This window comes from Cyprinus carpio, chromosome A11, assembly GCF_018340385.1.
Source record: "Cyprinus carpio isolate SPL01 chromosome A11, ASM1834038v1, whole genome shotgun sequence".
Taxonomy (NCBI): Eukaryota; Metazoa; Chordata; class Actinopteri; order Cypriniformes; family Cyprinidae; genus Cyprinus; species Cyprinus carpio.
In genome coordinates, this window is record NC_056582.1 from 13856789 (window position 1) to 13976702 (window position 119914).

At 36.0% G+C, this 119914-nt stretch overlaps 8 protein-coding genes across 12 annotated transcripts in view; 5 read left to right on the forward strand and 3 right to left on the reverse strand.

The window, feature by feature from the left end:
- LOC109110761 (transcription factor SOX-4-like) overlaps positions 1-151 on the reverse strand; it is a 3429-nt gene extending 3278 nt beyond the window's left edge. The window contains exon 1 of the mRNA XM_019123736.2: positions 1-151. This exon is cut by the window's left edge and continues 96 nt beyond it. The gene's annotated coding sequence lies outside the window, so the exon portion shown is untranslated.
- Positions 152-34323: 34172 nt separating this feature from the next.
- LOC109051479 (purine nucleoside phosphorylase-like) lies at positions 34324-38095 on the forward strand. The gene is made up of 6 exons (XM_042767048.1): positions 34324-34391; positions 34764-34927; positions 35070-35173; positions 35878-36053; positions 36153-36343; positions 37262-38095. The coding sequence occupies exons 1-6, from the start codon at positions 34369-34371 to the stop codon at positions 37477-37479; spliced, it is 876 nt and encodes a 291-aa protein (XP_042622982.1). The 5' UTR covers positions 34324-34368; the 3' UTR covers positions 37480-38095.
- A 297-nt stretch (positions 38096-38392) lies between these two features.
- On the forward strand, positions 38393-43239 carry LOC109110859 (uncharacterized protein C20orf96-like). Its single transcript, XM_019123838.2, has 10 exons — positions 38393-38544; positions 38708-38828; positions 38927-39054; positions 39140-39298; positions 39408-39507; positions 39987-40144; positions 40344-40445; positions 40552-40638; positions 40708-40829; positions 43083-43239. Exons 1-10 carry the CDS (start codon positions 38476-38478, stop codon positions 43141-43143), a joined length of 1107 nt encoding a protein of 368 aa, XP_018979383.1. The 5' UTR covers positions 38393-38475; the 3' UTR covers positions 43144-43239.
- Positions 43240-45182: 1943 nt separating this feature from the next.
- Positions 45183-52681, forward strand: LOC122134062 (GTP-binding protein REM 1-like). The gene is made up of 5 exons (XM_019112508.2): positions 45183-45629; positions 46739-47085; positions 49235-49317; positions 50795-51002; positions 51482-52681. Exons 2-5 carry the CDS (start codon positions 46758-46760, stop codon positions 51757-51759), a joined length of 897 nt encoding a protein of 298 aa, XP_018968053.2. The 5' UTR covers positions 45183-45629; positions 46739-46757; the 3' UTR covers positions 51760-52681.
- Positions 52682-56034: 3353 nt separating this feature from the next.
- On the forward strand, positions 56035-65646 carry LOC109098944 (RNA-binding protein 39-like). Of its 3 annotated transcripts, XM_042766355.1 has the most exons (17): positions 56037-56304; positions 56889-56951; positions 57120-57180; positions 58263-58313; positions 58407-58594; positions 58977-59042; positions 59145-59198; positions 59295-59412; positions 59522-59674; positions 59769-59906; positions 60019-60084; positions 60209-60413; positions 60524-60604; positions 60693-60813; positions 60898-61003; positions 64074-64152; positions 64975-65646. In XM_042766355.1, exons 3-17 carry the CDS (start codon positions 57175-57177, stop codon positions 65073-65075), a joined length of 1533 nt encoding a protein of 510 aa, XP_042622289.1. In that variant the 5' UTR covers positions 56037-56304; positions 56889-56951; positions 57120-57174; the 3' UTR covers positions 65076-65646. The 3 variants fall into 3 exon arrangements, with proteins under 3 accessions (XP_042622290.1, XP_042622289.1, XP_042622288.1); XM_042766354.1 differs by lacking the exon at positions 57120-57180; XM_042766356.1 differs by lacking the exons at positions 57120-57180; positions 58977-59042 and having other exon boundaries at positions 56035-56304.
- Positions 65647-68206: 2560 nt separating this feature from the next.
- Positions 68207-73960, forward strand: LOC122146605 (cysteine desulfurase, mitochondrial-like). Its single transcript, XM_042766357.1, has 13 exons — positions 68207-68528; positions 68727-68803; positions 68908-69024; positions 69184-69267; positions 69456-69608; positions 69835-69928; positions 70013-70147; positions 70224-70381; positions 70467-70572; positions 70659-70740; positions 71611-71694; positions 71909-71998; positions 73136-73960. The coding sequence occupies exons 1-13, from the start codon at positions 68420-68422 to the stop codon at positions 73197-73199; spliced, it is 1353 nt and encodes a 450-aa protein (XP_042622291.1). The 5' UTR covers positions 68207-68419; the 3' UTR covers positions 73200-73960.
- A 5457-nt stretch (positions 73961-79417) lies between these two features.
- Positions 79418-103096, reverse strand: LOC109094306 (segment polarity protein dishevelled homolog DVL-1-like). Of its 2 annotated transcripts, XM_042766359.1 has the most exons (15): positions 102649-103094; positions 98538-98607; positions 98039-98160; positions 91569-91681; positions 88485-88623; positions 88227-88320; positions 87573-87642; positions 87352-87491; positions 86581-86657; positions 86442-86509; positions 86255-86332; positions 86043-86177; positions 83717-83884; positions 82898-83116; positions 79418-80223 (listed from the first exon to the last, which is right to left on the reverse strand). In XM_042766359.1, exons 1-15 carry the CDS (start codon positions 102816-102818, stop codon positions 79724-79726), a joined length of 2163 nt encoding a protein of 720 aa, XP_042622293.1. In that variant the 5' UTR covers positions 102819-103094; the 3' UTR covers positions 79418-79723. The 2 variants fall into 2 exon arrangements, with proteins under 2 accessions (XP_042622293.1, XP_042622292.1); XM_042766358.1 differs by having other exon boundaries at positions 87352-87642; positions 102649-103096.
- A 1152-nt stretch (positions 103097-104248) lies between these two features.
- LOC109098937 (matrix remodeling-associated protein 8-like) lies at positions 104249-119482 on the reverse strand. 2 transcript variants are annotated; one of them, XM_019112488.2, is made up of 10 exons: positions 119227-119482; positions 114877-114903; positions 113872-114174; positions 113439-113540; positions 111349-111816; positions 106360-106521; positions 106051-106102; positions 105878-105960; positions 105722-105796; positions 104249-105600 (listed from the first exon to the last, which is right to left on the reverse strand). In XM_019112488.2, exons 1-10 carry the CDS (start codon positions 119288-119290, stop codon positions 105575-105577), a joined length of 1362 nt encoding a protein of 453 aa, XP_018968033.1. In that variant the 5' UTR covers positions 119291-119482; the 3' UTR covers positions 104249-105574. The 2 variants fall into 2 exon arrangements, with proteins under 2 accessions (XP_018968033.1, XP_018968032.1); XM_019112487.2 differs by having other exon boundaries at positions 106051-106108; positions 119227-119481.
- Positions 119483-119914: the final 432 nt, after the last annotated feature.

Genomic DNA, 119914 nt, shown 5'->3' on the forward strand with positions numbered 1-119914 from the left:
CTGTTTAATCACTGTCCTGCATGCGAACCCTCTCTCTCAGATGCTCTCTATCCTCTCAGTCACTCTTCCTATCCTCGTCTGCCGTTTCTCCTCCCGGCTCCCTCTTTGTAGGGATGCCCCCCCTCGTCTGCTGTTTTATAAACCCACACTGTAAACAGCTCAACCTTACAGACACAGACTCCTCCCCTTCCACCCACCGCTCTCAGTCGTGGTGTGTGTGTTTGTGTGCGTGTGGGTGTGTTAGTGTCAAGGATAGGGGGGTGAAAGTTTCCATGCAGTGAGGCAGGCTACAGTACATCGGATGGAAAGAGAGAGAAAGATGCTAACTGAGGAGGTGTTAAATGCTACAAGCAAAATCCTAAATTAGGACAAGACCTTCAAGGCAGTCTGGCAAATGTAACATGTATTCAAGAATTTATGTAATGTAATTCGTGTTAATTTTCAAAACTGGAACTAGCACACTAGGCATGTGTTCAATGTTGGAATCTCTGTATGTGTATTTTTAATTGAAAATAATTAATAAAAAAATCAATATGAAGATTTTAGGTTAAATGTTTTTTAACTTGTGTAAGTAAATGTGTGTATTTTAAATTCTGTAACTGAATCTTTTGCTCCACTTTTTATTTTTGGGCTATTTTTACATTATTATTACTACTTTTATTATTATTAGCAAAATATATAGTTTAGAAATTTAAGACATCTTTTTTGTGATATTGAATATACTGTGTAGCAGCCAGTATATTGTATATTTAATTATTCATGCTTATTTCCCTGTTTTAATTTTATGTATTTTATATATATATGATATATTGTTTATTAGATATTTTATTTATATAATATATATGTGGAGATTTCCTTTGTCTTTAGTCAATCAAAATAGAAATTAAAATGAATATCCATTCAAAATTTGCCATTTATTTGTTATTAAATTATTAGTGGCTTAAGAATTGTAATATCATTTCATGCCTACACTGTATTTCATTTCATAGCATGTTACACTGTAGGACATGTCAAGTAAATCACCCTTTTTTATTTCATGAAAATAAACACGTACCATCACTAAAATGTCCTGGATTAGATACTTGTGATGGACTGATGGCTGAATTGGCATGGACAAAGGGATAAATTAGCTGCAATCTATATTTTTCTTAATCTTGTACATTGATGCAGTGAGCACTATCTTTTTCTAGTGGCTTCACACATCAATTTCTTCTGTAAAGTAAAATGTTAACGAAGGAGCATGGGGAATACAGAACATCTAATAAGCTTGCCTTCAGAATCTGAACATTAAATGAGAAGATCTGAAAGCATCTGCAACTGTCCTGGCATGACATCATTACATCTTGACGAAACTGACGATTAGAATGAGCGATCATCATCTGAATAGATACAGACACTAATGCTTCAGTGAAATATGTCAGCCGATCAATATGGTCAGCATCAATAACACCATTGCATCGATACACACTGAAGTACCCCAAAACAGTTCATTAAAGCAGACTGTCACTAAAGTGCCAATAATGGTAAAATACATTTAGTAATCAATGAAGGGCAGTCATCAGAACACGAGGGCTGAAGTGCAAGCTTGCATTTGTCTGGGTATTAACATATAATGGGCAACTGTCCAAAATCTTGTCTGGCCAATTATAGTATCCTATATAGCCATGCATCATTTGACTCGTGTAATTCTGATATAGGTATGCAGGCCAGATTTTCTTGTTCTCTGAATCAGCAAAAAATCTAATCCAATTACAGATATGTTTGCTTTTGTTTCAAGTTCATAGTGAACATCACTCCATTGAGGCCTCTTAACAGCATCAATATGTCCTCCAGCGCTTAACGTAATAATCTGGGCCACGTCATGCTTATCAGACATATTTGTTTGACAAATAAATCTTACATTAGCCCGACCCTAGAGAGCAGGGGCTGGGGTGTTAAACGAAAAAGACAACAACACTATCACCCATCGACCTAGTTCAGGCCCTGGCCAAATCCCTGGCCAGACCTAGACACATCATCTAATTACGAAACGGGCAGAAAAGGGAGGATTGGACCCCCTGAGCAGGATGGGTGTCTGTCTGGCTGATAAGAACAGGGCCTCCCCCTCTTCTGCACCCGTTCCGAGCGAGCAGGGAGCATTAGAGCGGGACACAGATAGATCATCTTTCAGGGATTAGTGGGCAGAGGGAGGAGGGCACTGCCTGATCTCACTGCTGCTCTAGTTTGAGCAGTGATGCCACCGCAGTGCTGAATGAACATGGACGACGCTTGCTGGACCACCTAATAACCCTCTTTTACATTCTTTGTTTTTGGGAAGGAAATTTTGCCTAATCTATCAGCCACTCTAACAGGTGATGTGTGAAATGTTTGAGTAGAAACAATAACATGCTTGTCTCTCACATGTGTATTTCTTGAAGAACTTTACAATTTTGTATTGCACCTCAGAACCATGATGTCATTAGTTAAAGATATTCTATATTTCTTCTAATATTGCCAAATTAAATTTAATGTAAAGTACCGCTTGAACTTAATTCCATACAAGTTCAAAATTTTGGGGTCTGTAAAATGTTTTAAAGAAGGCTCACCAAGGCTGCATTAATTTGGAAACATAAGGTAAAAACAGTATCATAATTTCAAATAACAGTTTTCTATTAAAATATATTTCTAAATATTATTTAATCCTGTGGTGACAAAGCTGAAGTTTCCCTTTATATATATATATATATATATATATATATATATATATATATATATATATATATATATATATATATATATAAATATATATATATATATATATATATATATATATATACAGTATGACCCTGGACCACAAAACCAGTCTTACAACGCTGGGGTATATTTATAGCAATAGCCAAATAAACATTGTATGGGTCAAAATTATTGATTTTTCTTTTATGCCAAAAATCATTAGGATATTAAGTAAAGATCATGTTCCATGAAGATATTTTATAAATTTCTTACCGTAAATGTATCAAAACTTAATTTTTGTTTAGTAATATGCATTGCTAAGAATTCATTTGAACAATTTTTGTCCAATCCTAATAAACCATACATCAATGGAAATCTTATTTATTTACCTTTCAGATGATGTATAAATCTCTATTTTGATAAATTGACACTTTAGACTGGTTTTGTGGTCCGTGGTCACATACAGTATATAACTGGAGTAGAAACATGATTATGTCTTGAAAAAAGATTGTAATTCATATGTTTATATACAAAGTTGTTGTGTGTTATTAATTAATATGTTGTGTGTTATTAAATAAACTTTATTTTTATTGAAAACATTAATTGTGGTTTTGGTGTTTCAGGAAAAACATGTTGGTGTAATATTTCTTTGATTTGGTCAGGTGATTATTAAATATGATTGTTTTTTAATTACATTAATGGCACTTCTACAGCTCTTCTTTTTTTTTTTTTTGTTGTTGTAGCTTGCAGGTTATAGTTAAGACTCCTTAGATTGTATATGCCTTCCTGGTTTAAATGTGCGCTTTTGTATAGCTGTGCTTCTTTATGGTGGATTTCTGCAATGGACTTGCTGTGGTGAGCATATGACATGCAGATATTTTTTTTCATATATATATATATATATATATATATATATATATATATATATATATTGTTTGTCTTTTCATCTATTTATATGTGCCATTGGTTGTTTCTGTTTTAACCCAGACTGTAATCGGGCTTCTTTTTAGAGTATTTTGTGTCTTTAATGTCCAGTCTCTATAGTTGATCACTACTGACACAAGCGTCCTTCTCCATGGTCCTGCAGAGGCGTGTGTGTTTGTTTTTGTCTGTGTTTGTTTTGGGACTTGAGAGATTACGTATTGCATCATTTCTTGCACTGGAAGGCACACATCTGAGATTTTAGCTTGTCTAACCCTTTTCCTTTTCCTGTGCTGGTAACCTTTGGCCTTTGTCAAACAGAAGCAAGAGAAATGAATGTGAACTCCTACTCTCACAGACTACAACCCCTGACCTCTTTAAGACTGTTTCCCTGCCCCCCGGGCCATTCATTTCTGAGAATAGAAACTCAGTCTGAACTCAAACAGAGATGACAGATTAGTGAGGAGTGCATAAATCTAATCTCCCCAGAGGAGAAAAGATGAATATTCCTGATTGCCCCAAAACCAAAATCAAATCACACTGTTATATCATACAACCAAACACATACACCAGTTCCTCATCTAGTTACTCATCTGGTTGGTTTACTATATAGAGAGTGATTAAACAGTCGTAATCTGTGATGCGTTCAGACAGTTCTTAAGTCTTGTTCCTTTCTAAGCTGCTTTGATAACTCTCTTTATGAAATAGCTGTTGTTGATGCAGTTCCATTATGGTGCAACAATGTTGTGTTTACGTCACCAGATGGTGAATAAAAACATTAATCAACCGCTTGTAGCTTTGGAAACTCAGTAAGACTTGTTCAGTCTACAGACATATGTTGTTGTGAAGATATCGGTGATGGAGATGATCACTCCTACACTCTCAGAAATAAAGGTACAAAAGCTGTCACCTTTTCAAAAGGAACATGTTTGTACCTAAAGGGTCATTTTGGTACCTTAAAGGTACATATTAGTACTTAAAGTGTACATATTAGAACCTAATAGGAGCAAAAGTGTACCTTTTGAAAAGTTCCTGCCCCAGTGACAGCTTTTGTACCTTTATTTCTGAGAGTGTATGCTGCTTTAAATTTACAAGAATTAGTCACCCACTCAACGTAAAAGATCAACAGGAAGAGCCTCGCTCTGCTACTGTTCCCCTTGTTCTGTCCAATCACAGGCCAGGATTCTGAGGGTCAAGCATCTCCTCAGGGGTCAGTGACTAAGTGGGGCGATAGATAGATAAATAAAGGGGACCCGGACCATGTGTATTGGCAGTGACAGGCCAAGGCCTTAAAAGGTTGCATCTGAGCACTTTAGAGAATCAAGTCTCCCCCATGAACTTTCAAACATCGCAGCCTACCCTTACCGTTTCCTTATTCATGAGAGAGGGGGTTTCTTAGTAGTCTACTAGTGTTATTCTAAAGGTCTATTATGAGAAACACATGCAAACATCCACTTTTTAGTTGTCTAACATGCATAAATAGCAAAACTATGTTACTCCACAGATAGCTGAATTAAAAGTATTTACCTTTGAATGTATTAATGTAATAAAATTTGATCTTTTTAGAGCTATAGTTACTTTTTAATTATTTAAAAGTTTTTTTATTGTTTTTATTATTATTATTATTATTATTATTATTTAATTGTGCTCCAAGCTCATAATACTTAGACATGGGTAGAGCTTAGTTTAAAGCTGACGTTTAGTCAGCAATATAGTCAGTTAGAGAGATTTTAGCGGATGCTTACATTAAATATGCATTGCAAATATGCAAACTTTACTTTTATTAGCAATAATTTCCATACAGTACATATTGTATAAATTTTGCTTCAAAACACTGTATACTCTATAAAATTCTTGAATTTAATCCATAAAAAGGACGTATACAATATATTGTTGATAGAAGGTGTAGCATTTATTGATAATTATAGTGCTTAGCATTTCCCAAATCACTCTGTTAAGTGTTTTTACCTCTGAAACTAATTAGCATAATGTTTTTGTTTAGTTTTGCTTTGTTTCTTAATTTTTAAAGGCATGCTTTTCGATATTGTGCTTTGAAATATAGCAGAGAAGTTTTCCTAGAATACTTTGATAGTCTCCACCATAGATGATTGCATATTTTTGGGGAGCAGTATTTATTCGGGTGATAACTTAATCCCCAAATCCTCCTACTGCTACACACATATCTCCATCTATGAACCATGGTCTTTTTTTTAACAAAGAAGAAAATGGAGGTCAATAGCAGGTGAAAGGAATATGAATTTGTAGAGTTTACATAGTGTCCCTTAACAAATCAAAAGCCTGGCTTTGACATTGTCAGACGAGGGCAAACAATAGAAACAGGATTTTGGAGTGAAGGGCAGGACAGGGTACATGCTGTTCTGCTATGATGCAAACTCCCTAACTCTAACATTATGAGCATAACACTCCGAACATTTGTTATCCTCCTCTGTCTGGGCCTCAGGCACTGAACCTCCACATTTTCTGGCACCTCTTGGCTTCAGAGACATGCACATCCTATGCACATCTTTTGTGCATACATTTTTAGTCCCATTTTCTTCTTTTGATAGATTTTCAAGACAAATATAATTTTCTCGGGGAGTAAACATAATGGAAACAAGTCCATTAAAGCAGCAGACAGGATTTGAAGATTATTATCGACTGATGTAACAAGTTCACTTGACTAGCACAGAGAAAAATGTTTATTATGGCCAATAAGATTTTCTTTTGAGCTCAGCTCCATGACATCCATCTGTTCATAGCCAATAAAAATAATCTGTGTAATTTCAGCAGGAAATTTTTTTTTTTTTTTTTTATTAGGAACAATCTGTTCCAGATGAGCAACATACTGCGGGATACAAGCTGTACTTTTATTGAATTAGACTTTGTGAAAGATCTTTCATTCTGTGGCAGCATCCTAAAGCATCTCTCCTTTCTTAATGGGCTCTTCATCATTATTTCAATCACTACTGTAGTAAACTGCAATTCCCAAGGTTATAAGCAGAGAGCAAATGAGGTTGCATCTTTTTCCAAGCCTTATTAATAAATCTGCCTGGTCCCTGCCAGACAAGCTTTGACGAGGGATAAGAGAGTCTCTTATGCCTCAAAAGACACATGTTCTAGTAGATGTAGAAAAAAAAGTTTTCTTGTTCTACTATCACATGCGGTAATAAGTCTAAAGAAGATTACAAATGAAATTTGTGAATTCTTTTTGCTTTAGTTTTTCATTGTGTTGTTGTTATGTAAAGAGCTTATCCGCTACATGACTTGCACAGTTTTACAAGCACGTTACTAGTTCAAGTTATGCTTCATTTTGTGCAAATAGAGGCTGCAATATTAGGTTTGTGTTGTGTGTGTATATAAACAACATGAGCATTCAGCTCAAACAGGTAATGCCTGGAATGATTAAAAAAATCATATTGTTTCTAAAGTTTAATACATAATATGCATTGTTAATATCTTGCAGATTCTTTTTCTCTTCATATTTTCATCAGCAGTATGTTTTAATTATTTTTTACATTTTATTTCATTGTTCCACTGAAATAAGGAAAGGCATTTCTAGAATGTAAAGAAAAAAACGCAGAAAGAAAGATGGAACAATATACTTTGATTACATTTCTTGAAACAATTTTTCTTGTCATTTTCATCAAAAGTTTTGTTTAATTTTATTGTCATGCACATTTTCATTGTGTTTTTGTTATATATAAATCCTAGTGACTTGGGTGCAAAACCAACATAGACAGCATGGCAATAAACTGCTCTGTCAGTGGACATTTCTTTCTGAGTTATATTTTTGTTTGTTGTCTGCTCTGTTTAGCTAGGTTTGTATTGATGTCATCTAGCCTTCCCATCTGCTACGACAAATGCTAACTTTTTTTTCTGATGCAGTGAACACTGAGGTGACAATCGCCTGTACCAATTACTTCCTGCCTGCAAGGCAGGATGAACCAATAGCATTATGATATTTTGATCATGGAGGTGGGGTGAAGGAACGTTAGAGGTCCCTCTCTGCCCTGTGGGACCCTCTGCACCTGTACTGCCTCACGCTCTTGATCTCTCTCCAAAAAGCCAACCGAGCCGCCCCACAGTTCCCAGCCTGCACCCTTACTGCTGATGTGTGACATCTGCTTCTATATGGGAATGTTTCATTTGACTCTTCCACGCCACAGCCTCTGGCGCATCGTGTAAATGCTGAGTGTTGAATTATGGGATAGCATTTGGAAAGCTGCGAGCAGAAAGCTCCTTTTTCTCTTGTCCTTCAGTTTGTATTCTGCTGAACTGTTTCTATTTTAATGCTGCAGGCAGTGCTATAGCATATAACTTTTTCAATGCCAGTAAAAGATGAATGAATTTGATGTCATTGTTTCATCATTACAATTTTTGTGTGAGTGCAACACATAAGGAGAGTTGCATACTTATTTTTACAGAGAATTCTGCACCTATTTTTGTTGCCTTCGCAAACAACATCATCATCAATGACTCAATGAATTTTAAGAGTTTCTTCATGAATCCAGTGAACAATACAAAATATTTGAGTCTTTATTTTCTATATTTTGTCTTTCAAAAAATATTGATACATTTAATTAAAAAAAAAATATTTTTTAATATATTATATGTCATATATATTATATATATGACAGGCAGTCTAATAAATTTAACCAAATACAGTGCTTAACAAATTTATTAGACTGTATTTATTGTTGCAATTTAAATACAACTTACAATCTACTGACAGCATCTGAGGCATGTCATTGTTGAATACCACACACACACAAAAGTGGTCATCCTACAGTAGGTTAAAATATATATATTTACACACACACATACCCAATAAATTTTATCAAGGTAAATCTAAGATGTGGCAAAAATAACTTAAAAATTCAATTCAAGTTTATTTGTATAGTGCTTTTCACGATAAAATAGTTGCAAAGCAGCTGTACAATATATGTTTCTACAATATACTGAGTAGTATAGCTTATCAGTGGTGACTATGTCAGTAAATGTATATATGGCAGAAATGTACGGAAAAATCAATTAAAGACGTAATCAAACAGACTAAGAACACTATTAACAGTACTATTATTATATGTTGCAATCAAACTTATAGCAAAATTTGGTAGTTCTGTATGTTGTTTCAGGGTTGGCATCATCTGAGTCCCTCTGAGGGGATGGCATCACCTCTTCTCAGGTGTTCTGGATCCAGACTGAAGCTTGTGTAAATCCTAGTTATCACGGGATGTCAATCCCGTGGCAAAAACAGAGAAACTCATCTCATTCTGTGGAGATGATCGTGGACTTCAAGAGGAACCCCCCTGCTCTCCCCCCACTCACCATCATGGACAGCACTGTGGCTGCAGTGGAGTCATTCAGGTTCATGGGCTCACCCATCTTTCAGGACCTGAAGTGCGACATTCACATTGACTCCATTTTGAAAAAGGCCCAGCAGAGGTTGAAAAAGTTCAACCTGCCACAGGAACAGGTGAAACAGTTTTACTCAGCTATTATTGAGTCGGTTCTGTGCTCTTCTAAAACTGTCTGGTTTGGGTCAGCCAGCAAATCAGATTTAAGAAGACTGCAATGGACTGTTAGGACAGCAGAAAGGATCATGGATGTGAATCTGTCCAGTCTTCAGGACTTGTACAACTCCAGAGTGAAGAAACGGGCAAGTAACATCATCAAAGACCCCTCTCACACAACCTGTTTGCACTTCTCCCCTCAGGCAGACGCTACAGATCTCTGCACACTAGAATATCTAGGCATAAAAACTGTTTTTCCCCCATGCCATCTCCAGCTTAAACAGCTAACACATGAATCATTACCTGCGTTCTGTAATTCATTTCCGTAATTCATTCTACATCTTTAATTATTGCCTTTTTCTCTAGTATTATGTAAATACATATGCATATCTCTTTATCTATACAGTTCTATATAGAGTTAAAATGCACAAATCTGTACATAAATCTACTGTTCCAGATTCATTCACATTATTTATTAAGTCTTACTATTTAAATGTTTTTTCTGTTCTCATGTCAGATGTGTGCGTATGTATGTATGTATGCATGTATGTATGTACCAGGAGTACCTTTAAAAAAAACACACACAACAAATTCCTTGTGTGTTTGCGCACACCTGGCGAATAAAGGTAATTCTGATTATGATTCTGATATAACTGCAGTCCAAGATTATTAGATGGATTATTTGAATGCTTGTGCAAAGAGATGTGTCTTTAATTTAGATTTAAACAGAGAGAGTGTGTCTGAACCCCGAATGTTGTCATGAAGGCTATTCCAGAGTTTGGGAGACCAAATGCAAAAAAGCTCTACCTCCTTTAGTGGACCTTGCTATCCTAGGTACTACCAAAAAACAGAATAATTTGCTGTATAATACCCAGATTTTTGACTGTAGAGGAAGTAACAGTACATCCGTCTAGTTGCAAATTGTAATCCAAGAGATTCTGTGTACTGTTATTTGGTCCAATAAGTAATATCTCTCTCTTATCCAAATTGAATAGAAGAAAATTATTGGTCATCTCAAGTAACAACTCTTTCAGTAATTTAGTGGGTACAGGATCTAATAAACATGTTGTTGGTTTAGATGCAGTGATGCGTTTATTTAGCTCTTCCTGTCCTATAGTTGTAAGGCACAGCAGTTTATCTTTGGGTGCGAAGAATGAAGCTGAAGTATTAGATACTGTAGTATCTACATTTGTTATTGTATTTCTGATGTTATCTATTTTATCAGTGAAGAAATTCATAAAGTCATTACTATTAAACTGTGAGGGAATATTTAGATCAGGTGGCGTCTGGTTATTCGTTAATCTAGCCACTGTGCTAAATAAAAACCTTGGATAGTTTTGGTTATTTTTTATGAGTTTGTGGATATGCTCAGCCCTGGCAGTTTTTAGAGCCTGTCTATAGCTGGACATACTGTTTTTCCATGCAATTCTAAAAACTTCCAAGTTAGTTTTTCTCCATTTGTGCTCAAGATTAAGAATTTATTTATTGAGAGGATGGGTATTACTGTTGTACCATGGTGCAGTACCTTTTTCTTTAACCTTTTTCAATTTGATGGGGGCAACAGCTTCTAATGTATTAGAGAAGATAGTGCCCATGTTGCTAGTCATTTCATCTAGTTCATGTGTACTTATGGGAACACAGAGCAGCTGAGATAAATCAGGCTTTCTGAAATAAATCAGACTTTGAGGTATGATATCTAGTATGATCAGTAAGATCAATACCATGCAATATAATTAAATCTAGGGTACGATTTAAATGATGAGTGGGCCCGGTGACGTTTTGCTTGACTCCAAAAGAGTTTATTAGGTCAAAAAACGCAAGTCCTAATGCATCATTTGTATTATCAACGTGAATGTTAAAGTCAAGCAGAGTACAGTACATCAAAATTATTATCTGTGATCATTTCATTTACAATAACTGCTTTGGGTGCGAGTGATCTAATGTTTTTTGTTTTTTTATTTAACAATTGTTATTAATTTATCTTACATTTTTCTGGTTTAATCACGATCAGATTTTTTCTAGAACCTGTATTCAATTTATATCTTGACCTCACTATTCAAGGAACAAAAAACTTAGCTGTAGACTTCCATAGTAAATACATTACTGTACTCGTTTTTACCTGCTCTGGTATGACCCCTTTTGTGTATGTGTGTGTGTGTGTGTGTGTGTGTGTGTGTGTGTGTGTGTGTGTGTGTGTGTGTGTGTGTGTGTAAGGATGAGATTAGTTTATTTAGTGTATGTGTGTTAAAAATATTCAACAACATGCCTCAGATGCTGTCAGATTGAGCGTAAGTTGTATTTAACATGCAACATTTTTTCAACATTTTTTCAAAATGAAAAGGATGAGATTAGTTTATTTATGAGGTTATACAGTACATTAAATCAATAAAAAGAAAATGTGCTTTATATTTAAACGCTAATCTAAATGAAACATGCATAGTCCCTAGTTCCTTCCTCTCATTTATTCTGGATAGGTGCCTTTCATTTTCCAGTTCCTCTGGGTTCATCTGTATCTCAGCACATTAAAATCCAGCATCAGCCTCCAGCCTTGACAGCCCTGACAGCAAAATCACAGTCTTCCCCATCAGACACCATTACATGGTAAATGGCAGTCGCGGGGGAAAAGAGAGGCAATTTACAGCAGTTTAAATGCAAGACACAGTCCTGGCTCTGGGCCTTTTCTTACACTGACTTCTCTGGAAGGAGCCATAGATCTGGAGCAGACAGACAGCATGCACAGACTGGGCTATAAGTAAGTAGAAAGGGGTAAAGGTGATGACCTCTGACTGAGAGTGATGAGCATAGAGAAACACGAGTGATCACCTTATTTGAACCTGTGGGGACATGGAGAGAACCACAGCTCAGAACAGCTGATGAAAGATAGGAAGAAACACCTTTATATCCTCCAGCCTTCTCTCGCTTAACCTACTCAATTTAATGACAGGTGTACAGGAATTATTAGATGGGTTGTGTATTGAACAGTGATTTATTAGGCCTTCAGACATGGAAAACCCAATTAATGTAAATACAATATAAGTGCCAGACAGAGTGGTATGAAATCCTTTCAAATCGTCCGCGATCATGAAATTAATTTGACTTGCCTTGACATGTGTATCTCTAAATACCTGCAGTATACACCCTAATCTCAATGGCTATCTCCAGGGAATTGCATTTTAATTTCATGGGTATAATGCTAATTTGCAGGGGAGTGAAGGGGGGCAGGCGACTAGGAGAGGAGGCAAGGATAGATACAAAATGGCCATGTCTAATCCTTCATCCCTTTTTCTGATGGCCAGGTTATTTATGCGCTGTTCCTCTGCATGCATATTTTACAACCATTAGAGAAAGACAAAAAATAGTGTATTATCATTGCTACCAAGCTGTGCAGGCTTAGGATTTACACATTGTAGATTCATGCTTGGCAATTTGTTATGATCATCAATTTCTGTGAATACGATGAGCTATGTTGGGCCAAGAGACAAAATGATGAAAGCGTGGACCACTGTCTAGAGCACATATTTACTCACAGTTATCTTCAAACACACGCATACAAAAAGAATGGCAAGGGATTATTCAGCAGCATTCTTCCCATTAGGAAACAGAAGCCTTGTTGCATCTCCTGGAATCAGCTCGTTTGAGTTCATTAATGAGTTCAGAACCATCAAGCAACAAACTAAAGTGGACAGTTCTGACAACTGGCAGCCGTGGCATCTTCAGAGCTGGCTGGCGTGTGCTGGGATGGCTCTTTGATGCCACCATTGTAAACATCTGTTTGGTCTCATGGGAGACTAATGTTCAGTTTGGGGACCCCTCCAGAGGAATTAGCCGTTCCCCCTATTGTTTTCTTGGAAACAGAGCATTAATTATTTATCAGTGCTTGATGTGCCACCCAATTTTAATAATGGAAAAGTAAAAAATGTAGCTTGGTGTGAATTAAAACTTCAAGCAATAGTTAAGCCAAAAATTTTTATTCTATCATCATTTACTCACACTCATGTTGTTCCAAACTTATACAGCTGAAAGAAAATGTGGATAGAATATATTTGGAACTATGTTTTAAACCAAACAACATTCGATCCCATTGACTTCCACTCTAAAGACAAAGACAACTGAGATATTTCTCTAAGTATCTTATTTTATTTTCCACAGAGTAAAGTAAGGTTGTACTCAAACTAGGCAATCTGAACCGTACCCGAGCACGTTTGACCCACAAAGTCTGGTTCGTTTGACCAGTGTGATTGCTGTGTATATGTGTGTGTGTATATATACATACATATATACATCTATATCTGTGTATAGTCATATAGGTTTGGAATGGCATGATTACAAAATGTTCAATCCTGGGTGAAGCAGAGAAAGCATTTCTATTTCTATGACTCCTGTTTTGCTAAAGTAGCTAAAAATTAAGATACTTAGAGAAATATCTCAGTATATCTCAATATCGGATAAGTCGTGGCCTAATGGTTAGAGAGTCGGACTCCCAATCGAAGGTTTGTGAGTTCGAGTCTCGGGCCGGCAGGAATTGTGGGTGGGGGGAGTGAATGTACAGTTCTCTCTCCACCTTCAATACCATGACTGAGGTGCCCTTGAGCAAGACACCAAACCCCCAACTGCTCCCCGGGCGCCGCAGCATAAAAATGGCTGCCCACTGCTCCGGGTGGTGTGTTCACACTCACAGTGTGTGTGTGTGTGTTCACTGCTCTGTTTGTGTGCACTTCGGATGGGTTAAATCTCCATTTTCTGCCTAGTTATATCCAAATTCAAACTAGAAACAATCAAAAAAAAAATTCAAACCACCATTAAAGTATCTCCATTTTCTGCCTAGTTATATGTTAAGTGAAAGTTGAAACCATCATTAAAGCAATGCATTGTCCTTGGTAAAGCTCCAAAAGGTTTCCGTGCCAAGACACAGCATGCATCGTGGGAGAACATGCAGAGGAAGCTGATCACTAGTAAACTAGATGCTTTCCTTGACTGTCGAGTTAGGCCATTAAATCTGCCCTGTTCGGATACTTTGCAGTTTGGGCTTTCATTTTAGCTTTTCTGAGATGATCCAAGAGCCGTAGCATTCTCTTTCTTTCAGATTTGTTTCTTCCTTTCTTTTAATATTCTTCTGTTCTCTCTCTACCCCTTTTCTTCTCCTGAACTCCAGCTGTTTAGTGATACAGTGTCAAAATCAGTACAGAAAACACAGGCTTGCTGCAGGCTCTGCAAAAACACCAAGCAGCTTAGTCCACACACACACATTCATACAGTATAAAAAAGAGTGCACTGCAATGACTTTATGTTGTTCCAAACCAATTTGACTTCTCTTTTGTGGAACACAATATATTTTGAATATAATGCCCTTATATTGAAAGTATAATTTTGTTTTGGACCCATTTACTTTTATTGTATGGGCAAAAACTTTCTTCAGAATATCTTTTGTGTTGAATGAAACTCATAGTCAAGGGTCATAGTCAAGTAAATGATGACACAATGTTAATTTTTGAGGTGAACTATCCCTTTAAATCTCATCCTTGGGATATTATGAGAACGTAATGAAAGACAGTAAGAAACAAAACAAGAACAGCTTTTTCATGTTTAACACCAGAACAACAGGAAATAATCTTTTTGCATGACTGCACATAATCATTCAAAAAGGCATGTTTGTTCAAAGCATCCTAAAGTGTTCAATTTAAAATATTCAAATTATGCATAGAACTCCCTGGCGACATTTACAGTCAGTTTAAAATCAGTTTTGCCTGGTTCGCTCTGACCTTTAACCTCAACCTTCCATCAGCTGGCAGTTTAAACTATTAATTGATTGCTTGATTGATTCTTTTTTATGTTCCTCGTGCATTGTGAAATGAATTAATTGATTTAATCAGGTCAAAACTAACACGAGGACGTTTCACCCTGTGTGAGCTCTTCCTGTGTAGTTCTTCTTATGTGTTGGGTAAGTGATCCCGCAGCTGGAGGCGTGTGGCGTTGCGTCAGACTCTTTATAAGTGGTAGGGTCCCGCTGTGTGTATGTGGTGACCTGTGAAATGCCAGCGTCAGGGCACACAGATGAAGCACAACTGGAGCTCATGCTGAGTGAGGAGAAAGCTCCTAGATATCACACATTAAGTAAATGTATACACACACCAACAGACATAAGGTGGGCCCAAATATTGTTTGAACACTTAAGTCACAGTCTGTCTGAATGTCATTGCAATAGATAAAAAATATCATACCAATGACACTTCCAGCCAAATAATGCTTTTCTTAGAACTAACTTACTTTTGATCAACTAGTTATAAAGTGATTTTCAATGGATGTTTGAATACAGGTCTCCTCAAGTGTCTTAGCAGAGTAACCACAGATGTTGTTCATCTTGTTGTTGTTCATTTTAGATGCAAACTAACCAAAATGAAAAAAAGATTGTCGAAGTACAAAATTTAATAAAACTAAATAAAACTGAATAAAAGATAATTAGAAATATAAAAAATATTAATAATGATAAAGGCCCAACAAAATTAAAATAAAATGTTAATATTAGATGAAAAATGTAACTTAAATGAAAATTAGAAATGTCAACATTGGAAATTACTACAAACATTAAACTACTAAACTAATGAGTAGTAAAATTACAAAAAATAATAAATGAGAGAAAATATAAATATAAAAAACTAATAAAAATTACAAAAGCACAACAAAATTACTAAAACTTGAACACTTAAAATTTAAATAGAAAAAATACTAATAAAACACTATATAATGCTACAATAACACTGTCAGAAAATGTCTATTTATTTTTAATTTTCATTTTGAACACTTTAATTATTGTTTTGAAATGTGAAATGTGCTTGAAAGGAAGGATTTTGCCGTCATTTGTTTTAATATTTTGTTGTCTGATGCAATGACATTCATTCATTTTTACATGTGGTTTAAGTGCCCAAATATTTTTTGAGGCCACTGTATATTTACAAGTGCAACAAAGAGTATTGCATCATTGGTAATTGCCGCATTCCCATTGTAAGGACTATAAACCTTACAAGTGACAGAACCACTGCAGTGCAATTCCCATGCACACTCATGCTGACAGAGCACACCTGCAGTCAGCTTACTACACACTTGCTCTTTCAAGAGGGACCTTTATTCTTTGCAGTGTCATGGCCCTTTTTATCGAGTGCAAAATAAATCAACAGCATCATGTGCCTTATCCAGACTCACTGAGGAAGACCAGTTATAAAAATTAAATATTGATCATATTGATCAACCAATTAGAATACTGAGCCATACACAATGATTGCAGTCCTGCCCTTTTTCCCTGAAAATATGTGTACAGGTTGACAATATAAATATTGTCTTAACATTAAAAGAACTGGTTTATTTGGATTCAAGAGGGGATTAGCCACAGTGGAGGATTGCCTCTAGAATTAATGAGCTGGAAAATAGGACCTCACCCAGAAAACCTTCCTTGATCTAGTGGAAAATATGTCCTTGCTGCCTTTGACGTTTCCGGTAAGGTAAGGCCAGAACTGCAGGAGGTAGAATGAGATGCAAGAGCACAAAAACTCTGCACAAAAACCATACGCCCCAGAGGATAAAAAAACACACAAAAAAACACATGAAAAAAGCCAGATATTTATGTCTCTGGATGCACTTATGTTTGAATATGTAGAACACGACTATATATACCATGTTTGTGTGTCAGTCCAAACTACGGTTAGATTTAAATCATTTGGGTCTGCAGTTTATCAAAGCCTCGCAGTCAGAAGCTATAAAGCAATCAGTTTCATTGATCTAGTGCAATTTCTTTTTTTGTCTCTTGGCTGGTTCTTGAAAAAAACTTTCTATAAAAGGTAGTTTATAAGCAGGTAAGCCAAGTAGGTCAGTTTTACGGAATCAAACATAATTGTTGTTTCTGACTCTCATCATCTGCTGAAATCGTTGAACAGCAGGGTGCATCTAAGGGAAGGCATTAAATCCCCGTGCATCTAAGGGAAGGCATTAAATCCTCTGATTGTGTACTGTTTCATATGATCTGGATTTTATTTTGAGTCCTTTTCATGTAGTTAAGCACTAAAATTCAGCATACAAACAACAGATAGCCATTTTATGCAGATTTGACTTTATTTATCTAACATATGGAAATTTGTGCTTTTTGTCTTTCATTTCAGAACTTTTTTTTGTTTTTTTGTTTTTTTCAAAATAAAAACTAAACACTTGTTTAGTGTAGAAAACTACTTAATTTGGACAAGAAACATGGCAAACGTTCATGAATTTCTTGTACAATAAGGTCTTTTGTGAAACAGGATATTCAGTAGGAATAACTGGGAATAAATATAGGGTTCTTTCTGGTCTGATTTATTTTTTATAAGTGACAGAACTCGGACACTTGTGTATCTTGTATATGTGTGAGTGCGTGGTTCGAGTCATTGTGTTACATGTTGGGAGCATGATGTTTGGATCCCGGCACCCCATCAGTTCGGTTTTGGTTCAGTGTCGGGGTTCAGACATACATGCGTTGTCTTTGTTTTGAGCGCATGTGTTGAGGGCACTCTTGTCTCATCTCTTTCTTAAGCATGACCATACATTCTCTTTTTCCTGGAAATGTCCTCGCCAGGATTTTGATTCGAAAGCATAAGGAGCCATCTGCTCTCTATAGCTTTCATGGATGGAACTTTGATGTGTTACACCAATCAGTCTGCAGAGCAGTAAGAAATCCTGCCCAGAACGATTTTTTTTTTTTTTTTTTTTTACAGGCTCCTCCATTAGGCTCCCCCATGATATTTTGTAAATTGTTTTGCGCTGAAAGAGCTATAGCCCCCCTAAAAATAACCTAGCGAAGCCCATGAGCACAGGGCTTTTTGTTGTTTCTATGTGCCATGTGCTCTTGTGTCTATTGTGTAACCCCGTCCAACTTGTTAACTCGTTATTGCTTCAATTGTTCAACCTGTCTTCCCTCGTTACCCTCCTTGTTTGCTTCCCTATTTATTCTCTAGTGTTTTCTGCATTGTGCCAGTTCTTCGTCTTATGTTCCCTCTTGTCTGCCCTTATTGCTAAGTTTTCCCCTATTTTTATACAGTCTATGGTTTTCCCCCATGAGTTTTTTTTGTTGTTGTTTGATTTGTTTTGTTTTATTTTATTATTTAATAAAACCTGTTTCATTCTGCATTTGAGTCCTCGCCTCATCCTTACCTCCAAACCTGTGTTAATTTAGTATTATTTATTTAACATTATAATACTGATTAATATTTTTTATTTTTTATTAATTAATATTTATTAATTTTATTTTATATTTTCAGCTTTCATTTAAATTTTACTTTAGGTTTTAATTATTCTGTTACAATATGCACATTTGTCATATTTTTATATTTCCTTTTTGTTTTCGATGTCAGTTAGTTGCCAAGGCAACATTTATAGTTTTCATATTTTTATCTAATATTTATTTAGTTTTATAGTTTAATATTTATTTATTTATCATTTTTTAATTCAGCTCTACTTCAATTAATGAATTTATATATATATATATATAATATATAGATATATATATATATATATATATATATATATAGTTTTGTTAACAAAAACAGCACTGGTAAAAAGTGAGCATTGCATGCCAAATGGAGACAGACTGAAATGTAAATTTGCTAATATAATGAATAAATAGCTATTGGCTTTTGATAAAATTGTCCAATGATGTCAGCTTTAAAAGCAGCAGAAAAGGTTGTCTCACATCTCAGCAAGAGCAAATTAAAAATGAGTTTTAATTTATTTTGATTAAATAATACAACGGGTTTTTTTCTGTGGTATAACAATCACAATGCATCATTTGCCATTAGACCTGGAACATGCATTAGGAAAGTGCATTAGGTCAGTTTTGATTTCATGTTGACTTATAAAGTTACAATCCCCTGTTTGGCAAATTCAGTTTGTTATAATCCTTGATTTCTCAATGGCTTTAGCAGACGATTATGACATCGCCACAGAAACAATATGCTAATCCATAAAACGAAAAATTCAATTGTACATAAAAGAAAAACTGTGCCTCTGTCTGGCCTTCATTGTTTTTCTTTCATTTTTTGAGTGGTTTGTCCATAGAATCCCTTCAAACCCAAATGGACTACATTTGTAGGAGCATTAAAAGGCTAAACCTCATCCATCTTAAGGATTAGGGCAATATGTAGTTAGGCTCAGATCGAATAATCAGTCATGTTAAGGCAAAATCCAGGCACAGTGCCCCTAGCTGGACCTGACAGATTGCCCCAATGATTTGGATTGATGGAGTTGGCCAGTGATCTCCAGACCAAATGGTCAGGACTGGGGGGTTTGCTTAATGGGATTTTCACTAGGGTTCACCTGGGGCCTGTAGCAAGGACAAAGCAGTTTTGGGGGACCAAAACATAGTGCTTTTGGCAACATTGAACTGTCAACTCACTTTCAGCAGAAATGCAAAATAATCTGCAGAGTTCAGTGGGATTTAGCAGTTTGAATACGAATAGAAACTAATTTTTAACAAACAGGTTAGTTAGCGCTTCCCTCCTCTGAGATATAAGCATATATTTGACATCTGTTTGTTAGGGTTAAATGTGAACTGTCACTACACATCCCATAATCTCTTGTGGTGCACACTACGGTGCCTGCTGGCTATATTCGTAAGATTAATGTGTTAATTAGCAAAAAGAAACACAAGGTGCTTGTTAACCCCACCACAAACACTTTTAGTTTTTCGAGAGACTGCACACTTCTTATTGCCAGTCCCAGGTGTCTTACTGCCAGACATGCTAGCATGTACGCTAGCGTGATAATTGACATTAAACACAGTAAATCTGTCATTGTAGAGCAGCTTCTGTGGGCTGGGAGTCTAATAAGCTTTGATTGTTTATCCAAATGGCAGAAATAACCAGCTTCAGCCAATTAAAGATTGCAAATGCAAAAGTTAAATCATGTAAACAGTGTTGTTGTGGCCTCTGTGCTTGTAAGATCAGTTGATCGCTTTAACATCAGTATGTCTGTTCAATATATTGATTTGCTGTTTGTCAAGTTGACTGGTTTGTGTTTTGCATTTTTACTTAGTATTTCTTCTCTTGGGGGATTTTACACATAATTAAAAGCAGAGGAACTCTTCAAAGTTAATAAAATATCTTTTATATGCAATCATTTTAGCATATTCAACCTTTAATTTTCATTGTATTATTTGGGACTGCATTTTTGATGTTCAAAACAATCACAATTACGATTTTAAAGTGCTTTGTCCTATTTAACAAATTAATTAAATAAACCATTTGACCAAATTAAAAAGATTTGAGAGTGATCTGACTTTAATATGAGAAAAGAGTTGAGTTTGCACTTTGCCCATTACTGTTTCTCACTTGTTTAGCAGCTGCTCCCTCACTCCATCACTATTCATTATAGCAGTAGATCCAGTGCTAGCACCTTCTCTTCTTTTTCCAAACAGATTCTTTCCTTTCTTCCCTCCTACCCTTTATGACACCCCCTCTTTTCTTCCACTTCATCTCGTCTTGCCATAGCCCCTCTGAATAGCAGCCCGCTTCAAATCCCATGCCATTCACTTATCCCTGAATATATATTGCTGCCATGCAGCATAGTAATTACAACGCATTTCCATGTAAAAAGCCTAGTGTACCAGAACTGGGAAATCCTTGATAAACCATCTAATCAAAAAAACACAAACTAATCAAAAAAACATAAATGTCAGATTGATTGCAGCATACTGAGGCAGAGCCCATGATCCCGGGCTGGTTTATCCATACATTGAGAGAGAGATATGGAGGAACAGAGGACAGTTCTTCACACCTGAGGGCACAGAGCAAACAGCCTGTTGGATCAAATTTGTTTGTTAGCATTTAGAGCTATTATTACAGAACAAATATTTCATTATAATAAATAAACAAATACAATATGATGTTTCTAGGTCAATAATATAGGGTTTTAGATTTTGAAATATTTTAAATATTAAGCATCAGAAATCTCATACACTTTAATATCATATGAAGGACAATGGGGTGCTAAACTTTAATTTTAGCTGGCCTGAATAATTTTTTAATTATTAAATGAAAATAGGTAAATAGTACTAGTGTATGATACAACAAAGGGAATGCAGTAGCTGCCTCTTCCTGTCAGATGAGGATAGAAACAGTGCTAAAGTACCTTTTAATTCACACCGTTTTGGGGAAATGGGGAGACAGCCAAGATGCTGTCAGCCATCTGCAGTCTGTAGTATGTGAATCTGAATGCAAAATAATCAAGGAGAGATGCTGGGGTAAGCACTTTTTCAGGCTCATCTAAATATTCTGTCAACCTCTTTGATTATGAAAGTCTTTGATTATGACTCTGGAGATCAAACTCAAGCAGCTCAGTTTGACTTTCAAGCACTTCCGTATTATTCAGACATCACATGAATAATCAGTCTCCATCTCCATCGCTGTTGTTGAGTGTTTGGTTGGTTTAGCCTTGAATTGGTGAAAGAAAAGCTCTGTTCTGAGAAAAAAAAAAGTTATCTTTAAGAAATTCTTTTTTTAATCTAGTTCAAACTCAAATGAGATTTTATTTTGTTCCATCGCCCCCCTATAAATAAAATAACAAGGCCTGCTCAAATACCTCTCAGAAAAAAAAAATGTGTAGCTTCTGCTTTAGTGAGTGAGAACGAGGCTCATGATTTTTTTCCCCAATAGTCCATTTATCTACTAAAATCAGCCTAAATTTTACACCCCACAGCATTCGTTCTCGGCACATTACAGGCATCTGGTTTGCCTGAATAATTCATGAGATATTAGGGGAGGCAAACCTCATAGCTTGATGGATCACAGTATGACATGAAAAAAAAAAATCCAAGTAAAAAAAAAAATCTCCTCTCTGCATATTGTCATTTTCTGCCAGAATCAAAAATATTTTGCAAGATTTTTTTTTCACCAATGAATGGGTAATAACTTGTTTTTAATATTCATTAATAAATCATTAAAACATTAAAAAATGATAGATAAGAAATTTTGTGTGTACTTCTGGTCTGATTGTTGTTTAAACTTTAAACTTTAAATATTGTATAAATGCAAGCTAGGACGTTTTCTGATTGCTTTTGACTGTAATTTTTTCTGCACCAGGAAACATTCACTCATTATCTCTGTGTCTTCTTGAGTAGGTGAAGACGTGTTTGTTGAGGTTTGCCCTTTTTAATTCCAAAATTCTAAGAGAGTGAGACTGTGTGGGAGGAGATGTGTGTGCACGCAAAGATGGGTTTGCATATGTGTGAAATTCAAGGGTGTACTAGTGTTTAAAACCTCAGTGAGTCATACTTATGAAACAGCTTGTGAATTCTCCCACTCATCACCACTATTCACTCACTCTCTTCCCTCTCCTTCTCTCACTGTTGCCATGGAGTCCTGGTCAACACCCTCTCCCAGTCTGAGAAAAGTCTTGTGAAGCATCAGTTACTCAGACTCATGGACTATAGCGACCAGTCAGCCAGAAACAGAAACAGGAGAGAACAGACAGAATCAAGATGGCAGGACTCCAAGTCTCAGCCTCCTCCTCCTCCTCCTCCTTAAAATGGGCATTGCCCCTTCCCCTTCTCCGTCTGCGTCTGCTCCCAGCTCCTTCCCCCTCCATTTCCCTGCAGCCAAAAGTGGGGAGACAAGGGGGGATTTGGAAAGGAATTGGGGCAGATAGATTGTGAAAACCATGACAGCTGGAGCAGACCCTGGGAGGTTCCATCTTGTTAATCTATGCAGTGTTTCACTCACCTAATTGTTCCCATTTCACTCTGATCAGCAAAATAGCTGTTGAAATATTGAATGCAGTGTGAAGCTTCTGCTGCCTTTACTGAGCAAGTGCTGTCTTTAAAGGTGAGCTGCTAACCGCAAATGTACTCCCCAGAGTTAGTTATGCATGTGTGGTGTGCCATCACAGTGTGTTGAACTCCTCCAGCCCACACGGGACATTTCTTAAAAAAACAATGTGCACCAGGGTCAAAAGTACACTGAAGTATATAAATCGAGTAAAACAGACCCCAAACTAGTTTACTGTGTATGTTAACTAAACCAATATTGTAAACTAATCTCAGGATGCAATGGTATGCATAAATGACGGTTCGGTACATACCTCAGTTTTGAAATCATGGAATGGTTTTGGTACAGCAGGGGGAAAAAACAATTTTATTTTATAAACAGTAGTTTACTGAACAAATTGTTGCTCTTTCTTTAAATAAATTAAACTATAATTACAATTTTAAGGATAACAAATATCTCAAACTGTTGTGTTTAGTTCTGTTATGGGCTCTTAGCATCCCTCAAGAGGTTCATTGTGCTAACTTCACTGTGAAGTTGCCTGAGGTCCAAAAGTCAAAAGATCCACGACCTTAACCAGGTGCTTACACAGTAAACCTCAACCCAGACAAGTATGTGAGTTCAAATATCAAAACTGATGTGGCAAGAGACAACAGACCTGAACAGTATTAGTTTAGTTAACCTACAAATCCATATTAAAGGTCAGTTTTAAAGGTCAGTTCAAAGCATCAGTGTGCTGGGCATCACTTCTTTTTTACTCTTAAATTGAATTGAATGTCTAGGTGAGTGGAACTGGTCTAGTAAAGTGAAACTGGGATTGAAGAAAGGTGAAGGACATGTCCAATCTCTCCAGGCCCTGGTGTTTGTCCATATAAACGCTGCTGTGCAGGAGCAAGGGTCAGGGAATCAGTGACCAGGTTGGGGGTAAGAGAGGAATCGAGGCCAGCGTTTCATTACAGAGACCTAGACCACGGGCACCACTGCAGACATCTCAGTCTACTGCAGATTTCATTAACCTTGCTTTCTCATGTCCTTTTGGCAGATATATGATGGACAATGGATGCAAAATTAACTCTGAAAGTTCAAGTTCACACAGGTATAGTTCTTCATATTAATTTCACTAACTTCCGCTTGTGTGACAACCAGAAATTTTCTAATTTGTCTTGATTTCAAACAAAATATCCATTGTTTTGCCATTTGAAATCTAACAAACTTAAAAAGAGTGTTATGTCTTTTAAATAAACACACTCTTTTAAGGAAATTAATACTTTAATTCAGTAATGATGCATTAAATTGAAAAAAGTGACAGTAAAGACATTTATAATTTTAAAAACTGATTGTTGTTTTGAACTTATCTTAAATTAATTAATTACAGTTACCACAAAAAATATTAAGCTGCACAACTGTTTTCAACATTGATAATAATAAGAAATATTTCTTCAGAAAATTCAGCTTTGCCATTACAGGAATATATATATTTTTTAAAATATATTAAAACAGAAATCATTTTAAAATGGCAATAATATTTCACATTGTTACTGTTTTTACTCTATTTTTGGTCAAATAAATGCAACTTTGGTGAGCATAAGTGACTTTCAAACACATAAAACCCTTGAACAGTAACTATCATTGCTCAAATATACCAAGATGTTTACTATAGGAATAATAGATTTAAAATGGCAATGCATTTCATCATCCCTTTTACTCGTTTCCTTTAAGTTTGCAAAGAGCACTAAATCAACGGATATGGTTTAACATGCTAAAAATATGCTGCTGTCTAAAGACATTGTCATAGAAACCCACCTGCAGAGGGTGTGAGCTATAGAGAAACAACTCACAGTACCACAGGTGCCAGACACTGTCTGCAATTGATTTCCTGTGTAACTGGCACAATTTCAAGAATTTCAGAGGTAAAACAAAGTTACTTTACAGCAGACATCTATAATGTAATGAGCAGTGGATTCTTACTTAGTATTAGGGGCACATTCAGTCATAACTAAGTTTGCTATATCTAACTCTTAAAAGCACTTCCAGTCCACTATTGATTCAGATGTATTTGTTTTCTTTTAATCATCATAGCTGGTGTGATTCTGGCCTTCTTGAGAGTAATGAATTATTTAAAAACAGCATCAAGCACCCATTTGATGATAAATTATTCATGGGTGCATGAAGAATTCGCATTTGATCAATTGTGATTCATATTGTCAGCTGAAAGCATTCGAAAGGACACTTTAGAGAGTAAATATGATGAAACACAGTTTTATGTCTCCAGATACAGTAGACTATGCCACTCTTAAAATAATTTTTGTTAAGGTTTTTAGAAAGCATGTTGTCTATCTGTCTATCTGTCGATCTATTTATATAGATACATACATACATACATACATACATACATACATACATACATACATATTTGCCAGTCTATATAATCACAACCCTGTCATTAAATATTAAGAACACAGAACACAGCAAAGTGTGAAACTGAGTCGGGTAAGTCAGGTGTGAAAAAAACTAATGCAAAGCAACAGACTTTAAATTAGATATTTTTAATAGGCAAAAAGAGGTTTAAAAATCTTTAAAGGAATATTTAATTGCAAAATATACAGTAAATTGTTGATTTTGCTGTTTGATGTAAATTGTTGATTTTTTTAATTAATTTTAGGGTTTGTATGTTTTATTGACTTGACTTTTATTTACTTGTTGGACCCCAGGAAGAATAGCTTCTACCTTGGTAGTGGCTAATGCGGATCCAAATAAATAATAAAACAAAATAAACAAATGTTAATAGCACTAAAAAACTTGCAGTGAATTTGCAGCCAAAGCATGTATGTGTTTTTTTTTTTTTTTTTTTTTTTTAATTAACATTTTCATGCTGACATTGGATAAATCTGCCTTGATTTAAGTCTCAGTTACACATAATATAAACACTGCATGTGTCTACTTCATGTGCAATGTGTTTCTACTAGGAAATATATTTCTTCAATCCGACTGGCTAATCATGAGCTTGTAAACTTAAACATGCGATTTCATGTAGCATAAACAACAGCAGTGATGAAAATATCCTGTTTATGTACCGAACATTTATGAGATCCCTGTAGTGTATAGCAGGCCCTGGCAGCAGGCGCAACCCCTATTCCAGGAGAACTAGTTAAGATTTAGTGACATCTACTGTCTAACACTGGAAATCATTTTCAGGTTTAGTACTATTAATACTCATAAGTTTAACTATATATATATATATATATATATATAGATATATATATATATATATGTATGTATGTATGTATGTATGTATGTATGTATGTATGTATGTATGTATGTATACACACGTATGATTTTTTATGCAACATATGGTGGAAAGCCAGAGCGTAAACTAAAAGAAAGACATATCAGGTGTAACAGAGTGTAGGCTGCAATGAAGCAAACTCTCCCTGATATGAAGGTTCTAGTGATTTGTGGAGTGCCACAAGGAACTACGCCATGCATGAAGAGGCACAGTTGGCGCAGAGGAATCAAACTAAAGTCAGGAGTGATCCAGGGTCCCCCCACAGTCGCTTTACTCCCCAGAGTGCTATGTGTGTGTGTGTGTGTGTGTGTGTGTGTGTGTGTGTGTGTGTGCATTTTTATATTTTTATTTATTATTTTTCACATTTTTGTGTGTCATTGGCATGGCTGCTGAAATACAGTATTGCCAGGAAATGTAAATTAGGATTTTATATGTTAAAAAATATATATATAAAAATGTGGATGTGTGTGGAAAAGACCAGCAAACAACAAAACAAATTTCATTACAGTCACTGATGTTATGATAGTTTATGAATTTTGAAAAAAATGTCTTCTGAATAAGCCAAAAATATGTTTCATTCTCTCTATCTTCTTCCTCCCTCTCCTCCTCTACCTCTCTTTCAAGCAGGATTTAAGCAGGAGCTTCCCACCGAAACGTTTCTTTAATCCCAGATGCAGGTAACATCACACAGACCTCAACTGTGAAGCATTTACACTAATGCTGTTTGAACACTACATTCCTGTTTGCTGATATATGCTGAATGACAGTGTCAGGCGTAACTGCCTGCTTAAAGTGACCCTGTGTTGAATTCAGCGCCTTAAGAAGTGGTAAAATCTTTTTGAATGTTTCTAAGGCAAGAATGTCTGATTGTACTCGAAAAAGTATACTGTGTTTTATATACTGTTTTCTTAAACAAAAACAGTAAAATAGTAATATTGTGAAATATTTTTGCAATTTAAAATATCAGTTTTCTATTTTAATATATATTAAAATAAAATTTACTACTGTGATGACAAAGCTGAATTTTCAGCATCATTACCCTAATCTTCAGTGTCACATGTTCCTTCAGAAATCATTCTAATATGCTAAGATTTGGTTCTCAAGAATCATTTATTATTATTATTATCAGTGTTGAAAACAGTTGTGCTGCTTCATATTTTTAAATAAATATTGATACTTTTTACTTACTAACTAAAAAAAAACAAGAATCATTCACTTAATTAATAAATAAATTCATAATTAAAACTAAAAAAAAAAATGTCTTTTAAAAATAAAAATATGTGAGTTATGGGACTGACAGGCTCCTGGTGAACCCAGCTGCTGTGTGCGTGCTTACCAAGAATTACCATTTCAAATTCATAACACTGCATGCCACCCTTACAGACTTCACAGAGGTCTGGAGATATATCTCCATATCTCTGAGTGACAGTGCCACGTCCCCTTACTGTGAGTGTAGCCGAGCGTAACCCCCACACATGCAGGGCCCCCCTCTGCCAGTGTTGGCCTTCCCCACAGCAGGGGTCCCATTATCAGGCTCAGCCAGCAGAGTGCCAGCAGTCCCCTCTTAATTCACACCGACGGTGCATTCAACAAAAAACCACCTAAACAGATCCAACAGAGACGAAAACACACAAACTAAAACAATAAAACCAATCTGGAGATAAACTCAAATATGAATTAAATATTAAACATTAACTCCTTGTCAGTGTGTAAATGTTTTGGGATGCTTTCCTAAACATGTATGCATGACTGAAGTAGAAAATGCATCATATCAGACACAATAAATATCAAGTCATTGATAGTATTGAAGATTTTTCAGTAACTCTCTCTGCAAGTTACATTTCAGTAGGTGGCGACCATTAAATCATTTATTCATTTAGTTCATTCAAAAACACCGATTTAGTAAAGTTATTTTTTAACCTTTATTAGGGCTCTTCAAATAAAAAGCTGGCATTATCATTCCTAAACAAACACATAAATAAATATATTATATATTTGTTTACATAGGTGGAGCAAAAGAAGAGAATGGTACCCTAACATTAAACCATTTTAGAATTTGATATTTATTTTTTTATTGAACTGTTTTATAAATTCTATATCATCATTTGTACATTGTGGGCAAAGAATAAGAATCTAGAGAATGGTACCCTTTTATGAAACCCTTTTAGATTAGCAGTTTGCAACTCTTAACAGCAGGTTCCCACAGTAGAAGTACTGTCCTGACATGTCTGTTTGTGTTTTTGTGTGTGTGCTAGCTGAGATAGCAGCTATGCCCTGCCCTTCTGTCTGCCACCTCCACACTGACACACAGACTGCACAAGAGATTTTGCCCAGTGTGGGTAATCTAGAATAATCCACAGTTCAGTCAGCGATGCTCTCAGTGCAGCGGAGCATTCTGGCAATGAGAGCAGTTAACTGAATGATAGCAAAACAGAGCATCAGGAAATCCCATCGAGTCAAACGCCAATTCAAATATTTTCTGGCAACCCCATCAGCAGCACTTTTTTTCTCATTGTGAGTGCTTGTTGTATTTATCCCAATGAGGACAGACTGTCAACCTTGAAACCCTCCCAAGTAAAGGGGGTCACATATGGTTTGGGACCACAACCACAGAACAGTGTGTGTGTGTGTGTGTGTGCTTGTGCCATGTGTGGCTCAGATTGTTTGTGTGCATATGACAGTGGATATTTGCCACCATTTCGCCCTATTTCCCAACAGAGGGACTGACATCCGTAACAACAATTAGTGGCAATTACAGCCAAGACAGTTTGATGGGAGCTTAATCATGGCATAGAGTAGATTTAATGTAGCTGTGAGAGGTGACATGTGTCCTATCCTTCATGGACATCTGCAACTGTACTCAAGAGAAGAGGGTCTCCTCTTGTGTACTATATTTCTCTGCAATTGGTCAATTAAGTGGCTCTTAACTTTCCTTTCAATCTCCGCCCACTCTTGAAATGCAATTATGTCCTTTCTTTTCACATGGCTGGTTATCAATGTGGGTCCATTAAATTTGCATAATATAGCATGCTCTGTAGCATCAGGCTATAACAACACATTAATCAAACAGAAGGACGTGTGACTGTAGAACAGAGTCATATTTTAAGACAGTAATAGAGGCCATCGCAGCTCCTTGTATCCTGGGTGGCACTGGGTGGGCTGTCGTTTCCAAGAGTGCACCCTTGATTGTCGCCCTTCATGTTTGCTGGCTGTCCTTGGCTCTTGGCACCCGGCAGTGGAGCCAGATGTACATGGATGACCCTGCTCCATATGTGTTTGGAGTATTAGGGTCAGCTGCTTAAGATTCAGACCCACACTGGCTTCCTGACTCACCTTCATATAGCCAGTGAAAGGGCAAAAGTGGAGAACTATTCCCTTTTTGGTTTGAGTCAAGTCAGGATAAAATGTAAAATATTTTGCTCCTATTCATCACTGTTTTCAACCGAGTTATATAAATTATGGTGTTTAAGTGTAATTGTTTAATGCCCTTATCCAAGTCACTTCCTATATGTGTATATATATTGACTTTATGACATAAATAGGCAAAAATATAAAGAATTATATTAATTATATATTTTGGCAAAAATCAATATTTACTGGCATACATATGCATAGCTTCAATGTAGTCCAACTGTAGGGCTCTTTGAAAAGTTATTTTTTCGCAATTTTCCATTTTAATTTTTTTGGTAAATAAAAACCACAAAATATTTATAATCAATTAAACTTATAAACCTGTTATATAACTTATTGTAACTGATTATTATACTTTCAAATTGTTAACAGTTAGAAACTTGGGAAGCTGCCCTTTTAAAATAATCTCTCTAACTTTGCAGTTTCTATGGAAGCTTTAGCGCAAGTTCTACTAGGAAGACTCAATGCTACGTCACACATTACAATTAGATCTAGCCAATCGTCACTCGACATGGGGAATATATAAGCTCTCTACTCACCCTTCCTTGTGTTTGCAGATACTTATGTTGACGTTCCCCTCCATCCTCCCCACCACCACCAGGTTGGCCCTGTCCAGGAGCTAGGCTCCGCCCCTGACTTCGTCTTCGGCAGTAATAGCTGGAATCTACAACTTACAGATTCAAGCTACTGATGGGGCCTACGCCAAAGAATTCCATTTTTATGTCTCGGCTTTGTCAAATAAATACTTTCGAGTCTCATAATCACCTCCTGAGTCTTTCTGGTAGAAATATTTTTACAGTTTTACATTTTGTGTTCTTCAAGTAAAGAACTGAGGACACCCATATATGAAATGTTAATTAATAAAAACTAACAAGAGCCAACAAATAAAAAGAACAGTTGTGATGTCAGGGTTAGGATGAGGACTCAGATATATGACCCTTCCACAAGTCACAAGTTTCCTAGTGGATTTACTAAAAACAAATTACTACACACCTCCACATGACTGGCCCAACGTCAGAGTATAGAGTGAGTATTGTTTAGCACATGAAATACCTCACACATGAGAAATGCCTGGCACGTTCCAAGCACTGTGCTTTTATTTAAGAAATTACGCAGCCTACAGAGCTCATTTTCATGTTTTAAATTTAGGCCAGAGGTCTTCAGGCTTTTTAAGGCCAAGAATACCTTGATAGATAAAGAGATGGAGAAGAGATCCCCTGTTGCATATTGTATAAAATTATTAGAGTGTCTTTCTTCTGAAGGTCTATTATTGGAAAGTACTCTATCTGAGGAGCTCTAATCATGAATGAATGGCTTTGGATCCCATTCTGTTCTTGTGGTCGAGCTAGTATTGCTCCCCACAAAAGTAAGGGTGATGATAAGGCACCACTCCCACAAATTTCTTCATCAGACTCCTTCAGGCCTAGCAGTATGAGACCCTCACACTCCCTATACTGACATGTGAGTTTGAGAGTGTGAAGGAGACCTGTGTGTAGTTATATCAGGTTGCCAGGCCTTCTTTCTGCCGCCCTGTTAGACTACCCTTTTTGAGTCTGGCAGTGCTCCCCTCATTAGGGAGGGTTGTCTATTTGCCTGCTGCTCCCAGTTTAGATTGGTTTAGACAGGTAGATCTTGTTAGCCTCCCTGGGAGAATTAGGGGTTGACGAATTGAGTCCCCCTAGGTGATAGACCAGGGTCTGGGAATATTGTACCTAGACACCTGTCCATATCCCCTTTAACCTTTTCACTGGTTAGTTTAAAATATTAAAATAGCTGACCCCCAGAGTGAGTTTGTTTTAGGCAACCGTTATTTTAGAATATTTCCCCTCATGTTTCCATGGTGACGCATCATGCTTGTCACGTGACACCACAGCCATGAAAACACTGTGACCGATGGATCGCTTTTACTTAGCTTTTCCTTTTATATTCAAAATATTCCAACACTTGCTTACCATGTCATCAACTATCTGATTCTGATTCACAAATTTGTGTAAGTGAGTGTGTTGTGTCATTTAAAAACTGTCATGATAAATGAGCTTGATCGTGATCTATAATGTGAGATGGGTGCCACCATGTTTGTTCGCGGTGCAGTTCAGAGAGTCCTGTCAGACGGCTTTACAGCATGTGAATCAATTTCTCCTGAAATACATGAAAGTGGCTGGTGAACTCAGAGAAGAACTTTATAATTATTTATACTATGTGTATCTTTATACGTCGGCAAATTATATTTGAATGGATTGTTATTGCTGCATCCATAGACATCCGTGTGTATTTTACAAACTCTAAATGTATTGTTTTACTAGTACTTATGTGTATTTGAATGTCTGAAACCTAAAATAAACATTATGTGGTTAAAAACACTGTGATTATATGACAAGTGCAGAGTGCGTCTCAGCACCAGACAAAGCGTGAAAGCAGTTTCAATTTGGCAGTTATGTGACATCACTGAACTTTCTAAATTCTATATGTGGGACCGTACTCCCAGAGGCACAAAAATAAAAATCACATATGTGGGATACATATATATCATACCGCTCAAACGGTTAAGGAATCTGATTCCAAGCTTCTGAGCTCTGCCCTGGGTCCACACCCCCTCTTCCCACACCATAAAAAATAAGTAAGGTTGTTTTTTTTTTGGGGGGGGGGGGGCATATAGCTCAGGCCTTTGGCTGAAGGGGAAATGGTCACTGACAACCACTGAGGCATCCAAGGGGCAACTTCCATGGCTATGGTAGAGTAAGTTCTTAGTGCTCACCTTGATGCTTGGCATGTCAGCGTGGGTATTACATTCCCCATAGTGACCGCTAGAGGATACGGTTTGAGTTCCCTCAGAAAGGAACGTTTCAGGTTACGCATGTAACCATGGTTCCCTGAGAAGGGAACGAGACACTGTGTCCTCTTTTTTGCTATGCCTCGAATGCAAGCTTCAGACGACGAAGAAGATGATGTGTTTTATTGGATTTTTTTTACATTGTGGTCACACTGACAGTGATGTCATAGGCTGTCGCTGGCCAATGTTATTGTTTAGACGTTTGCTTCAGACACCAGTCATGCCGAAGGCTTTCCCTATAGCGATTATTAGAGGACACAGTGTCTCATTCCCTTCTCAGGGAACCGTAGTTACATGCATAACCTGAGACGGTTATCCAGTGTGTGTCCTACCCCTGTCTGCTGTGTGCCTTGTTTGTCCCAATAGTTACACTCATTAGTTGCCATAGCTACTCATTGGACCACACCCACTCCTTGTTAGTTCCCACAGCAATTCATTGGTTCCTTTTGTTCTCCTCTGTCTAAATAGCCCTTGTGTTTCTCTTGTGCCATGTCAGTTTTTTAATATAATGTGACATTTTGCATGTGGTTTTATTTCCTGTTCTTTGTTGTTCGTTTCCTTGTTTTGCCATTAAAGGCCCTGCACATTACACTGATAAAAACAGAGTAATCCACACCACTCCAGTCCATTAATTAATGACAGCTGCATGTAACAAATCCATTATTAAGACGTTTTTAAATTCAAACTACTGCTTCTGTCTAAATACCGGTCCTCTATCCATAATATTGCTTAATTCTCATATTTTTCTGGCATCCATTCACTGCAGAGGTTCCAATGGTGAGCAAGTGATGTAATGCGTACATTTCTCCTGATCTGTTCCGATGCTATTTCAGTACTTGCATCAAATGTTATAATACAGTATATAGAGGTTTTTCATTCCACTCTTATTTTGTGTTTTTATTTAGAATCCATTAATAATGATTGAATTGGGCAATCAGATTCGAGTGGGTGAAATCACATGTGCCTTATACGCTACAGATTACGTCTGAGCAAATGGAGAGATAGCAAGATGCATGGGGTATGCTTGGCACTCAACATTGTTAATGTAGTTACAGAGAGGTATACACTCTCGCTCTCTGTCTGTTGTTCTCAGACTTTCTCTTAAGCTGTCTGATGTCAAGACAAGAGAAAAGAAGTTGCATTATACCTTTGAAATGTTCTTACAAGCCTCCGGACCTGCATCTAAAAGTGGAAAAATGCTTGCAATCAGACGAATCTTGTGAGGTCCCCAAATTAAATTTTTCTGGTCCTGTGCTTTAGATTTGGGTTGGAGTCTGTACCCCTGGTAATGAGCCTCACATGTTACCGATCCTGTGGCAGAACTCGAGCCTGACCCATTGGCAGATCTCATACTGCATACTGGCTCTATACACACTTTGTGACCTACAATTCTCCATCAAACTTTTACTGAAAAGTAAGAATACTGATCATCAATTTCAGCATACATTAGAAAATACCTACAACTAGGAAACAAAGGCAGTATAGTAGAAAATTAATGCATCTAATTTATCTATAGTCAGATGTTGTTCTTGTTATTGTTATTCATTTCTGCTTTCTTCTCAATTGATAATTTCTGGTCCAATGACTATGATTATGTTAAAAAAAAACTCTTGTGATGCACTTAAACTTTGAATTTGTAATGTATCCAGATTTCTTAAGTGGTTTAAAAGCTTACATCCACCAAATCTGATTAAAAGTGTAACTCGCCTCTGATAATTAAACTCAGACACACCTACAAATTACAAGACATTTCATTCGGCATGACTAAACTTTAATACTAAGTTGTAACCTATCAGAGCGTTTGTGTGTGTTAGTGAGGTCAGGGATTAGGTTTACTTAAATGGAGAGGGCTGCTCTCTCGTTCACACACCAGGATCACTCTGCGTTTTAAAACTTTCTTTAAGACGAACACACAAGACCAACATGCATAGTAAAGATCAAATCTGGTAAGTTTTCTGTTATCTTAGGATTTAGTATGTGATGGAAAATATCATACATAGCTACTTTTTTTCAGAAATGTAAAAGAGTAGCTCTGTTTAATGCTGTTGAATTCTGGGTATTGTATGTCATTTCACAGTATAAAACATGATTCTGGTCAAGCAAAGGGATGTAAATATAATACTTATTAGTCACAATAGACCTAATAAGGACTATTTCAAAAACTGTTATGGTACAGATCACAATTTGCAGCAAATGAATTGCATGTTTTATTTTAGTTGAATTTAAATGTTTTAAATTCCACAATTCCCTATTATGAATATAGAGTCAGTTTAATAAAACTAAAACCAAAAGTTAATTTTTATTTTTCTCATATCCAGCCATGAGGACTATCAGAGAACGGCAGACTGGCTGTTGTCCCAGACACGACACAGACCTAAAGTAGCCATCATCTGCGGTTCTGGACTGGGAATGCTTGCGGATGCGCTCAAATGCCGAGACTCGTTCAAATACTTGGACATCCCTGGCTTTCCTCAGAGCACAAGTAAGACACAGCTCAGAGCATGTAATAATATATTTGCATCAGTGTTTTGTCCATTTGCAGAAATAAAGTACTTGCTAAAAAAATATATATTATGTGATAATGCTTGTATGTGTCTTGACTAAGTGTTTGTATATTCAAACAGTGAAGGGTCATGCTGCAAGGCTGGTTTTTGGAGAGCTCAAAGGGAAGACCTGTGTGTGCATGCAGGGCCGATTCCACATGTATGAGGGACACTCGCTAAGCAAGGTTTGACCTTTTTAAACCAATGGCACTACATGCCATCATAATTATCTAATATAAAATGAACTAATATATTATCCTATATCAATTTGCAAAATGAATTACTTTAATCTTGAGTGTCACATTACCCTTCAGAAATTCGAATGCATCCTTGCTGAATAAAAGTACTATATTAAATTTTCACAAAAAAAATAAATAAAAAAAAATCTTACTGACCCTAAACTTTTCAGTGATATTTTTTCACTTCAGTTCATCTTTGTAAGTATGTATCTTTCTTGAGCTAACACAGTTTAACACAGTCCCATCAGGCTTTATTTGCTTAATGACACAATCTGTCTATATCATGTGTCACAATTAGAATTATATTATATCACAGAATCACATTGCATTCCAAAAGTAACCCCAAAACACTGTTCTATTCATGCTGTGTCATGCTGCAGTCTAAAATGATGATAGAATAAGGAGATTTATTTTCTCTTTTTGGATGCCCGCACAGTTTATTCACTCCACTCCATCCTGGTCATGCTAATAACATGCTGTATATCAGAGCACAATGTACCATTCGGTGAAACTTTTGTGTGGTTCGATTTAAAAGGCTTATTGGTAGCTTGCCTGTACAGTACACTCACAAGCTCTTGAAGTTTTTTACAAAGGCGCTGGATGTTGAAAATGGATTAACAGTTACCAGAATTTGTGCTTGTGTTTCTCAGGTCACTTTTCCAGTAAGAGTGTTCAAGCTTCTGGGTGTTGAAACCTTGATGGTCACTAATGCAGCAGGGTCATTAGCGGACAGTTATAGCTGTGGTGATATTATGATCATATGTGACCACATTAACTTCCCTGGACTTGCTGGATTGAACCCTCTAAATGGCCCTAATGATGATAAGTGAGTATCAATGTACATGTTGATGTGAGTTAAAAAAAAAGTGTTCATTCATTAGAATCACCAGTAAAAGAAATGTAATCATTTATCGGTCACTGTCAAGTTTGGTCCTCGATTTCCACCCATGTCTGGGGTCTATGACAAAAGCCTACGGAAGATGGCGTTTGACATCTGTAAGAACATGGGTGTCTCCCAGTATGTTCAAGAGGGCGTCTACTGCATGGTGGGAGGACCCAATTTTGAGAGCATAGCTGAGGCCCGCTTTCTGCACCGACTGGGAGTGGATGCAGTTGGTAAGCAGATGTCTCGTTTTGTAAAATCAATACGATTCATATCTAATCCAAATCTTTAAATTGCTAAAAAAAAAAAAATTAAATGAATGGGCATTTAAGCTTTTCAAAAAATCCTGCTTTGACTGATGATGTAGCCTAACTAAGCAAGACTTTCACTAAGAGATTATAAAAATTAAATAAATAAATAATTTACTCAAGTTGTTCCAAACCTGTATGAGTTTCTTTCTTCTGTTGAACACAAAAGAAGATATTTTGATGAATGTTAAAAACCAATCAGTTGCTGATAGCCATTGACTTCCATTGCAAAAAAAATAATGTGGAAGTCAATGGCTTCCATATTTTATATAGAGATTGGATGACAATTATATTTAACTGCATTATTAAACTAATAGTGTTTTATTAAATGTAAAAATATAGGAAATTACCTTGCACAATTAAAATCCAATATGGATCAAAACCAATAAATTAATCTAATGTTGATTTTTAACCAACATATCATGCATACCTAGGTTTTTTTTTTTTTTTTTTTTTTTTTTAAATGTTTAAATGTCCCTAAAAGTGCTGAATGTTTGGTTGTTGTTTTTTTTTAACTCCTTTATTGCACGGCTCTCTGGAATACTTGGTTCTGAAAAATATTTGTCTGTCATGACCATTAAGCTGCAACTGATTTCCTGCACAGCTGTGTTAGTTTCACATATCTTGTATCATGCTGTGACATTATAGTCATTCTAGAAAATTTCTTAAACTTAAATCAAAGTGCATTTATATTTGTAGTTGGTAAGCAGCTATAAAAAGCCAGTTGACCATTATGGCTAAATTGCTAGGTTGATACACAACTGTGTATTGTATAGAAATAGTAAGTCATATTGTTATATTGTCATAATTATGCATTTTAATTTGTCTAATTTGCCTTTCAAGGAATGAGTACTGCACCGGAAGTGTTGGTTGCCAGTCATTGTGGCATGAGAGTCTTTGGTCTCTCCCTCATCACTAACAAAGTAGTGAAAAGCTATGAGGACAATGAGTCTGTCAATCATGAAGCTGTGCTGGAAGTGAGCAAAATGCGTTCAGAGACGCTGCAGGCGCTCATCACAGAGCTCATCAGCCGCATGGACATCAACAACAACACAGCATGATGTCATCAACACTGTAACTGCCAATCAAATCCTCACTCAGGAAAATCTGCAGCTATGATCTTGTTTTTCATTTTTGTTTTCATGTGTTCATGGTTTTTTTTTTTTTTTTTTTTTTTTTTTTTAGATATTTAAATGTTAAGATTTTACTCTTTGCAGTGATCACGAAAATTATCTTGTTTGATGGTGCCATAAAAACAAACTTAAAACACTAGGTTATTCATTATGTTATTCATTAAATGTTTATCTTTTTGTGCTGTGAAGGTTGTATATGAATCTGTATATTGATGATTACATAATATTAAGCACACCTTTATGTGGGGAATTATGCAGTAAAATAAATGTATGCAATGCTATTCATTATGCAAAGTAATATAATTGTTAATGTTAATATTTTGATGATAAAGTTGGATATTTAAATCATTGCCATGCTATTTTATAATACATTTTATATATACTGTTGGTATTGTAGATGTGCCACTGAATATGGACCGTTTTGTTTAACCTTCTCTTATAAGCATTCGTCCTATCTATAATCCAGATATGTATTTTGAAAATATATTTTACATTACAACATCATACATTTTTTAATTATACAGTACAACCCAATTAATTAAACTAATTAATTTCCCATTAAATAAGGGGAAAACAGGGGGTTTTTTTTACAGATTTTGTCAGTGTTCTGCAATGCAGCAATAACAAAAGTGTATTTTGACAAGCATTGGGAAATTTCACAATTCTTAATTTACTAATTTTGTTACAATCACATAAAATATATACTGATTTCTATAAGTTAATATAAATAGTGACAATCTTTCCTGCTAGGCTACATAATGAAAACACAGCAGGAATTGATTTAAAGAAAACAGCGCAAATTTGCGCATGCTTAGTATGTCCACTAGATGGCAGCAGAAGCACGTTACACTCACGCGTGTATCTCCGGTTGCTATGACAAACTTGTGAAACGCTGGAATAGTTTAAGAACTCTCGGTAAATTTGATGTCGACCGGTCTGAAGGGAAAAAACAATATTATGTCAGCCCAAGATATGCTTAACTTCCATTCCATGGTATGACTGACTGCTTATAGTTATGTATTTCTAATGTTAATATAATGGCATTTTGTGACAGATAATGAAAATAGTTGCAGTACACACCCCATTTATTCTTCCATGTATGAGTATTGCTTTCTGTAAAGTTAGACAGCTGCAGTTAGACTAACTTTTTTTTAAGGATTACAGCAAATGGAAGCGAAGTACACGGTCTAAACCTCTGCTCTGGGCAACTTCTCATCATAAAGCCGTCATATCATCTAACAAAGGAGAAACCAGACCATCTCCGACTGGAAAATCAGGTATAAACATGGTTACGTTAGGATCAAAATAATGCTACTACAGTAGTGAGACATGTCTGTCTTTACGTATTATTTTGTAATCTCTGCTTTATGAACAGGAACATCTCAATCTCATGTCCACAATGATTTCACAACACTCCCCAAACTCCTTACAAGAAGGACAACTGAAACAGTGGAACAGGACCAGATCACCACAAAGACGAAATACAGTATCAAAGAACTGATTGTGTGTACAATGAAGTAGGAAAGTAGAATTTAATAGTTCACTTGTGATTAGTATACACCATGTTGACAGCTGCAATATGTTGTAGTTACTCATCAAATCCAGGAAAGAAGCAATAAAAGACCTGGAGGAGCTCTGTGAACAGCTTCAAGAGAGGAACCTGCAAATGGCCAGAAGCATTACGGATACAGACAGAAGCTCATTTGCCAGAGCCAACAATCTGCTTATCCAGACAGAGCAAAAGATGGTGAGCTACGTTTTTACACAAAGAGCACTGAACTCAAACTTTTTTTTTTTGAATAGTGCAAGTGTTGAATATGCTTACAGTTAAATTTGATCTCTGATGTTCTTTCTAGAGATCAGCAGTCGCTTTGAAACAGTGGAATGACAATCTTATTAAAAGTGCCAGAGCAGAGCTGAGAGATATAAAGGAGACATTACAGACACATCGGAGTGGTTAGTTTATATTTCATCAGTTATGCTTTAACTTTTTTTCATCATTTAAAATACAAAACCAAAACTACAAAAACAAATAAAAAAAAAGCTTAAAAAAGAAAATTCAAAACATTTTATTGGAAACTATTATTTTTAAATCAAAAAAAATATTTTAAAATAAATAGAACAGCATTTATATTAAGAATGATCTTCGGAAGTGTAAACTTTTTTTGATCATTGGAATGCATCCTTTCTGAATAAAAGTATTTAATTATTGTTCTTTTTTTTATTTTACTGATCCGAATCTTTTGAACAGTAGAGAATACATCCATTACTCGTCTGTTCCAGCCCCTGTGCACACAGAGAGGTCCACGTGTTTGGGTATCCACATACTTTTGGCCATATAGTGTTGCTTCTGCGATGGTTGTTAATGGTAAAGCAAAATCAAACAACCCCAAACTGCATAACAAATTTCAGCTGACTTCATCTGATAAATGTAGGTTTGCAGAAGCAGTTGGATCTACTGAAAGTGAAGGTGGTAGATGCTCAGAAAGAGCTTCGCAGCCTGAAGACATACAAAGATATGGAGTTCCCAGTAAAGGCCTTGCAGATTGCAGATATGGAAAGAAAGCTGGACAGACTGAAAGACATGCAGCAGGTAAAATATAAGCAGGACTCACTGCAGGATGACAAAAAGCTGACATTTTGGCCAACTGATGGGTTAAGAGTAGATATTAATCAAAATTATATAAAGGAAAAGCCTTTATTTATTAAAAAACACATGTGGTTCTAGCTCCCATAAGAACTCTTCAGTGTTTAATTAAGTTGTAACATATTTCTCCTTTTATAATTGTCAGAAAGAACAAGAAGATTTGAACCTGTTGTTTAAGAAAGAAATGGTCAATTTGGAAAGACGCCAACACCAAAGAGAACAGAAAGTGCTGTCTGCTGTAGCTGAGGTAAATAAGCTCTTCTGTGTCAATTTTTAGATTTATTTCATTTTAAATGGAGGTTATTTGTGACTTTATGAGCTTCATAAAAATATGCTTGTGGTTTGGTTTTCAGAAACATGCTTCCCACATCCCTCCCGTTGTCAAACTGACAGCCTCACAGAATGACACAATGAGAGAAGAGATTCATCAGCAGAGAAATGTAATTAAAGTATGTCAATTTGGAAATGTATTTACATTGTATATTTACCGTATTTTTAAAAAAATTTTAGTGGTAATGGAGATGGAGAGGAAGAATGAAGAGCTAAGGAAGAGTATTCAGGAACTGCAACTGTCAAGAACAAAAAACATCAGGAGAGAGTTCTTTCCAGATGTTTTCATAAAATCGGACAAGTAAGTGGATGAGGACATTGAGTTATTGAGGCAAACAGCTTCTTTATCACAAACAGCTCTTATGTCCTCAATTAATACAAGGAAATTGCCAAGCTCTTCAGCTGAAGCATTCCCAAGTTATACAATAATTTCAGTTGCAGAGAAACATTCTCACAAAATTGGCCACTTGAAAGGAAGTTCAACAAACCCCTCGAAATGTCTAACAGTGTTAGTATGACCCGACCCCTCCCATAAACAGAAATAGAACAGCAACACTTAGAGAACTTCACTTTCAAGAACCTTCTCAAACATACTGCCAGCACACAGCCCGTGATAGTTTAACATCCACTATGAGTAAGAAGCTCATATCATGCATTGAGAAACAATTTAAAGTTCACCCCAAAATTAAAAATCTGGCATCATTTAGTCATCTAGACTTTTTTTCCTATGCAGAATGCAAAAGAAGGAATTCTGAAAAATGTTGCAACTGTTTTTGTCCATATAATGAAAGACAATGGTGTCCAAAACCAAATATGAAGAAATTTGAATCATAAGCCAACTATGGTTGCAAGTTTTGTCAATTTGGTGTTTCCCGAAACTATAGTTCAAACTGACATTCGTGAACAACACCACAAACTTGAGTAGTTGGAAATACAGCTTTTGGCCTGTGGTTAGAAGCATTGTTTCTTCTTAGTATGACATGTGGACGTATACATGCACATGAGCAAAATAAGCAATCTAATGTGCAGTGCATTTTATATCTTTAATGCAATTTGAATATATAAGTTTCAACCTCTTGTTTGGCATCTCAACAATCAACAGCATTTTTTAAGAGTGCGCATGTATGGGAACCGCATGAGAAAGAGTATGATGCGAGAGGGAACCCATAATGAAGCAAACATTATAAAAAAAGCAAGATGACATGGTACAAAAAATAGTAGTCATCGGGTGCCTTGTGCGTGAGAGCATCATTTGGTAAATCTGGAATTGATGAATTAGCAGAAGTTATTACTCCACCACCTGCCCGTGACGTCATTAACGACAGTCCTACATTGTTGAACCAACATGATTCAAACAGTGGATGTGCGACGTGTTACTACAGTTTCGGGAAACACTCGTGACTAGATGTTTTTTTCTCCAACGATGCACATTACTATGCTAGTTAATCAGCAAGTTACATCATTGTACAGGAAACACACCCCAGGTTTGTAGTGACATTAGGGTGAGTAAAAGATGACTGAATTAAAGTTTTTGGGTGAACGATAATGCAGACTTGTATGATGAGTAACACGTTCACCCAGTGAGCTTTTTTGGAGATTGGAGTGGGGCGCTGCAAATCAGATAATCTAGAGGAAAAAGTACCCTATCGGCTTTCTTTTTTTAATAAAAAAAAAAAGTATTGGGCTGTTGGAGATGGTGTTAGATTACACAGTTTTGGAAAAGACTCCAAAGGTCATCTTAAAGATAAATGAAGAACAAGAGAATGCTGTGCATTCATGGAATCCCTGGCGCCCATTAAAGGTTAATGAAGGTTTCACATTTCCCAACAGTCTGTTCCAAAACAGCATGTCATTTTCCTCTCCATGACAATCGGTCATATCTCCAGAACAATCTGACACTTTATTCCATGGTCCTGCGAGTGCAAGCACAACCTCTTGCCATCCATGGGAGCTGTTTTATCACAGATAAGATTTGTTCGTATGAACTTTCGGTCCTTAAGTATTTTGGCCTAGGGGACAAAGGACATGGAAAACAAGCATAAACATTCTCTGTGTTCACATACTGTATCCTGTCACACTGAGCACCAAATTAAAAAGGTTTTCATTAAATGGAGATAATGATAAACAGATCTGGGATTTCCTGCTCCGCTTGTGACAGAGACATGGCTTTAGTATCTGCAGATGTACTGAGCCCCAACAAAGAAACTTCTCATGTTTCCTGTCTTAAACAAACTGTCTCAGGCTGTGGTGACCATGCTTAAGGGCAAATATCCCATAAGCAGTTCTCCTGATTTACATGATCTTTGCACTCAAAAATGAAGATTCTGTCATCATTTGTCATTAAAGACTTGTATGAATTTCTTCTGTGGAACACTAAAGAAGTATGTTTTGTCCGTACAATGAAAGTCACTGTGGTGTAATGTAGTTTTGGACCCAACTGACTTTCATTGTATGGGCAAAAACAGATAAAACATTTTTCTGATTATCATCTTTTGCAGCAACATGAGGGTGACAGTAATCCTCTGTTCCCTGTTACTGTTTGTCTATATTTTAGGTGTACTCCAGATATGGATGTCCATCTCAATATACCCCAAGTGGATTTACTCCCCGTGTAGCCTTGTGCTGAAGGCATTACCTTTTTGAGTCTTCCCTTGAGCTGCCATATATTACAGATGAAAATCAATGAAGCCACTTCATTAAATCATTTTACTCAGTCAAACAGTTTTATGGATCGTTTTTTATTTATTTGTCTTTGCATTCAGTTTGTTTTATGGGCTTTATCCTCTTTATTTCTTTTTCTAAAAACACAATTTATTGCACTCTTGTGCAAGTACCATGATTTACTGATGTGCCTTTAGACATGCAACTGAATACTGCTTGTATTTTAGTGTTGCACAAACTAAGATGCAGATGTTAAATGACCATTTTTATTTACAGAATACCTCTTTAAAAGTCAGACTTTTTATATACCTATAATAGTCTAATCTTAGGTATACTAACATTTAGAATTTATTTTATTTTATGCAAGAAGTCTCTTGTACCCACCAAGACCGTTTATTTGATCTAAAATACAGTAATAACATTCTTATTGTGCAATATTACAATTTAAAAGAACTGTTTTCAATTTGAATTTATTTTAAAATGAAATTTATTCCTGAATTTTCAGCATCATTACTCTTTAAGTCTTCAGTGTCACATGATCCTTCAGAAATCATTCCAATATGAAAATTTGGTGCTCAAGAAACATTTCTTATTATTTCCAAGGTTGAAAATAGCTGTGCTGCTTAATGTTTTTGTGGAATCCATGATGTTTTTTATCAGCATTCTTAGATGAATAGAAAGTTCAAAAGAACACCATTAATTTGAAATAGAAATATTTGTAACACTATAAATGATCAATTTAGTGCATCCTTGCTGTGTGTGTGTGTGTGTGTGTGTGCACGCGCGTGTTTTTGTGACATATCAGGACACAACTTTGTATAATGACATGGGTATGACACAGGTATTACAAGGAGAGGGTGACTTATGAGGACATAACCCATGTCCCCTTTTTTCAAAACGCTTATAAACCATACAGAATGAGTTTTTTTGAGAAAGTAAAAATGGTGTAGGGTTGGTGTAGAGCGATAGAATATACGGTTTGTACAGTATAAAAACCATTACGCCTATGGGATGTCCCCACTTTTCACAAAAACAAATGTGTGTGTGTGTGTGTGTGTGTGTGTATATCCCATGGATTATAAAAAAAGTACTATATATATATATATATAGACATATACATACACACACATATACATACACACATGGTATATACAGTCAGGGGCGTCGGACTGGGAGTAAAACCAGTACTGATTACCAGGGCCCCAAAGGAAGAGAGGGCCCTTGAAAAGTCTGGAATATATTTTATTTTACCTGGATATTTTCAAGGGGGGTGGGGGCATGGGGGCCCATCAGGACTGCCTATGCATAGGGCCCTGCATCTCGTGCAACGCCCCTGTATACAGTAGATTATAAAATTATTCACAGTATACTGTTTTCAAAGCAGAAGAGCATAATGTTGAAGTCAGCAAGCAAATGTTATTGCAGTTGATGTCAGTCCTCAATAAGTGTTTCATTTTATGACTGTATATGACTGCACTTATCTGGCAAATGGAGCGTTTCTAATCCAACTACTGTTTTAAACCTTTAAACAGTAGTTTTGTGACATTAATGTAATTGTCCAAAGTGTGGGAACAAGGCTTGCTCTGTAAACATTTATGGATTTCAGCACCCTAGTGGACGGGCGACTGGTTTGATTACTTCTTGTTTAATTTGGAAAAGATTCAGCTGAGCCTCAGAGAATTAAAAATTCCTGGTAAAAAAACAATAACAACTGCGAGATCTAAGCAGGGGATAAACCTTTTTTCCTCTATTTCACAGGATTCAGAGTTCTTTTTTTCCCATGTGTATCCAGTGCTGGAATGCTTTCCAATAAATAAAACCTATTTTAGAAACAAAAATACTAAATAGATGCTATAAAATTGCAACATTCATTATCCGATTGCATAAGCATCAAGAAAAGAAACAGCTGTGGATGTTTGTCTGTAAAGAAAAATAAATGCAATGTGTGTGGTTTCACTTTGCATGACTTAACAGGGATGACATCATTAAATCAAGATGCGTTTTACATCAAAGCAATAGGACTAACGAGAACCTTCTGATAACATATGATATCTCAGCTCAGCTTTAGGCAGGAAATGACAGAACATCGACGTCATGGAGATGGGGTAGGACGGTGCTAAAAAGACATAACATTTCGTGGCCCTGGATGATGTTGAAAGACGCTCAGCGAGGACCCACGAGACTTACAGCTGAGGGCCCATTTGTTGAGTTGTGTTTATGGATCATGTGAGTAATATAAACAGAAGGCACGTTTCTCCGCGCGCTCTGAGCTCGAGCTGAGTTGGCAACAGGACCCCACCTGTGTTTAATCACAAAGACACGATACAAGCAACTTCACACCGATCCAGCTCTGAAGGCTGACGCTCAAAGTCTACAAGTGGAAGCATGAACTGAAAAGTCGAGCTTCGGACTCCTAAAACTTGCTTGCGGGGAGATAAAGGTGAGTGAAAGGTCATAGATGTGAACTCGCCGATGTTTTTCCGAGCGAGATCAGGCTGTGACAGACAGCGCCAGAGATTGAGAGAAATACTTCATTACGTTCTTAAATTTTTAAAAGCGTTGTGGAACTCTCGGGGCTGTTGCCATGACTGCAGCGGTGTAGCGTTTCCCCGCAGCCGGTACATCAAACTCCACTGCGAGCAAACTGATTGATTCGCTACCAGTTGCTTTAAACTTCACTCTGCGTCTCAATGAACCTGTATGCTTTTTTGTGTTTATTAATATACGCACTTGTGAGTACGCTTTACTTTCCAAAGATGTTTTTGTTGGAATATGTCTGATTTGACTGCTGTTGTGTTTATTAATATATGCTAAAATGCATAAATATGCAGAGGACACCGGGTTAGTTGTCACGAGGATCTTAGCAACTATATAATGCTTATAGAGTCAGAAGTCCAAACAGACAAATGCTTGTTTTTAGCTCATTGTTTACCTAATTAGAATAATGAAACTAAACTTAAAACCTTAAATTTTGTTCTTAAAATGGGCAAGTTGTCACATTTTAAATGTCTTACATGCATACAGTTGAGTTAGATTTTTTATTTTTTTATTTTACAAATATTTTTCAATAATATATAAAATGTTATGGCTATTATTAAACTGTAATAACTATTTTACCTAGTTTTTAAAGTAAATTTTAAATTATATTTTAAGTTATGAATATTTGGTGTATTTTTTAAGTCAGTGTATAGGCATACTAAAGTTGACTTTAGAAAATAAATCAAATGTTTACTGGAATTAAAAATGTCACAACTAGCCCCGATCTCTTAAAAGTTTGCTCACACTTGATTTTATTTCAATGTCCAATGCTTAAAATTATTGAAGACACACATGAAGTGTGCATAAGTAGTTTACAAAATTTGTAACGAAATTAACATTTTATTCTATTTTATTTTATTTATTTTAAATGGAAGAGATTGTTTAATAAAGGAGAAAAGGTCAAGTTATTCTTTAAAACGTTTTTTTTTTTTTTTTTTACTGGTGGTGTATGATTTATATGCAGTGAATCTGTTTGTTTTCCTATCATAATAAAGTCACTTTTTTGTTCAGGCATACCTATGTTTATAAGATGACACTCAACACTCAGAAAGAGGGAAAGGAACCACTGAGGAGAAGAGCGAGCACTCCCATCCCCTCCTCTCGTCAAGCGGGCAAGGGAGAAAGAGGTCCCTCTGCTGACCCGTATCACCCTCCACTCGCCCAGTCAGCCTCCTACCACCCTGGAGACAAGAGCATCCACTCACGGGCCAACTGGTCTTCAGACTCCGAGTCGGACAGCTCTGGATCTGAGTGTCTTTATCGCGTGGTTTTGTTGGGGGATCACGGCGTGGGGAAGTCAAGCCTTGCCAACATTTTTGCTGGAATACAAGAGAAGGATGCCCACAAACACATTGGAGGTATAAAATCCAAAGTATATTATGGCTTTTGTGAATATTTGTTCATGTCTACATATCAGTTCAGTTTTGTTGATTCATTCTGTTCGGTTCAATCAGCTCAGTGTTATTGTGTAACAGTAAATATAGCATTGACACACTACTGTAAAAGTGCATGGTATTGCAGGGCCTAAAATAACCTTGACTAATCTACTAGGTCTGCCTGATTGATTGCACTCTCAAATTGTCACGCGTCAAGATTGATCCTGAAACATTAATTGTACGGTGATATTGATTAATACATCAGTCAGAGCAAACAGTACATACAGTATATTGATTTGTGTTCCAGCTGTTATCTAGAGCATTGTTGACTATTTTATTCCTTTAAGCACAAATTTTAAACTTTACGGCGGTTTAAACATTATATTTTTATACCATGAATGTAGAATCATTTCACTTTATTTTGCTGGAATATGTTTATTATTTAGAACCGGATAGCACATGACTGTGGTCTGTCCCATTTGTCCAGTCCTGTCCATCCTTTACTGCCCCAAGGGTGTGAGACAATCCATTTTGACTGACACACAACTGGTCCATCAAAGACCTATGTATAAACCTAACAGTTTAAACTGGCTTTAATATTCAGCACACAAATTTATGTGTCTCCCTAATGCATTGAACTATGCAAAAATGCCTTTATCAAAGCAGTCAATGAGCATCTGTGAGTGGCAATCTGTTGACCTACATGTTGTTTTTGTCTAACGGCATATGACCTTATGTCTCGTGGCTGTGTTGCCTTTGACCTGAGCAGAACATCATCCTGTAAATAATCATGTCATTGACAGGCTGATATGTGTACAGTATATTGATTCTTGTATCAGTGGAGACATATTAGTTGGCTACACTTCTGCATGACCCTAAATAAAAGCAGATTATCAGGTTCATTATCAGGAGTCTTCTTCTTCTCTGTAGGCCATGTCGTGATTATATTTTAGATTTGGTCTTAACATTTAGATATTAGCTGACGTGAAGTTTAAGACATTGACGTTGATTAAGAACACTGTTATTCTTTTATAGTGAATTCACGTTTCATGGCCAAGTTTGTGCTTAAGTGCTATACATCTTGTAGAGGTCTGGAAAAATGACATTGAATAAATTTAAAGTGGAAAAATGAGACAGGGTCAGTATCAACCTAGACTGGAGCAAAGTATGTTTTATCTTCTTGTCAGACTAGCTGTGCGATCAGTTTATCAGACATGGCTCAGTGATTTTTCCACTATTCCACTTCACATGCATTTTTCATGCTTGTGATTATAACAAAGCACTGTTCAAATGTATCACAGATTAAAGGCAGCAAAACCTTGTTTTGTAACAGTTGGAACAATTCATGATAAAGCAGGGAAAATACTTTAAAAACCTAGTTACTTACTTTAATAATATAATTTCCTTATACATTGTGTACACCTTTAATCTATAATTTCCAAGAAGTATTTTCAAATGGATTTCAAGGTTAAAAAAAAGTATGTTTTTACAAAAATCATGACGTTTTTGAAAATCATGAACGTTTCTGGGAAGTCACATCAGGGTTACACTCTGATATTCCCAATTTTATGTTTGTTTATTTATTTTTTTTTTTCTTTCCTGCATGTGGATTTGATCACATCTTTGATTTGTGGACAAAAGTTTTTAAATATATTTATATGCAGTGAAATGCTTTCATAAACTTTTTTTATATATAAAAAACACTTTTAGATAGTAGATTGTGCCAAATTACTTTTTTAAGGATTTAATAAAATGTAAAAAAATAAATAAAATAATTTTTTTAAGGATTTTATTCTTATAATAAGTAGTTTTTTTTATTATAAAATCATGAAATGCCCATTTTTGACTTTATGTCCACCAAAAAAAAAATTTACTTAAAATTCAGAAATTAAAGACATGCTCATCATAGAAGAGATCAAATTCAATTTATGTCATTTTGAGTTTGATGGGGTTTTTTTGTTTGTTTGTTTATGTTTTTTAAAAAAAATAATAGATAGGGGAACAAATGAATTGTTTGTAGTGTATCTTCAGCTGGCAATGCTGTGTTGGATGTCAGATTGATGTTTGATTGATGTTTTGGAAGTTACTTTATGTGTCAATTCAACTGAAAATACTGTTCATGTTTCTATAGAGGATACATATGAGAGAACCCTTATGGTTGATGAGGAGGAGACGACCTTAGTTGTGATGGACACATGGGAAACAGAAAAACAGGTATGCAAACATCATATATTAATATGTCTCCGCATATTGGCCTCATTAATCTACTAGATAAATTACCGAATGTAAATAAAGGAAATCTGAAGTCATGTGTTCTTCAGGGGGTTGCATGTGTCTGCCAGCCGTGAGTCTGTGGTTTGCAGACACAAGTCTCACTTACAGGGCCACAATGCCCTTTGTGCAGTGCTGTGGAAAAAACGTGGCCGCTTGCTGCCAGTCACTAAACTCCATTGAGTGATGCCCTGCAGTGAGCAAGCAACATACAGCTGGCCCCTGCTGCTGACCACACTGCCAAGTACACTGATAGCTCTGGGGCCTAATTACACCGCTATCGATGACTCTCCTCTCTGAGGTCTGTCTGGCACCTAGGCTTTTCTAGTCTCAAGAATTGTTTACAGAGATAAATAATTCTGTACTTCCAGATTACTGGAAAAAAATGTTACAATGCACAGCATTTTCTTGACACACAGTATTCAGTTGTTTGTCGTTCATCTTTCAGTACATGCACAAATGTTTAAAGGGATAGTTTATCCTAAAATGAAAACTCTTTCATTATTTAGTCACCCTCATGTCATTCCAAACCTCTTTGACTGTCTTGAAGAACATCCTGGCCATGTTTCCTAATGAATGAGGACTGGGATTGTGAAACTCCAAAATGACAACATAAAGCAACATAAAAGTATAATAAGAGTGCTCTAGTTAAAATTATAAGCCCATAAAATGAGGACTGTTTGAAAGATTTAGTTTTTATGTTTTTGAAAGAATCTCCTATGCTCATCAAGGCTGCATTTATTTGATTAACAATACAGTAAAAACAGTAATATTGTGAAATATTATTACAATTTAAAATACTAGTTTTATTCAAATAATTGTAATATATTTAAAAATTTAGTTTATTCCTGTGAAAAAAAGCTGGATTTTTAGCATCACAAATCAACCTTTAGTAACCTAAATGTCTTTACTGTCACTTTTGTTATGCTGATTTGGTGCTTAAGAAAGGTATTATTATCATAGGAGGTTCTTATATTATCATTGAAAAAGTTGTGCTGCTTATTTATTCATTTATTTTTTTAAACACATATCACCTTTTTGTAACCTAAATGTCTTTACTGTCACTTTTGTTCAATTAAATGCATCCTTACTGAACAAAAGTATTCATCTATTTCCAAAAAATAAAATAGTACCGACCCCAAACCTTTGAACAGTAGTGTAGCTTCAAAAGACTTAAAATATAGCATATGATTGGTATGGACCGTTTTCATTGTTTTTAAAGTTTGAAAGCCTTTTTTTCATTGTTTTGAAAAATATTTCATAATATAATAAAAACACATTTAATAATAAATTTGTCACTTATTTGTGTTCCATTAAAGAAAGAAAGTTAAGGTTTTTTTGAACCACATGAGGCTGAGTAAACAATGACAGAAATGGTAAAGTACTCCTTTAAGTGTTTAACCATTTTTTGATCCCCTAGGAGGAAGATGAAAAGTGGGTGCAGGATTACTGCATGCAGGTGGGCAATGCTTACATCATTATTTACTCCATCACCGACCGCAGCAGCTTTGAGAGCGCATCAGAGTTACGAATCCAGTTGCGTCGCATCCGGCAGGCTGAAAACATTCCCATCATCCTAGTGGGCAACAAAAGTGACTTAGTGCGCTCTCGAGAAGTGGCAGTGGAAGGTGAGAAGGGTTTTGATTTGTATCATTCACACAGACACATTATAGTGGGATGGTATACACTACCATTAAAAAGTTTGGTTTAGTATAAGGAAGGATATTAATGAAAGAATTAGATTAGCAATTACATAGATCAAAAGTGACAGTAAAGACATTTATAATGTTTTTTATAATTGCATGTGGAAAATGCAGCTTTGCCATCACAGGAATGAATTACATTTTAAAATATTTAAAGAGAAAAGTTCATTTAAATTCTAATAATATTACTGTTTTAATGTATTTTTAATCAAATAAATGCGACCTTGGTGAGCATATGAGACTTCTTTTAAAAATATTTCAAAATCTTACCCCAAACTTTTGAATGGTTGGGTATATCACAGTCTAACTCATGAATGCACAATTGTTTGACATGGTGCAGATGCATAAGCCTTCAAAGCCTTGTGATGGGTTTGGTTTTACACAATCCTGGTCTTCTGTGGCAGAGGGTCGGGCTTGTGCGGTGGTATTCGACTGCAAGTTCATAGAAACCTCCGCCTCCCTCCACCACAATGTTCACGAGCTCTTTGAGGGCATTGTGAGGCAGATCCGACTGCGGCGAGACAGCAAAGAGATCAATGAGCGTCGACGCTCCATCTACAAGCGAAAAGAGAGCATCACCAAGAAAGCCAGACGCTTCCTAGATCGACTTGTGGCCAAGAACAACAAGAAGATGGCCCTGAAAGTGCGCTCCAAGTCCTGTCATGACCTCGCAGTGCTGTGAACCCACAGATCACTCTCAGTCCTTGAACTCTGGGTTCTCTCCTTTGTTTTCTGTTTGGAAGGCAAAAGAGGATTTGTCTTTCTGAAAAGACTTCTTTTGAAAACTGAAAATCAATTCACATTTTTTGTTTGTTTGTGTTGTTTATTTATTCATTTATGTCAGAATCTAGCATTAACAACCTTTTTACTGATTCCCTTGAAGATCTTGAGGTTTTGCTCTTTGTTTCTATGTCCTATAGATCCGATTTTTTTATAGTTATTTGAATTAAACCAAAGGTTTATTACTGTATATCACCAATTAAGTGGACTTTGTTTTTTATGAACATTTTATCAATGTTTGCCTTATCAGACTGAATAGACAATAGTTAGAATTAACAAGCAATATTTATTATTCATTGTTTATATGTTTTCCTTAAATTATAATTTCACCTTATTGTTTTTTCTAATAATGGAAGTATTTTGTATACACTGAAAGACATTTGCTGTATGAGAAAAGAACAGCCCATTGGAAAAGTCAAAGGAGAGATAGCTGAGACCAATGTAATTTTTTTCTTAAGTTTATGCTGTTAAAGCGAGTTTTATAATATAATATTATGGACATGTCAATCATCATTTAAAAAGGGCATGTGAATATCCTTCATAAGCCTGTTACAGTTTATTTGAAAGAGATATTTGGTCAGTAAACATTATAAAGGTGTCAGCTATTTTTGCAGGAATAATAACAAAAATAATGGTTTATAGGCTATTTCTCTCTATGTGTTTTGTCTACTTTTTTGGCACTGGACATAGAAGAGAAAATGTTTTTGTACAACTTAATGTTGTTGGTTTGTAAATATTTATTTCCAAAATTTGTATAATAATAAATGGCTTTGAAATATGTAAATACAATTATGCTAACTTTCCTAACTTTTAGTGTGTTTTTTTTATTAAATCCTAATCTGTGTTTTGAATTTCTGCTTTTTTCAAATACCACCCAGTCTTTCAGGAGAACTTGAGAGTTTGTATATTTCGTTGTCGCAAGTCTACCATTCTTGATTATTTTTAAGGATTTTGATTCTTTAAAAAGTTTTTTGCATATTGTTTTATCTGTATGGTGCACTGCTGTTTATAATGGAAGTAGTTGCTCATGTTCCATTGCCTCACCTTGAACCTGCTGCTATTTTTTGTGAAAGAATTGTTCAGATATCCTGTCCTGAACAACGCCATTATCTTTGTTCTCAGATACAGTTGAGTGGCTCTGAGGGATTTTCTACAACAATATGGAAATAATCAGTGAAATCAAATCACTGAAATGATGTTTAGAAAGCACTACGATGAAATGCCACGGTCAGCTTAGTGCTCCACTCAAAGCTATTAAGCAGATTACTCTCTCAAATGCTTATTTTTAGAGGATGTTCTGTGGATGGATCATACATAAGGTCAAAAATATTCCAAACATAAATTAAGGCAATGCAAATGAAAACAATTACGCCTCATTCATTGCATGCCGTTATTTGTATTTTTTACATCTTAAACTGATTAAAAAAAAAAAAACAGTAGATATAGACAAGTGAATATTTGCAGTCTGTGTTCTGCATTCTCCAAAGTCAGACCTCAAAATGACCAAGAATGCCACTGTAAAGACATAAAGTTTGTGGATAGTGGCTTTCCCAGATGCCGACTAAGCCTCATGGATAATGTTACACTGTCAGTTGAGGGTCACCAAAAAAAAAACAAAAAAAAACTCTTAAGACTACATTTGATTTGTGTCCATCTTCCCAAAGATATTCAAGATATATAACTGTTGTTTAAAAATTACAGTTGTTTTATATTTTGACATAGTTCACCAAAAAATGAAAGTTCTGTCATCATTCAATCATTCATTAATGTTGTTTGAAAACTGTATTACATTTTTGTGGAATGCAATGAGTTTTTATTTTTTTATTTTTTATTTTTTTATTCTTACAATGAAAGTCAATTGGGTCCGGTGTTGTTTTAGACACCACTGACTTTAATTGAATGGCCAAAAATATTTTCAAAAATATCTTCTTTTGTATTCCAAAGAAGAATAAAAGTCAGATTTGGAACAATATGAAGGTAAGAAAGGTCATTTGCTGAAAATGTACTCAACCTAAGGCCATCGAAGATGTAGATGAGTTTGATTCTTCATTGGAACAGATTTAGAGAAATTTATGAATCTTTGATGCTTTTATCAGAAATTTGAACTCTCATGCTGACGGCAGCCATTCACTGCAGAGAACCCATTGGTGAGAAAGTGATGTAATGCTAAAATCTGTTCTGATGAAGAAACAAGATTACCTTAATTTTGAATTGCCTGAAGGTGACATTTTCAGAAAATTTAAATTTTGGGGGGGTGAACTATTCCTTTAATTGGATGACATGTTTTGTTGCAACAGCTTCTCCCACGTCCATGTGCTTGAGTATTTATCCGCATATGGAGGACATGTGTTGGGGCAACCACTGTCCAGCACCAGGATAAGAAGCAGAAGGCCGAAACTGCAATTAGGCCAGCCAGTGTGCTGCGCCTGGGTCAGCTCTTTCCACTGCCCCCCTCGTCACCATTGGAGTGGGGGAGGGGACGTGGCGTTTTGGCTGGGAGCTCAGTGCATTGATTTGTTCAGAGTAATGGAAAGAATGCTCCACTCCACACTCAACCTTTCCCCCAGCTAATACAGCCTACACACATGTACATGCAGATCACACGCAAATAAACATCTTTTGTTGTCTTTATGTGCATGGAATAGGATTTTTTTGCCTGTGTACTCATACACAAAGTTAACATTTAAACAATGTTAAAACTAACCAACATTTGGTGCCGTCTTCAGTTCAGCCATTCTCTAAACTGCTTTGAACTAAGATTCATCTCCCAAGCTATTTTACAAAGTAACAGTTAACTTCTGCACATACCAAGCAGGTATTTTTGTGGTTTAAACACATGCAAAGCTGATTCTTCCTTTCATAACAAGTGGAAGTTTTCTCCAAATACCAAAAATAACTGCATTAAGCTTCTGACATGAGATTAAAGGGGGTTCATTCACCAGAGCCATGCAGTAAAAAATGAACATAACAGGGAAAGAGAGAGGGAGAGCGGAATGGAAAAAGTGAATAAGGCCAAGGAGGTGGCGGTGCATACAGGAAGACGAATGGTCCTGCACTAGTTGCACTGACTGGTTCTTGTAATGTGTCAAGAATCTGGCATCCTCCAGATGTGTGTCATGTTCATACTGTGGAAAGCCTCTGGAGATATTTACATTTGGCTGCACTCTGCCTCACTGTGAGCGCAGGGATAGAGAGCTAATTACGGAAAGTTGGCAGCCAGCAGAACATCAAGCAAGCTGTGGTAAGAGTCAGTGGAAAGAATGAGATTAAACCAAGAAAAATGTGGGGTCATATTTTTTTCATAATTTTTTTGTTTACTCATCAAAAAGATGAGCAATTAATTAGTTAATTTGTATTTTTCATTGAATAAGCCTGTTTCTCAAGGTATATTTGTTTACTGTTCTGGTTCACTGTCTGACTAATTATGTGGTCTCAGAGGTATGGTGTAACCATAGTCAGCTGAGTGACACTGACTTCAAGGCCTGACAGAGGAAAAGAGCAACAGTGTTGTTGTGATATTTTTTTTTTTATGAAAACTAAGTCTCTTCAGTTTTTCCTTTTGTACCCCCACATTTCCTTTGTGAATTAGTGCCTTAAAGATCACATCACATTATTCCAGACCCTTAGTGGTCCATCTATCTATCTGCATGGACGGACGGACGGACGGACACAGACAGACAGACAGACAGACAGATAGATAAATAGACAGACAGACAGATAGACAAACACATAGATAGATAGATAGATAGATAGATAGACAGATATATAGATAGATAGATAGATAGATAGATAGATAGATAGATAGATAGATAGATGTCAGCCACAACTCAGAAAAAAGCACACAGCTATGAAGAGGTGAAACTAAAACATTAAGAGAGCAAAATAGACTCTCTCTCTCTCTCTCTCTCTCTCTCACACACACACACACACACACACACACACTTCTATGAACTGGTGTGACATTATAAAAATACAATGCTATCATTTTATAAAAATACAAACATTATACGATTTTGATCTTCGGTCTGTTTTGACCGCGAACAAAACGCCTGACTCATAAATTAATACCAGACCATTAAAATAAAAAGAAAGTTTTAATTGTTTGTGTCTTTGCAGTTCGCACTTCCGTTGTCTGTGCGTGTAATACGAGCTCCCTCTAGTGGACAGTATCGCGCGTCTCCTCTTATGCAACAGAAACGTGTCGTGCACGCGCAGTTGCTGTTTGCCGCCAGTCAACTTGTCGTTGATAACCGCAACACGCGTCTTGTGACTAGTATTAGTTTAAACGACCAAGTTCAGGCTTAATACAATTGTGCTTTTTAGGTTTGTGTGGATTCGAATTAATCGACTGGGGTTGCAACGGTAGCAGAAGCGAACAGCAGATCCGGGTTTTGCCGCTCGTTTGTGGAGTTAGGATCGTAAAGCTTTGTAGGCCGCAGTGTCTGAGGTAAGACGGAAAGGCTAATGGCTAACGTTACTTACTGTTTGGGTCTGTTTCTAAGGACAATCCGACCAATATCAATTTATTATGTGCCATACGTGGATCACATTGATGTTAAATGTTTTTAATTATTGTATTTCCGTCATTTAACGTGGGTTGTTTCAGCTTGTTTGCGAAGAGGAAGCGACTTAGCCAGTTACGCTAGGTACGTTAACGTTAATGCGCTAACAAAGCAAGCTTCAATGTTCTCTGCTGATAATACGAAAGGTGTGGATGTAACATCCAAACCTAGATATTTTTTCGTTATATGTGCTAATGCTGTGTAAATGTGTCCAAAATGTGATAGGACGTTTCGCGACAGTGTGTGAGGAAAATAGTTAACGTTAGCCAGAAAGCTAACGTGCTTAAAAGTGCGCTTCATGACCCAGTCCAGTCACGCATGTCCGAAATCAGAAATGTAGAGTCCGAGTTTAAAGTGCTATTTTGGGAAACAGTCCGGGCAAATATATGTGTTGTGATTTCAGAAGAAGATTTCTATGCTTAGGTTTAACATAAAACGGCACTTAATGCACTGTTTTCCTCGCCTGCAGATCAACAACAACATGGCCGATGATTTGGACATTGAAGCAATGCTCGAGGCTCCATATAAAAAGGTGGGTGTTTATGCAAGTAAATAAACTCGCCCAGGAATCTGTAAAGCTTTTATTTGAAACTGCTAACCAGTCGTGTTTTCTCTAAGTCTTTATTGTCAGATCAATAACTTGAATGTTTCTGTCATAGTGGTTTCAATGAATAAATTGCCCATCTATCTCTTTTTGTAGACTTGCCTATATCTCACCTCTACTCCCATGAATTCCAGTGTGAACTGTCAAAAAAATGAAGGTAGTAATTGCCCAATATATTGATGTACTGTGGTACCCTTGGTTGAAATACACAGGCAGAATAATACATAGGTACCACCAGAGTAAATGTAGTGGAAGCACATAAGAACTGGTATGAACTCTGTGGAGACAGTATTCATGTTATTGTATGCATGGTATTCTTAGCTACGTATTTTTATCGAAAGGAAGTTTACTTTCTAAATGGTTAGAACTAGATTGCATGTTTTACAGTATTGATATATGGCAGGTGACCACTAAAATGTCATAATCCTCAGTGCAGAAATATTGGAGTTCTGTAAATCCAGTCTCCTTATTCTCTATTCATCACTTTGAAAAACTGAAATGAATATACTGTAAAAGTCATCTGTTTTGGAAAAAAAAAAAAAAGTATATGCATGCTGATGACATTTAAAAGTAGTTATAAATGGTTATTCTGCGCTTTTTCAAACTGGAAATGATGGGGCTCAGCATATAATATCATAATATTCACAATAAGATATGTATCTTGTAAACAATCTAGCCTCTTAACAACAACAACAAAAGAACAACTCAACTTTAGATGGTCTGTGGGAGTCGCTATTACTAAGCCGTGTGAATCCCTGTTTGCTTCAGGGCGAGATGTGTGACTGAGGTGGCATCGAGCTCTTTCAATCCACGAAGGCAAATGGGGTGAAGATCACTGGAATGGCATCCACCACTGGAGCTCGTTTAGTGGCTGGCTGCTAGCGTTGCCACTTTGGGTCTTAGGCTCAGATAGCCTTGGTACTGAACCTGTTGGGCTGCTTAATGAATGAAGTGCCTAAAAATGCAATGCTATTTTACATACCCGGCATAGCAATTGAATTTTTGGCCGTCTTACACAAGTAATACAAGCACTAATAAGGAAGAACGACTTTGGCAGCCATGTGTTTGGTTTCTTTCTAAAGGTCCCCCTTGTATTTGTCATCCTCCCACTCAAACCCAGTAATGAACTTCTATTTAATGATCATATCATGTTCTCTTTTGTTCCCATCCCTTCTTTATCCTTACGACTTGAAATGTTTCGCCGTCCTCCTCATGCTGTCTTCTATCGACCCTGCTTAGGATGACAACAAGTCCTTAAGTTCCAATGGCCACGAGGAGCGGAGCAAGAAGTATGTCTTTTTAGTTTAATATACATTTTACAAAACTCTAAATGTTTTATGTACTAAACTTAATTTATTATTATTTTTTTTTATTGAATTGCAAAAAAAGAAGAGCAAAAGTCGCAGCAGAAGCCACAGCCGGGAAAAGAAAAGAAGTAGGAGTCGTGATCGCAAGAAAAGCCATGACCGCAGGAGGAGCCGCAGCAAAGATCGGAAGCGCAGCCGCAGCAGGGATAGACGGCGCAGCCGTTCCAGGAGCAGGGAGCGCGGTGGACGCTACAGAGCTCCATTGTACGTAGCCATCTTTTGCTCTGGGTTTTAATCTTCATGTTAAATGTCCACAAAGTAAAAAAAAAAAAGTGTTCTTTGAATTTTTTTTTAACATAGCTAGTATGTTAACCTGAAGTAAAAGGTTCACACAGTCCTCCTGTTGAGTGTGAAAATGTCTTCCGGTGAATATGTATGCATATGAGTTTAGCTGCCATCCCAATTTACATGTCTGTTTTGAATCAGCAGAGAAAATGAGTAGATTCCCCCAAAACAAGGAATTTGTTGTAATGTGTACAACATTTACCCTTTTGAAGTTTACCGTATGTGTTTAATACTAGCAGTAGAGTGATTAGTCGTCGCTACTGAGATTAAAAACCTTGAAAACCTTGTTTTTAAATCACAGTTCTGGCCTGAAATTTAACGGTGGCCCCAGGGGGAAGACTGGCCCACCACCCGCCGTCAAACTAAGGTTTCTATGATACTATTTTTGTTATGTGTGGGTAGTTACTTGTTGTGTATGACTCAGACATGGAAAGTCTTTCCAAAAGTACTCACAGAAATTCTCTCTCAGCCGTAGAAGGTCTAGAAGCCGCAGTCCTTTCAAGAAAGACAAAAGCCCTATAAGGTAAGTTTATTTCAGCCTTGATAATTAAGTTTTCCCCTACTAAATTCTTTCATGAATTTCACTAATTAATTGCTTGTTTTTGTCTTTTGCTAACAGAAAGCCCATTGATAATCTCACCCCCGAAGAAAGGGATGCACGCACAGTGTTCTGCATGCAGCTGGCAGCCAGAATCCGACCACGAGACTTGGAAGAATTTTTTTCTGCAGTGGGAAAAGTCAGTGTTTGTGTATCTATAGTTTTATTTAGGACAGTTTCTATCTCTGTAGCCTATTCTACTTTGGATTTGGATAGAAACCTCTAATTCCTATTGTTGTTCTTGAAAGGTGCGAGATGTGAGAATTATCTCTGATAGAAACTCCAGAAGATCTAAAGGAATTGCATACATTGAGTTTGTGGATACCACCTCTGTACCTTTGGCAATTGGCCTATCTGGTCAAAGACTACTTGGAGTACCAATCATTGTGCAGGCTTCACAGGTAACATGGTCACTCTGAATGTGGAAACATTTGCACAATCTTTGGTTGTAGATGTTATCATCTTCTAATTGCAAATTGTGTGTTTGGTGACCAGGCTGAGAAAAACAGAGCAGCTGCATTGGCAAACAACTTACAGAAGGGCAGTTCTGGACCTATGAGACTTTATGTTGGCTCATTGCATTTTAACATCACAGAAGACATGCTCCGAGGCATCTTTGAGCCATTTGGAAGGGTAAATAGTGCCATAATTTTTTTTCCCACTTCACGTTATGTTATGACTTTGCTCTTATTCATATTGACTTTTTTTTTTTTTTTTTTCTGTTTGTTTGTTTGTTTTTATACAGATTGATAGTATTCAGTTGATGATGGACAGTGAAACAGGACGATCAAAAGGATATGGCTTTATCACAGTAAGTTGTGTGGTCAAGTTGTTTTCGTGCAGAATTTCTGACATTACAAGAAAAGTAGTTGGTGTCAAGTTCAAGAAATTATTCATCTTTTCCAGAGCTTATTTCCATTCCTCTTTCCTCATAGTTTGCTGATGCCGAATGTGCGAAGAAGGCTCTGGAACAGCTTAATGGCTTTGAGTTGGCTGGCAGACCAATGAAAGTGGGACATGTGACGGAGCGGACTGATGCCTCCACTGCCAGCTCCTTCCTGGACAATGATGAGCTGGAAAGGACAGGCATTGATCTGGGAACTACTGGCAGACTTCAACTCATGGCCAGACTGGCCGAGGGTAAGGATGTACTCTTTGATCTGCTGTATAGTTTTCATACTGTTATGAAGTGAATGTCTCTATTTTTTTTTTTTTAGAGGGATTACAATGTTTCATTTTTTTTCTGTTAGGTACTGGTCTGCAGATCCCACCTGCTGCACAACAGGCCCTTAATATGAGTGGTTCCATGGTAGCCATGGCTGCAGCTACTGGTCAGTTCCTTTTCTTTTAGGTTAAGTAGATGTGCCATTAATAAGGCCTATTGGGGTTTGCAATTAACATCCATCTCTTTCCTTTTAGCTGCTATGAACCCAGGATTGAGTTTTAACATCAATGTGCCCACAAACCAAGCATTAAATCTACCCTCACAACCAATTGCAACACACTGTTTCCAGCTGTCTAACATGTTCAATCCAAACTCGTAAGTAGAAGGAGAAAATTGCAGGTATATTGAGAAAGTAATGTTAAAGAGCATTTTTGCCTGAATTACATTTCTTTCTTGCAGAGAAAATGATCTTGGTTGGGAAATTGAGATTCAGGATGATGTCATTGAGGAGTGCAACAAACACGGTGGAGTCATACACATATACGTGGACAAGAAATCAGCTGAAGTATGCTGCTTTTTTTTGACTTTTTTAATTTCTATAGTATATATATGTACAGGTGCTGGTCATATAATTAGAATATCGTCAAAAAGTTTATTTATTTCACTAATTCCATTCAAAAAGTGAAACTTGTATATTATATTCATTCATTACACACAGACTGATATATTTCAAATGTTTATTTCTTTTAATTTTGATGATTAAAACTGACAACTAAGGAAAATCCCAAATTCAGTATCTCAGAAAATTAGAATATAACTTAAGACCAATACAAAGAAAGGATTTTTTAGAAATCTTGGCCAACTGAAAAGTATGAACATGTACAGCACTCAATACTTAGTTGGGGCTCCTTTTGCCTGAATTACTGCAGCAATGCAGCATGGCATGGAGTCGATCAGTCTGTGGCACTGCTCAGGTGTTATGAGAGTCCAGGTTGCTCTGATAGTGGCCTTCAGCTCTTCTGCATTCTTGGGTCTGGCATATCGCATCTTCCTCTTCACAATACCCCATACATTTTCTATGGGGTTAAGGTCAGGCGAGTTTGCTGGCCATTAAGAACAGGGATACCATGGTCCTTAAACCAGGTACTGGTAGCTTTGGCACTGTGTGCAGGTGCCAAGTCATGTTGGAAAATGAAATCTGCATCTCCATAAAGTTGGTCAGCAGCAGGAAGCATGAAGTGTTCTAAAACTTCCTGGTATATGGCTGCGTTGACCTTGGATCTCAGAAAACACAGTGGACCAACACCAGGAGATGACATGGCACCCCAAACCATCACTGACTTTGGAAACTTTATACTGGACCTCAAGCAACGTGGATTGTTTGTCTCTCCTCTCTTCCTTCAGACTCTGGGACCCTGATTTCCAAAGGAAATGCAAAATTTACTTTCATCAGAGAACATAACTTTGGACCACTCAGCAGTAGTCCAGTCCTTTTTGTCTTTAGCCCAGGCGAGGCGCTTCTGACGCTGTCTGTTGTTCAAGAGTGGCTTGACACAAGGAATGCAACAGCTGAAACCCATGTCTTGCATACGTCTGTGCGTAGTGGTTCTTGAAGCACTGACTCCAGCTGCAGTCCACTCTTTGTGAATCTCCCCCACATTTTTGAATGGGTTTTGTTTCACAGTTCTCTCCAGGGTGTGGTTATCCCTATTGCTTGTACACTTTTTTTTCTACCACATCTTTTCCTTCCCTTCGCTTCTCTATTAATGTGCTTGGACACAGAGCTCTGTGAACAGCCAGCCTCTTTTGCAATGACCTTCTGTTTCTTGCCCTCCTTGTGCAAGGTGTCAGTGGTCGTCTTTTGGACAACTGTCAAGTCAGCAGTCTTCCCCATGATTGTGTAGCCTACAGAACTATGCTGTGTCCGAAACTGCTCTCTATCCACTATATAGTGCACTATATCGGGTGTCAGCCATTTTGTAGTGCTGTCCGAATTCTGAGTGAACGACTTCATTCCCTACATTCGTTCACTTTACCCGCAATTCATTCTGATTTAAAGTGTACAACCGATGTACACTCGCTGAAGCACTATTTCCCACAATCCAATGCGGAGTAGCGTTGCGCTGGAAGCGAGATCGGGAGCGAGAGAGTTTGAATGAGATGACGTTTACATCTTTATTATTTCTGTTACGTTTATTTCATACAATCATTTATATTAAAATGTTATGTAGGCAATAACTCAGTTTAATATTTTACTAATTTACTGAGGTGGCATCATTGTTAACTTACAAAAATGATGATAATTTGGTGGCTAATTTAAAAATGTTCGTAAATCACCTGTAGGTAGCATATTCATTCTGATGTAAAATTAACGGTCACCTGAGGGCGCTCTATGACCATTATCTTATCTGAGCTCAAAACGCTGCTCGGGAGAGTTTCAGAATACTAAAAAAATATAATTACATAAAATTATGAACGTGTTAATATGTGTTTATTTTTGTTCTCAGTATTTTAATAATATGGTTATGAACATAAAAGCATTACAAAACAAATAAATAATATACCATCAATGAAAACACAAAGCTGACGGGGAGGTATGTATAATTACGATAAAGTAATTTTGAGTGTTATTGGTATTAATAGTATATACAATAAAATTGCATATGTGACGATGTTTTTGCAACCGCTCCAAGTCTCACGTGCAGTGTATACGTCATCGTCATAGACCAGGGTTCCTCAAATCTTGCCCTGGAGGGCCAATGCGCTTCAGAGTTTAGTTCCAGCCCTGCTCAAACTCACCTACCTGTGATTTTCTAATGATCCGGAAGACACTGATCAGCATGCTCAGGTGTGTTTGATTAGGGCTAGAGCTAAACTCTGCAGTAAAGTGGATCTCGTGGGCCAGATTTGAGGATCCCTGTCATAGACTGTATAAAAACAGGTCACCGTCCAAATCCATTCAGTTATTTTGTTCACTCCTTTCTGATTACAGTCCACTCAACTGCTATACACTATATAGGGCTTAGTGAACGAGTGAGCGATTTCAGACACAGCACTAGACTGAGAGACCATTTAAATGCATTTGCAGGTGTTTTGAGTTAATTAGCTGGTTAGAGTGTGACACCAGGTGTCTTCAATATTGAACCTTTTCACAATATTCTGAGATACTGAATTTGGGATTTTCCTTAGTTGTGAGTTATAATAATCAAAATTAAAAGAAATAAACATTTGAAATATATCAGTCTGTGTGTAATGAATGAATATAATATACAAGTTTTACTTTTTGAATGGAATTAGTGAAATAAATCAACTTTTTGATATTCCAATTATATGACCAGCACCTGTGTGTGTGTGTGTATATATATATATATGTATGTATATGTATGTATATATGTATATGTATGTATATGTATGTATATGTATGTATGTATATGTATGTATATGTGTATATATATATATGTATATATGTATATGTATATATGTATATGTATATGTATGTATATGTATTTATGTATATATATGTATATGTATGTATATGTATATATATATATATATATATATATATATATATATATATATATATATATATATATATTATCTATTTATATATATATTTTTTTTATCATTCTTTTCAGGGTAATGTCTATGTGAAGTGTCCCAGCATTCCTGCTGCTATGGCTGCAGTCAGTGCATTACATGGACGTTGGTTTGGAGGTAATTCTAAATTCTGTACATCTTGAATTGTGGATTGTCTAAAGCGATATGTATTATGATCTTACATGTATTATGTTGGGCTGGGAATTGTTCAAAAAATTTCAATATCGTTAGCAATTCCTGAACGATACATAAAAAAAAAAAAAAGCATGAAGGAACAAAATGTAACAACACAATAAATCAGTGGAAATAATTTTAATAAAGTTCTAGTAGTTTTCAGTTTCCACATCTTTTAGTCTGCGTTTACACTTAAGCGTTTTAATTTTAAAACACATCTCAGACATAATCATGATTTCTATTAATTTTCCACTGATTTACTGATGAGCATTAGCAGCTTCCAGTATTGTCTGCCTGCGTAAACTTAGCCTTACATCTGTGGGGGTTGGGGTGCTCACACACTACAGCCTCATGTGAGCCACGTCTCTGGGTGTAAACTAGGAGTGTTCGACTTGACAGGGCATTGCGCAGACTGATCGGTGTATGACATCAGTGTACCATGAGAGCTGTAGGAAACAGAAGCTTTTGTAAGCTCCATTAGCTTTTGAATCGTTATCATGGTACTGTGTGGTCAAACACTGATCGATCTGCACAGCGCTGCATCAAGTCGTACACACCTTGTGTTTTTCCCCTATAAAAACTCTATATTTCTAAAAATTTTACACAAAAAAAAAAAACTTTTCTATACACTAAAACTAGAAAAAACTCTCTCTTCCCAAAAAATATCAAACTCTATACCCAGCCCTAGTATTGTATAATCTGTCTAAAACCCATATGTATTATTGTCTGAATTGTTACATCTTATATTTCAATATTGTATTCCAGGTAAAATGATCACAGCAGCTTATGTTCCTCTTCCTACATACCACAACCTTTTCCCAGAGTCAGTGCAGGCAACACAGCTTCTGATGCCCAGTCGCCGGTGATCAGTCACCTCTGGAAGACTCAACTTTTTCAGCCTTGTTCTTTTTAACTTTTGGACAACAATAACCGTTCTGCAAGCTGTGGCACAGTTGAATTTGTTTCCTTTTAAGTTGGTTACAAAACCAATAAGTTTAAAAAATTCACTTGCATAGTGTCCTTACAGGTCTTGGACATTGAGAGAAGTTCTGTGGTGTAAAAGAAGTTTCCTATGTACAGCCTACTTATTGAATTTTGCTTCTTGACCTTTTATTGTTCTTTTTTTTTTTTTTTTTTTTTTTTTTTCAGATATATTGTCTTTGTGATAGGTCTGATTGGCATGTTTCTCACTTGAGGAAGTGTACAATTTTGACAGATACACAATATAAAGAAGTCTTGGATTTAAACTGCAATTTTGATCAGACATGAACATATTCAACTTTTTGGCTCTATGAGCTGTGGCAACTAAATGGCTGACATATCTTTTGTTCATTTAGAGACCATAAAGTTTAGAAACATCTTGTTTTTCTAATCAAGATTTGATTTTTGTAAAGTCCTTGATGAAAGTTAATTTCAAATAAAGCCAAGATAATTTAATTTGAATTCCTATGTTTAAAAAAAAAAAACAGCAAAAGAGAGATGTCCTTTTTTGTTGTTGAGGTTTGTTGCAATATTTATTGAAGTAATGACACAATTACTGTTTTTGAAATGCTTAAAGTTATTTTTTTTATATTATTGTTTCCTGAGGTGCTCTTATCTTAGTATTTTTTTCCCCCTTTCAAAAACTTGCACAGATCATGATGGTCTTGAAATGCAGTTTAGGATTGTTGTTTTTCAACGTCATTTTAAAAGAATTGCCAAGTTTTTATTACTTTGCAGTATTGCTCTTTGATTACATACGACAATGGTGCATGTTAAGGGTTGTGTTGAGACTCATGACTTCACAAATCTGGCCATTTCAGAAAGAGAGAAAATACTCATTAAGCTGTGGAGTTAGGTTTAAATTTTGCAGTTTATATTAGGTTTTTTTTTTTTTTTTTTTTTTTTTTTTTTTTTGGGTATAGAGTAACCTCTTGTGTGTAAATATTAAAAACATTTTGACTCTTGAATTTCATGACCCCTTTAAATTAACTGCAATAAATGGGAGAAGCCACCATATCAATGAGTATAAATAAAACTTCAAATTATTCTAATAATCGTTATTTTATTTGTAATGTGCACAAAATGCCTTAAATTATTATACTCAAAAAAATAATAATACAAAAGATTTCATACCTGCTTCAAGTAGATTAACCATTAAAGTGAATGATTATAATTGGCATCTCTGAACATCCTTGCCAAATCCTGTGGCAGACTGAGCATTTTGGCTATGCGCTTGGGTTCAATGGAGCAGGCATTGCTGCCCAGGGCATGACAGATCAGATGAGTAGCACTGTTCTCATCCTCCAGAGCAGAAAGAGCTCTACCCTTCCTCTCCTGCAGCAGTCTATGTATCTGTCCAACTGTAAAACCCAGTCCAGAAACTGGTTTCTTCCACTAGATGTTACACAGATGTTCCCCTAAGACCTGTACAACAGTCTGTCTGTGCATCAGTTCCCAGAGACCATTAGTAGCTAGAATCAAGAATTTGTCCTGTGGTTGCAATTTGTGATAAGTCATTCCTGGATCTGCTATGAAGTAAGGTGGTGTGTGGTAGTCCGGTAGCAGCAGTTTTGTTTCCGATCAGCAGCTCTGGACGCTCAAAAAACACTCAAATAAATAAACAGGACCAATAACCTGCCATAAGCCCCTTTCACAGTGCACGTCGGACCCGGCAAATTGCCGGAACATTGCCGGGTCGACTTCTGTGTGAAAGCAAACACGTCCCGGGATTGAACCCGGGTCGAGGACCTAGTAACACTGCCGGGTTCAGTCCCGGAATGAGCGCTGTGTGAACAAAAGCCAGATCTAATGCCGTGTCGTAGTGATGACGCGCGTTATCGCGCGACTCTTTTAGCGGGTGTTTTGAAGGCAGATCAACGTTCGCGACGAAAAGATATGTGCAAAATCAGTTCGTTCCTCACTTTCCGCGCTGAAGCTGAGATCGTTCACCAGCTTCAGTGAAAGTTAACGTGCCTAGAGTTTTCGACTCGTACATTACACGTCACACCCTGATATCACGTGTCTTTACGGGACCTTTACGGGTTGTGTGTGAAAGCATGCACATATTCCGGGTAATCACTGGCAGTGTGAAAGTGCAAAATCTAGTGACCCGGGTACAAATGCCGGGACACACACATTACCCGTGTATTTGCCGGAATCGCAGTGTGAACACTGTCTTCTGCTCAGAAGAAGAATGCTCTGAAATAAAAATTATAAACAACCATCCATCACCAACGTCACCTTCTTCTGCTCAGAAGAAGAATGCTCTGAAAGAACACTTGTCTCGTCTGGGTTGTTGGCATTGTGGTTGTTGGTAATAGTCAGAGCTGACCACCTCCCATCATTCCCTTGGACCCCGAAAACTGCTCTGCTGTAACCCATATTGGCCACATTAAGATATTCTTATGGAAGACGAACCCTAAAAAACACAAATGTCATAATTATGACATAAAAAGTTAAGATTATGACAAAAGGTAATCTTTATGACATAAATTTAAATGATTTTTTTTGTCAAAATTGGGACTTTTCATCCCATATTTTTTACATATGTTCCATAATTTATACAATTATTAATAATTATCATAATTATTACAAAAAATAATTATGATTTTTCCTAACTATGCAGCTTCATGTGATTTTATTAGCGCGTTGATGACGTAATTACGTAATGACACAAGTAACAACCGAGTCGGTTCTTTGAAATTGACTCTTCAAAAGAACCGATTCGCGGAAATGATTTAGATTTCCCATCACGACTTCCGGAAATATATAAATAAACCAAATATGTCTTTCATTAAACGCTGCCGATTTTCTCCAAATGTACTGGATAGAAATGTTTCCAAGGACGGAAAAACTAACTTTTAGAGCAGCATTGTATTGGTTCATATTCACAATTTCCGGTAAAATAAACAGACCAGGTTTAGGGTTTAACCAATAAACCCCGTAAACGTCACAAAAAACCCGCCCACAAGAGACTCAGCTAACCAATGAGAATCATAATAGCAATCGTCCCGCCCCAGCTGTATGTGCGTCTTGTGTAAGCAGTGCCGAGTGTTTTGAGGGCTGATGACACATGTTATATGAAGATAGTGGGCATGTTGTTGTTTCTGAAGTTGTCTGAATAATACATTTATTTATCTGACGCGTTTATAAATTGACGAAGGCTTTATAAGAAGGTATTTTTATTATTTCTGTCATTGTTTATGTTGAGAACACTATTTGCATAAACATGATGAACAGGACTTTATCGAGAAAACTTCTGGGTTCCATGTGTGGGATCTCCAACCCTCGACTGAGCTTCGCTCAAAGCGCCGTCAACACTGTGCAGAGGGAGAAAGGTACAGCATTACTAAATCTAATTCTCTAGTCTAGAGACTAACAGTGACGCAGTTGAATTTAGCTTGTGTAAGTTACTCTAAAAGGCTGTGCTAATACAGATACTAGCAAGCTGACATGTAAATACATGCCTGGGTTTCTAATACGGCTGTATTTGTTCCAGTCACTATAACTTGATAAACATGCTTGTTTCTCCACAGAGTTGATCAAAAGTAGGGAACTGGAAAAGGATGAGCCGAGGCCATTGTATATGGACTTTCAGGCCACCACACCCATGGTACCCAGCTCCCATTATACTCCTGCCATCTAGAAAAATTAACGTTTCTGAATTACATTTCTGGGATGTTTACATGCCATTGTTTTCATTGAACAATGTTCCAGGACCCAAGGGTTTTGGATGCCATGCTCCCCTATCAAGTCAACTACTACGGGAACCCGCATTCCAGGACTCATGCTTATGGATGGGAGAGCGAGAGTGCAATGGAAAAAGCGAGAAAAGTAAGTCTTTGTTCTTCCCTGTATATTTTCATAAGAGAAGCAAGAACATTCCCTGGATTTAGATAGCTGAGAGTTTTATTTCTGAGCATTGAAGCATAACATTTTGGTTAAAACAAAAATGCACTGTTTATGGTAACACAAATGGTATTTCCTCTACAGCAAGTAGCAGATCTTATTGGTGCCGACCCGAGGGAGATTGTGTTCACCAGTGGTGCAACCGAGTCCAACAATATGTCAATCAAAGTAAGAATGTCATTACTGTGAGGTAAGATTAGGATTAGGAGAAAGTGGGACGCTGGGACACAAATGACTTGTCATACTCTAAAATAAACAGGTTAAGTTTATATGTGATGCGCTGTACTAGTTATTAAAAATAACTAAATATGTATTGGTTGTCCTTTTATATCTTGTCTTTTTTTTTTTTTTTAAAGGGTGTGGCTCGGTTTTATAAGGCTAAGAAAAAACACATTGTTACTACCCAGACTGAACACAAGTGTGTGCTGGACTCCTGCCGCATTATGGAGGCAGAGGGTTTTGATGTAACATACTTACCTGTGAAAAATAATGGACTGATTGATTTGAAGGTAAGCTTTCTTAAAGGGGGAACTTCCAATTTCAGCACCAACTAGAACAACAAAAATAATTACATGCTCATATAGATTGCAGTCCTGTTGGTGACTGATATTGGCATAGAAAAAAATAAAAACGTGAAATTCATCTTTTCTTTTGTTTTTTAAACAATTTTCTTACTGTGTTGTGCTTTTGCAAATTTACTGTATTTTAAATATACTTTATATTTTGCTTTCTTAGCAATTAGAGGAAACAATCCGTCCTGATACCAGTTTGGTGTCCATAATGACTGTCAACAATGAGATCGGTGTCAAACAGCCAATTAAAGAAATTGGTAACTCTTACTATCAACATCATTCTCTAAACGTATACCTGTGAATCTTCATATCATCTATATCAATAATGTTTTTGATTTCAGGTCATCTGTGTAGATCCAAAAATGTGTTCTTCCACACTGATGCTGCTCAGGCTGTTGGAAAGATCCCCATTAATGTCAATGACTGGAAAGTGGATCTGATGTCCATCAGCGGCCATAAGCTCTACGGGCCCAAAGGTAGCATATTGTACTTTCAAATGCGCAATGGTCACATTATTCAAAATTATATTAATGAGTGGTTGTGTTTTTTTAGGAATTGGGGCTTTGTATTTGAGGAGGAGACCCAGAATTCGTATTGAGCCTTTGCAGAGTGGAGGGGGTCAGGAAAGGGGTCTACGTTCAGGGACCGTGCCCACACCTCTCGCCGTTGGCCTCGGAGCCGCTTGTGAGATCGCCCAGCAAGAGTTAGAGGTAGAGACTTCAGAGTCAGAGTTAAACTTGCTACTGCTAGTCTAAGTTTGCTTATATGCAGGTTTCATTTTCTGTTTATTTTCAGTACGATCACAAGCATGTGACGGTGCTTGCAAATCGCCTTGTGCAGAAGATCATGGCGGCGATTCCTGATGTTGTGTTGAATGGAGACCCAGATCAGAGGTACCCAGGTAAGACCTGACTTTGTAATTTTCATTTATTAATAAGGTTCCGTGTTGACTTGAGTTTGTAATCTAAAAACACTTTCCTTCTTCAGGATGCATTAATTTATCATTTGCCTATGTTGAGGGGGAGAGTCTGTTGATGGCGTTAAAAGATGTTGCACTTTCATCTGGAAGGTCAGTAGTTTAAAATGTCTGACCGGGGTTTATGAATATTTGTGTGCCAGTAAACTTGGAGAAAGAGTACACGTTTTTAATTTACATAGATATTGTTAAAATGCAAAGCTGGTTAAAAATAGTGGAAGTTATCTTTTTACTGATTAAAAGCATGTTTGTTTGAGTAAAAACAAAAATATATAAAGCTGTATATAATAATGTCATTCATAATAAAATGGATAAAGCTTAAAGAAAAACAAACTTAGTTATTTGCCAAGGCAAGGTGCTGTATGTAAGATTTTGACTCTACATAAGCATAAAAATACCATAATATGTTTATGAAACATGCTAAGTTAACATACTTGTTTATCTGAAAATGAATGCTACAGTCAGTTATTCTCCTTTGAAAATGTGCGTTCAGGAATCTCTGACTTTGTTTTGGTTTGTGAAACCCAATCACTGCCAGTTTACCCAGTTGTATTTCCGCATCCCGGGTTGCCAGGTGGTGGAAAACACAGCGTATTTAATTTCATTCATTGTCAAGTGTGCTCGTTCTTGTTGGTGTCATCAATCTGGCAACCTGCGTGTGCATCAAGTCTGTGGAGGAGGGGCCAGGTGAAAAAAAACCCTCTCCAATATTTTGAATTTGGACTGCAGTTCCTAGTTCAACCACTCGGTGTCAATCCTACATACAGCACCTTTAAATTAATAAAGTAATCCTAAATAGTAACATTAAAAGATATATGTTATAATAATAAAAATGAGTGACAAATTAACAAAATTTAAATTAAAATGAAAACTGCAATATTAAAAAATAAAAGTTTATTTAAAATACCTATATAAACTATAATGGTATATAAATCATACTAAAGTAGCTTGTTCTTGTTGCAGCGCATGCACATCTGCTTCCTTGGAGCCCTCGTATGTCCTCAGAGCAATAGGGACAGATGAGGACTTGGCGCACTCGTCTATTCGGTTGGTAGTTTTGTAAAATATCAGCCTGAATGTTTTTTTTTTTTTTTTTTTTTTTTCTAGGTCATGCTCAGCACGCCTTGTTTCTCTCTATGTGTTTTTGTGTTGTGTAATCTATATTCAGATTTTATCTTAAGTCTCCGTACACAAATTTCCTGCTTTAACCATGAACACACAAACTGTAATGAGCAGATCACATGACCAATGTTTTTCTCAGATTTGGAATTGGCAGATTTACCACAGAGGATGAAGTGGACTATACAGTGGAGAAGTGCGTCCAACAGGTCAAACGGCTGAGGGAGATGAGGTGAGCTGTTCATGCTTGATTTGAATCAAATTGTCTGACCTTAGCTTCCAAATCATGGAAAACATGGGGATTCTAACATTTTAAAGCTTGGAAAATTCATATAAATTAAAATTTATTTGGACATTTCTATAGTGAATGTGTACATTTTTTGGCTCTGCTTGGGTATAAAATAGTTCATTTAGATATTGTTAATTAAAGTGCCCCTATTATGCCAGTTCGAATATTGCCTCTTATGCAGTGTGTTATGTAGCTGTATGTGAATGCAAACGATCTGCAAAGTTTGTTAAGCTGAAAATGCACAATAAATGAAGTTGTCTCTCAAACAAAAGAATCGACTCTGAACAGCCTAAACTAGTCATCAGTAATTCAAATCACATTTGCATAATGCCCACCTATGTTCTATGTTGGCCTTCAAACACTGTAGCTTGTTCGTGTGGTTAACATGTCAAGAAGACGCTGTCCTACGCTGTAAAAGGACATTTGTTTTATTTTAATTTCCGAAAGATAAGGTTGCAAAGAATCCATGGTTAAAATTAATTTTTTAAGACCAGTAGACCAGTCACAATAGATTGGGCCATCTGACCAATCAGAGCAGAGTAGGCTCACAGAAAGGAGGAGTTTAGACAGACTGAACCTTAGAACTGCTTCGAGCAAATCATTTGAGAATCAATGGAAAATGAAGTGATATTAAATGCATATTTTAATTAAATTTAAATTTAAATTTATGCATTTAGCAGACGCTTTTATCCAAAGCGACTTACAGTGCATTCAGACTATCAATTTTTATCTATCATGTGTTTCCGGGGAATCGAACCCCCAACCTTGCGCTTGTTAACGCAATGCTCTACCACTTGAGCTATTTTGAGAAAACAAAAGCGTTTTTTGACCTTGCATGCATATAAACCTATTGTAGGAGACTCGTAAAACGATATTAGGAACCTTAAAATGGCATAATAGAGGTACTTTAATGTTTTAATTGTTTGATGTTTAAAATATTGTGAATTGTTACAAATCCTTATCCAGTAAACAAAAACTTCATGAAAATTCTTTGGTTAAAATCCCTGAGAACAAAATCTTTCTGTGGGAAAAATGAGAATTGCTCTAAGGTTTTTTTTTTTTTCTTTCTTTGTCTCTTAGTCCGTTATGGGAAATGGTCCAGGAGGGCATTGACATTAAGAGCATCAAATGGACCCAGCACTGAATCGTTCTGAACACATGGAGTATGAAGCCCTGCTGTAGTTGTGAATACTCATTCTGTACAGCTTGATTAGGCTGCTGTACCCATACTCCTTAGACCTTATTCTCCCAAAAAACACGCACAATTTTATTTTTCAATTTTGGAGAATGCATTTGTATGAATTGCAGGGGTTGCAGAGATGTGCATTTTGTAATTTTTTTCTCAAACCAGCTTTCACCTCAGTTTTTTATATTTGTGAGAGTGTATTCACATTATTATATAGTATATTCATAGTTGCTCTGTGTTTAAATCACTAAAAATATTACCACAAAAGACATCTTACTATGAACATGCGCTGAGTGTTGTCTTGTGTCAGTTGTGTGTTTGAGCACATCATAGTGCAACATGTTTTAGGAGTCTATCATATTGTCCCAGTCCTGAGACCAGCAGAATTAATTTTGTTGATAAGTTGCATTTCCTTAAAATTAGCATTGTGTTAGGCAAGTCAGGTGCTAATTAATTCATTCTGTTCAAATTACAGTTTATGATTAAAGTTTTTCATAAAATAAAGGACAACACCAGCTTGAAATAAATGTTTTCGCACGAGACAGGATTGATAATAGAAGTCATTAAATTCTCCTGCCCATTAAAAAGGTCTTGTGTCAGAACTTCATGCTTATTGTCTAGTGTGAGCTTACATGTCTTTCATGATTGCAGTCCACAGATTCTGTAGCGTCTGTTGTTGAATGTATAATGTATGTCATACCAATAAACATCCAAACCAATTATTTTGTCCTTTTTACTCGAGTAGACATAGAATACATTGAGTGCACAGTATACAATCAGATGTGTAGGTTTTTTTTTATGTCTCACTTTTTATTAATATATCCTTACTGACCAAATTTGTTCAGTAATGATGTATTAATCAAAAGTAAGAAATTTCATATTACAAAAAAGAAATGCTGTTCTTTTGAACTGTCTATTAATCAGTTTTTATTAATTATAAAAAATCCTTTTGTGTCCTTACTAAAAAGGTTTTAATTTCTTTAAAAAAAAAAAAAAAAAAAACAGTTTCCACAAAAATATTCACAATTTGATAATGTTTCTTGAGCAGCAAATATACGTAGTTCTAGTTCGGTCATTTGCAGTGTCGTACCAACAAAAACAGTGACTATACTTCAAAATGTCAAGTACATTTTAGCACTTAAACTTGGTAATGTTTGTTTGTAATTGAAAGTACAAATGGAACCAAAAATATGTACATTTTCTCACAGACAAATTTAGGGAGTTCACAGAGCGGCTGTTCCGATTGATATTAGATATTAAAGGGTTAGTTCACCCAAATTAGGCTGTGTTTTACTCACCCCTGTGGCAACCTAGGTGTATATGACTTTCTTCTTTCAGACGAATCCAGTCAGTTACGATTAAAAAATGTCTTTAATCTTTCAAGCTGTTTTATGCCACTCAGCGGGTGTTGCATGCATCAGTCCAAAAGAAGTTAAATAAAAAGCCCATCTATAAAAAAAAAAGTGTCTCACACGGCTCCGGGGGGTGAACAAGGTCTACACTGAGGACCCAAGGACCCGGGTCCTGGGATCCGTATGGGTTTGGGGCTATATTTTAAATGGTCAGCCAGGTCTGGGTCGGGTCCCAATCTATTACTTCGGGTCCCTGGTCTGTTTAACATTGTGTGTAATACCCAAGTCGATTGGACTTTGAGAATACCCGGCCATTATCAGAGTCAGTCAGCTCTGTGTGTGTGTTATTTTGTAACTTTCAACTTGTAAAATTAGGATGAGAAAAGTGTGAGTTGGTAATTTGAAATAAAGTGGAATAAACACGATGCAATGACTTTACCTTTGCCTTTTTTATTTAGAAGGTGGGACTTTGCAGTTTCTCCCATTTTTATAATAATATGAATGAACCGTCTTGTTATATCTCAAATTTTTTGCTCCGACTCAGCTCAGAGAGCACAGAGATGATAGCAAATAAGTAAAGCTAACATCAGCAGCCATGGCACTAGACGAGCAATCGTTATTATAATCCAAATGGGCAAACAGTCCAAATTATTGTGCAAGTTGATTCGAGATACAAAAAATGCAAAACTGCAAAGTCGCATTTGTCATCCGTCACCGTGACAGCAAGTGGACTTTTGAAGCTCGAATAATGATTGGATTAAGCATTTCAATTTGCTAGAGAGGAATAACATCGATGGAAATTTCTTGGCAAGGGGGATTGTGTGCATCACAGTCAGGTACAAGGGAGAAGGCTTCTAACATTAGGTAAGACAAAAAGATAAATTTTCTAAACTTGTTTATCGACTTGTTAATAGCAATTTGCTGTGGGATATGTGCTGATATAATAATCACTTTAATCTAGCTTGCGCTCACTGTTGTAAACGGAAGCAGTTCCAGGCAGATGACGTATGAGTTCGGCTTTGCGCATGCGCCGCTCAGAAGTGACACATGCGGAAACGCAGTGGAGAGAACAAAACAACGGTCACTAATTAGAAGTACGAAATGAGGATTTGTAAAGAAGAATGTCGGAGGATTTCTATATAAGCCAAGAGGAGGTTTTCCTTTGCCAAAGTAAGGGAACTTTGCTTCCTTTGATCCTGTTAACAAACATTGGTTTTTACGAAACTCACAGGTGCATACGCAACGCTGACCTCGTATGTCATCAGCCCAGAGCTGCTTCTATGTACAACTGTTGGCACAAGCTACATTAAAGTGATTATTACGTTTTGAATATGGATATTTTTCTTACAAAAAAGCATTGATTCACCACAGGAGGCCTTTGTTCCCTTTTTTATGGATGGGCGCTTTTTATTTCACTTCTTTTGGACTGATGCATGCAACACCCGCTGAGTGCCATTAAACAGCTTGAAAGATCAAAGACAATTTTTAATATAACTCTGACTGGATTCGTCTGAAAGAAAAAAAGTCATATACATCTAGGATGTCTCTGGGGTGAGTAAAACAGCCTAATTTTCATTTTTGGGTGAAATAACCCTTTAAGCAATGATATACAGCAGGTTTTACTGTTACTTTTGCCATTTTATTCACTTGAGGGTTTATGTTGCAGAGGAAGGTGATCAAAATGATTCAGACTCAGAAAGGAACTCAAGGAGTAATCGTTGTTAATGAAGGTGTCTGGCAAATGCGAATGTTTCCAATTATTACATTTTTTTGTTTGGTTGCAAACGATGTCATGTGCTTCAGTGGCAACATTAAATTGATCGGATCTTTGTTATTTCTATGTGCTCTTTTAATAGGCATCCCCATCAACAGCAATCTTGACCACCAAAAAACATTTCACTATACAAGATCCAACAGCTGCTCATGACAACGAGAGTGTTGAAGGACTTGGACCCTCAGAATGAACTCACCATTCTGGATGTTGAAACAAAAGAATAATATCCTAATTTCCACAGGTAAAGAGAAGTACACTTATGCAATGCTAATTTCCATGAGGTTAGGTTGTGTTTCTCAACAACTAGGGGGCCTCAGTAAACCTAAAAAAAAATGAGCCTGAGGAATATTAAATTGGACAGTGGAGGAACCTTCGAGTTAAAGGTTGAGAGCCACTGGATCTCCATGTCTTGGATGACAGTGTTTGACTAATCATGAAATTAATTGGTTATAGTTTTTTGTAGATAAGCAGTATGTTTTTAAATGTTGAATAATTTTTCTTTAAATGTTGAAAAAAATGTTGTCTTACTCCGATAGCAGCCAGTGGACTTCTAGGCTATTTGAATCTCAAATGTAATCTTTACGACTGAGTGTCTGTGTTGAAAGTGAATCTGATCCGTTTGTTCAGAAAATGTGGTCAGTATCTGGTGTGATATCTGTGTCAATATTTTGGTTATTCAGAATTCATTCAAAATACTATTACATCCAAATATACATCTGGTATTTATCTGATATAGACTGACGATTATGATCATAAATTAGTAATGTATTTTATTCTGTTCTTTCCACAGCCAATGACTATTTCATCATTGCCATTAAAAATTCTAGAGAAGGGTCCTGAATTCTTCTTTGTGTTGCCATAGTATTTCTTTTCTAATTATCTGCCAAAAGTGTTACATTCCAAGTTCCAGGAAAGTGGTTTATATACAACATTTATGGTGAAATAAAAAGCCATTATTATTATTAATATTTGTACTGCTCTTGCTTATTCTAACAGTTTGCCTTTTGTAATTTGTTCTCATATTATTTCTTTTGTAAGTACAGCTGTTCATCATCTGTAAGCGTCAGCGTGATACTGTACTTGTTTTTGTATGCTAAAAAGAAAGGTAAGACAACAATGCATTATTTTTTGATTACTTAAATGATTTGATTGATCTGCATATACAGGAAATAGTGATCTAATGCTAAATCTGTAAAATAGTAAAACTAGTTTTTCATGAATATTAATTTACATTTTTTTCCCTCTATCTCCGTGGTATTATAATACATTGTAGCCTCTACTAGATCAATTGGTAGGCAAACTTTGAAAGTTATTAAAATTAAAATTCATAGACATTTTAATAAATGATTTACCTGTTAAGAGTGTGTATGGCAGTGTATAGTTGGATAGCTGAGCTCAAGAAAATAAGTAATGAGGTGGCTTTGACAGATACGGATTAGAAAAACAAAAAGGCAGGAATAAAGAACCCTAAAGACTATAAGACAATCTGAAATTGTAATGGTAATAGCCTACTTCACTGTCTGACAAATGAAAATGAGACCGACATTTAGATGAATCATTTATTTCAGACAGTTTCACTCACAAATGGTCAGACAAATACAACACAAAAAGCAGAATGAGATTTAGAAAGCTGCTTTAAACTCACAAGTCCAATTTACATCATACATAACTACAAAAAGGCATGACCAGAAGCTCTGTACATATACTTTATACAATTATCTATTTTCATATATACAATAAAAATGAACTATGTACAGCATTTCCCACAATCTTCCAAAGGGAGAAAATAGACAACACATCTGAAGATGTAGATTCACAATAAAAGGGCAGATCAGACTTTGTAAAAGTGCCAATTTGTCATCCTTCAAATGGTTAAATACTACACGTACAGTAGTACACAGTCCATATGCTAACCAGTCCCCTTCATTTAGTTACTTTGAGCAAACGTTTTTGTCTTTAAAACACTTTGATGAACAGGTTACCAGCACCAGATATCACATCATACAACTGACACATTATCCCAGGGGCAAACAAACAAACAAACAAACAAACAAACAAAAAAAAAAACTCTGTAGGACAATATTTAAGAACTTCTTATGTAAGAAAATACAACTAATTTCAGACGTTCAGCAAGTGCCAATTTATTTTGTGCATACACACTGTAGGTGCTGGTTTTTGAGTTTACCCTGATATCCAGCAGCTTTTTTATTTCCTGAAAGTACATTATTCTAGCTAGTGCTTCATAGCCAAGAGAGCCAACAGTGACATGCTACCATGTTTCCATACTGGTAATAAATGGAAACGTGTCTAAAAATGATTCATTCCACCCATCTCCTCCAACTGCCCTGACAGCTTGTAGTGCACAAGTATTCATCGAAATGAAACTACAATGTAAAGACTGTTTTACATAGTGTTTTAACAGGAACAAACACAAAATACTTTTTGACTGTTGCTGGATTTGAAAGATGATCGGTAGCCTAGTCTATGGACAGCTTTGGACAGGACTAACAGCTCCTGACCAGCAGAGGGCATTGTCTGATTGTCTTTATCTTTTGCTAATCTAGGATTAAAAATGTGGTTGCTGGTGTGCAATTTTATTGCTAGCTTAAATGGTTAATACTGCTCTAAAAAGCTGCGCTGAATCCAATTTGTTATATAAACCTTGTTTGACCTTTTTTTTTTAATGTGACAGAAATAAACAAAATATATCCCCTTTTGCCATACTTTTGGATGTACACTACTGTTTAAACATTTGGAGTCAGCAAGGATGCATTGAATAGATCATAATTGACAATAATGGTACAAAAAAATTATATATATTGAATTTTACATTAATCAGAATTCTGAAAAAAAGTACCAGTTCCCACAAATATATTAAGCAGCACAACTTTTTTCAACATTCATAAGAAGAAATGTAAATCAGCATATTAAAATGACTTCTGAAGGATCATGTGACACTGAAAACTAGAGCAATGACTGCTGAAAATTCAGCTTTGCCATCATGGAGATAAATTATATTTTAAAATATACTCGAATCGAAAACCGTTATTTTAATTGAAATAATATTTTGCACTATTACTGTTTTTACTGTATTTTTGATTAAATGAATGTAGATGTAATGGTGAGCATAAGAGACTACTTTCTTACCGATGCCAAACTTTTGAACAGTAGTGTATTGTAGGTATTTGCCCTCTGCTCAACACATGGTTATCTTAACACATCTGCTCCTCAACCTTCCACAGGAACTTGTGACTACAGCACAGCAACATTTGCTGATTGATTAAGTTGATAATGTATTTATGGGACTCACCTTGTGAGATTTTTATTGTACTGCTATTTATTATTTGTTCATCAGATTACATTATATCCACAAAAAACTCACAAGGGTTGCCCATGGCATGCTGGAAAGACTGGCGACTGGCGGTGAGTTCCGGTGGTATGGCCCCTATTTCCCTCACTGGAGGGGCCCCTGGGGGCCCGCTGCTGATAGTCCCTTTAGGGGTCAATCTGGCCAGACTGTAGGGAGGAGGCAGGCCTGGGGGTCCGTAAGAGGATGTGTGGCTCCGTTCACTGAGCGCACAAGAGGTGTGGCCATACTTGGAAAAGGGAGCGTGGGTGTAGGAGAAGGACGTGCGGCTGTGTTGGGACGGGACGCGGGAATGAGTGTGGCTGCGAGTTGACAGCGCATGGCTACGGTGGCTCAACTGGCTGGATGAACGCTCAACCCGCCTCCTACCTGCTCGCTTGCCTGAATCCGATTCGCTGCCGCCGCTGCCTGCTGATTTGCGGTCCTTGTCCCTAGGCACAGGCCGCTGGCTCCTCCCAACACTAGGGTTGGAACTACTGCTTCGACTTCCTGAAAAATAAACAGACATTCACATGGTTAAATGGAGAACAAGCAGTTACACACCAAAAGGAATAAATCAACCTTATGTATTTTATTCTTCAGTCTACATGATTTTCACTAAAGTTAACAGTTTTCAAGCTACCTCTGCACAGTGACAAAGAAAATAAAAAAGGTGGTTGTGGATAGCAGGGAAAAACAAATACCTGCATGTAACTACACTACCATTCAAAAGTTTGGAGTTTGGTAAGGTTTTTTTTTTATGTTTTTAACATAAATGTCACATACTGTGATATAATACAATTTAAAATAATGTTTTTTAATATAAAGGGTATTTTAATTTAAAAATGTAATTTATTCCTGTGATTGCAAAGCTGAATTCTCAGCAGTTATTACTAGTCTTCAGTGTCATATGTTATATGTCGAAATCATAATATGCTGATTTGGTGTTCACAAAACATTTCCTTCTGTTATCAGTGTAGAAAATAATTTTGACTATTAAGAATATTATTGTAGAAACCTGAGTTTCTGATGAATAGAAAGTTCAAAACAAACAACAACATTTATTTAAAAGTCTACTGTCACTTTTGATCAAATTCTTTCTGAATAAAATTACAGATATCAAACATTTAAATAATAGTGATTAAATTTATTGTCAGAGGCTGTGTCCAATCAAACTCAGTACTGAGGTTCAGGCTCTGTCACTTAGCAGAAGCTAGCTTTATCCTTGAAAACCACAAACAACACAGTGCAAGATAAGCTAAAATGCAAACTGTTTTGTTGTAAATAAACAAACAAACAAAAAAACATTGGGCATATGCAGTTTATGTTAATATCAATAAATTATACTTTTAGATTTGAACAATTTTGGTACTGTGATGACAAACATAATTTAGGGATCATTAAGCAAAACTAATCAGTGCTGCCTCCTTCAGTAAGTACAGTAACAGCTCATGAGTTTGCAGTTAATGAAGATCTGCCATTCACAGAAACACTCCATCCCTCACTAACATGTTCTGGATTTCTTGTTCTTCATTCTGTCAGAATTATTTAAATATGATGAAAAATGATGGCAATTAAAGAGCTGAAGAAATACATCTATCAGATGTGCAATTAAAGCTGGATGACATGAGACTGGAGTCAAATGACAATGCAAATGAGATCATGAGGTGCTCCATCCTGAATTCAAAACACTGTCAAACTTCAAACAAAAGCCACATCATTTCACTCTTACATAACAGGCATGGTAAAGCTTTACATACACATATGGGATCTAGATTGATACTGTCATGTGCATTCCCAGACTATTGTGTATGCATTTTGTTTTAACCACAACAAAACAGCAACAGAAATGCCCCAGTCATGAAGCAAGACATGACTGTAAGAGAGAGAGAGAGAGAGAGAGAGAGAGAGAGAGAGAGAGAGAGAGAGGGAGGGAGGGAGGCTGCCTTACCGGACACCCCAGGGTTGGGACTACCTCCTCCATCAGTCTGCCATTGCACAGCAGAAACGAACAGGAAACAACACAGTTAAGCCGTCTGTCTATCTTAACACCAGAAGCTCTATCAAGTACAAATCATCATCACAGCCTAAGTGCTACTGGAATCTGCTCAGTAAAAATAAAATCTTATATGTGCTCATATAAGATATTTATTAACATGTTGTGATGATATGTTAGAACTTACATAAAAAAAAAAAATATGTAGCCTTGGTGAGCATAAGATGCTTCTTTCAAAAACATGAAACAGAAAACTTTTCTTAAAAAAAAAATATGTAGCCTTGGTGAGCATAAGATGCTTCTTTCAAAAAAATATGTAGCCTTGGTGAGCATAAGATGCTTCTTTCAAAAACATGAAAAAAAATCTTACAGACCCCCAGACTTTTGAATTGTAGTATATATATAAAATCCATGTACTTGAAATATTTAAAATGTTTTTCCACACAACTAAACATCTGCCCTAGTTTTACTTTCTTTGACTTTTATGGGCCTATCCATCTGCTTCAAACCTCACAACGCACCTGAATCTAACAGATCACTCCAACTGCTCTCTACAGACAACTCACACACACATACACAACAGGCTGCTGAGTTTCCTTCCTGACATCTTCACTGAGCTGGTGCATGGCATGTGTGAAATGAGCAACAGGTTTTTGCATTAATGTGAAGCAGTGGATTGAGATGGATGTGTTTATGCAATGCATCATTGTTGAAGGCAAAAAGCAATAGTGAATGAGATGAATGCAAGCACTGTAGCTGAAATCAGGACAAGAGCTAAAATCAATTCTTAAAATGTGGCCAAAAATGATGAAGACAATAAACTGAGAGATGTCTGAAAAGTCATCTTTTCAGACACAATACTACAGCTGGGATGGGCCGACCATATTTGAAGACAATAATTTCATGAAATAACCCTTGTACAGGGATAACAGTATATACAGTAGATAATACAAGTCATGCATGAAATTCATATTAGGGATGTGCGTAGCCACATATTTGCATAACTCTTGCAACTCAAAAACAGCTAGATAGAGTGCAAGCAAATGCGATATACTGTGACACAAGACTGGCTGTTTCATACATTTTCAACAACCTCATATAATATTTCTATATAACCCGACTGAGATTTATTTCAGAAGCTCTTACTGTGATTCACTTAAAAGTCATGGATAACCTTTCCATACTCACCCTCACTGTGATGACTTCCTGCGCTCCCAGTGTGGAAACTGTGGCAGGGGTCAGAATAACCTGGGGGGAAACCAGAGGGTGCTGTGGAGAAGGGTGGATAGAGGAAGGGCTGGCCACCCATGGGCCACGGGTTTGTGGACGGAGGGGGAAGAGGGGCCAATGTGTCCTGCTCTGAACCAGCACCACTTGATCCCTCATTCAAGTTAAGTGTAGCCATATCTAAGAAGAAAGAAGGAAATATATAGAGGTTAAATGTACAGTTTGAATAGATCAGTATAAAACTTAAAGGAATAGTTCACTCAAAATTTTTTAGCTGAAAATATACTCTCCCTCAGGCCACCCAAGATGTAGACAAGTTTGTTTCTTCATCAGAACAGATTTGGAGAAATTTAGCATTACATCACCTGCTCGCCTGCTTGTTAACGGTGCTTGATCTGTGCATATTTCTCTCCTGATTGAAGAAAGCATTATAGATAAATGCTGGAGGCAATGGTTTCAAGATGTCTTAAAGATTCATTTGTTTATCACAAAAACACAGCTTTTCACTTCACAAAACATTAATTAATTGACTGTCATGTGGACTACTTGTGGATTATTATGATGATTATCCATTTATAAAAAATCTATGTAATCATAAATACGGCACCCATTCACGGCAGAGGATCCATTGGTGAGCAAGTGATGTAATTCTAAATTTCTCCTAAACTTTTCCAATGAAGAAACAAACTTATCTGCATCTTAGATGGCGAATACATTTTCAGCTAATTTTCATTTTTGGGTGAACTATTCCTTTAATGGAAATCTAGAAATGTGTTGTACTTTGGCAGAGATCTCCAAATGTGTAGTAACACTGTTCGGAGAAGGTGATCTTGTTGACAGTGTGTCTGAGATAGCCGTGTTTCAGCAGGCTGCTGGCGTATTTCCTGGCATCCCGCCGGTCTTTAAATCCCTCGACCCGTGAGTACAGCCAGTCTACTACATCACCTCCTATAACATGCGAGATCCAGACAGATTACAAATAAACATCTAGTTATCCAAAACCATAAAAACATTTCTAAAACCATGAAAAACGAATACCATAAAAACATTTCCGTAAACTAAAATATAGTCAAATATATAATATACTATATTTATATATCATACAGTAAAATATATAAAAACTTCAAATTATTAATGATGCGATACATCGATTTAAAAAAGTGTGCATCGCTACAAGTTGGCATTTGTATCATGATGCATTGTTTCTAACACATTTGCATTGGTTAAAAAAAAAAACTATCTATTTATATATAATTACTAGTGGATGCGCTGTCCTTTTTTTATTTAGAAAGTGACCAATATTTTATATGTAGGCTGATTTCTCCTCTCTTAAATGTTTCTCTAGCATGTTCTAGCTCTCATCACCACTGCTGCTGCGTGAATCTGACGTATCACAACACTACGGAGACCTGAGGCCTGTTTCATAAAAGACGCTAGGAAAAGTGGGGATTAAAGTCCAAAACCTTGAAATAATTTAACAAATTGGGGCTAAAGCATTTCCATAAACGATCTGATCATGGATCAGATCGATCCGCCATGACAATTAAACAGCAAATAAATTTGTGCTGTTTAATGCATTTGAGACACTGTGTTTTCTTTTTCATCTGTAAATGTTAGAAAGTCATGGAATGTTAGAAAGTCATGCAAATATATCCATTTTGCTGTCAGGAGTGGGCACGGTTTAAGTGAGTGAACGAGCGCTGCTGCGCGCTAAACAATCGAATAGTAGCTCAATAATTCTGAGTATAATATACATTTTGCTAAATCTAAATTTTTAAAGTAAAAAATTAAATGTGTGCATCGTATCCCATTGTGTTGAATTGAATCGAAATCGGATCGCACTGCATCGGTAGCTGCTTCATATGTATCTTTAATGTTAAATCAAATATAAGTACTAATTACTTTGAAAATAAGCCTGGCTTATTTGGTAAACTTGTTTTATGAAACAGGCCTCGAGGCATTAGAAGTGATCATATTTTTTTTTCCATTGCATCATATCCCATTGTGTTGAATCGAATCGGGCTATACTGCATCGATAGCTGCTTCATGTATCTTTAATGTATCGTATCGTTGGCTATGCATCGAGATGCGTATTGCAATGGCCTCATTATGGAGATATATACACAGTACAGGACAAAAGTTTGGAAACATTATTATTTTTAATGTTTTTGAAAGAAGTCCCTTCTGCTCATCAAGCCTGCATTTATTTGATCAAAAATACAGAAAAAACAGTAATATTGTGAAATATTATTACAACCTAAAATAATAGTTTTCTTATTGAATATACTAAAAAAAAAAAATATTATTCCTGTGATGCAAAGCTGAATTTTCAGCATCATTACTCCAGCCTTCAGTGTCACATGTAACATCCAGTCTATCACATGATCATTTAGAAATCATTCTAATATTCTGATTTATTATAAGTGTTGGAAACAGTTCTGCTGTCTCATATATTTGATGAATAAACGGTTAAAAAGAACTGCATTTATTCAAAATAAAAAAAACATTTCTAATAATATATATTCTAATAATACATTTTCTTTACTATCACTTTTTATCAAACACATCCTTGCTGAATAAAAGTATTTATTTTATTAAAAAAAAAAAAAAAAAAAAAATACTAACCCCAAATTACTGACCAGTAGTGTATATTGTTATTACAAAATATTTATATTTTAAAAACATAGCTTCTTTTTTTTTTTTTTTTACTTTTTTATTCATCAAAGTATCCTAAAAAAGTATCACATGTTCTGAAAAAATATTAAGCAGCAGAACTGTTTCCAACTTTGATAATGAATCATCATATTAGAATGATTTCTAAAGGATCATGTGATAATGATCCTAAAAATTCAGCTTTGCATCACAGAAATAAATGATAATTTAAAGTATAATAAATTTAAAAAACAATTATTTTAAATTGTAATAATATATCACAATATTACATTTTTTTCCTGTATTTTTGATCAAATAAATGCAGGCTTGATGAGCAGAAGAAAAACTTCTTTCAAAAACATAATATATATAGTAACAACATCTCACTAACAGGAAGAAATATATATATATATAGTAACAACATCTCACTAACAGGAAGAAAAAGACAGCTCACCTATTATAGCATTAGCTATAGTAATCTTCAGCCACATTCTGTCCCTTATTTCTAATCCCGAGTCTGGGAGCTGCATCACCTTTACAATAGTGGCCATGTCTGTCTTTCCCACTGTAAGAGGGAGATCGTCAAACTCTGTGAAAGACAACAGGATGATTAGCTTTATGCTTTGCAAAAACATGCTGTGATCTATCAAATAGAAAAGACTGTACCGTTTTGTGGGTAAGATCCTGTAAGCGCAGTAGTGTGGGAAATCCATGCTGCTGGGTCAATGGGTCTAACTGGTTCAGCTTTGGAAAAGAAAAAAGCAGAACAAGTCAGAGAAGATGGATAAGTATACCTGTGCCTGGCTTTTTTGTATCTGACAGAAATGTGGACAAAGAGTTTGTGTATACTGACCTCTGGGTATTGTAAAGTAACTGCGAGGGGAAGGATCCCAGCATTTGGCAACAGTGAGACTGATGGGACTAGAGAAAACAAGTACAAAAGCTGGTTAACATGCAATCACATCTAAGCTGTAACAATTCAGACATCTCACCCGTTCTTTGAGACGATCTCTCTGAGGATCCTGACTGCATCATCATTGCTCATGTTTTCAAAGTTCACGTCATTTACCTGTAAGTCAAAATGTGGCATAAACATATGTTACCATTAATACTGATGTTGGATATTCACAACTATTCACAATAAATTCACAATTATTTTTAATTATTATGGGGCACCAGCAAACTTCCAAGGGGCCTGAATGAATGATGTAAAGACTTAAATAATCAATTTTATTGTTTATATATATTTTTTAAATATATAAATATGGGGCCTTTTAATATTGTTATATACTTTGTGGGCTTTGGAGTCAAAAAGGTTAAGAATAAGACTGAGGTTGAAGTAAGTTTCAAGTTTAAACTATGTTTCAACGAATCGATTAAAAACTGGTTCAGTGATTTGTTTGTCATCACTCTATGTTCTTTGTGTAAAATGTTTTCATTTTTGAGTGCACTATCCATATAATGCACTTTTGTTGTTCAAACTACAGGGCCTACATGACCGCAACATTTTTGTCTACTTATAATATAGTAAAATTATTAAATATAATAATTTGTATTTTTCATGACCATCTCCCACTATCTTTCTGAACCATTTGCTGCAAAATAGTATTCAATGACAAGACAACAGCCTCTTTGCAATATCTTTTTTACATTATCAAATTTTACAAAAAACAACTGGTGCTGAAATTTTTTAAATCAGACTCAAATTATCACAAACAGAGAAACCATTCACTAGAAGTGCCATTCCAGATACTACAACCTACCTGTAGCAGCATGTCGCCTGGCTCTATCCTCCCATCTGCTGCCACCGCTCCTCCCTTCATAATAGAGCCGATGTAGATGCCACCATCTCCTCTATCGTTACTTTGGCCCACTATACTGATGCCGAGAAAGTTATATTTCTCTGTGCAAATGAAAGAGAAGATGGAAGTGATGAATTTGTGATGTACTGTATTTGTGCATGTACAAGGCAAGCTGATCTTACCCATATTAAGGGTAACTGTGATGATGTTGAGGCTCATGGTTGAATCTGTGATACTGCTGAAGGAAGATGACTGTGGAAACAAAACCAGAGGAGATATGTGAGACCCTTAGAAGCCACATACAACAAAAACATCAAACAAATGTTTAGCTATATAGTATAAACCTGCTATTAACTCAGATCCGTCTGCGCTATTTTTCATTTACACACAAGCCAACTGGGGCCCTCTACGTTCTTAAAAAAAAAGCATTCAACTGATCTAATACTCATACCTGAAGGTAATGATCCTAATATCAGTGCACTACACTGTGCCATGCCAATTTAAAGATGCAATCATTACTGTAATCTGCTGCTCAACAGGGATTAGCAGCTGCTCGAGGCATTTAAAGGCTGTATCTGCATTTACAGACAGTCGCTTAGTTTTCTAAATGGGGACATTCCATAGACTTCTATTGTTTTTATATAGCTAGTCATGAATACTGTAATTCACAACATAACCTAACAGAAAATGTTTTGCATTTTCTTCTAAAAAACTTTATTTGCTTCATTTTTATACTGTTTTTACTAATGAGGACATGCTCAAAAGGAGTTTGGGGGGGGGGGGGGGGGCTGGGGGGAGTGCACGCACACACACACACACACACACACACATCTTACCCTGTCGATTTTTGCCACTTTGTGTCGCCGGCGCCTGCGCTTATGTCTTTTCATTAACTGAAAAGAAGAGCTCTGCTCTGTGGAACTGCTCAGCCTGAGAGAGACAGAGGATAGAAAAACAGATTGATTATTGAATATATAATTATGCACCATGAGGCAAGACCAAATAATAATTCCATTACAAGGCTAGCACACAGGAAAAGTTATATAAACACAACATGTCAAAATGTTTATGCTTTTAATTATTCCAAACCAAACCTGCTAGCGTCCTCATCCTCCTCACTGTCAATGAAAGAGCTTGACTCCAGCTCACTGCTCATCACAGAGCCACTGTCACAGGCCATGGCTGTGTTCTTCACCACCCGCTCAGCTTTAGAGTGACCGTTCACACGTGGGACTGAGAACAACAATCATATCCACAGTGAGGCTTGTCAAGGCCTTGTTGAAACAACTAAATACTGAAAAAAGAGGTCCAAATATGTGGATATATTCATGGCTTGATCAAACCTTGAGCGACAAACTTTAAAAGAAGAAAACATACACTCCCGAGGGTGTGGCTCTGCCTCAGGGTGGCATCTGATTGGCTGGAAGGCTCTGGTGAGGCGGCGGCATCCCAGTGAGCCGGGCTTTTTATATTCCTTTTGGTGGAACCCAAAACACTCCAGGAGAGTTTGGTGGCCAGTGTTTCTTTCACCAGACTGATATCGCTCTCTCATACTGTCTATAATATGCTCACTCGCATGCCAGTCTTTTGATTTTTACTTGATTTATTTGAGGTTACTAGTAAATTGGCAGAAGAACAGAAGAGATGTAGGGAAATGTATGACAAGAGAGTAATGGAGAACAAAACATGTTTAAAAAATTAATTTATATTATGTGTTTTTATTTAGGATGGAGAGAAAACTAACTACAAAAGATGGTGATGTAGCATAATGTATCTAGATATAGCAAACTAGGCAATCCTTTACAAAGCCATGTTTAACTTCCAGCCATGAAATGGAAAATAAAACAGTCAATACATCACCACTGTTTGTGTAAGCAGCCTATAAAAACCTAGCCAATTTATCACATGTTTAGAGGGATACCATAACAGTACATCACATGTGATGTATAAAGGTATATTAGGTTACAATCTACTGAAATTAATTTTTTCACATGCTAGTTAAAATTGTAAATCATTCCCACTTAATTTATTTTATTCTTGAAACAATAAAATGGGGTAAAAAATATCTTTAATATTTAATATCTTTCTTTAAAAATATATTTTCAACTTATGTTCTAGGTGTTTAAATATTTTAAATTGTACAAAATACTGATTAAGAAAATTACTTTATTATAAACACATTTTATTTATTTATTCATTTATTTGCAGTTGAACGACTCTATCATTCTGTAGATATTATCATTTAAGTCTATCTTTTCACCTGCTCTACCCAAAATACACGCCAATTACGAATGTCTACCTGATAAACTAATAATATTAAAACACTACAAAACATTGTGAATTGAAAACCTGATATCTGTTCATTTTTTTTTTAAATAGAATATGTGAAGTAAAGTCGCCTTACCTCAGAAAGCGCTAACGACAGAAGAGCTGCTCTCCGCCGACGCACAGAAATAAACTACTACTACACAGACAGAACTCCCGCGGGAGCGCGCGATATGAATTTATTACCCGCCCCTTCTGTGCGCACTCTCGCCCAGGCGCGCACTGCCATTCATCATCAGCAGCACCCGGCCTATGTGCGCGACTATTTCGATTTTTGCGTCCGCTGCTCGAACGTGAGACCACGTGCGATTATAATTTACGAGCAACGTATGACCGCGGCGAGATAATGGAGCGTGTTCACAAACCCCCGCGAGGTGAGAAAGAAACCCGACCAGAAATTTTAGGATAAAAGATGTACTGTCTGAAACGTAACGTTATCTTTGTAAGCAAGTAAGTAAATACATAAATGTTACGCCTGACTGCTCTTCACGTTCTTAAAATACACATCTACATATTTCAGGAAAGGTAATCATTTTTATTTATTTATTTGTATTATTATTTTATTTAATACTAAATAATTCAATATTTAATCAATGCTGTATGCTTCAAATAATTAAATAATTAAAGGTTACGCCTTACTGTTCTCCATGCTCTCTAAATATAGGCTATGTCTACATATACTTTTAATTTTTTGTAACAGTGTGTTGTTGGTTTTTTGGATTTTGGTCTTGTTATACATGTAAAATCTTCTTCCATTGGAAAAAATAAGAACTCAAAAAAATGGAAAATAATAAATAACATCATTTACATCACATCCCTTTGCATTTTGTTGGAAACTCAGAAAAGGGCAAAGCACAAAATACAGTCTAGGGGCCCTGAATCCCTATAGCTTCTGCCTGGCTATTCCCAAGGGAACAGTACATCTTGTATACCTAATATTTGTTTCTCCTTTCTGTCCTATTAATTGTGAACTCAGTGTTGTACTGTCACCACTGACACTGTCTCCAGACTGGCCGCCTAATTAAGTCACACTGATTAATGATCAGCGGGAACTAATGGGTCAACAGAGAGCCCCACGCTACCACCACAAACACACAGATAAATTATTGTGAGAGGCCGGGGTGTGTTTGTGTGTGAGAAAGCATTTGTTTTGCTAGGGTGAGGAGTATGTTGAATAAATGACAGAAAGCATGTGTGATTCTGTTCTGTTAATGCCTATTGTTGTGAATATGTATAAAAAAAAATTGCCATTGTAAAGTGTAAGGATGTGTTCATTTGTGAAGTTATTTACTGTGCAAAAAATAAATAAATAAATGAAGGGAAAATCAAGTACAGAATAAAGAAACACCAGAAACAAATTCTTCAATGAGAGTGTCTGTTAAATGTCATTTAAATGACTAATTGCTTTATTTGTACTGCTCTATAATATTAATGTGAGAACATACTTAAAAAATATGAAGTTGTTTCAGTCTGTCACAGCAAGTAATTAAGGATAAATTAAGACTTTTCTCTGAGATGATAAATGAGCTTAATACAAGCCATTGCATAAACAAAAATACAAAGATGAATTCACCTGTATTCACAGAACAAACAGATGACTTTCTGACCTTGGTTTGAAAAGACAAATGTATTTAGCACACTAATGAGGCAAATATCCTCAAAAAAAAAACAAACAAACAAAAAAGAACAATTGCCATTCTTGTGGTAGGATCAAGCCATGATTATATCAAGTTAAGGAATGCAAAATGTTGGTGGTATAAAATTTGTACAAAATAAAGTGGCATGTGCAAAAGGGATTTGCTCACTTATGCTAAAATGACATTATTTAGGCATATTCTTGAAGCTACACTCACATTCATCTCTCCTCCGTCTGGTCCTTTCTCGTTCCCGTTCTCGACGGTGGCGAAGAACGGACTCGCTTCCAGTTTCTGTGTCCAGCCCGTCTCTGCTGTTCACTGCATTAGCGCTACGGTAAACACACAAACAAAAACATATGCAGCATGATCTCTGAGTGACATTAGACTATTACTGCAACAACTGTATTATCTGACACATACTCCTGATGTGCATGTCACCTATGTGCCTGTAAGATTTACATACGTAAGCGATGGAATGCAGATTATTTTAGCTTTTGTGAGAAGGGCAGAAAGAGCCAGAGAGTGAGAATAATGGTAATGACACAGGGGATGTTTCATCATGAAATATCGGTTTCTGTATTACACCCCTGGGGCAGGCAACTGTACATCTATGTGTTTTCAGCAGAAACCTGAGCGAGGAGAGAAACTGATTCCACCTTCACTAGGAAACACTACAAACCCCTCAACCAACCAGGCCACATTCACATGCAGTAGAAATTCAATGCTGAATTTTTAAAAGACAAATGAATAATTAAGCAAGAAACAGTCACTTTACTTCTTGCTATTTTAATACAAACATGTTAATGTAATAAAAATACACATTCAATAATAATTTAAATTAATTAAAGTAATTAAAAGTCAATTTTAATTTTAATTTTTCTACGAAATATACATCACCATTCAAACGTTTGGGGTCATCATGATTTTATTGTTTATTTTTAGATGAAAATTAATTTTTTTAAATATTACTATAATTGATTTTTTTTTTTTTTGCATTAAATCATTCAAAAGACAGTAAAGACATTAATAATGTTACAAAACACTTCTGTTCTTTTGTACTTTCTAGTCATCAAAAAATCCTGAAAAAATATGACAGCTTTTACAAAAGTATTAAGCAGCACGATTGTTTTCAACATTGAAACACTGAATCAATACTGATACACTGATTGTGACACTAAAAAACAGACTAATAGTTGCAGAAAATTCTGCTTTGCCATTACAGCAACAAATTATATTTTATATAAATTAATATTAATGAACACTGAAACAAAAATTCAAAAGTTGTGTTTACATTTTCACAATATTATAGTTTTTACTGTATTGTTGACCAAATAAATGCAAAAATAAATAAAATAATACACAAAACATAATCAACAAAAGAATCATTTGAATGGTAGGGTATTACATAATATAATACATCAAACCAAAAAACTAACCAAAAAATTTGAGTTACACTGCATGAATGCAATGTGATACAAATGTGTTTGCAGTGAATCAGTCAACCAATGTAAGAAATAAAAAGACATGCCATCACTGTTATATAATTCGATGAGTTTGTGGATTTTAAAAATCAGCCACAAGAGGGCAGAAATATTACAGCATTAGTGATCTACATAAGTATGTACATTCCGATCTGTATGGCTCAAACACCACTTCATCAACACCAAACAAGCAATGTGTCCATTTTTACTATTGGATATCATCTGGCACCATCACTAATCAAGTAAAGAGTAGCAGAAACATACCTTTATATTCTGCCACGAATATAATCTACATAAATAGACAACTTGTTTTGCTTTATTGTCTTATATAAGGAACAGGATGTGTGAATGTGTGCCTCTAATAATAAAAATTATAATAATAAACTACAGTTCAAAACTGTTAACTTTAAGTGACCTTACCATACACAAAAAAAAAAAAAAAAAAAAAAATTGTAGAACACTGAATTATATGTAAATTTATTGTAAAAACTCGTACGTTTTTTGCAAGTATAAACTATAAATTACTGTATAAAAAAAACAATGAAAAACAGCAATTTAACATGATATTTTGAACGGTGCAAGTATCATACGTTATAATAGACCTCTTTATAAATACTACAACAATCCTGCAACTGAACATTTTTACTATTTCTGTATTTTTATTAATTCACACATAATTAATTCTCTATTTACACACATTCATACATCACCATCTCTGTTTAGTGGACCGTTTCTATGTATATCCCTTTTCATCAGTACTGTTCATTTGCCTTCTGTGCCCTTTTTGCAGTTGCAAAGTATATTACTCTTTCCAATTCTGGTTAAATGCTAACTGTACTCTCTGCATAATGACAACTAAGTTTAACTTAATCTTTTTCTATAAAAATGCATAAAAAGTGGTCTCTCCCTGTCCTCCCCTCTACTTGAATATTAAAATCTTGAACATTAATAATGTCATATTTGGTCATACCATTGCATAACAGTGAAACAAATTCACAAAGGTCCCTTCTGGGGTGTTCTGCTATGGGCAGATACACCACTCATTGTTTACCACAACTCCCTTCAACATTTGTGTCTCATGCTTTCTGGATGACTGAGCCCAGTGGGGAAGTAAGAGCCAAAGGGATCTGCTCTCTTTTTGTTGTTGATATTCCTACATCCACAATATAAACATGCGTGTGTGTGTGTGTGAGAGAGAGATTATTATGTAAATCAGGGATTCCTGACCGGGGGTAAAGGTTCCCCAGGGGTTAAATCAGCAGGTTTCAGGAGGTATTTGATTTTGAAATTGCAAATTACAAATTTTAGATCAGTAAATTCATTACATAAATAATTGTGATCACTGTCATTTTTTTTTTTTTTAGTGAGTCAGTGAAAAAATAATACATTTTTGAAATGTTATTTTATTTCACTTTATCTATTTACATCTGTAGATTTACACATATCTTTAAAGGCTGTTTTTTTCTGAAATTGAGTTATTTTTTTCTCATGCACTGAGCTTCAAATCTCCACTTCAGTAGCTCTTCTTGGGGAAGTCATGGCCTAATGGTTAGAGAGTCGGACTCTTAACCCAAAGGTTGTGAGTTTGAGTCTTGTACAGGCACAGTGTGTGTTCACTGCTGTGTGTGTACTTTAGATGGGATAAATGCAGAGCACTAATTCCGGTACTTGGCCACATGTCACTTTTACATCACTTCACTTTATTTCCACCAAACATTTCAGTTATTCCTATCTATATTTTGAGGCTTTTTACAGATGACTTTGTTCATATATTATTTGCTTGCAACATTTTATTTAAAAAGAAAAATATGCATTATTATTTTTAATTAAGTTATAAATTGTATGAAATAAATTATATTAAAAATACATTAGAAATATAATTATATTTAAAAAATATGTTTTCTGATTTATGAATAAGATAAAAATCCTTTCTGTAAAAACCTTTGACTTAAAGTCAACAAAATGAAACCACCTGGCTTTATCCAATTTCAGATTTATGTTCTAGAAAAAGTAAGCAAATTTGTGTATATTTAATTTAATTTAATTTGCATATTTAAACATAAAATCTCATAAAACATGTAATACAGAAATGTTTGCGATTCCTAATGTAATCAGTAAACTAGGTAAAAATTATGACATCTATCAGTTCAATTATTAAACAAGAAAGCAAAAAGACAAAAAACACCAGACATCCTTTAAAAATCAACCCATTTCTGGTGTGATGTTTATGAAGGGCTACTTGAGCCTTACTGATGGGGCTGAAACTTTTGCCTCATGTAAAAGAAACATGGAGGTGTATAAAGTATGTGTGCAGGTGAAGGAAACTATATTCAGGATGTGTGAGAGGAAAGGAGTTTATCGCTAATGTGAGTGTATATGTGCATTCTAATGAGATAATCAGCACATCTGGTGCACACTACAAATGGAAGTTTTCAGTGGCTGAGCATAAAAAACAATGACAGCATAAAATGAGCTGTTAAATAATTACTGTTGCAGAGAACACTAAACAGTTCACTTGACCAGGCTTAAACAATTCAGTTATATAACACAATTATATCATAACAATACCAAGAGGTTATACCATTTCTCACATCAAACTGAACCTGAAATTTTTCAATTTTTATCTCTTAACTATAAAGCAGAACATCTGGGCCCATATTCCTAAAGATATTAAGAATCCTCTCAGAGAGCTCCTAATTTAGCTTAAAAATTTCTAACTAGGAGTCTAACTAGCTTAAAAGTGATTCAGGACCTGAACCTGATCTGAGAGCAACTCTGAGCAAGGAAAAGACAAAAATGTTTATCTTAGTGAGGAGGTGGGGCTGACCCCGTTGCTAGCTATGACACAGTCTTTTGAAGATTGTGATTGGTTGGTTGTCCAAGAAATAAAATACCGCTTTTAAAAGTAGGGTCTATTATAAGAATTCACTTTGAAATTACAGGCGTAATTTTTTCTGTTTTACCGTACTCTCTCTCTCTCTCAGTCTCTCTCACACACACACACACACACACACACACACAAACACACACACACAAACACAAACACACACACACACACACACACACACACAAACACACATTATATATGTATATATATTCTTTATTTTTTATTTACCATGCTGTCATACTTAACATATTTTATAGGAAATGAACAGCGACAAAATAAGTTTCTGAAAGTGCCGTAAATGCTTTTGTGATCACTTTGCTTAAAGAAGGTCGTGACAGACCCAAATCATCACTGCTGCATAGTTGCATTTTTCCAGTTGCCAAGTATGTTAATTTGGTAAATGTAGTGATTACTTCCATTTCTGGCACTATTTCTGCATGGTGTTGGAGATGTTAGCGTGTCTATAATAATTTTGATCACAAACATGATCCATGCTGGATCTAATGTGCAGCCTCTTATTTACTGTGCAAATATGCATTTTTTCTCCTCTTCACGTTTCGTTAATTTTCTCCACTGCTAAAGAAACTCTTAAGCCTCTTAAAAGTCCTTGTTATTACAATATTATTGTGCATGGGTGAAGCAAGAGAGAAGACACTTTGTTCTTGTCATATCATAACTATTTGGTGTTTTAAACCGCGCAGGTGCACAAGAGAGAGCCTATGGAATCACCAATAATTGAAAAAATATACTTTCAAACATACTGATAAACTAACGTTAAACAGAAAAATACTGTAATTAAAACAGCTAGTTCATATATAGTCGGACGCAACTGTCATATCGCGCATCCTGTGACAAATTTGCCGCATCTGCGCAAGGAAGTTATCAGTCTAAACGTTCTGCAAAATCAGTCAACGGTGAAAATCAATAGTAGATTTCATTTAAAGTCCAACAGTTTAACACTAATATTGGACATAATAATTCATAATTAGTATTATTATAATTTAATACACTAATAGGAAAATGAGCCTAATATCGTCTTGTCTATCGACAGAGACATCTGCTATCGTCGATATCTCTGACTATCGTCGATACACAATACTATCGTCTATCGGCACAACCCTACTTAGCACTAATATTTTTCATGAATATAAATTGGTTACCCCTGCAATACAGAATTTATTACAAAATGTTGTTGTATGTTTTTAAGGCTCTGCATGGCCTAGTGCCTGAGTATGTTTGTGATTTAATCAGTCTCTGTCAATCCAGTAGATCTCTGCACTCAAATAATTGATTGCTCCGTATGATTCTGCATTCTCGTTTAAAATGTAAAGGTACTCAGGCATTCTCTGTTGCAGCTCCTAGGCCCTGGAATGACTTTCCTCTGTCTGTAAAATATTCTCCAACATTGGGTGTATTTCAGAGTGTGCATAAAATGTATTTGTTTTCTGTTACATTTGAAAATGCTTTGTAAGCTGTGTATTTTATATGTCTGCATTGATTTTATGTTTTTTTTGTTTTTATTTTATCTTTTATCTTTCTCTGTATAGCATTTTGGTTCCGCTAGTGGTGTTAAAAGTGCTTGAGTTGAGTATTTGCATGTTCACTGAAAAACTCATGCCCTAAAATATATTTAAAATATAATTTTTAATTTGTTAATGTGATGGCAAAGCTAAATTTTCAGCAGTCATTACTCCAGTCTTCAGTGTAACATGATCCTTCAAAAACCATTCTAATATGCTGATTTGGTGCTTAAGAAACATTTCTTATTACTATCAATGTTGTAAACAGTTGTGCTGCTTAATATTTAAGTAGTAATCATAATTTGTTCTCAGGATCCTTTGATGAATAGAAAGTTCAAAAGAACATCTTGGAATATTTTGTAACATTATAAATATCTAATCTCTACCGTCACTTCTGTTTAATTTTATGCATTCTTGTAAAATAAAAGGATTAATTTCTTAAAAATACCGAGAAAAAAAGACCCCAAACTTTGAACGGTATATACTATAGATATTAAAATTATTATAAATTTGTCTGAATTAAAAATAAAAAATACAATTAATCATTTGAAAGACTACTAGTGTATTTAGTCATTCCAACAGAAATAGATATTTATTTCGAGATTTGCTAAAGATTTCATTTAATAGTGATTAAAAACATTAATAATTTAATTTAATTTAAAGGGGGGAAAAAACTGAAAAAATAAATACTTTGCCGGGACTTATTTTGTGCTGAAATACATGCACAGGTGGCGCATCTGTTTAGTGGATTCGTTCAGTAGTGTTTGCTTCACAGGATACATGTGTGTTGATACTTACTGGAACGAGGGGGGTCTGGAGTCTCCAATACCTCCTGTCCTCTCCAGCGGTGGGGGCAGCTCAGTATGACTGTCAGTGCACACAGACATCCCATCCGTATGGGAGCTCTCAGCCAACACAAGCTACAAACAGACACATGAATGCATATAAAAAAATGTGTCTAGTTCAGATGCTTTTTGTTTGCTTGAAGAACAGGATGTTTGATCTGGTCTACTAAACTTACAACAAAATACAACAACAAACAAAGGCCTCAAAGGCACTAAATAAAGATGGCATCCAGCATAGCGTGATTTCCTGAATTATGCATTACACTTTAGAGTCGGTCCACCTTCAAAGTGCCTTTCAGACTTAATTAGTGTAATGATTCAGTGAACTAAAACTGGTGATGTCCAGTATGATGCAGTGTATGATTTAGCGCATGTGCTACATATTTCTTATGACATATGAATGCATGACTCTGATTCAGATGTTATATAATGCAGAGGTTATCGCAGCTCACCCATGACACCACTCTCCCGTTGAAACAAGGCAGTTTGGAGTTATCGTCAGAGACTTCCTCTTTGACAACCTTCAGGGACACAAAGGAAAAAGAGGCATGCATTATTAATTAGTATAGCGTTTGAATAAACCTGCTGTATTGGTTGTGCATATTATATACCACTGCTCAGTCCCACCAGGATTTTGCAGGATCCTTTTTTTTTCTTTCAGATTTTCACTGCCTAAAATGACTGAATTTGCAGTTTTTTTTCAAAAACTTTTTTGTGTGTTGTTTTGCAGTGAAAACCCACCAATAATCATGTACAAAATGTGACTATATACTCTACATTAAATGTTATAAATTATAAATAAATAATTTCAATTTATTTTTTATTTTTTCAATTTATAATAGTAATCACTTTCACTAGAAATATTTAAAAAGTGCAAATCCAGTATAATAATGTATGGGGACTAGCAAATATTCATCCCAATGTACATTATATTCAGCACTACATATAAGTAGTTTAACAGTATCATTAAACCTCTAAAAACTTGCATTACATACCACACTGTTAGCAATTCAATTCAATTCAAGTTTATTTGTATAGCGCTTTTTACGATACAAATCGTTGCAAAGCAACTTTACAGAAAATTAAGTTTCTACAATATTTAGTAGTAGCTTATCAGTGGTGACTCTTAGTTTATGTGCATATGGCAGAAATGTACGAAAAAATCAATTAAAGACGTAATCAAACAGACGATGAACACTATTAACAGCAATTATTATATGATGCAATCAAACTTATAGCAAAATTTGGTAGTTCTGTATGTTGTTTCAGGGTTGGCATCATCTGAGGTCCTCTGAGGGTTTAGCACATAATTAAAAAGACAACTCACATTATTACTTACAATATTATTAAATAACACAAAAAATAAAACAAAAATGAAAACAGTACACAATAATACAAAGTTTGTATTAAATTCTGGAATCACAGATTTGCAAAATCTTGGCGGGACTGACTGCTGTATTCAACTTTTACCAACATGTGCTGACAGATGAGTTCACAGGGACATGTGCTGTGTGATGTGTAACTGTGATCCTGTCTAAATGTGCTGCTCAGACTGACTTTGCTAATTGTAAACTGTCACAATGGATTTGAATAGAGTGGCATATGGTGAGGATTCCACATGGCAGCTTGTCATGAATATGTCAACTCAATTATGCCAACCTTTTTGTGTTTAACCACAACAAACCAGCCTGAAAAAAAAAAAATTTAGTGTGAGATGAGCTACTAAAATTAACATTTTAGTTTTGATATCAATGCTGTCATATTATTGCTTATTTTACATGTTATTGAAACAATCTAGACAGACATTTAAAAGACTTAAATTATGTTTAGTCCACAAAAGCTATCATATGGCTCAAGAAGACTTGAAATACACATGAGCCTTTACCAACTCGAGCATTTGTATCTGACAGAAGGAAGAGTGTCTGTCTGAGAAAAGTATACATGTATTTAAATGAAAAGCTTCAGTGAGGATGCCTGCGTCAAAACATCTAATATCAACTTAATAAACTAAAAAACATCTTGTCTCAAAATAAATCAAATAATCAAAAAACCTACAAACAAAATTAACATTTTAAAGGGGTCATGAACTGAGAAATCAAATTTCCCTTGAACTTTTGACATATAACAGTTCACTGTACTATAAAAACATCCTGTAAGTTTCACAACTCAAAACTTTCTCATTAGCTCAAAAACAGCTTTTATTAAAACCAAGCTGAAAAATGACTCTTTCGGATTTTGTTACATTATGATGTCATAGTGCGATGAAAGCCCGCCTCTGAAGAAGATCAAAGCCTACATCGCTGCCTCTTTAGCCCCGCCCACTGATTTACGCATGTACAGTAGTAGGAGAAGAGGAAATACTAGAGAGACGCAAATACAGGATTACTCCAACAAAACCATAGAGATGTCTCCAATGATTACAAAACACTGTAATGTAAGTTGTGAACAAATACAGTCTTTGCATTGCCTTCCTTGTCATCCTAACACCGTATCTACATCGGACGCGAGCGCTGTTGCCTCGTTTCGTGAACCCATTTCATGTCAGAAGCAGAGTGAGCTGGAGAGATATAGAAGGCACTGAAACTTGAGGCTTTATGGTCTTGACGAACATGAAGGCGAAGACATTAAACAGAAGGTTGTGGACATCTGCTCGGTAGTGCTTCCAGATGAAAAGGGAAAGCTCGCTACCGAAATTGACGTGGTTCATTGCGCAGGATTCATGAAGGGCAGACATGTTAGTAATAATATTCATTTGGTCCTAGATTTAAATGATTATGATGAATATATTGATAGTGACAGTTTTATACATTTAGCAGATTTTTAGGAAGCATTTGACACAGTTAACCATAAATTTATGTTTGAGACCTTAGATTTTTCTTGGCTTTGGTAATTTCTTTAAAAGGGCCATCATTTATAGTTTATATAATGGGTGTAATAGCTCAGTAAAACTTATAAATGGCACTACCCCCAAGTTTTTTTTTTTTTTTAGAAAGAGGCATAAGGCAGGGATGCCGAATATCACCTGTTTTTTTACTTGTAACCCAGACAATTACTCTTTACATTAACAAATATAATTTTCACAGAATCAGAATTTAAGAAAGAGAAATAAAATGCTGTCAACTGGAAGATGATACAACTATATTTGTTAGAAATTCATTAGAAGTTAGAAATGTGACTGATTGTTTAAATACATTTTATTGGTTTCAGGGTTAAAATTAAATTTAAACAAATGTGAGATTATCCCTCTGAAAAAGAGTCAATTTCTTGATATTAATGGAATCCCTGTAAAGAATTTTGTTACCTGTTTAGGAATCAAAATATGCAATGATGAAAAGGAAAGGGGTCAGCTTAATTTTCAACCTTTGCTTCAAAAAAAATTAAAAATATATTTAATTTATGGTTAATGAGGGACTTGTCAATGAAAGGTAGAATTCTTTTATCAAAAACTGTATGTTTATCTTGTCTGGTCTATCCTGTGATTTCACTAGAAGTCCCTTATAACATAAATAAGGAAGTAGATCTCAGCACTTCAAATACAATTTTAAAGAATAGACGGATTTTGCATTATTTTCAGTATAAAAATACAATTTGGTAATTAACTCCTATTCTAATAAAAAAAAAAAAAATTGCTTTTCTTTTCCAATCCAATTCAAAAAAAATTAAAAATTACAAATATTCCAGTTAGACTAGTAATTTTCACCAAAAATGGGTTGATAATGGTATTATTTTTTTTTTTTCAAAAATGGGTTGATAATGGTATTATATTTGTTAAAGTTGTTTAATGAAAATGGGCACCTGTATGCCTATGTAGAATTTCTTCAAAGTTATAATATTCCAATAATCCCTAAAGAATATTGTATAGTGTTCAATGCTGTTCCATCTGGTTTACAATGTCTGATTAAATGAACCTGCATCAACCAGATCCCAAAACTCATCAAAATATACTTTGAAACAACATTCAGATGCACACTGCATTGGAATTAGGAGGACAAAAAAGACAAAAAAAAAAAAAAAATCCAACCAAAGTATCTCATAACAAATTACCAGCATAACATCACAAATGTCCATGCAGACACATATAGAGGTGGAGAAAATCCATCTAAGGTGATTTAAGATGGTCTCCCAGTCTGACCAGCAAGAAAAAACACTAAAACTGACTAGACAAGCCTGACCAAACTTGCAAAGCAAGATTTCATAAACAGACAGAAAATCAGAATCAGGAATCAGTCAAAGATTAATGCCATTTTTTGTGTTATTGCTGGTTGCTTTCTCACTCCTCTTGCTAAAGGTCAAACTTCGGTTACCAAGCAAATCAAAGAAGCAAACAGATGTAGCCTAACGTACAGTATGTTGTGCTTTCATGGCATACTGAACAGCTAAGAGCATGACTGTATTCTGATGCTGATCCCACAAAGGAGGAGATGACACAGTCATCACCAATGACAGGCAGGTGCCAATGATGACAAACCATCGCTGCCACGATGACAGCTTCATTCGCACCATGGACTGAATACAATGAATGAATCAAAAGCCTACAATGACATTTCCCAGCAATCGACTTACCCAAAATCTTGATCCATAGATTTAAAGAAGAATTTGTAGCTGTTGACCGGTCGGTTGCTGAGGACATTTTTGAAATCTGCCAAAGTTACCTTTTCTGGAGCTACTGACAGTTTCACCAAATAAGGAGTTTCCTCCTCGTCTATATGGTAAATGATTTTAGTCTCCGCCATGAGAATACAGTGGGAACAATTGCCGGAGAACAGCGCGTGTTCCTGATGCTGTCTATACAGACGTAAATAAAATGTCTAAAACAACGGATGCTAAATGAATATAATCACGCATTTGGCGCGATTGAGGCTATGAATTAAGCGACTTTGTAAGGCTAAGGCTAAGAACACAGCCATTATGGAGGCCTGATATATGTCTATTGCAGCCCACTATGCGGAGGATACGCTGCCTGTGTTACAGAAACAGGAAGGAAAGGTTCACATCCTTGAGAGTATCAGCCTGGAATATCCGAGCCGTTCTTCTGCGCAGTGCTGCCATCGTGTGCTAGAAAGAAGCCATGGACTCTTTATAGTCTGGATTCGAGTTGGATTTGAATTTTTACTATAAGGTCCAATTAGTTTCAGAAATTAAAAAATCAAATTGAAAAATCAAAATTAATCTAAAAAATTCATTCAAATAATTAAAAAGAAAATTAGAACTTGAAAAATGTAAATGGAACATCCACATTAATTCAAATAACTCATGTAAATGCATTTTATATATTTCAGTACAGATTACAATAATAATTTAAAAAAAAGATCAATGTTGATCTCACCTACAGAAAATGTTATACATTTTTGCTTCTTTGTATTTAACAAATTAGCTTGCATTTTATGGTTCATGGTAAAAAACAAACAAATGTTAATTTAAAACAGTTTTTCTAATTAATCCAAAAAAAAAAAAAAAAAAAAAAAAAAACAATGTGATATAAATTTTGTAGCGCTGTGACAAAGGTAAATTCTGTTCTGATGAGTTCATTGTTTAGACAGCACTGATATGACTTATGGTAAAATTATGAGAAATGTCTGTCAAAAATCAGCTGCAGTCTTATTGCAGTTCATCAGACATTCTTAATTTGTTGAGCAAATGAGTAAAGATTTTATTTTATGTTTTTAAGTTTGGTCATAAATAACAAATGGCTGTACTTATGATTTCCAGTATCAAAACCCTTGAATTTGTTTAAGCATCATAAATCTTTTACATTATAGGCACATACGCCTACAATTGTGAACTGAAAAAATACCACCGATATCATGCAAAAGATAATCTAGAGGTTACAATGTGTTTATTTTATTTCTGTTTTGAATTTGAATGAGAGAACTGAAAATTAAATCATCAATAATTAAACTGCATCGGGATGGGAATGATAAAGTATCCATTATGTGTATCGAAAGCATTGTGCTCTACCCAGCAAATTCCATTTGCAACCTTAATCAGTGGTATTAACACATTCTTATCTGGAGCCTGTGAGGAATTTAAAAGGGTGACTGAGTGTCATACAATCATTATACTGGGCAAAAGCATTGCTTCAGTTTCACCAAAATAATCAGTACACATTACATAACATTGATTTGAGCAAAAGAAATGTATGCATCTATCATATTCATAGCCATGCTATTAAAATTCAATTATTTGTATGTTGTACATGTACCTTGATGCATTTGCATCAGTTTCACACTTAACTGTTTGACCTCAAATTAACTCAAAGCTGCAAATATGGATGAAAGCAAATACATTAAACGCTAGAATATTCAAATAAACGGTGACAACGGCAAGTAGTAAGGTTTGTAACATGAGAAAAGTAAGCATGAAAATATACAAATGATAACATGAAAAAGTTGATAACAGAGATAGCATAACAGGATACAAAAACTGTAATAGAATATGTTATACATTAAATGAAATGTAGCTTTTTAGTTGTAACACAGTTAGTGATGGGAATAAATATCAAAAGGAAAAAAAAAAAACTTATTTAAATGGGTTTATAATATTATGATGACTTACAGTATGAAATATTTTGGCTAAGCTGACTGTGCTCTCATACACCAATAAGAATGTAGACTTTAATTTTCTACTTAACATTTATCATGTTTAAAACTGTTATACAAAACCAGCATATAAAATTCAGAATTGAGTCTGGGCTAAATTATACAGAGACAGATCAACATTTTAAGCAAATTACACTTGACCTAGCAAGGTTATTAAAACAGACCTTTTAATAATCATGCTGTTCATATAACACAGTAAAGGTATTCAGATGCTTGCATTAAAGTATGTTTATGAATTGTAGCTTTCAAAAAGCACAGCTTAAACCTACTGAGAAAAAAAAAAACATGAACAAAGCATTAAAAATGCATTTTGTGATGTAGCAATAACTTCTGCAATATTTGTACCATACAGCTGTGGACTTTTAATTACAAAATCATATAAAACTGCAAAGCTATTTTGATTCCACAATGAATAAGAAGGTTCTTCCTCACATAAAGCTTCTGAGCTAGCATTTCATGTCAAAGCCTCTGCAAGGCCTCATCCTTACATAGCCCAAATCTCACACCAGTATAAAAACATTCTGACACTCAAGACACATTATTCTGGGTGTGTATAATTCTCACTCATAAAGTGTGTGGCAGCATTGGGCAAATTCAGTAAAAAAAATGCAGACTATCTTCTTGCATTTTTAAGATTTTTGCTTGTTGTTTTAGTGCTCTGAAACAGTTGTCAAAAATACTGCTGTTGAGACTCTGGTGCTTCCTGCAAGCTTCACAAGAGCAAAAAATATGAAGCATCTTAAGTCAGGAAAAAACTATACAACTGTGTCTTTCTCTCCTTTTCACTTATATCCTTGCCATATTGTCACTCTCCACATTTCATTCTTCATCCCAAAGTCACCCAAGTTTGACCAAATCTGCCCCTGGACCAGCCAGTGGCAAAGTACCTCTTATTTCCAAGAAGGCTTCTCCATCTCTGCAGACAAAAAAGTTAAAGAGAGAGAATTTGTGAATTTTGATTTAAAAGAAGTCTCCTCACTGAGGCTGCATTTATTTGTTTCTAAATACATTAAAACAATCACAACCAATGATTTTACCTCTGTCCAGGTCAATGGCTTTTGGGGAGCAAAGTTTGGACATTTCCGCTTCCTTCAGAAGATTGTTCTTGTAGTCTGCAGAGAGAAACAGAAATACATTTGTCCAAGTCTTTTCATGGGTGGTGCATTTTGAGAGGAAATATGAGGTAAACTCACCCAGTTTCGTCTCCTCTTGGTTGCTTGACTTCACATCTGTGATGCTTCGCTCACATTCTTTCTTAACACATGATGTGTGGCCCCTAGATATATGACAAATATTGACAGCTGATGCTTTATGCATACAGTAACTAATGTTCACAGATGGCGTTTTAACATCAGTGAGTACTCACACATACGTCACCGTTGGCAGAGGAGGGCTTTCGACTTTTCGTGGATCAAAATCTAGGCCTATGTTTAAAAAACAAAACAAAACAAATGCAATGCAAATTTTAAATCAAGTACAGTGTACATAATATTTGAGCACACACATGTCATATATTGATACATGTTATATATAACTATATGGTTGAAAGACACTTCTGAAGTGCCACAAAGAAACCATTTTAACCACAGTTACATTTAGGCAACTGAAATATAATTATATGACATTTTAGAGGAATAAAATGCAAAACGACAGATACAAAGGACTGATAAAAGACCTTGTCTTTTCCGGTGACACGTCAGGAGAATGATAGCCAACACAACAAGGGCCAGTAGGAGGAGAATTGCCAGGATGTAGCCCAGCTGCTGCAGGAAGTGATTCCTTTGCTCTGGCAAGATGACGTTGATTACATGTGGCGGCACTTCTACCATATTGGTGTCTAAAAGAAAAGACGATAAATTATATATATTGACGAGTTTTGCATTGAACTTGATTGCTTTTTGCCATTTTTAGTAACCACCAGAGGGCCCTGTGCTACTTTTAAAGACTTATGCTACACATAATCTTTTGCAGTGAAAAAGCACTCATGAAGGAGAGATATTACAGATTTAATCATAATCTAATTTCATGTCCTCTAAGAAATGAGACCAATATCGCCTATGCTCCGGAGCTATTTATTTGGCGTCACATCAGCTTACATAGTCTATAAAATAAATGACATAAAAGAAATACTACATAAAAAAAAGTATATTTTCGACAAAACAAAGATTAACCTGTTATAAAACATAATACATTTTCCAGTGAAAAATAATTGAAACACCAAACTCCAGGAAAGAAAAAGAAAGAAAGAAATATACAAAGCCGGTAATTAACAAATATTCACAAGAGCTGGATTCATAAGGATATCTACAGCATGTCTTTCCCTTTTCATTGGTCTTCTCCTTGGATATTTTCATCTTTCTTGCACTGCAACTTGTAAGGACTTGACCCTCAGCTAAAGACAACTGAAGAAGCAGTATAGAGAGATCTGGTATTAGGGCAAAACAGATGTTGAAGGTGAGAGAGTGCATTGCTTGTTTCTGGAGTTCAAAACATTGTACTGGCAACACCAAGGTCATGGGATTGATTCAAAGAAAATACACACACTGATAAATGTGTACCTCGAATGCATTCTAAGTGGCTTTGGACAAAAATATCAAATGTGTGAATGTGCACTTGTTTATTTTAATTGCACTCTGAATTCTGCGAGAAAGACCGGAAACTGCCACGTGTTTTCGGGCTAGAATTCGATTTTTTTTTTCCTGGCAGGAATGAAAAAATGGCTTTAAATAAGAAGAGTGGTGGAAAACAGAAAGATGATTGTGGGAATTGGGGAGGTTCTATGTGGTCCATTTTACTGAATGACATTGCCATTTTGCTTCCCCGGGAAAATTTAATAAATCAAATAAATAAAAACCAAAGTTGCACCACTTCTTCAACGATAGAGACATAATAAAGACACACAGCTTAAAATGATGACAGTAGATGACAAAATACTGTATGATATCATAAGTCTTAGAAGAGTAGTGTTATTAGATGTGGAAAATCGCACAGAGACTATTATGTTTGGACCTGGACCTGAATATCTGAGAGAGATTCTTGCTTCTTAATGTCTTAGTGCCATGAAGTTGTTATATTATTATTTAAAGCTTTCTAGAAACGTCTTACAGAAAACGCCCAAAATTTTGAATAGCAATATATATAAAATTTTATTCATTACCATGAAAAAAATAATAATAGTGGTAATATTTACATCAGACCACTACAAATAACAAATGTTTTTAATGAAATCTTTCTAATGTACCCACCACTTTCTGTGAAAACAAGCAAATTCTGCCTACTACTGTGTTCAAACATACCCATTAAGTAATTGTAAGCTGTGAAAAGCAGCGGCTGCCCTATAATCTTATCATATATGTTTGAACCCAGAGCACTCAGGGGAATGCAGGCTAATATTGCAGGGTAGATTACTGTAATCAGTAACAGCTGAAGGATCCTCTACCCTCATTTTTCAGAAGACCTCATAAAAAGGCCAGATATGACTATTTACTGGCAGACAAGATTTCTGTCACAAATCTTTGCCTTGAATAAAAAGCATTTTTACTAAAATGGCTACTACATAATTTCAAAACACATTCATTTCTGTATCTTTCTCCTCAGTTAAAACACAAACAGGCTTCTCCACAAAAGTAGTTCCATAAGAGTGATTTATGGTTATTATGCAAAGATGTGTTTGCTTAGCTCCAGACTTCCCTTGCATGTTCGTGTTGTAAATAATAATAATAATAATAATAATAATAAAATGCAAAAAAGCAATGAAACATCTCCCAGATCTTGAGAAGCAGTCTTTCCTCTTGTTCATGAACTGATGTCTCCATGAATAGCTGTGTTTATGGAGATGTTGAGTTTGGGCTCATGATGAAAGCTGAACATTTATGGGCCAAACAATCCAGAACAGGGCTTCCACGGGGACTTTGCTTGGACTGTCCTGCTTCTAAGACCATAGGGAAACATCAATATGCTCAAAGCTTGCAACTTTGCAGCTATATTGATATGCCAGATCCTGAGTGATTCATGTGATTAGAACCACCTGGTCTAAAATGGCTGAACTATAAGATGATAAACAGAATTATGAAAAGTCCAAAAAGGAAATGGTTTTATGTAATGGCTGAGCAGAATCCAGACAGTTGTCTTTTTCTTCATGCTTAAACAAGACAGAAGAAAGGACTGACACATTTTGGACGGCTTAAAAAAGGGTTGAGGGAAGGTTGAAGGGGGAATGAGGGAATGTTGAGGGTGGGCTGACCTAAACCCACAACAGTCTCCTCATGTTGAGCTCTAGCTACAGCTGGCCAGATGCTTTACAGATGAAGCAAACTTCCCTTTTCCTGCAGATAAACAAGACGCTGTCCAAAAAAACTCCAGAAAGGATGCAGACGGAGGGTAAAAAAGAGAAAACTATGTAGTAAGAAGTGAGAAAGAAAGCGACACAGGCAAGATCAACATATAGATCAACAGAAAATTAAAGAAACAGAAGAAGGGAAATGGAATGCACAAGGGAGGAGACACAAATCATGAAAGAAACCAAGAAAGAAAGACTGAAAGAAAAAATAGGCAGATTAAGTCAAACCACAAAGCTATTTAGCAACAGTTAAAAGAGAAAAAGTGAAAGCTTAGAAAATGAATAGACTGCCAATTTGTATGACATTTGTAAACAGTCTGCACAAAATACAACACAACAAAATATAGCTAGGGGAGTTGAGGAAATTTGATGCTTTAAAGGAACAATTCACCTAAAAAATAACATTTGGTCATTAGTTGGTCATCAAAGTACCACATGCTTCTTTTACAGCTTCTTCTTCTTCCTGCTGCTTCAGTCTTTTGTCACTGATTATCTTCCCCTTTAACGAGCTGAACCACTGCAACTGGGTCACTGGAACCTAACATCTCATGAATGAATCAGCCAGACCAGTGTGAACCAGACTGACCAATTCATCAAAAAGGATAATTAAAAGAATGTTTCAAAATGATTCAAAAGAATGAATCAAATGACTCAAAAGTATGATTACTTGATCACATCTACTCATCTCACAAATAGGCAATGGTGAGCATTGTTGTTCAGTGAATAACGACTTCAATTTTAGTTTGTTCTGAATACAAATGTGTCATAAGGCTTCATAAAACTTGGAATATAGTGCACACTGCACACATTGTTTAGACTATTTATTTTATTTTATTTGTAATTTTTTGTTGTTGTTGTTGTTTTTATTTTATTTTTATTTTTTTTTACAAAATCTGAATGTGCTTTTACAGCCTTTTTATAGATCTACATCAAAAACAAACCCATCTGTCGCTTTTTTTTTTTGCCAGAATTTTTTTGTTGTTAGAAGAAAGTGTTTAGCGCTTTCCTTTCTAGCCTAAAAGTCTGTGGTTATCCACAAGATTCCACTGAGGTTTGTGTAGTCTAAGGTTAACATTCTCTTATTAGTGTTTTTTCTGCTGAATCCCCACCCGTCTTTCCCCCATTTCTCTTGTCTCTGTAAAAAATCATTAAAACTCATGCATCAGTTCCTCTCTGCCTCTTATATATTTCCTTCTTTTTTTATCCCCCAATTCACATCACCTACCTCCCTGTCTTATGCAGATAAAAAATGCTTTCGTATCCTCCTTTCCTCCTGTCTGCCTGGCAATACCTCAAAAGAAAACATATGGCTATTGAATGATCCGACCAGAACAAAACTCAAACTGAGAAAGCGAGCTGTTACAGTGGGCAAGGGAAAGGCGGTGGAATGCAAGTGAGAAAAAACAAGAGAAAAAGAAGTGTGCTTAAGGCAAAAGAAGAATAAGCTTTAAAAGAGAAATGCTGCATTTAAATGAATGTGAACGTGGCAACCCAGACAGCAGGGTAACCAGATCTGCAGACTTACCTCAGACTGTTTTAGGTCAGGATTTAAGTTCATGCCCTATTTTCTCATTTCTTTTTCTTCAATTTGTTTATCATTTAGTCAATAGAGATTACATTCATAAGACATAAAAGGGAGTCACAGGGTGGGTGGATGTTGTTTTCTTTGGCTCAATAAATGCTGACTAAGTAATACAAAACTCTTCTATAAAACAAGTGTAGACTATAGCAGTAATGAGTATCAACCCTTGCCTCTTTCTCTTGTGAATACAAGCAAATTACAAACCAAGAACAAATAAAGAAAAGCAAATTAAATTAGGAGAACTCCTTAGCCTGGGGCTCTAAGTTGCAAATATAGTAACCAACACATTTCTTCAGGAACATGCTGAAGATGCTCCAAGAAGGAAGTTCTTTTTTCTTTTATTTACTTCTACCTGTTTAAGTGGTCTGCACTGGCATTTATCCACATGCAACTTGAGTTGAGAGCCAATTCCGCTGACAACCATTTTAGACACACTTTATGACCTGCAGACATGCATTCAGAAGAAAACTATTTACTGGAATCTGTGGTGCAAACAAGTCATAATGCCAAAGCAGCAACAAGAACCCCTGACCGCAGCAACTATTCTGTGTGATAAATTGGGAGAATTCTGGAAAATCCCTTGTGTGCTGTGAAAGTGTAGTATATGATTAGTAAAAAGTTGAAATAAAGAAAGCTGAATAAATGAACCTTACTGAATTTATGCTTCTCATATTTGATCTCTTGATTCTCATAATGAATAGATTTTTATTATACATCACTGTTACTCTGGGTGTTTCTCTTACTTGGCTCTTCATTGGGAAGATATTGAGGTTCATCTGTGGGTTCCTGAGGGATCTGAGGGACCGGAGGCATCACGGTAAGCTGGAAGATGCGTCTCTCGTGCAGGCCGCAGTAGTGATGGTGGAGATGACAGGAGTATAGCCCCTGATCCAGGGGCTGGATGTCTGAGATGGTCAGGGAGAAATCTCCCTGCGAGAACGCTGTGGCAGAAATATTCATCTTTTGCTGAACAAACAGCGGTCCGTAGTGACGCCTCTCACCAGAAGCGTACAGGTCGATGAGCCGATCGGCACGGTCGTGTCGGACCCCTGGAGGTTGACGATCCCAGTGCACCACTTGTTGTTGGTCCTCCTGACTGTTGCCCTCTGTCCAGATGGGCCGGCGGTTAACGCAAGGGAGAGCCACCGTGCCGCCCACCAGAACTACAAACACTGCCTTCTGACCATCCCAAAACCGCCTCTCCTTACGTGCTGAGAGAAAACCCCAGCAACATGTATATATGAGTATGCATACATAATTACTGTTTAAAAGTAATTATTAAAATACATCTTTTTAAAAATGTATACTTTTATTCAGCAAGGATCCATTAAATTGATCTAACTGACATTAAAGACAGTCATAATGCTACAAAAAACGATATTCTATTATTATTATGGTTGCACTTTATTTTACAGTACGTGTACTTACATGTACTTATAGTGTACTTACGGTGTATTTATCTAAGAAAGTTCTGGTAATAAAAGGTAACTACATGGGGTAGGGTTAGGTTTAGGGGCAGGTTCAGGGTTAGTACCTAGGTATTACATAGTTATTGTAATTGCTAAAATAAGTACATAGTATGTACATGAGGAACAGGACTGTAAAATAAAGTACTACCATTATTATTTTTTTCAGTTTTTATTTATCAAAGAAAAAAATATGGTTTCTACAAAAATATTAAGCAGTATTTTTGACATTGTTTTTGACATTGATAATAATAAGAAATGTTACTTGAGCACCAAATTAGCAAGTCGATTTATGAAGGATCACTTTACACACAAAAATAGATTAAATTTGAAAATATATTAAAATAGAAAACAGTTATTTTAAACTGTAATATTACACACTCTCTATAAGAGTTTTCTTTTACTGTAAAAAAATAAGTGTCATTTTAACTGTACAATTTTGTAAAAACGCTACAAAAAAAAAAGTGTTAATAAGTTAACAGTAAGTTCCTGTACTATATACAGGGAAAAAAACTGTAAAAGATCTAACCAGACATTTCATGTAATTTTACAGTAAAATGCTGTTAATTTTACAGTTTTTAGAAATAAAAAGAGACAAATCAATGTATAATTTACAGTCAAAAACTGTAAACTGATATTCCCAGAATTCCCTGTGTGACGCTCCACATTTGAAAGTATTTTGTTTAAATAATCATGTTTTTTAATAGTTTTTTGTTATCAGTTGTACATTTGGGCTTTATGTTACATCTTCTGCTGTTTAATGAAAGTTTATTGAATTGTTTAAGTATAGTGTGTCACCATGATGGTGTTTTGTGTTTGCATGAATGACTTTGTGCACCTTCTATATATTAATATATAGTTCTGCTTGTGGCGAAGCTACTTGTGATGAGCTTTGATTCTTCATGTGGCTTTCTCTTTTACCACCTGCATTATTATGGTGGTTGTCAGTATGTAAAAGGTACAAAACAGATTTAATAGCAGTGTGCGTTGTTGAATTTACTGGTTTACATTAAAATTTTCTTGTTTGTAAATATCAGTTTTATACTGTAAAATTTACAGTTTTTGGCCGTAATGTGTTTTACAGTTTTTTCTGTATTTTTTACAAAAGTATTCTGGCAACCACAGCTGCCGTTTTCTTTTGCAAAGTTCCAAAGTTTTCTTTTCAAATGGTCACTCTCTATAAGAGTTTTCTTTTGCAAAGTTCCAAAGTTTTCTTTTCAAATGGTCTTCACATTCTTTCCATTCTTTAATCGGCAGCCAGTTCCTTATTTGGCATGAACTTAAACAGTATGATCAAGATGCAGCTTAAATGCCAAGAATAGCCAGACAAAAACCTCCTCTAAAATATATGAAGTAAATTTACCAACCTGATCTGGTGACATTGAGCTGAACTTTGATTGACTCATACAGATGGCAGTAATGATGATGCAGGTTACAGGAGTAGATTCCTTTGTCACTCATTGCAACATCTGTATGAACCCAGACAAAATGTATTAATTTAGAATCTAAAATCTAGAAAAGGAACATCAGAGCTTTGCCTGAAAATTCTGAAATTTGAAGGTTTTATACTGTAGGCCTTATGTAGTTTAAATACTTGAGAAGTTTGAATGGATTTGATGTTCCAAGGAATATAGCTGGTGGCTCCCAAAGCATTCTGTGTAGTTGTTAGGCAGTTGCTAAGGTATTCTTGGAGCTTACTGTGATGTTCTTTACAGAAAGACAGACTGATTGACTGGTGGCTGCTAAGGTTTTGAGGCTCATTTTCAGGGAGTTCCTTTGCATTGCCGAAAAGTATCTCACCTTTGATTACCAAAGAGAAGTTGCCATCCTTAAAAGCAGTCTTGGACATGTTAATGCGTCCCTGGTTGTAGCCGTTGTAGATGCGCTGGTCTCCAGCAGAAAACATGTCTATAACACGTTCCATTGCGTGGTCTGGGCCACTACGAAGTAAATCCCAGTGCACTACCCTTTGGCGATCCTTTAAGCGGTCTTGTGTCCACACCATTCGCTGACTATGGCACTGCAATTCCGCCTGAGATCCTTGCGGGGCGCTGATATTGTACGTGGCCACCACCACGCCACTGCCATCATTTTGGCCTAGCGCTGAAACACAAAGGGCCGGTTTCCCGGACACAGATTAGGCCTAATCATTGAAAAGCACTAATCATGTGTGATTACCCAAAGTAAATGGAGCAGCACTGCTGTTATCAACCATAAGTAGCCACAGCACCAGTAAACTGGTGTTTGAAGTAGCTACAGCGTTCTCAGTCATGCAGCTGCAGTTACCCTACTCTGTTCAAAAGTTTGGGGTCGGTAAGTTTATTCAATGTTTTTAAAAATAAGTATCTTATGCCCACAAAGACTGCATTTATTTGATCAAAAATATTGTAAAAACAGTAATATTGTGAAATAACTGTTTTCATTTTAAATATATTTTACAAATATAATTTTGGTTTATAAAAATACATTTTAGTACATTTATTATTATCTGTGTTGAAAACAGTTTTATGTGGAAAACTTTGCTAAAAAAAAAACAGAATTCTATAAAGAATAGAAAGTTCAAAGGAACAGCATTTATTAATTTTAAATGAAACAGAAATCAATTGTAACAGTGTGTTTGTCATTACTGTCACTTTTGATCTATTTATTGCATCCTTCTAAATTAGCGTTAATATCTTTTTTTAAGAAATCGTACCGACCTTAAACTTTTGAATGGTAGTGTATATTTTTGGATATTTATACTGTTAGGTAATATGTTCGGTACACTTTTGATTATATTTTTTAAGTTTTAAGTAATGTGCTTACCAGGGCTGAAGAGGAATGAAGCCAGAACTGTAAAATAAGCAAACAGAAAAACTAGTTCAAATTAAATATATAGGCCACCTCATGCTTTTCTTCCCACTGGGTTAAAGACAAGAGATGTACCATAAGGGATTTATCACTGTGTTTTTTAGAAATATCTGTTTAGACGATTAGCTCTGAAAAATCAACAGGCTGGGTGTTTTATGGCAAACTGGGCCTTGAAACTACCCACTGAGGGCTTCTGAGCACAATAAAACAATAGGTAGAATATGTGAAAAATACAGCAACACACAAAAAGATAAGAGAAACACGGTGATGGCCAGCCATGTACAGTAGGCTTCCCTGTTTGAATAACATTACTTTGTCAGCAAATATTTTGGGAAAATGAGCAGCACCAATATTATGCAGCCCTATGTCTGGAAGGACTCTTTATGGATGTTTGTATGAGTCTGTGACTATCCGGAATAAACACCTCTTTATATGTCTACAAGAAGAATCCAAACACTCCAGGCTAATAAAACACTACCTTGTAATCTCTGGTAAAATTTAGACTTTTAACTAGATAATACCTAAAGTTTTTTGTAAATTCAAATCAACCTTAAAGTGACAGTTCACAAAAAAAGAAAATAGGCCTACTGAAATTTGCCCTACAGTAGCTCTCTTTGACATGTTCATGAGATAAGTAACAATGTCTTTTTTGTGAACAAAACTGTCAGGTTTGGAACAACATGAGGGTAAGTAAATGATGACCACCATTATAATTTTATTAACTTTATGAATAAAGTAGTTGTATAATACCACAACATCCTCCATCAATAAGATCTTCTACAACAAAACAACCACCCCCTTAATAAAAAAGTAATAATATCTTCTCTACTACTCAACACAACAAAAAAAAAAATACGAGAGATTTATATAAAATCAATCTTAAAAAAACACATTAAAAATATTTTTTTTTACTTTTTTTCTATTCACACAACCCACAAGCTTAAAGAAACACAGTACAAAACACAAACAGTCCGTTGGATGAACAAGACACTTTAACATTTCACAACCGTGTGAAACACACTTAGCATTTCATGAAAATTCAGAGCAGTGTAGTTCTTTTTGCACAGCTGTCTTTAACAGCTGTGACCACCATTCAGATGACTTAACCACTGAAACAGTCAACGGTCAATGTCTGTACAATTATTTCCAAAGCAGTAGTTTCTCTGAAAGAGCAGACTGAAATATAATGCTTTTTTAGAGACTTTTACAATAAAGAAAGAAATTCAGTTAAGCTGCACAGTAATACTTCTTTTCACATGGGTTTTCGTCTCTGTATATGGTCTTTGAGGGTTGTTATGTCATAATGATTTTGTGTCAAATGAGAGAAAAAGAAATACTTTTGCGAATGTACAGCAAATCCTGAGGGCAATAGAAAGGATGTGTTAGAAGCTAGAGAAACCACAAACATCAGAGTGAAAGGCAGAGAAAGAGGAGGGAGAGTGTCAAGGGTTTGGAATCTGCTGAGGAAGCATTTTGAAATGCAACGACTTGTCCGTTTGCTATAGGCTATCCGTCTTTCATTCACATATGCACACTCATATTCACACAAACATGTTGAGGGCAAAACAGCACCTGCACATGAGACTGTAAACCTACAAAACTGCATCTGTCCTTCTATATCTTTTTTTCGTGTCCCAAAAAAAACAAACAATTCCGCACCAACTAACAACAATTAATCATTCCAAACCTGTATGACTTCAGTGAAACACAAAAGAAGATATTTTAAAGTGGTCATATGATGCGATTTCAGTTTTTCCTTTCTCTTTGGAGTGTAACAAGCTCTTGGTGCATAAAGAAGATCTGTAAAGTTGCAAAGACTAAAGTCTCAAATCCAAAGAGATATTCTTTATAAAAGTTAAGAGTCAACCACACCCTCCTAAAACGACTCGTTCTAACACCCACCCCCGCATCTCTGCGTCACTATGTGGGAAGATTTGCATAACGCCGCCCAAATGTTCATGCAAAGAAAGAGAGCGTGACTTTTATTCTCTCTGTTGCCGCTGCTGCCATGTTGTGGAGTCACTGTGTGTTTTGTCGTGAAAGCGAAACTACTTTGTTTGGCATTCCAAAAGAGGACACGACTAGAAATCAGTGGTTAAGTTGTATTTCAACACTGTTCCAGAACAATCCAACCCAAATATTCAGATCTGTGCTGTGCATTTTATGGAGGATGAGGACTGTTTCTTGAATCAGCAGCCTGTAATGCATCTGTGGCACAAAGGCTGTTTCTATAAAGTTGGGCAGTTCAAACTTTAAGAACAGTCTGGTGCTTCTGACTCACAGCCTGTAAGTACGTTTTTTATACTTAAATAATTTGCCGCTGGTGATTCAAACACGAGTTTTGAGCAGTAGAGTAGGCTTGTTGTTTGTTGTTTCTCAGATCACAAATGCAGACTTGGTTTTATGTTTATGCAGTGCGATACGCAACGCAATGCATAAAAAGACAGTATAAGTCATTATAATCAGTAATTATGTCCCCACTGTAATGGGTTTTATTTGTTTTGTCTCGTCTAGTGATGTCCGGATCGCGAACGAATCTTTCTATTTAACCGGATCTTCTTAGTGAACCGGTCGAACCAGTTCACCAAATCGAACTGAATCATTTGAAACAGTTTGCATCTCCAGTACGCACTAATCCACAAATAACTTAAGTTATTAAGTTTATAAACGTGCCTTAAACACCCTCTGACGTGAAATAAACCAATATCCAGAGTTATTCAGTTACTCCTAACAGTACACTGACTGAACTTCTAAAAGAGAACTGATGATGGGATGTGCACGAGCAGAGCAGCTGGACTGAGTCTCGTGCTGCTGGCCTGGGGGTATGTTAAGGGGCGTAACATTTCCGTCACACGCTTGAGGCATTTGGCCAATCACAACCTCGCTTTTTCAGAACGATGAGCATTGTAAAAATTGACGCAAAGGCAGGGCACAGAGGAGAAACAATATTGTACATTATATGGGAAATAATGTTTTTTTAACCTCAAACCGCATAAATACATTGCATTACTCCAAATACAAAAAATAATGTTATTTTTAGCACCATCATATGACCCCTTTAAAGAATGTTCTGGTCCAGAGTTGTTTGGACCAGAACATTCTTTAAAGGGGTCATATGATGGTGCTAAAAATAACATTATTTTTTGTATTTGGAGTAATGCAATGTATTTATGCGGTTTGAGGTTCAAAAAACATTATGTTTTTTTTTTCTAAAATTGATGAAACACAGCTTCAGAGGAACTGTATATAATTGAATAAGTAACTGTATTTTTAGTTATAAAATGCTTTCATAAATAGTCCTACACCTGAAATGAGGCTGCGTTCTTAATCTCATCCCAGCAGTAAACTCAAAGAAAACTGTTTGTCAAGCCTGGGTATTGGCCTTGTAACTGAGGATTGTTTACATGGGTTAAACTATAGGTGAGATTTCACTTTTGTTGTCTCACAAACCTGCTGAGTGCCACTGGGGCCTGTCTTAACTGACCAAAACTGGTTAATCATACGTTTACAATACTGACTCAATCTGTGATGAGTAGATCTGAATAATAAAACATCTACACTTGTTTTAAATAAAGCCTTATGCCATTGCTGTTTGTGTCCAGTGAATCACCCTGAATCACTCCTGAGTTCTAAATATGCAACTCTAGGTCCAATATGTTAGGTAAGGGGAATTTTCTTGATTCACTTGGTTTTCAGTGCAAAGATAATACAAAGAATAAGCTTCAGCTCTTTGTGAACCATCACTGGATCAGACATTTGAACAAGAAGAGAAAAACAAGGCTATCATGGACAAATATCTCATGCTCACCACCTGAATTCCCCTCTGCACAAAATAAAATTTCATACCACATCTAGCATTCACTCCACGGAATGTCCAGAAATATATTCATTTGCTTATTTTTCTTTTATGTGCTTAACTTTTGGTGATCATATCATGTTGGGAGCTGAAACTTCTCTTAGGGTTAGTTCAAAACAAAGACATCAGTTTTGGACACGAGTTTTGACATTTGGGTCTGGGTCTCAACAGTGCAAAATACATACTGAAAAACCATTACGTGACATTATAAAACTTTTAAACAGCGGAGAATATTTGCAAACATTTACAATGACTCTCTAGAGGCATGCAAAGATATAACCTACACTCAGGTGAGAGAAGAGACACATGCTATATACACAAACAACATTTAGCATTTAAAAAATCTGTTTAAATATAATAGACCGTCTTTATTTATTTGACCAATGTAAATAGAACCACAATAAAGCTTAAAGAACAACAGTAACTTTGTAGGTAAATCAGATACTCACGTTGAGCTAAGAAAAGCGCTCGAGCGCACAAGGGCACAGCCGAGTTCTTCATGTCCGATATCATCTTGGGTTATTCACTCTAAGATGTGTTGAAAGCAGTATAAAGCCGAATTTGCAGGTTTTATTCACCTAACACACTTCTGTCGCGAAGGAAGACTTGCTGTTTGTCGACCAGCGACATCAGCAGCAGTCCGCTCTACTGACCCACCTTCAGTAGCCTACTCTCTCTCTCTCTCTCTCTCTCTCTCCGCCTGGTCTGCCCACTTTAAACACGAACAACAATTAAACCACTGAGCTACTGTCTTTGTTCACATCCCTTAAGCCATCAGTGACGTGAAATAAAATGTATATTTGCTGATGACACAGTTTGCGCAGCAAATTTGAAAATGTAGCATAAAATTTTTGTAGCATAAAAATATATAAACTGGTCAGTTTTTTATTAAAAACTTATTTTGCATTTCACGACATGTTATTTTTTTTTTTAATATTTTACAGATTATCATTCAAGTTGCATGGCCAGATTCATATGTTGCCTATAGTGTAAGACCTGGTAATGATTAGTGAAGGTGGTCCCAGTTGCGGTTTTATCAGGGTGTTGGTGGTGTGTTTACAGGCGTTTCTCACAGCATGGTTATGAAACACAGTGCAGACTCAGCTCCCGCAATGAGCAATAAAACTCTAGGGGAGC

Excerpts from the sequence above, each read along its gene's own strand:
- LOC109098944 (XM_042766354.1), top strand. The coding sequence starts at position 56,901 with ATGGCCGATGATTTGGACATTGAAGCAATGCTCGAGGCTCCATATAAA. Across the intron at positions 58,314-58,406 it reads ACGAGGAGCGGAGCAAGAAG|AAAAAGAAGAGCAAAAGTCG; the intron begins TATGTCTTTTTA and ends ATTGAATTGCAA. Across the intron at positions 60,414-60,523 it reads CATGGCCAGACTGGCCGAGG|GTACTGGTCTGCAGATCCCA; the intron begins GTAAGGATGTAC and ends TTTTTCTGTTAG.
- LOC109098937 (XM_019112487.2), bottom strand. The coding sequence starts at position 119,290 with ATGATATCGGACATGAAGAACTCGGCTGTGCCCTTGTGCGCTCGAGCG. Across the intron at positions 111,817-113,438 it reads GCTCAATGTCACCAGATCAG|CACGTAAGGAGAGGCGGTTT; the intron begins GTTGGTAAATTT and ends GTTTTCTCTCAG. Across the intron at positions 105,601-105,721 it reads AGCCATTGACCTGGACAGAG|AGATGGAGAAGCCTTCTTGG; the intron begins GTAAAATCATTG and ends TTTTGTCTGCAG.
- LOC122146605 (XM_042766357.1), top strand. The coding sequence starts at position 68,420 with ATGATGAACAGGACTTTATCGAGAAAACTTCTGGGTTCCATGTGTGGG. Across the intron at positions 69,268-69,455 it reads CCAACAATATGTCAATCAAA|GGTGTGGCTCGGTTTTATAA; the intron begins GTAAGAATGTCA and ends TTTTTTTTAAAG. Across the intron at positions 70,573-70,658 it reads CCCAGATCAGAGGTACCCAG|GATGCATTAATTTATCATTT; the intron begins GTAAGACCTGAC and ends TTCCTTCTTCAG.
- LOC109051479 (XM_042767048.1), top strand. The coding sequence starts at position 34,369 with ATGCATAGTAAAGATCAAATCTG. Across the intron at positions 34,928-35,069 it reads TGGCTTTCCTCAGAGCACAA|TGAAGGGTCATGCTGCAAGG; the intron begins GTAAGACACAGC and ends ATATTCAAACAG. Across the intron at positions 35,174-35,877 it reads AGGGACACTCGCTAAGCAAG|GTCACTTTTCCAGTAAGAGT; the intron begins GTTTGACCTTTT and ends TGTGTTTCTCAG.
- LOC122134062 (XM_019112508.2), top strand. The coding sequence starts at position 46,758 with ATGACACTCAACACTCAGAAAGAGGGAAAGGAACCACTGAGGAGAAGA. Across the intron at positions 47,086-49,234 it reads TGCCCACAAACACATTGGAG|AGGATACATATGAGAGAACC; the intron begins GTATAAAATCCA and ends ATGTTTCTATAG. Across the intron at positions 49,318-50,794 it reads CATGGGAAACAGAAAAACAG|GAGGAAGATGAAAAGTGGGT; the intron begins GTATGCAAACAT and ends TTGATCCCCTAG.
- LOC109094306 (XM_042766358.1), bottom strand. The coding sequence starts at position 102,818 with ATGGCGGAGACTAAAATCATTTACCATATAGACGAGGAGGAAACTCCT. Across the intron at positions 86,658-87,351 it reads CAGGCGACATGCTGCTACAG|GTAAATGACGTGAACTTTGA; the intron begins GTAGGTTGTAGT and ends TTTGACTTACAG. Across the intron at positions 83,117-83,716 it reads ATTTGGAGATCTCTGCCAAA|ATATGGCTACACTTAACTTG; the intron begins GTACAACACATT and ends CTTTCTTCTTAG.
- LOC109110859 (XM_019123838.2), top strand. The coding sequence starts at position 38,476 with ATGTCGACCGGTCTGAAGGGAAAAAACAATATTATGTCAGCCCAAGAT. Across the intron at positions 39,055-39,139 it reads ACAGTATCAAAGAACTGATT|TTACTCATCAAATCCAGGAA; the intron begins GTGTGTACAATG and ends AATATGTTGTAG. Across the intron at positions 40,639-40,707 it reads AGATTCATCAGCAGAGAAAT|GTGGTAATGGAGATGGAGAG; the intron begins GTAATTAAAGTA and ends AAAAAAATTTTA.